Source organism: Leuciscus leuciscus (assembly GCF_965113295.1).
Source record: "Leuciscus leuciscus genome assembly, chromosome: 19".
NCBI lineage: Eukaryota > Metazoa > Chordata > Actinopteri > Cypriniformes > Leuciscidae > Leuciscus > Leuciscus leuciscus.
Window position 1 is genome coordinate 27,123,798 of NC_138743.1, and position 144,179 is coordinate 27,267,976.

The following is a 144,179-nucleotide window of genomic DNA, read 5'->3' on the forward strand; positions in this document are numbered from 1 at the left end:
TCCTGCTGAACACAAAATAAGATCATTTTGTGTTTTGAAACAATGATAATGTCGACTGAAAATGGGCATAGCAGCTAACTGTAATGAAAGCATGGGATCATGTTTTGAAAAAATGACTAACGTTAGCTGGGTTACTAGTGTTATCAGTTTGGATTTTTGAGCTACGAGTTTAGAAAATTGTGAAAATAGTAAGTTACCAAAGCAAATACATTTTTTTATTAAAACGAGAAATGATCAAGACGAAAATGTAAGTTAAAAACATCCTGCAATTATAAATGCTAAACAACATAATTGACCAATAAAGCCATTATCTGCAGTATATTTATCTATATAAAACGGGTAGTTCCAGTCCTTGGTTCTGATTAACGTTAGTGGGTTTTTTTCACGATAAAACACGGCAATGATCGCTTCAATGGTTCAATGTTTCACTGCACAACACCCCTAGCAACCATCTTAGCAACGTAAACATAATATTCTCACTGATATTGTTCATTGAAGCTTATAGAGTATTGTGAGAGATTGAGTAAGCGAGAGTACCTGCATTTACAGTAGATACAGTCATAATTCATATATTCCCAATAAAAATCAGTTTGAATGTCCGCTGCCATATCTTGAACTTTTAACAGTTAAGGGGTTTTCCCGTGCCCTGACCATATAGACTGTAAAAAATAGGCCCTGACACGCTAGTCATTTGCGTCTGACAGACTGTCTCATAAAGACAGTCTTTGCCGCCATCTAATGGCGAAATAATGTAAATATAGTTGTTCCTACCTTTGATGTCGCGCGATGCAGCAGATTCACTTCTCGACACTACATTCACTCACCGAACTCTTGCCTGAGTGCGTATGACGTCACAAAGGCCGCGCCAGAAATCCTGAGGATGGAAATGGTTATTTAAATGTTCTAGTTGTTGATTCAAACAATTACATGAACCTTTTCTTTTTTTTTTTTTATCACGTGTGAATGTTTTAATTTACTTTTATATATAGATTTTGATTTAATGTTACCCTGCCAGCTCTAGACTTTCAATCTAAAACTATGAAAATGCATTGTAAAACTATGATAAACCGAAGAAAAAAAAAACCATAACATTTGAATAGACTATTTATCAGGTGAAAATGATTTCTTCAAAAGTGATTGTTTCCAGTTACCAAAGAGCCAACAAAATGAAATGAGGTGAACAGTATACATAAAAACCAGGTACATTTCACATATAAAATATTTTTATTCTGCTGTTTTTGTCAAATTATGCACAAATAAAAAGATAATTTGTTAGTAGTTAATATAAAATATTATTGGTTTGTATTCATTCATCATCATCAATTTCAACACTGAATATTATCAAAAAGAATACATATTATTTTTTTAGTTGGCCCATTGACTTCAATTTTAAAATATGTTTGCTCAACTAGTTTCATAGTTCATTCAACTGAGAAGTTTTATTTAGTCCAACATTTAGAAATCTAGTGTGAAGATTCTGTCAATTACAAATGACAAAAAACAGTTTATTGTTTATCATTTTATTTGTTACATGTTATATGATAATAGGAATAGTTTTGGAATTAGTTACTAAGCAATTTTATACTGACGCTGCTAACATAAAATACTTAACTGCCAAAAGATACATACAATTATTTGCATTTAAAGCACACAAAAAAAAAAAAAAACATTACGTTTTTTTTTTCTCAGTATGTATAGTTCAATCAACAGATGCTTGACATACGCATGTTGAAATATAAATACAAAATTAAAATGTACTCAATTGAAATGTGCTTAAACACTACCGATTTGTTAAGATACAAACTCTCTTCATGCAAAATCTAGCTTAAAAAAATGTCATCTTAAAAAATGAAAATGTACAGTTCACTTCACATCTAGAACTGTTATCAAGACACCATTATAGACTTAAAGCGACATCCAGTCTAAAGAGTCTATTTAGTCAGTTACAAAATCTATATTTACTGACAAATTTCCTGAATAAAGACTGAAAACCAATTAAGTATAAACTGTCTTTTACATTAAAATGTACAAAAACCCTTTGCTATAAGCATACTTACCATAGTCAACTACATTAAAGATCATGATGTTTAATGTCAGAAATGTCAGACTTTAATCTGCAGGAAAACTAGACTAGATCTGGTTGTGCTGAAGCTCTCTCTCACTCCTGATGTTCAAAACAAACAGTCAACACTTTGTTAAAACTTCGCTCAGCCCAAAAGACTGGGACAGGAGAAGGAGAAGGACCAGGACACTAAAAGTGTTTGTAGAATAATCTTAATTACTTCTCAATGCTCAGTCGGACTTCATCTGACCAGCACAAATTCAACAAGTGTTCATGAAGACAATGGAAAATTACTGCTTCACAACATCATCCCGTGACGTTAAACACCTTCAAATTGAGACATATTTGTACAACACAGCAGAAAACATACAGTAAAAGTTGAGAAAAATAATGTAAAGAAAAAAAGACTGATATAGAAAGTAATATGACAGAGATAAAGTAATATGAAAAAAGATTTCAAATAGCATGAATGAAGGGCAATGCAGATGTATGTTTGCTCTCTTAGAGGGGTCATCGGATGCCCATTTTCCACAAGTTGGTATGATTCTTTAGGGTCTTCATGTAAAGTGTGTAACGTATACTTTGGTTAAAATTCCTCAATGGGTGTGTAAAACAAAACCCTTTTTAAAGCCGCTCCTTTGAGGGGGGGCTATGTAACGGTCATCAGCTGGAGTGCCCTTGAGAGCCACCAGAGGGCACTCCACACCAGACTATTATCACTCCCTCACAAACTACATTTCCCATAACTCACTGCCCGGACTCATCATCACTGATTGCATTCACCTGTGTCTCATTACCCTGTTAGTCTCAGCCTATTTATACCATGTTCACTCATTCACTCACTGCGAAGTTGAGGTTGTTGCACTGCATTTCCGAGCGTTTTCCCTGGTTTCATGTGTCTTGGTTTTTGGATTTTTTTGCCTGTTCCATGGATTACTCTTTTGCCTCTGACCCCTGCCTGTTTTGTTTGTTTGTTTGTTTGTTTGTTTGTTTGTTTGGACGGCCTACCTGTGTTTTGACCTATTGGATTACGTGTCTGGATTGCCCCTTAATTAAAGCTGCATTTGGATCTCAACCTTCATGTCTCGGAGCAGTTCGTAACACCTGGCTTTTAATAATGAGACTTTTGTTTTTGTAATCAGGCTCTCAAAAATTACAGCAAAATTTGGATTTAGATTTATCTGCCTTCATGTCGGCTTTCAAACATAAAGAATTGTGGTTATCCATATCGGCCAAACTTTCATACCAACCAGTGCATCCCTATTTCAAATATACAGTTCATAAACAGTCTAATTTTTACAGGCTTTGCGAGTAGCGAAGCCTCTAGTTCTGTTTCTTTGGAAGTCAAATCTGTCTTCAACACACCTTTATCTTGAAAGTACATTGTTACATCCCAGGTCTAGGGTCCAGGAGAATAACATAAATAACTTCGTAACACCTGACTTCTTGTTTCTTTCTTTTTATTATTTTTGAAACAAGTTGTTCAAATTGGTAAAGGTCAGCACAAGACATCAAAAAGAAGCAAATTAATTTCAGGGTTGGGTCAAAGCCAAAATAACAAACAAAATTGACTCTACCTTTGTTTTAGAAAAAAAACGTATTATCCTATCAAAGAAAAACGTTTAAACAAAATACAGATACTAAACTGACTCCCTTAGTAGCCAAAAACAATTGAAAAAGTAATGTTCACAACAAAGAAAAATTGGCATCCCAACCCCTACAGCTTCCGTGCTGAGAACAGTGACATTTACAATAATTATAATAACGAGGGAAAACACTCAACCACGTTGAGTATAAAAAAAAAAAAAAAAACGTTTACACACACACACACACACACACACACACACACACACACACACACACACAATTACACTATTACACACTCTCACACAATTACACACACTCACACACAATGTTGGGTTTCCATATTTTATAGACATCATTATTTCTATACTATATAAACTGTATTCCCCACTAACCCTAAACCTACCCATCACAGAAAACTTTCAGCATTTTGTACATAAAAAAAAAAAAAAAAAAAACATAATTTAGTATGATTTATAATGTAGACTAAAAATGTCCCCACAAGGACAAGGATTTGGGATATTGCCATCTTTGTGAGGACATTTTGTCCTCATAACGTAGGGTTTACCAGTACACACACACACTCACACACTCACACTTTAACATACACATACACTGGGTTACCAATTTTTGGGTTCCCATGTTTAGCGGGGACTTTTATTTAGGGAGTTTGTTTTTCCCGAATCAGCACTATGGCAAATGATGCTGACTTTATGCAACAGTTCAATAAACAATAGGTTAATATAAAGTAACTTACATTTTCTGTCATTGCTCTATTTCGCCAACGAAAATAGTTTTCCAAACAAATCCACAGCAGAACCGCTCCGCGTCTCCGAGCAACACTGATTCAGCGTTTTGAACGAATCGGTTGAGTAAACGATTCAATTCGATTCTTCGTTCCTGAATGAATCATACCGTTTGAACAAATTGAATGATTCAATAGACTCAATATTTAAAGGGGTCCTTGATTATGATTTCACTTTTTTAACTTTAGTTAGTGTGTAATGTAAAAAAAAAAAAACACCACTCTGAAACTTCCTGTAAAATATTTTCAGCACATTCCTTTTGTTTGTTAATATTAGCCAGCTAACCAATCACAACACACTAGTCCAGCTAACCAATCACAACACATTTCTTCATCGAAAACAACTTCAACCCCTATTTTGAACAATCATGCATGAAAACGTATTCTAGTACACCCCAAAAAGAAAAAGTATTAAAAAAAAGAAAGAAAAAAAAACGTTTACAGAAACACACACACACACACACACACACACACACACACACACACACACACACACACACACACACACAGAGAGAGAGCCGGATTAACGCAAAGGCAAACTAGGCACGTGCCTAGGGCCCGATTGGCGGGATGGGGCCCAGACAGAGGGACAAAAAAAAAAAAAAAAAAAAATTTTACAAATGTCCTATCTACAATTTATTTCAATATTTATTAATTAACTAAAAATAGTGACGATGTTTATCTTAACCATAGACTGTTACATTACTGCAGTTAAACCAATTAATGTGTCCGTTACAAAGCGGGTGCCGGCTTCTGAAAGTATGTGTAACGAACATCCATCAGGTGCTGCGAGGCAAAAGCCTAATAAGCACACAAAGAAGCACAGCTCATAATGCAGGTGTGTGAGTTGTCGTCATCTATTTTGGAGTGATTGCAATGTATTCTAAATATAAACTTGTACTGTAGATCAGCGTCATTTCTGGAAAAATCATTCACCGCTTTATTACGAGTTTAAAAGAGCGCGAGCGTCATTAACGTGCCCAGACGCGACGCTTTGAATTTGCGCGTACAATGAATAACATCGCGTCGGGAGCTGACTAGTAAAAAAGCTACAAAATTAAAAGACAAGACGTCTGTATTCTAAGTTAAAAAGCCAACACACTCACTACAACATTTTTAAATGTTTTAAATAAAGGATCTCATATCTATGGGTCTATCTTCTAAATTCTGCTGATGATTAGATTATACCCTGACATTACGCCAATAATATCAGTTTATATATTTTTTTCTGCTCAGTAGCGATCGTGTCTTTCTCTTCCACTTGATTTGTGTAGGATAGCATATTTAAGGTAGCAATGCAATATAAAAGCACTTATGCTCATCTACTGAAGTGGGATTCTGGAACTGTGAATAAATTGAATAAAACAGCAAAATAACAACAACAACAACAATAACATCTTCATTAAACAAAAAAGAGATTACCTTAGATAAAGTTTGATTAATATGTACATACAGTACCGGTAAAAGTCTGGACCCATTACTATTTTTAATGTTTTTGAAAGAAGTTTATTATTATGCTCTACAAGCCTGCATTTATTTGATCAAAAATACAGAAAAAAACAGGAATATTCAGCAAGGATGTGTTAAATATATAAAAAGTGATAGTGAAGACTTTTTTAAAACAACTTTTTAATAATAAAAAATCCTGAAAAAAAGTATCACAGGTTATAAAATAAATATTAAAGGAGAAGTTCACTTTTAAAATGAAAATTCTGTCATCATATACTCACCCTCATGTTGTTTCAAACCTGTATGAATTTCTTTCTTCTGCTGAACACAAAGGAAGATATTTAGAAGAATGTCAGTAACCAGACAGTTTTTGGGTCCCATTGACTTCCATAGTATATTTTTTTCCTACTATGGAAGTCAATGGGACCCAAAAACTGTCTGGTTACTGACATTCTTCTAAATATCTTCCTTTGTGTTCAGCAGAAGAAAGAAATTCATACAGGTTTGAAACAACATGAGGGTGAGTATATGATGACAGAATTTTCATTTTAAAAGTGAATTTTAAAAGTGGTGCTTCTCCTTTAAGCACCATTTCTAACATTTGATAATAAATCAGAATATTATAAAGTTTTCTGAAGGATCACGTGACACTAAATTCAGCTTTGCATCACAGAAATATAAAGTATAGTAAAATAGAAAACCATTATTTTAAATTTTAATAATATTTCACTATATTATTTTTCTGTATTTTTGATCAAATAAATCCAGGCTTGATGAGCATAAGAGACTTCTTTCAAAAACATTAAAAATAGTAATGTGTCCAAACTTATGTACTGTGTAAGTAAAAATATACTGCTTTTAAAATTAAATGTTGTATAAATAAAAAGGTTAGGAATCATATTTGCTTCAAGTGTTTTTTTATTGGGGGTGGGGGGCCTCCAACATGAATTTTGCCTAGGGCCTCCTAATGTCTAGAACCGGCCCTGCACACACACACACACACACACACACACACACACACACACACACACACACACACACACACACACACACACACAATTACACACTCTCACACAATTACACACACTCACACACAATGTTGGGTTTCCATATTCCAAAGGGCATATTAGGACCCCTTTTTAATAGATTACCTACAGTGATCTGCTTCCACCTACTGTCGGTTTTAGTTTCCTATTTTAAACATAATATATTTTCCATCATTTTATTCAAAATGTTATATTAAAAGTAGGCTATTAATAAATGTATTAATCTAATACATTATTGATGCTATTGTAATGCAGCGTAAATTCATTCATACCACATATGAACCTCATTAAGAAGATTTATTTATTTATTTTTTGGTGATAATGATTTCATTGATTTTTAGTGGAATTTATTGATTAAATTTAATCAGTGACAGAGATAAAAATCTTACTCCAGCATTAGCTTTATTTATTTATGTTATGATATTGCATACCTTGATTATGTGGAGAATTTTTTTGTTCTGTATAAATAAACAAGTAGCCTACTAAGTAAGGAAAATTGGGCCAATCAATAAATAATCAGGTCGTGGTGTAATTTAACAAAATACGAACACTGATTGTAGGATGTAGAATTAAGCAATAAGCGGCGCTTGTTGGGGCGTTGTAGGCACGACGCGGAGCGGGGTTTATTTTAACCTTCTAAAAATAAAGGTTTTGGATATTTTCTGTTCTATGATTCCTGAAATCTCTTTGAAATCCCAAAATGTAATTCTTGATATTAGGCTATTGGATATAATTATAAGAAAAGGTCTGTAAAAGTCCGATTTCAAGATTTTGTCAGATATTTGTATTTTTTGATTGTTTATTATGGACGTAAAAACTGTACAAATAATACATATAGCCTACACAGTACCGTCAAGTTTGGACACTTTAAGGTTTTTTAATGTTTTTGAAAGTTGTCTCTTAATCTCGCCAAAGCATTTATTTGATCAAAAATAGAGTAAAAACAGTGATATACATTTTAAAACGTAATTTATTCCTGTGATGTAAAGCTAAAATGTTAGCATCATTACTCCAGATCCAGTCATTATAATATGACCTTGACAAAGACGAAAACTAAGGACATTTACTCTATAATTTTATTTTATTTTAGTTAGTTTTGCCAAACACACATTACAGGTTTAGTTAGTTATCGTTTTTTTGTAATGCCTCGTTTTTATTTTTATTTCAGTTAACGACAATGTTTTTTTCCCACCTAGTTTTCGTTTTTTCGTTCGTTTTCGTTAACGATTATAACCTTGATTTCTACGTGACTAAATCCATTGATACTTAATCCAAAGATCGTGTATTGTAATGGTCTAGTGCGGGGGTCGGCAACCCGCGGCTCTAGAGCCACATGCGGCTCTTAAGCGCCGCCCTAGTGGCTCCCTGGAGCTTTTTAAAAAATATGAAAATGGAAAAAATATTTTTTGTTTTAATATAATTTCTGTAGGAGGAAAAACATGACAAACATTCTTAACCCTTTCGCACGTACGATCGCATCGGTGTGATCAGAACAGTCAGTGCATGACGTGATCAACTGCTAAATTCAAATGTGCTTTCGCGCGTTGGCTGGCGCTGAGCCAGAGACAGGCGCGCTCAGAGCTGTCAATGACCTGTCATATATCACAACTTTTCAGTGTTTTCAACCACATAATGTTTATTTTAGGTTTCAGACATATAAGTACTAAAAAAACAATACATTTAGAGTTTGTAAAATACACACTGATGTTAAAGGAAGAGGCAATAATCCTTTCCATTATAATTAGACACGTTTTATTCATATCAGATATACATTGTGTAAGTAACTTTAAAGTTTACTCTATTCTTCTCCCAGTTCACCAGCCACTTACTTTGATGTATTTCGGGAGAAGTGGATGAATTCACGTGTTGTAAATCCAACAGATCCGATTCTCTGAACTGCGTCTGCGGCACAAACTAAGATGGCAGCGCATACAGCTCAACTAACGCGATCGTTATAAAGGTGTTTAAACAACAAAACACTTCCACTTGCATATAATTGACAATCGGAATATCAGATATTTCATGCCATATCTAACAAATGTGTGAATATTTTGAATAAAAAGGAAAAATGACATAAAAGCAGATCATCATTCATTCAGCTCTGTTGTTGCTGCGGTGTGTCACGTGACACGCAATGACGCGTCACCTTGGAAACCATAAAGTGACACATTCTAAATAACGGTCGCCTTGAAAAACTCACGCTGGGGGGGTCAGTCAGAATATTTTAAACTTACGTGTGAAAGGGTTAAAGTTTTCTCAACGTTGTAAAAATAATACACAAATAAATAAAACGTAATACATTAAAATTATAATGGAAGTTAAACTTAAAGCACCATCGTAGAGTAGTCACGTGGTGCGTCATTCTCTCCAGGATGCGCTGCAGGGAAAATAAACATTTAATCATGAATGCTCATTATGTATTTGTAGCCTAGGCTACTTATCATTTTGATACTAGGGGGCTAATAAAGCTAATATAGACACTTACAGCGTGTTGCCTTCATTATAAGGCTTATATAAGGCTTTAATTTTTTGCGGCTCCAGACAGATTTTTTTTTTTTTTTTTGGTACAATATGGCTCTTTAAACGTTTTGGGTTGCCGACCCCTAGTGGTACAACTTTTGCCATGCGTGTCAGAGGTTCTGGGTTCTAATCCGCACTCGTGTATTTTTTATTAAATTTTTTTCATCAAAACCGAATTTGTTCATCAGTGGTTGTATATCAAGCAGAGCTTTTGTGTGCATTTTGTTTTGTAAGATTTCAACGAATAGAAAGTGTCCGCAACGGCTATACACGGGTTTACTATAGTCAACTATATTAATTTCCCTGCTTTTAGGGGAAATGAAGCAGTCAATCAAGTTTACATGATTTACAAGATGGATTTCCACTATAATCAACAATTATATAAGAAAGATGACAAATGTAAACATAAAAGAAAAAAGAAAAACCATTATATCTTTCGCGGCCAGGGATTGTGTATTCTAACATGTGACGTCACGGGGTTGGTTGGCTTTAATAAACCTGGCTGAATGTAGGAATATCTCGACATCAAACTGTCTACACCACGGTGTTTTGACCGCGAACAACTAACGTTAGGTAACGTATTGGCTTTTGTTGGGAGGGGGAGCCCTTATTTACGGTGGTCATCATTAAAAATCGCGCCATAAAATGACTTAATGTGTTTTACACCAAAGGGGCTATTTTTCCCGTATTAATTTGTAAGGTAAGGTTGAGTAGTTATTCAAACAAAGATAAATACTTTACAATTTTTTATTATTTTCTACCTTAATGTTAACAAGCAGGCAACGGATTTTACCCTTGGAAAACGTATGGAATTGAACATGTTTGAAAATATTGAAAATATTGGTTGGTTGTTTTGTAATGCTAGATAGGCCTATACAGTGGTGGTCAGAATTAACGGCACCCCTGGTAAATAAGATAAAAAATAAATCTGCATTGTTTATCCTTTTGATCTTTCATTCAAAAAATTTGCAAAAATCTAACCTTTCATTGAAGTAAAAGAATTGAAAGTGGGGGGTAAATCACATTATAAAATAAATGTTTTTCTCCAAAACACGCTGGCCACAATTATTGGCACCCTGTTATTAAATACTTTTTGCAATCTCCTTTTGCCAAGAGAACAGATCTGAGTCTTCTCCTATAATGACTGAGGAGTTTGGAGATCAGAGATCATTCCTCCATACAGAATCTCTCCAGATCCTTCAGATTCACAAGTTCATGTTGGTGCTTCTTCTCTTCAGTTCACCCCACTCATTTTCTATAGGGTTCAGTTTAGGGGACTGGGACGGTCATGGCAGAAGCTTCATTTTGTGCTCAGTTACCCATTTTTGTGTTGATTTTGATGTTTGTTTTGGACCGTTGTCCTGATGGAAGATCCAACCACGGCCCATTATAAGATTTCTATCAGAGGCAGTCAGGTTTTGATTTTTTATCTGTTGGTATTTGCTAGAATCCATAATACCATGTATCTGAACAAGAAGTCTAGGACCTTCAGCAGAAAAACAGGCCCACAACATATAAGATCCAGCAGTATATTTAACCGTAGGCATGGGGTACTCTTCATCCCTGTTTGCACCAAACACATCTGGTGGGTTTGCTGGCAAAACGCCCTTTTTTTTTTTGTTTCATCTGACCACAGAATCCGGTCCCTTTTGAAGATCCAGTCGTGTCTGACAACTGAATATGCTGGAGTTTATTTTTGGAGGAGCGAGGAGGATTTTTCTTGAAACCCTCCCAAACAACATGTGGGGATTTGTTTGATAATTTTTTTTAGGCTTTCTGACCCCAAGACTCAACTAATCTCTGCAATTCTCCATCTATGATTGTTGAAGAGTCTTTGGCCACTCAAACCATCCTCCTCACCGTCTATTAAGGCAATATAGACACACATCCTCTTCCTGGCAGATTCGTAACATCTTTAGTTGATTGGAACTTCTTAATTGCCCTGATGGTCAAAATGGGGATTTTTCAATTCTTTAGCTATTTTCTTACAGCCACTTTCTATTTTGTGATGCTCAACAATCTTTTGCTGCACATCAGAACTATATTCTTTGGTTTTACTCATTGTGATGAATGATTAAAGGAATTTGGCCTTTGTGTTTCCTCATATTTAAACTCATGTGAAACAAGAAGTCATAGCTAAACAATTTCATGTTCCTAGTCACCCTGGTGTGCTAAATAAAGGTAAATATTAATGGGAATATACTTCAGAGATATTTTACTTGTAAAAAATTCAAGGGGTGCCAATAATTGTAGCCGACGTGTTTTGGAGAAAAACATTTATTTCATATAGTAATTTCCTCCCCACTTTCAATTCTTTTACTTCAATGAAAGGTTAGATTTTTGCGAATTTTTTGAATGAAAGATCAAAAGTATAAACAATGCAGATTTATTTTTTTACAGCCATTTTTGATCATATTTACCAGGGGTGCCATTAATTCTGTCCACTGTATAACCACCATTTAGCATTTAATATTTTGAGGTTAATTTTGAATTAGTCAGATGTTAGATAATTATATACTTATAATTATATACTTTTTAAATATATTAAAAAATATTTAACATTTTTTATTTTTAAATATTAAATTGGTGAAAAAAAAATCTGAACATTTTAGTAACTAAGCAGAATTGTATTAGGTTTAGTAACAACAATTTATATTGTTTACATGGTACAATTTCTGATAAGCTGCTTTTTTTATTGCTTGACACAAATTTTATGATTTCAATTCAGTTCAGTGCTTGTGATTTGATTCAATATTGACTCATTTGGATAAATATTTGGTAGGCTACACAAGATAGGCATTCATTTTTCTCAAGACAAAAAAAAAAAAAAAAAAAAAAAACACCTAATCAGCCCAGACATATATGCTTTTTTTTATTTTTTATTATAACAACAACTGTATTTAACATTGTTCATTAGCTAGAGATCATCCGTTCACGTGACGCTATGGGAACTGTCACGTCACATTTACAAGCGCCAAAACGGTATTTATTGCTTGAATTTCGAAATAAAATTGACAGAATCTGAGAGATGAGATTATTTTTTATAACATAAGTATCCTGCTCTGTCTTGTCTGTCGGTGTCCGTGTCCTCTTTGCTTTGCGATTTTACTGTGCGTGAGAAAATTGATGTGTGGCGTCACGTGAGAGTGCGAGCGAGGCTACATTAGTCACATTAGAAAATGAAGTTGTAGGTTGTGTTTAAATAATTACGTATCTTATTTAACTGAGGTAAATTAAACCAAATACTCACGTATGCTCGATAAAGAACTAGACAGCACAATGAGGGCGGTTGAATTTAAAGGTGCCATGTGTAAAAATTGAGGTAAAAATATCCAAAAAATGAGCTACACGCATCAAAAGAATGAGAAGAAATAAGGGCGATGATGTCATTAAAAAAATGTCAAGTTATAGTGCTGCAGAGATATCAACCTTAATTAGCATTAGCATTACTAGCCACGGCCCGACAGGTGTCGTAATACCAGTTTCGGCCATGGGAGGCGGTATGCGGGCAACATAACCACCAGCCAACCTGCAATACACGAATAACTCGCACGGCTTGTGGGCGTACTTGAACCTGATGTCAATCGTGTGGAAAGTACAGCCCACTACTTCATTTCAATTCAGGGAAGAGAGCGGAAGGATGGCTGAAGCCCTTGGCAAGAGACCCCTACCATCACCACCCGCTGCAGGGAAAAAACCGCGCTCTGAAGCACAAATCAAATCAGATAAGAAAAGGACCGCTCGTCACAGTCCGGGCTCGAAAGCGCGGGGGACGGCGAGCGAACTGCAGCGCATAGCCCTGTTTTACAACGTTCAGCACCCATTCTGACACGCCCGGGATCGCTTCCCATGCTTTCGCACGCATAGCTAGGGGCAGAATGGTCTCCGTGTTCTGACCGCCGCACTGCGCGGGTTCGAGAAAATGAAACGGAGGTATCAACGCGGCGCGCGCGCCCTCGTTGTCTGAATATTGCTGCTCGCTGACGACAGCAGCCGGCTGTTTCACATTCAATGACTCGGTCGCTAAGGACGGAGAACAATTTGTGGCGCGAACAGGTCATTTGTAGCCTACTGTATCTTTCAACAGTGTTCGTGTTTTTTTTACTATAGTAGAGATGATCGGTTCACGTGCGCTGTCTGATGTTGACCAATGATGTTGACAGAATGCTGTCTGTCAAATTAATTTAATTCAAACAATGTGTATATACAACTCAAAATGTAATATGAACAAAACGAATATGAACATATTCACTGGTAAAGGTGAAGGGGAGTAGCTTGAAGATGTCATGTTTCAAAATCACTTGACATCACCCAACGTTCCTCTGGAGGCAAAACGTCCTCTATTAGGCTTCGGCTATGGCTCTAGGGTTGTTGTGAAGGTAGGGGCGGAGCATAGAGACAATGCCGTTTCTTGTCTGTTACTCTAGAGTAGACCACTTCACTTTATGGAGGTATACTGCCCCCACCTGGTATGGAATGTGGAGTATGACTTGATTTTTTTTGCCAGACAATCCACATGGCACCTTTAAAAGACTGACTTTGCTAGCCCGCGGGTTTCCATGGTAGCGTCGATGGTGGGCGGGGTGCTGAACCAGAGAACGCAGGGATTAATGCATTATGACGTCTGATAATTCCATGTAACCATGGGTGTCTCTGTTAGTGGAGCGGCTAAGTGCTTATGTTTGGCAGAATCGTTCAGTTTATGATACAAGCGTGAAAATTGGCATGAGCAGTCTCCATGGGTCACTTGACAAGAAAATTGTCCGAGCCACTTGAAATTTTAAGATGGCGGCCATTTTTCAAGATGGCCGACACCTTAGTGGAGCAGTTAAGTGATATAGTGGTTTATTTGGTGATACAAGCATGGAAATTGGCATGAGCAGTCTCTGTGGGTCACTTGACAATAAGCCACCTACAGCTACTTGAAATTTCAAGATGGCGGCCATTTTTCAAGATGGCCACCACCTTAGTGGAGCAATTAGGCTTAAGAAATCATTTAGTTGGTGATACAAGCATGAAAATTGCCATGAGCTGTCTCAAAGGGTCATTTGACAAGAAACCCACAGCCACTTGAAATTTCAAGATGGCTGACTTTTTTTTTCAAGATTACCACCACCTAAATGGAGCAGTTAAGCGATATAATTGTTTAGTTAGTGACATAAGCATGCAAATTGGTATGAGCAGTCTCTAAGGGTTGCTTGACAAGCTTTGGAGAGATTTGTTGTGCTAATGTATGACAGGTCCAGCGATGTCACCACTGTGAACGAGGCCAGGCATGATCTCTTTGCCAGAAAGCAAAGACAATATGACTTGATCCCACCAACTCAAGCAGCACTCAAAGAGCATGCCAAACGTGCTTCTTATGAGGCTGGATACGTGTGGGGACAGGCATTGAAGCGACATCCACAAATGCCGAGCCCATCCGACTGGGGATGGGTTAAAAAGGACGAAGAGTGGAAAGTCTTCTGGACTCCACTCCCACCTATTGCAGAGAGTCGTTGGGAGTTGACCAAACGTGGGTGCAACAAGGCATGTACTGGAAGGTGTAAGTGCTTCAGATATGGACTCAGTTGCACATGCCTATGTAGTTGCCCCTCCTAGAACCTATTTGCATGTTTCATTTGCCAGTGTTAGTCCTCTATGTTTTGCTTGTATCACCAACTAAATGATTTCTTAAGCCTAATTGCTCCACTAAGGTGGTGGTCATCTTGAAAAATGTCCGCCATCTTGAAATTTTAAGTAGCTGTGGGTGGCTTATTGTCTAGTGACCATCAGAGACTGCTCATGCCAATTTTCTTGCCTGTATCACCAAATAAACCACTATATCACTTACCTGGTCCACTAAGGTGTCGGCCATCTTGAAAAATGGCCGCCATCTTGAAATTTTAAGTGGCTCGGACAATTTTCTTGTCAAGTGACCCATGGAGACTGCTCATGGCAATTTTCACGCTTGTATCATAAACTGAACGATTATATCACTTAGCCGCTCCACTATGTGTAGTCTTGCTAATTATTTAGTCTCATATGCCATGTATTTACCAGGAGATGAAAAATAATTCAAGTGGAATAACAATATTTGGTGCTGAAGGAAGGAGACGGAGCTGAGCTCCGGCATGGTGTGTTGTGGACCCGAGGAGGCGGAGCTGCGCTCCGGTGCGCTCCGGCCCAATTTAACCTATGCGTACAGTCATTATTAGCTAACAGCTGTAAACATGAACTAGCTAACGCTAACTTAGTGTTTAGCTAACCTAGTGAAGTTTATTTGTACCAGACAAAAAGACGACGTCTAACGTTATATGTTAACAAACTGCACATGGAAACATTGTTCGCGATGTCTGCCATCATATTCCTGTCTCTTTTCAACACCATGTAAGTTAGCATGAATTAATATATGCATTTGAGCCGATATGGCGTGGGAACCAAGCAGTGGTACGTCGTTATGTCGAACAGCCGGTGGTGGTTTGGGGCGAAGAGAGCGGCCAGTGTTCTGACGGAACCGTTTATATACTGTCTATGGACGGAACACCATACCCATCAGAATGGGATACCTTCGGTTAATGCGCATGCGCAGCAGTGAAATTTGTGGAATTGCACATGCGTTAAATTTAAACCATCATTTCAGCATACCTAAGATTACAAGCGGTAAGTGTTGGTGTATTATATCGCATATTATATACACATTACCTAATTGCATGCCTTGTACAATCACAAGAAATGTTGACAGACGTTTTCAATATATTATTTTTAGCAAGTGGAGTCGTAAAGTCGCGTAATGTCGTGTTAAAACCAAGCGGCAACCTCCCCGTCTCTCTCTTGAAACCAACACGGAAGTGAGTTAAACTGCAATTCGTTGACTGGCCGCTTGAGGCTGGTGTCAAAAGTGAGTCAAATATGTATCTCCCCCATGTTAAAATGGCACATTTTACAGCAGAAAATAACGTGTTTACAGCCTGGTGTCTGTATGTGGCTTTGGTCTATACAGCTCATTTTGCCCTTCATGACAACTGTGAGGGGGGTGAATTTTTTTATAACTCATCCGTTTAGTTGATTAATATTATATTATAATATTATAAGTTCTGCATAATTAAGGGTGTGTCCACTTGAGTGACAGACAGTCACTGTCATTCCACTGTCGGGCCAGGGCCGGGCGTGCTAGTGCGTGCCAGGGCCAGTCACGTTTCCACTGTCACTTCCGGGGCTTGATCAGGGCTTACTCGGGGCCAACGGCCAGGATTTCTGGCCCGTCGAATACCTTGGGCCAAAGCGAGCCTCTTTATACCGGACTATCATACAATAAAGCAACTTTTTTTTTCGGGAGCTTCCTCTGTTTCTCTGACTGAAAGTCAGCTAGATGGGCGTGATTTCAGATAGCTGCAGGCTCCTCAGCTCCACTCCCGCCCCGCCTCTTTGCCTATTTTCTGTTATCCGGTGACGCGAGGCCAAGATGGCGACGGCCGGCTCCGCCCACTTCAAAAATGGCTTCAAAAATGCTCTTCAGAAACCTATGGATGACGTCATGGACACTACGTCCATATTTTTTTACAGTCTAATGCCGCGTTCCAGGCAACCTGTAACCCGTGTTTTTCCTACTCGTAACTGGGAGTACATCGTTCCAGGCAACCTGTAACCCGTGTTTTTCCAACCTTATACCTGTGAAAGTGCACTGGATCGGCAGTCAAACCTGTGACTTCCCACCCGTGAACTTGTACTAGATCGATGTACTCCCAGTTACGAGTTGGAAAAACACGGGTTACAGGTTGCCTGGAACGCGGCATATGGTCAGAGAAAGTCTAATGAGGGGAGAAGTGCCACTCGATAAACTTCCGGTTGCAGTTCCACTCTTGTTCCATATGAGGGCGCTCACATGACGAGTGCAGAATGAATGGAGGTCTATGGAGCTATACTCCTCAAAATCCACTTTTCTCAGGATATATTTTTTTGTCTAGTAATTTGAATGTTGTTTTCGAAAGGGGATGCAAAGAAATTACACATTGCTTGGTGTTAGATTTTTTAGAGTCACTTATTTGCTTTAAAAAGTCTTTCAAAATGTCAATGACGTCATACACATTGTACGACCAGAGATACTGCTTCACGGCAATCCTTCAGTCACTTTGGTGCTTTCGCGCTCTGCACTTTCTTTTCTCTCAGGGCATCGACAACACAGCTGACACAGGTAAATACACGCATAGATATCATATAATAAAGGCTAGATGTCTCACGCGCTGCTGGCTAATGGAGGTCGACGTCCACACACGGCAGCCATCTTACCACAGGGTGCTCGCTCACTCGTAACATGGTGCATGTACTTTTAAATAACCATAACTTGCTAAATTTTCAACCGATATTCAAACGGTTTGGTTTGTTATAAACGTCAGAGATGTAGTTATGACACTGCATACATATGAATAATTATAACAATGGACTTCCATATGAAAGAATTATAGCCACGTTAATAATGTTTGTAAGAAACCAAACCGTTTGTAAATCCGTCAAGATTTCAGCGAGATAAGAGGATTTGTGTGCGTGCTGATCACTCACCTTAATTCACAGCTTCCCTGTGGTAAGATGGCCGCCGGTGATGCCGGAAGTGACTCCGCCGTAAGACATCTAGCCTTTATTATATGATATCTATGAATACACGTGCTAGATGAGTTTTTGTTTTGTTTGTTTCTGGTCCCGCTTCGGATGCCACGATGCCATCAAGCGGTATCTCTGGTCGTAATCAGTCCTTCACTGACCAATCAGCGTTCATTAGCAGAATGCTAGCGTGTTATGGGCAACAACAACTCAACCTGTACGAAATCGAAAGGACATAAGTACTCGTTCATTCAACTTTCGACCTATAACACATGTTGAACTTGCAAAACCTACAATCAAATCTGAGATTTCTCAACGGCAATCAGGTGAAATAGACACATTTAGCCGTCTAGCCCCATTGACTCCCTTTCATTTTGCACTCATGGCGAGCGCCCCCCAGTGGAACTCTGATTGGAACTACAACCAATAGGACTTAATAGGGCGTTGGAGTGAACAGGCTTTCCGTAGACGGGCTTTGCTATGGTTAAAACGTTAACTCTGGTGTTAACTCGAGGTTCTAGCGTTTGGCGCCATCTGCCCGAGATTAAACACATCGACTAATGTTTTGCTTTTAAGTGATTAATGCTTATTTTTCTGCTAACTGTAGTTTAACCATGGGAAATGTTCAATTACCTTTGAAAGGGTTCATACCCTGCAGAGCTAAATAAAGGGCAGAAGCAAAGCCTAAGGAAATACTCCTCTAAATTCAGGATTCACGGTCAGTATTTACCATCAAAATACATCTATAATACTGACAGGAATTGTATTATTTATTATTGGTTATGTCAATATTCCTTAAAGATGGAGAATTACTCTTTGGCAGTCACAGAAGAGTCATAAAGACAAAGGAGGAGGCTATGAATTTATTTAAAGAATTTCATGCCTCACCTATTGGAGGACATACAGGAACCTTCAAAACACGAGCTGCCATGTGTTCACGGTTCTACTGGTATGGCATGACAGTGGACATTGACAAATGGGTATGTAGTTTATCTGTTCATCCATAAGCCAAAATTTGTATTTGTATACATCTATATCTACATATTAATAGCTATGTGAAACTTACTGTTTGTAATTTGAGCTTTTTCTTTTTTCTTTTTTTTTTTTCAAGATATCTGAATGTGACCAATGTCAACGGGTGGGACCACCCCTGAATGCTGTTAAAACTCTGGACTGCATCAAGGTCACCATCTTTTGTAATCGACTAGATTTTAACAATGCTAGGCATTATTTTATTTTATCTATTATGCATTCAAATCACTAATAGGTATCTGCTGTTTGGGAGCTCATCGGCATTGATCTCACTGGTCCACTCCAAAAAACATCTACTGGGTATCAGTATATATTGATGGTCACTGACTATTTTTCCATGTGGGTGGAGGCCTTTCCTCAAAAGACAAAGTCTGCATTGGAAGTAGCCAAAAACCTTTGTACATTCATTTATAGACATGGCTGCCCTAAGCGCATACTGTCAGACCAAGGACGGGAGTTTGTCAATCAAGTAAGCTTCCCTTTATGCATTTTGTTCTGATGTCATTTGTGATTTGGTGCTCAACAAATAAAGATTTAATGATTGAAATATTTGACAGAAGTACTATAAACCAAATGAAAATAATGTTCTGATTTTTTTTTTTTTTTACATTTTAGATCAACAGCACACTTTGTGAGCTGCTCTCTATTGAGAGGAGTGTTACGGCTGCTTACCATCCCCAAACAAATGGGCTTGATGAGAAAACCAATGATAACATCAAACGGTAAGCATTCATTATTCTTGCGTTTATTTTCAGGGTTTTGTTTATTTGGTAGCTCTTCTGATCATTATTACCAGAGTGTATTGAAAGTTGGTAGTTTCTGTCTTGAAATACATTCATTTAGAAATAGTTCTAAAAATTCTTTTTCTAGGGCACTTAAAAAGCTTGTTAATGATCAGCAGGATGACTGGGACCAGTACCTAGATGCAAGTCTTTTTTCGCTGAGATCCAAAATACACACCACAACAAAATTCTCACCATTTCTTTTAATGTATGGGCGAGAAGCTAGATTTCCATCAGAAGTGCCTGTTGAACTGCCTGTAGGTTTTTTTTCTGTCTTTTTCTTGAAAATGGCTTTCTGTTAGGGCCAAGCATCAAGTGACCAAACATTTTAAAAGATAGGCTTAGATAATATAGCTTAAACCAGTAGGGCTGTCACTTTACGTTTGAAAATCGATTGCACAATCGATCGGACCAACCAACACAAGTTTTGAAAACGAAAATAGGGAATCGATTTTAACGGTCTTTTCTCGGAGCGCGTCCAGCTCGTCACGATACGCCCGCAGCGAATGCGCGTCACACAGCAACTGCAGGCTCTGACAAACACAAATAACAGCAAATTATACTTCTGCATAATGTTTCTCTTTTTACTACAAAAGTGTGAATTCTGCCGGTATTCAGACAGTCTCATGCATACAGATACCGATTCGGGCTACAATCGCCTACATAGGCAATTGTTTTTGACATTTCTAATCGTAAACACAGCGATGTTGAAGACTGCAGTAATGTTTTTCATTGATGTTATGGTAGTCCACTCTGCTTCGAGAATGTTGCACTCCTGTTTGTCATTGTGCACGAAACTTCACGCCAATAAATCATCAGGAATATTGCTGACTTGTGCGCGTCTCAAGCGCCGTCTTTACGTTCGTCCTAATGCCTGTTAGTTGTCCGTGGATTTGCCCATATTTGCCGTTTAAAATGGAAACGTCTTTAGACATGGAAAATCGATTTTACAATCGATTCAATGAACACTTATGTCTCAAAAATCGAACAGAATTTTTTCACAAAAGTGACAGCCCTATAAACCAGTATGATTTGAGATTGCATAGCATATTACCCCAAAAGGTGCCACTGCTCCTCTTTTACCTTGCTCAGGTTTTCTGAATATCTCAACCACAATATCTTTTCCTGTAACTCCCAGATCCCACATATATCCATTAGATGCAGTAGTAATATATAAATGCAGATATATTGCCCATGAAGCTCAGCTTTATTGGAAACATGTTTAATATTTTATTGTAGATTAATTTAGTGTAAAAGTCTATACTATGAAATGTACAAGTCATTATCTATTTTGTTGTAGCTTTCAACAATAATACTCCTTGAAGACTGCAGTCAATTTCTCAGGGACAGTCAGAGAATGCAAGAGAGCACAAGAGAAAAGGTCGAGGAGAATATTGCACGGTCACAAAAAAAAAATGACAGAGGCATTTGCAAAAAGAGTTCAGAAAAAGTACAGAAATGTGGAGTTTGAAGAGGGAGATGAAGTACTCTTACTGAACATGAGAAAGAGATGCAGGAAAGGAGGGAGAATGGAAGCAGACTACACTGGAACCTACACAATTAAGGAGATTTCAGGAAAGACAGCAACTTTACAAACACCACAGGGTGTCTGTCTTAAAACAAAATATAACATCAGTCACCTGAAACCTTATAAAAAAAGTAGTGCCAGCTCTCAGGTCCCAGCTCAAGCCAGCTCTCAGGTCCCAGCTCAAGCCAGGTCTAAGGTCCCAGCTCAAGCCAGGTCTAAGGTCCCAGCTCAAGCCAGGTCTAAGGTCACAGCTCAAGCCAGCTTTCAGGTCCCAGCTCAAGCCAGCTTTCAGGTCCCAGCTCAAGCCAGCTCTAGCCAGCTCTCAGGTCCCAGCCCCAACCAGCTCTCAGGTCCCAGCCCCAACCAGCTCTCAGGTCCCAGCTCAAGCCAGCTCTCAGGTCCCAGCCCCAACCAGCTCTCAGGTCCCAGCTCTAGCCAGCTCTCAGGTCCCAGCCCCAACCAGCTCTCAGGTCCCAGCTCAAGCCAGCTCTCAGGTCCCAGCCCCAACCAGCTCTCAGGTCCCAGCTCAAGCCAGGTCTAAGGTCCCAGCTCAAGCCAGCTCTCAGGTCCCAGCCCCAACCAGCTTTCAGGTCCCAGCTCAAGCCAGCTCTCAGGTCCCAGCCCCAACCAGCTCTCAGGTCCCAGCCCCAACCAGCTCTCAGGTCCCAGCTCAAGCCAGCTCTCAGGTCCCAGCCCCAACCAGCTCTCAGGTCCCAGCTCTAGCCAGCTCTCAGGTCCCAGCCCCAACCAGCTCTCAGGTCCCAGCTCAAGCCAGCTCTCAGGTCCCAGCCCCAACCAGCTCTCAGGTCCCAGCTCAAGCCAGGTCTAAGGTCCCAGCTCAAGCCAGCTCTCAGGTCCCAGCTCAAGCCAGCTCTCAGGTCCCAGCCCCAACCAGCTCTCAGGTCCCAGCTCAAGCCAGGTCTAAGGTCCCAGCTCAAGCCAGCTCTCAGGTCCCAGCTCATACCAGTTATCTGGTACCTGTTTGGAGTAGTGCTCAAGAACAAGGTGCAATAGAAAGGGTCTCCAATAATACGGGGAAGGTTTCTCTGCGCGTTACTGTCTTTCCTTTTACGCAACACAACAAGATTAAATGGAACACAATTCTCATACAATTCACGTTATTTCATCTGACTCCATAAATGAAAAGGTTTTAATGATATCTGTGCATCATTAAACGTGAACGAATATTTGATTATTCTTTTAACTCTGATTATAGTTTACCCGTTTAGATTAGGAAACTATATCGCTTAGCAGTCCTTCTCCTAAGGATGCACGACACAATCTCGCCAGTCTGATTTCTCAAAACAGAGGTAATTGGCTAAATATCTGAGATTTGCCGTATTCACACATACAAAATAACAAGACACTTACATAGCCCCCTTGAATGCCACCTCAGGAACTTAATTAAATCGTTTCCCTTTAGTAGAGGTCATGACCACCATAAAAAGACGTTAGTCGATCAACTTACTTTTCTTAAAATGGCTTTAGTTTAGTCAAGCCCGCGGTATATCCACGTACACGTATCTAAAAGGAACATTAAATTAGAACAGAGGTTATGGACGCACCCGAATCCAGGTTGATCAAACAGCATTTGCTGATTCTGGACGGAAATAACTCGCCCCCCTCATTCAAGTACACTTGAATCTGATAATCAAGTATTAGTCGTCACTAATGTCTAGCGCAGGCTTGTGGAAATATACGGATCCTATAATCTATAAGAGTAAAAACAATCTCAGAGTCAGTCAGAATAAAATCAAACGTTTACAATTTATTGACCAGGTAATGAAGCAATAATTCAAAATCCATTTCACAAGAATAAAATCATCAGTTAATCGTAACATAACAATTCAGAAATCACGGAATTTGTAGAAATTACCCGTCAACAAAATTACACACAGCGATTGTGTGGGCAGTCAACCTACAGACTCCCTGAAATTTTCTACACCTTTTCCTTATATACCCAGATAATTCAATATTCTTACCAAATGGTGGTCTGTCATTATAATTAGATTTTGGTTCCCTATTCAGGGATTCACACTGGGAGATCAGAATTTTTGTTCCATCGAGGGGTCGAACAGACATACTGGTACCAGCCTTACAGCTCCGACCTGTTGGTCTTTGGTTTAGACCGGTTGGTCATCAAGTTGCATGTTTCTCCCATGACCCGTTCCTGGTCGTGGTTGCATGTGTTCTTTGTTGAAAATGTAAATGGTACAGTTTTTCATCTAAATATTAACAAGACTAATTTGAAATGTTCTGTGTTGCAGTCCAAAAACGTTGGTCTTCTAAAGATACAGGACAAGTGGAAGCGGTCGTGGGACCATGCAAAATTTATGATACCTCTTTTAGAACACTATTGGGACACGGCTGGCTTTCAGATGAGGTGAAAGTACATCCATGTGATATACAAGTTTAATGTTTCAGTGCTGTATCAAATTAAATTACTAACAACTTTTTTTGTTTACACAGATCATTGATGCATACCTGCACTGCATTATGAAATTAGCCAAGGTAATAAATGAAATTTCACTCCTTATCTGTGTTTTCATTCTGTTGTTAGAAATACTGGATTTTAACAGACCAATACTGTTACAGATACCTGTGCATTGGTTGGATGCTGTACTTGGGTCCTCTCTCTTTCATCGTGGCCATTTCAGAGTTGTTCAAAAGGTAATATGGTTTTATTACAGACTATGTAACCTTATAAACATCAAACATGCATGTTGGAACTTTGGATTTTAAGTGCTCTCTTCTATTTTTAGATGAAGTTACCCACAGCCTCAACTTGGATTTGTCCTGTAAACGTTGGAGGTCACTGGATTTTAGTGGTACTTTTCTTGATTCTGTATTTACCACAAACTTTATTGGTAGTTTTTGGTGTGTCTATAAAATCTTTAGGGATTGTTTTAGGATTAACTAATACATTTTTTTTTTTTTTTTTTCAACAGATTGTCAAAATGGATGAAAAATCCCTCCTTGTGATAGACCCCCTCGGTAATGAAAATATGTACCAGAGAAAAATTCTTCGGAATTGGAGGTGATGTAAAACAATCCTTTCTTACTGTGTTTGTAGATATGTATCAAATCTTATGTATTTGAATATGTTTCTGAACTAATGTTTTGGAAGACAAGAAATGTCAGTCAAGGCCCGTGGACGATCCAAACTGCAAAACACAATCTGCAGCAGGACGGCTCTAGTTGTGGAGTCTTAATTTTGATGGTATGGATATTATTGATATATGTAATTGGGGTGAATGTGTGTTACTTTACACCTACACTGACTCTTTGTAGTTTGCAGAGCTCATTCTTCAAGGTAGAAGTATCTGCGTTGCTGAAACAGACACAGAGGAGGTCTCAGCCGCAAGAGTCAAAATTGCAGCCACTCTTCTGGAATGCAAAGGTATCCATTAATTATCCATGTCTGACTTGTCCTTTGACAGGAGACTATATTCAGGATAAATTGTGCTAAAGTCTTGCAGCAAATGTCTTTAAATTAACATTACTTGTGTTGCACTATTTTTGTTTTTCATTTAAGATGGTGTGGAAGATCTCTGTGTTTCCTGCAACATGTTGCAGTTTGATGCTCCCAGTGACTTAAACTGGAAGTCTGAGGTGTACAGAGTGAAAAGGAATGGTGAGAGTACGGTCCCCTGTGGTGCTCTTGTGCTGCTGACCACCTGGTTTGACACACAATCCTTCAGTCTCACAAACTGTGGTCTGTTTGTCAGGTAGTCATTGATCCAGGCGATTGTTGAGGGCTTCACCTGTGTCTTCTGGAGTTTCTGACAAAGCAAATCAGGCTGAATTGTGTTAAATGCACTGGAGAAATCAAAGAACATGATCCTCACAGTGCTGCCTGCTTTGTCCAGATGACTGTGGGTTGGTTGAAGCAGGTGGATGATGGCATCTTCAACGCCAACTCCACTATGATAAGCAAATTGCAGGGGGTCCTGATATGTTCTAGTTTGCTTTCTCAGGTGGGGCAACAGGAGTCTCTCCAGGACCTTCATGATGAGGGATGTCAGGGCAACAGGTCTATAGTCGTTGATGACTGATGGGTGACTTTTCTTTTTACTGGAACAAGGCAGGATGTCTTCCACAACACTGGAACCTTCTGGGTTAGGCTAAGGTTAAAGAGGTGCTGTAGCCATCCATCTGGACCTGCAGCCTTGTTCCGGTGTTGTGCCGAATTTCGACCCCTTGCCAAATTATTACCTCCCTCGTTGAAGTCAGTACCTGATTGCCTAATCCTAACCCCACCCCTAATCCTAACCCCTCCCCCACAACTAATCCTAAACCTACCAATACTAGGGGGGTAATAATTTGGCGGGGGTCGAAATTCGGCACAACACCGGTTCAGTCTCTCCAGCTGCCTCTTCACCTGACTTCTAGAGACAGACAAGTGGGAGGCGAAGGCAAATGGAGCAGCAGCATCTCCTGGTTTGGTTCAACGATGCTGTCCTCTTTTTGCTTACCTGCAAGCATTTTAGTATAGTGTTGTGACACTATACTTTCTATACTATACTATACTATACTATACTATACTATACTATACTATACTATACTAACTATACTACACTATACTAACTACTTTCACTAAAGCAGGCAATACAGGCATCCTTGAAAAAATGTACATTACAATAGTCTTAACTATGGCTATTTAAGGCTCTTGTAGCAGTAAGAAGAAATGTATTTCTTCTTACTGCTGGTACAGCTGAAAAAGTTCGTAACAATTCTTCAATGCTTCATTGATTATATATTGCACTTCTAAAGTTAATTTTTTTAATTTTGTCTTTAAAGGTGCAGTGTGACATATGTTCAAGATGGACGCACAAGGAGTGTACCCCTGCAACCCTTGCCTCAGAGCATTTCAAGTGTAAAAAGTGTGTGTTAAATGCATAATGTTTGCCTCAAACTGTTGAAAAGTTATATGTTGTACATATTGTACAATATGTACCTATTTGAAATTTGTATTAAAATATTTTTCAACCAGTCTATAAACAATGAATGTTTTTATAATTTATTTTCTTTTAGTAAGATACATAGAAATAGGTTATGAAGGGGTATGCTGGTAAGTGTGAAAACTAACAAAAAAGGATACCCCAACACTTCATTTTCTATGAAGCAAGACCTATCAAAACAGGGGCTATCAAAACAGCATACCCCTTTATAAACTGTATTTTTTAATAAACCAGGGGCTATCAAAACATCATACCCCTTTATAAACTGTATTTTTTATTAAACCAGGGGCTTTAAAACAGCATACCCCTTTATAAACAGAATTATTTTTGACTGACGGATGGTCTCTTGCTCTCTTTAGGTGTATGCGCCAGCACTCACGCGCTCATGCACAATGTTTCATTAATGGACACCTTGGCTCAAACATACACTTATCTAATTTTGACATCTTCTTTTACTTTTCTGACTCAAACTCCTCTACAATATAAATTATATAGACTGTATCTCTGGATTAGATGGTAAATCAGCATCAAAATGTATGCAATACTTATCTAAGTTAACTTTATCATTAATTTAACTGATATTTACTGTCTGATACTCTGGCTGTGTACTTTTATGTTGTTTATAATTTTTATACAGATTATTTGTTACTTGTATGAAAAAAAAAAGGAAAAAAAATCGCAGCCCAAGCCTGTGAGACAACGCGCTTTCCATACAAAGTAACGATATTATTACACTTATATTATATAATTTATTTATTTTAAAGTAACGATATAACATCACAGAAATGACTGAAATAAACGTTAACATAATAGACATGCCTGATGAAACAAAAAAAGTTTCTTTCAATCTGAGCGGATTTGCTCTATTATCCCAAATGACGTCACACAGACTTAACGGTATTTAATTGTGTTGACAGTGGACTGTGGGGGAAAAAACCCGGAAAACCATTGTTTACGTGAAAAGTAGTGGTAAATTTCCTGGAAAAGATGTCAATTTTATAACAATTTAAAATGTTTATATGTTCATTAGGTGAAGCCTGGTGGCAGTTATTTATCTGGCTACCCTGAGTAAAGTTAGGCCTATATAATATAGTAACGTAGCCATGATTAGATTTTATTATTTACTTTCTTCAAAGTTTCAAGTATCAATTACCTTTGTAGTGGGCTCGTATGTTTTAAAAGTAATGTACCTCAGAAAAAAAAAAGTACCTCAGATTCAGAAAAGCTGGTGCATCCCACTCAAAATTAAAACCGGGCAGGTTTCGCGGGCTTGTCACGCGAAGAATATCAATTGTGACAGAAGATTATATTAGTCCATGAGCCAGGGCCCCAAATTTGGTCCATCGGTATCATCTGGGGGGAAAAAAGTCTCATAGTGATTTTTGCCAAGGTACTGTATACACCCCTATAGTACTAGAAAAATCACGATAGCAGTGCAGGGGTGGTAGCGAAATCCCTTTTTTCAGCTCATGAAGTTACTAACCCCCTAAGATAAATTCTGTTTTTGAAATCTGGTGTATATCTGGTTTAGGCTCATGCTAGGGATATTGTCAATATTCTATAATATGGTGCTTGGTATCGTTGAAAAGGGGACCTTTTAGGCTTTCATTTAAGCCCAGTACTGAATCTGTCTGACAAACACAGAGGTCACATGACTTCTTTAAACCAGAAATAACACAAATGTTTTCACAATTTCCGCCTAAACTGTATGCTTTCTTTTATCCCTGTGGCATGAAAGAACACCACGGACACAAAACTCAACAACTTCAATACTCAAGGCACTCTGATGACTCAGAAAATGTATAATATACCCATACTATTTATTTGTGAGAGCCTTAAATTAGACTTGTGCAGCCAGTACAAGTCTTCAAAATAGAATAGAGCCAATAGAATGGACAAATAGAATACCCTATTAGTCCAGGGCCAAATGGCCTATTTATTCATGTACAGTTGTAATAAAAAGTAATTGTTTCAATAGTGTTGTCAACAAAACACTTGTAAGTGGTTTAACAAAATGTTTCTATCATGTATTTTGATATTCACCCACTTTCAGTTAAAATGTCAGAAAGTAGCTCATGCACGGAATGTTGATGGATTTTGACAGTTTGACAAGGTTTTGTCAGTTTTGTGAAAAGATTGTTGGTTCAATTGACTGGTTATAACACTACCAACTATGCCATCTTCAATCAACTTCCATTGAGTTCCAGGGGTATTAAATAAAATACTTTTTCTCTTATGCTTGTGAATTGGTGGGGAATAGTAGCAGTAGCTAATGTAAGCTTGGTGTTTTTAGCAGGTTAGCTATCTAGCAGGCTCCAGAGTTTGAAAAAGATCAAGATCAGGATGTGTGTGATTTCATTGATAAATATATCTCGTGCAAATTACCAGACTCAAACAAAGACCCAGAAAGATTGGAAATTAAAATGAATCAGTTGTGCAGTCAGTGTTGGGTACCAGGAAGGGATGGGAAAATATACATAACATAATATAATATTCAACAACCCATAGGTGGCGATATATGCGAGTCGCCAATAATAAGCCAATGCTGAAAGAGAAGAAACCGGTCCACTACACGCGACGCGAGTCTGTTTATCTCGATGCGTGGCTGCATTTGGTGTTCTTGATGTGCAAATGTTTGAGAGGTAAGTATACTATAGTATGTAATATGGAATAAGATGTGGAAATTTATGGTTTTATCATGATAATTTGTGGGATTGTGAGCGTTTAACTCAAGAGCTGTCGCGTTTTGCACGCGGCCCTGTTAAAGGAGGTTATAAGGCCCTGTTATACATTATATATAATGTTGAAAATCTGTGAAAAGTAAGTCAAACATGTAAGAGAAGTGCAAGGTGCATCCATATGTAATTAGGTGTGAATGAAACTCTTTTCCTTACAAAAATAACCCACAGGAAACCTGCAGGTTTTCTTTTTTTTTTTTCAGGATATTTGCAGGTAACGTTATATACATTTACAATATGAATACATTGACATTTCTACAGATTTTAGAATGAACCCTTCAGTACAACAGAAAACATGCAGGGACATCCATAAAGAGCCACTGCACATTGAAATTTTGAAAAGCAAAATCAAAGAAAGTGGTAAAAAGAGCAGATTTGTACGTTCCATTTAAAAGTAAGTTTCACATTTGACATTTCAGGTTTTTTAATAAACAGTCGTAAAAACATAAAACATTAGATAATATTTCCGATGACGTTTTTACTAAACTTTCTGTCTTTCTCATAAGTAGCCTATCAACAGTGCTACGGTAAGATGCTGCTTCATATCTCAAATTATTTCAGTAAAACTAGCGCTGGACACAATTCTGACAACTGTGTTACTGTGTATTTCTGCATAAAGGCTTTAGGATTAGGGTACAATGGGGCTAAGTTCCCCTTTTAGGAAAATCTGTTTGTTTATGGTACCAAAAAAATCAAGAAGATTAAACATGTTGATTTAAAAAAAAAAATATATATATATGATGCATGGACAATCCTTTTGTCCATGCATCAATAATAGAGCTACAGTACTAAAATCGTATGGCCTTCTTAGATCTCAGGGATTTTAATCATAGTACCATATTCCACTGACAGCTTTGACAGGGTGGCCGCGGGTCCTTAAAAAGTCTTAAAATGTCTTAAATAAAGTTTTCCTAAAAAAAGGCCTTAAAAAGTCTTAAAATGTCTTAAATTCAGATTCGATAGGTCTTAAATATTTCTGGTCACGTTACCGCTAAAATTTCTCCAGTCTGACGGACCTAATATCCGTCAAATAACAAGTGAAGCATCGAATCGCGAGAATGATTCAGATTTTATTACATAAACAGCTATTGATAATGATAATGTAGGCTTTTTCTGGTAACGCTGTTGAGGCTCGCGCTGCTTGTCTCTGTGATAGATTTTATAGGAAGAAATCAAAACAAATGAGCATAACGGCAAACAAAAAAACTCCCAGAAGAAACATACTGAGGTAAAAATACACTCTCGCGTTTCGGGAGTCGGGATAGACAGAATTGTCACTTGCATAATCGGGCCAGCATTGCATCATAAGTAACTTTACCATTTGCACGTCTTTTAAAGTTTTACCTGATTAAACATTCACGCGATTTGAAACTATTCAGTACTTGCGCGCTGTCTGAGAGAGATGGGTTTTTTTTCTGCACACATACATAGAGTAAAGCCGCCTCACAAACAGCTCGTGGGTAACAAAAGTTATTTTTCGTGGATTTTATCGCTTTAACAGTCAAAAACATGCGAAAATGATGTCAATTTCGGTCTTGGTGAGTATCCTCTAAACACAGTCGGTTATGTCTTAAATAAGCATGAATCGCACGTGACCGTATACTGAACACAGGATCCGTGCACTAGCTCTTAAAGGGACAGCAGCCATATGTGTCTGTCATTCATTTGGTTGTCAAAACAACAAACCATAGCTTTCATTTTAAGGAATCAGGATTAATAGCCTATGTATTTAATTTAGTCAGGACTAAAATACTACCCAGTGTTATTTTACATTTGATTACTTTATTCAGTCTCTGTAGTATTTCTGAATACTAGTGTTAGACCTAAGCAAAAACTTTTCTCTTTATTTCTATTTATTGGTATCTTTATTCTATTGTATTTATTTGTGCTACTTTTTTCAATTTAATTCAAAGATTGAAATCAAGCTTCCTTGTGTTGTGTAAATTCTTAAGACCAAAATTACCCCATTGTAAAAATGCAATGAGTGAGCATACATTTAGGCCAGATACATGTAATAAATAAAAGAAAAAGTCTAAACTCCCCCCTCAAATTAAAAATCTAATACGCATGTAATATAATATGTATTTCCATCACAGGTTTGGTCTTAAATTTCATTCAAAGTGGCATTAAAAAGGTCTTAAAAAGTCTTAAATTTAACTTGTTTATATCTGTAGACACCCTGTTTGATGTTACCAGAAAGACACAGCCTACATAAGGTTGAGTGTCAATGCAGATTCAAAGCATCGCAATAGCTTCTTGTTATATAGTTTGCCGAATGTAAAACTTTTACATTTGACCACTTTTGTCAATAATGGTCTGATAATAATATAACTGTGATGATTGGACAACAGTTGTAGGAGGATTATTACTAAAATCACATTTAGCAGTTTGACAGTACAGTTTTGATTACTGTACGTTGAGAGTCCATTACAATGAACATCATAAAATCTTTTTGGTTAATGTACCTCTTCAGTATTATCTTTATAATGTCACCCGTCAGCTTTACTTTAACCAATCATTTTTTTAAGCTAATAAACTATTTACGCATGTTTGAGCATTTTTATTATTATTATTTATGTACAATTGTCATATTTGAAGACTTTATTTATTAAGTTTTTTATATATACTTGGTGGCAAAAAAACAAAACAAAACGTGCACTGTCTTTTGTCCTAAATTTCATGTGACAGTTCTCATTAGCATAAATCTGCAACATTTTAAAAATGTACCCTAAAAAAGATGGATCAGAAAGATACAGTTGTTTTGAGACTATTGCAAATCTGTTTTTCATTATTTATGTATTCATTAATTTATTTTTACTACAGAGTGATCTATGGAGTTCCCAAAGCTGCCCCCTCACTCCGGGTCTGTTTTATCAGTAGTGGACATGCACACAGGTGGAGAGCCGCTGCGCATTATCCTGAGCGGGTTTCCAGAAGTGAAGGGGGACACCATCCTTGCCAAACGGCGTTATGTGAGAGAGCATCTCGATCATCTTCGCAAGGTCTTAATGTTTGAGCCCCGTGGTCACTATGATATGTACGGAGCCCTTCTGGTCAGAAGTGAGTTAGCAGAGGCTGATCTCGGCGTCTTGTTCATGCACAATGAAGGGTATAGCACTATGTGCGGCCACGCTGTCATTGCGCTCGGACGCTTTGCGGTGGATTATGGTTTGATTAAAGAGCCCACTTCACCCGAGACGCAGATAAACATACACTGCCCCTGTGGCTTAGTTAAGGCCTTTACACAATATTCCAATGGGAAAACCGGAGCTGTCAGATTTCTCAGTGTGCCAGCCTTTGCTTTCGCTACAGGTATAGACAACTATGATCAGAGCATGGCAATGCGATCTTAAAAGAAATTGCAAGTTTGAATTTTATTATTACATTAGTCAATTTAATTCTTTGCTATCCTTGTTTTTCTAGATGTGAGTGTCTCTGTACCAGGATATGAGTCCATCACTGTGGACATCAGTTATGGTGGAGCTCTTTATGCTTTTGTGAGTGCTGAGAAGTTTGGATTGGATGTCAACAAGTCCAAAACTAGAGATTTGGTGGATGCAGCCACTGCTGTGAGTGATGCTGTCAAATCCCAGGTAACTGACCCAGTGTTGTTATTCTTAACTAAGACTAAAAATATAAAAGTGATTAATAAAGAGAACTGGTCAAATTAATCCAATCGCATCAACGTGCAGGAGCTTTAGCATATCATCATTACTATGCTGTGAAGCAGGGGAGTCTCAAGAGAAGCCAGGTTATGCCGGTATATTTTTCTGTTGATATAAAAAATTGGGCACATTTAGCAATATAGCAGGTTAATTATGTATAAGATGTATATTATGTAAGGGATAATGTTGAACGAGGCGGTTGTTATAGCGAATACAACCCCGACAGGCTGAACAGGACCCCGACACGAAGCGGAGGGATCTTGAATCAGCCTGAAGGGGTTGTATTCGCTATAACAACCGTCTCGCCCTACATTATCCCGCTTATTACATGGCTACCTACCAAATAAATCAATAATGTGACACAAAATATTGTTTTAAAAAGGAGTTTATTGATTTAAAAACGATTGTATTGCTTCCGCTGAAGAAAATAGTCCGTTCCATCTCTACGGTTAGAATCCTGCGTCCATAGCAACGCTCTGTTTTTCATGGCAACGGTGTGTTATACTTAGCAGCGGTCTGTTATCAAGAAATAACAGACCGCATTCTACATTAGAATTCAACCAAGCCATGTAATAAGATGTTATAAACAATTTGACTTTCTCCACTGACGTTCTGAGTTGTTCAAAGCTTTTCTAAGGATACTGATTTTTAGAAGGCAGCTGTCTGACTCTGAGATGGTGAACGGGAACATGGTTTGGGTAACATTAGCAACACGTTATTATCTGTTTGACAATATAGTCAAGCCAAAGGTTAATCATATTAATTACTGTTATGTGCCCGACGTTGTAGATAGCTATACATAAATTGCATTACCCTTCTGATACATCGACTTGTAGACGAGCCTGTATAATTCACTCTTCCACTTCTTCTGAATCGGTATCTGGTTCAAACATATACGGCTGGGTTAAACCAGTATTTCCACTTGGCATTGTGCAGTGTTTACTAGGGGTGGGCAAAAAAATCGATTCACATATGAATCGCGATTCAAACGTTACCGATTCAAAATCGATTCTTGTTTTTTTTTTTTTTTTTTTTTAAATATATATTTTTTGGTATTGTCCTGAAATGAGTTTAGCTTGCCATTCCCATAGATGGCGCTGCATCGAATTCACACTTACGCCTGCACACTCTTGTCATAGCCAAAAGAAGAAGTGCAGCAGAAGCTTCTTTCTTATACTGTCTATGAGCAGAAGCGGAGCAGAAGGAAGGCTGGCTGGCTGGCTGGCTGTGTGGCGTGTCTGTTTTTATTTCGGCTCCCATGTTAACAGGTTAGAGCTTGCACACAGCCTGCGTGACACGCGTGTCTCAGGTGTGGCCCGAGTCGTGCGGAAAACGCGTGCATGCTAGAATAGAACCGACGCCAATTTTTCTCGCGAGGCGTTTCTCGTGAGTGGAGGCGGGACTAATTTGCGTATTCATGGATCTGCATGTACTTAATGAAGCAAGGGTGTGGAGTTACATTCAAGCTATTTGAAGGCGTGAATAGAAATTTTCACAGGAAAAAACATTTAAATATGTCATTTTGGTGATCAAAGATTAGTTTTAAAATGATTGACTACAAGGGGGACTTTAAAGAATCACCTTTTCTATCTAATCCCAATGGGATCAAACAAGATTAATCTATGAATTGAATATGGTGATACTGGATGAAATTATTTATTTATTTCTGAATTTAGTTTTCGAATAAGACCCTGATTTGATTCTTACATTAAAATGTAAGTTTTTTTTTTTTTCAAGGGAAAGAAACACAAACCTTACATTGTGTTTCATTAATCTATAATTTGCATAATTTAGTGGACTAATTATTGTTCTGACCCTAGGTAAAGCTTTACCATCCAGTCAGTGAGGATCTGGCCTTCCTCTATGGTACAATCCTTACTGACGGCAAAGATAGTTATTCTGAAGAGCCCACCACCAATGTGTGTGTGTTTGCTGACGCGCAGGTAAAACCAACAGTGACCGGCTGACATGTTTATATCAATCCATACACAGGAAGTTCTGCCCTTAAATACTGTTCCTCCTAAAATGATATCAACTCTTTTGCTCTTCAGTCTATGTGACAGATGTGTGTTATATGGCTTGTCAGGTGGATAGAAGCCCTACTGGGTCTGGCGTCACCGCTCGTATCGCCCTTCAGTACCATAAAGGCCTGATCGCACTGAACCAGGCCAGAAGCTTCCAGAGCGGAGCTACAGGATCAGTATTTACAGGAACAGCAGTAGAGGTACCTGTAGCAAATAAAAACAGATTTTCATATCTGTTTATTGTTGTAAATAAGTGAGGTATTATATATATGTTGCTAGTCCTAGAAATGTATTTTATATGCTTGATTCTTTAACAAAATCAGTCATTTGCAGCTGTTCTGTTGTTAAAGGAAACCATGTGTGGGGACTTCAAGGCTGTGGTAGTAGAGGTCAGAGGTCATGCTCATTACAGCGGTGTGGCCAGCTTCACCCAGGAGAGCGACGACCCCCTCTGTGGAGGCTTCCTTCTGCGCTGATTTAATCGTCTATCAATTTCTGCCTGATTCAGGTACGGTTTCTGAGTGTAGGAGCACATCAATCTTCTGATGTAGATGTTTTTGTAAAGGAAATCATGAAAACACTTTCAGACATTGAATAAACGTTGTGCTGAGATCAGTTCTGGTTTAAATAATATTTTTGACATTGTTTGAACTGTGAATAATGGCCACCAGGAGGCATCGTCTGACTATATTTGATCCAGCAAAAACTGAATGAACAGTGTGGTGACAAGTTTTTACTAAAAAAAGTATTTGTCTCTGTTTTTGTTTATCATAAAACCCTATTGTGACTTAAATTGACAGCATGTAACAGTAAATACTTTTCAGATTCTTCCATTTATTCTCTTATGGTTCATCTTACAATGGAAGGCTGAGTTTTCCTGAAATTATAAAAGTCCAATGGAGGTATCTTGCACTGAAAAAGGAAACTTTGTCATACAACTAGGCTGATCATAAAAAAACCAGGAGAGACTCCAGACAGGAAGGAAGAATGTAAGGGAAGAAGAGTATTGCCTTGATCTGATTACTTGGAGATCTTTTTAAATATGACTACATTTCACATCCTCAAACAGAGAGTCCAACACTTGACATCAGAGAGTCATAGAGTCTGTACAATGACCGTCCACAGTGTTTAAGACACAACATGGGCACCAGAGGCCCCTAAAAATCACACCTTTAAAAAAATCATTCCCAGTCAGCCTGTACCGGATATCACAATGCAGTCAACTTTCTGAAATAAGCAACCCACAGCCCTGGTTATTGATGTCAGTAATATTCCTTAAAAACACTCTATATGTATAAAAAAGAAAAGAAAAAAACACCCTTAGTAGAAAGAGCAAAACCCTCTCTTAAAGGGGTACAGTCACTTAACAGCTTTTCAGTGACCTATATACAGACACTTGTCATTAAACCTCTTTAAATAACCATCTGTTCCCACTTTGAGAGAAAAGCAGTCAGAAAAGCAAGAAATGGAGTAGTTCACATGGGTGCCAAGAGCCATTGACGCTTCTGACGATTTGTTTTGTTACAGTAAGAAAAAAGGGGTTGACAAGAATTGCAAGTTTATGTGGTCAAATGAACGTGAGCTTCTGACTCATAACCAAGTCAGTAAACTCACATTTATCAAAATCTCTGATAATAATCCAGGTGCTCCAGCACACTTGATGAAATGAATCATTAAATTAGGTTCATTTTGCAGCTTTTTAAATTAAGTTCTCTGCATTTACACAGGTGGCCCATTACAGTCACATGACACAAGATAAACTGACTGTCTTTGGGTAAGCATGGTTTCCTCCGCTACCAGTGATGGTATTTAATATGAGGAGAGGAGCTAATGAGTGTCCTCCAGACATTCACCACTGCAAGGAGGTTATTTGGTTGCAATGAAGTGCGTCTCAGTGGTTGATCAGCATGACTGCCATTTAGAAGTTAAGCTTGGTAATTGGACGCTCCCTGCCGGTGTCTGATGTCTGGCTGTTTATGCGTTTGCGATTACGCTTCATCTTTGACAGGTCTTTATCAAAAACCTCTCCAGAACGCAAAGCGGACACCAGATCGTCAAACTCGCCCCCGTCGTCCTCTCCGTTCTCTTTGGCTTTTCGAGCCTTCCTTTCTTTCTCCCTCTGCTCTTTGAGCTGAAAGACATCAAAAAAGAGGACATCATATTTAGCGGTAAATGGGTGAAGAATGAAGAGATGAGAAATGGACCTGATGAGATGAGTTAAGTGGTTTGGCTTGAGCAGAGCCTGTCAGTTACTTAACTTTTCAAGTTAAATATATATATACACACACACAGGCTATTTCAACTGCCATTAACAATTTCACATGGCAGCAACTCAATGCATGTAGGCATGCGGGCATGGTCAAGACGATCTGCTGAAGTTCAAACTGGGCATCAGAATGGGAAATGTGATTTAAGTGACTTTGAACGTGACATGGTTGTTGGCCAGACGGCCGGTCTGAGTATTTCAGAAACTGCTGATCTACTGGGATTGTCACGCACAACCATCTCTAGAGTTTACAGAGAATGGACTGAAAAAAAGAAATATCCAGTGAGCGCCAGTTCTGTGGGCAAAAATGCCTTGTTGATGCCAGAGGTTAAAGGAGAATGGCCAGACTGGTTCGAGCTGATAAAAAAACAACAGTAACTCAAATATTATTATATCATTACAACCGAGGTCTGCAGAAGTGAATCTCTGAACGCACAACACGTCGAACCTTAAAGCAGATGGGCTACAGCAGCAGAAGACACACCAGTGCCAATCCTATCAGCTAAAAGATTGAGAAAAAAAAAGAAAAACCTTGCAGGGTCTGATGAGTCTCAATTTCTGCTGTTGGATATTCTGTTGGCACAATTTGGTCCAATTGAGCATCGTTGAAATGCCACAGCCTACCTGGCTCAATCAGCTCAAATCACCTCAAACTGGTTTCTTGAACATGACAATGAGTTCACTAAACTCAAATGGCCTCCACATTCACAAGATCTCAGTCCAATAAAGCACCTTTAGGATGTGGTGGAATGGGAAATTTAATTTGCATCATGAATGTGCAGCTGACAAATCTGCAGCAACTGCGTGATGTGATCATGTCAATATGGACCAAACTGTTTCCAGCATCTTGTTGAATATATGCCACGAAAAATTAAGCCAAAAGGGGTCCAACACGGTACTAGCAAGGTGCACCTAATAAAGTGGCCGGTTTGTATATTTATATAAAACTTCACGTATAAGGTTCACCGACCTGAGCCTCCATTCGTGCCCTGCGCTCCTCCTCCTCTTTGCGTCGGCGCATGTTCTCGTTCTCTTGACGGGCATCTGCAAACGACTGCAAGAACTGGTCGAATATCCCAAAGAACTCGTCAGGCTGCATCTTATCAGCATCCTCCCCAAAGTGCTTGACTACCTTTAAGAACTGGTGAACAGAAGCACTGGTCATATGAAAGCCATTTCCTGCTCTCTTTACTTTCAGAGTAGTGACATAACATGGAATCCCTCAAGAAAATCCTGAAAAAACACAAACAATCTAAGCACAAACCTACTGTGGCACAACAATGGATTTTTTTTTTCTTGCAACATACAGTATTTCTTTGCACTGTTTGTAAAATAATAGCTATAAATGACTAGCTTGTTTATAATTTCCAGACCATTAGTGGTTTCTAAGACTTGAAAGAAAATGAAATTGTGGTTACTGCTCCATAATGCAGAGACAATTTTCGAATAAAAATAAAAGGTACCAAAAATATTATTTATAAGAATTTTTTTTTAAAGTAACATGTTAAATACACTTATTAAATAATTTACATGTCACGGAATAATGTTGCTAAATAATGTTACGATACCATGGTATTATGAACAGCACAGTTTTCAACAACAATATTCAATTTATCACAAAAAGCCATATTTTTACTTATGTCATAAAAACAATGAATGATGTAGTTGACAACATAGTCAAGTGGCAAACCCATCAACTTTTTTTTTTTTTTTTTACATTGCAAAAAAGGGCAAACCGAGAGGAAAAACAAATTGCAGTGGAATGGGCAAACAGTAGCATAACAAACTGTGGGGGTCTAATGAAGTTCTAGTAAATTAACTGTGTGACGCACTGCTAGTTATCCGGTCACCGGTAGCAAAGCATAAAGTGGTCTTGTTAACCAAGGTTTCTCCAGTGACTGATTACAGCCTAAACACAGGGGACTGGAGTCTTGCCATGGCACTGCTGTTGCCTCGTGCCGTCTCACCACAGGGGAGGAGGCCTAGCCTTCCCACAATGCCTTTGATGTGCCTTTATCACTGCCATATGGAACAGCTCCTCTTTGGGCCTGTACGTGCCTGAGAGCCAAGGGGCATATTTTTATTTCTCCTTTGCCCTGCTTTTACATCTCTTCTTATCTGTCTCAGACTTCAGGCAGGAGGCCTAGGTTAGGTTGGAGGTAAAGATTTTCTGCTATAGAGTGCATACGGCAGGTTATTGTGTATTTACATCCATGACCTTTATATCAAATGCAGTTCATACATAAGCATAAAACATAAAAAAAATAATAAAAAAAATAAAAATGTCATGATGGAATAATCAAGACAAAAGAAAACTGTTTCATTGCTAATTAATATTTGAAAAACTTGAACTTTTGTCATGCAGGAACCCTGCATGAACCTTAAACTAAACTTAAAACTAAATAATTGATGAATAAAAGTCAATTCAAATGATGAATTATTACTCCAATAGTATATAAATAATACTAAAATGATTATCCTGGTTAACATTTGAGTAATTTGACCATATATATATATATATATATATATATATATATAAAATAAAAGTAACCATTCAGATATTATGAAATATGAAACCAACATGAATACAAATAGTGCATTTCTAAGAACTTTGAGGTGGGCTGTCTTTTTTTACATACAAAACATTCACAATCCTGTCATAAAAGCACAATATATCATGAATTTGCTGCATTTTGGCTTTCAAAAACCTTGACATTTCATATACTCGTTTCCTCTCACAGGACTGGAAGATAATATAAGGTGGGTGTGTGTGCCAGTTGTATGTCCTTTTCCTCCTCGACGTCCTGTAGGGCCCCTAGGGCCAGTGAAAGTGCTAGGGTCACTACATAGGAAGCGTTCACAGTAAGAGGTTGAAGGTCAGCTCCTGCGTGCAGCAGGACATCCAGGGTAACTGCAGCCTGTTTCTCCAGCTGGTCTTTGAAAGAAGCTCAGCGAGCACCAGGATGTGCACCTTAAAGATAAACACACAAACAAACACATGCAGTCCGGCACACACTCACCAGTTCTTTGGCCTCACCGAGGGAGTCCTCGACATCAGAGAAGCTGAAACTGGCCACTGTGATGAACTGGCTGACTACAGACACAAACTTATCCCCAAATTGCTGAGGACTCTTCTTCTGGTATTCTAACTCCTGCATGAGAGAGAGAGCCAGTGTAGATGATTTGCTTTTAAGCTTGTGAACAAAGAGGATTCATGCAGCACTTACACTCTCTACGCTCTTCAAGCCACTGCGAAGATTATTGATCTCCTTCTCCAGTTCAGTCATGCTAGAAAAAAAAAAAAAAAACACAGTCATAAAGACCACAATAATTTTATTTTATGTGTAGTCTAAGGGGAGTTTTCTGCTTTAAACTGAAATATCTAACATAGCAGGCATGATATATGATGGTATATGAAAAAAATAATAAGTTGTCCAATGACAACTAATTAGGGGTTAGTTGTGGTCAAGTGCATTGAATAATTGAGGAAAATGCCCAATCCCATTCCAAAGTCTTATTTGGCAGCACATTTTTCATCTTTTCAGAAAAATAAGTTCAATACTAATAATAGATGTGTTGTGAAACAGTTTTCAACATTTTGTAATATTGTTTTTATTTAATGGTTAAAGCATATGGGAGAAAGCTTACAATTAGTTTTATTAGTTAATGCAGCATCTGACACGCTTTACCTCACAGTTACCATTTTGGAAATGCTTAATTTAATCATTCATGACAATTTCCTATAATTTAATCTTTTTTAAGATTGTTATTTTAAAACAATCTTAAAATATACCAACAAGTATGACATATTTTATAAATGTTTTAATGATTATATTTTATATAAATTAAATGTAATTATTATTTTTATTATTTTATATTACCATAAAATTCATTGTACCTGCCATATAAAATGCAAATTACTTTAAAATTTAAAAGTTATATTAAATATGAATTAACACATATTCTAAACGTTTTATATATATTTTTTAAATAAAACATTTTGAAATATTTTATACAAACGTGGCATTTTGTATTTCAATATTTTTCATATGTACATCTCTCAATCACAGTCAGCTGCATATGATGGGCCCTTTTTAAATATATGGTCATGTAACAGAAACAATTCAAAGTTTGCTATAATAAGGGGTGACACATCTTACCCCATTCTCCCCTATGCCATTTAACACAATTATATCCATATGCCATACAGGCTAACCTTCAAACCGTTCCAAGTTCCAAACCGGTCACACTGATAAGAAGCACAGAAATATATATATATATATAACCGCCATTCATCTGAACTTCAACCCTTGTGATAGCACTAAAGTGACTCCATTAATAATATAATGTGTGTGAAAGGCTCTGTTTTGAGCTGAGCTATTCATAGCTGCAGAAATGACCTCTCTGTGGGACTGATAGCTGCTTGTCTTCAATCTGTGCTGCCTTTATTCCTCCCTACACACAACAGACTGAACTATCAAAGTACACAGAGACATACTTGTGTGGTTATGGAAAAACCTGTCCACTCATTGTAACTTGTGACCCTTTCAACATATTCATTTGTAGTCTGAATAAATGACACTGACTGATTTGCCTGAGGCAAACAGAGTTCTTCATTTAATTCTTTCTACCCCGTCAAATGAGATCACGGGCAGAATTTGTCTTGTGACTTCACTTGTGGACCGATCATGATCACATTAGTCTCGCTGGCGCGACTAAAAAGTAGTTTAGTGGACATTCTACTGTACATTTGGACGGTCCCTTTAAGGCAAAGTAATGAGGAATGACTCAAAATTAGAAACTATCTTCCAAGGGAGAAAGTGTCACAAGTGTATCACTCACATCTTGGCCCATATTTGTTGGCACGCAGAACTCGAGAGGTCATGGAGTGGAGCTGTATTCACACTCTCTTTGCTATGGTGGCCATGTATCTCTCTTCCACTTATATATTTCAGCACCTAGAGCCAGGAGAGCCGAGGGCCCCATTTCTTCCGACTATAACTTAGGGTTTTCCTCTGCATATGTGAGTAACCAAAAGCTTGTATGACCCACAGCATGGATTTAAGCCCAGTGGTGGGCGGGAGTGACACCGCAAAAACTATTTCCAAAATCCATTTAGCGCAAGTAGACCCTACAGGCCTGTAAATCGTAAAGTCGACGAAAGAAGCGCACGCTATAGCCCATCCGCAGCTATACCTACTTGACTTTTGCAGCTTCCGGCACATTCTGCAGCTCCTCTGAGAAGAGCATGACTTTTGAGTACTTCTTTTCCAGAATAGTGATCAGGTAGTGTAGGAGAGTGATATTCCTGCAACGGGACAAAGGCAACAATAAAAGTTTGAATATAAATCACTGTGTGTTCTTTATTCTTCTATAAACACGTAGATAGATTTTCTCACTTGTCAATGCTGGACTTGGTGTCTGCAATCTTGTTGAGCGAAGAGATTTTGAAGCCATATGCGTTGCCTCTCTGTCCTTTGTTCATGTAGTTGCCAAACGCCAGGACCACCTCCAGCAGCTGCTTGAGATTTCGACTGTGCAGCACCTCTTTTGAGGCCTTGATCAGTGCTGCAAAGTGAAATACAAATAGTCACGCAAGGGAAAAAAAAAAATCCTAAATGTTTCATGTTCATGAACTATACTGTAAATAATACTTATCAGCATTATATATATATCTGTATATACAATAAATGTATACATAATTATAATAGATTTTTTTATATATATACACACACTATACATGTATACATATATATTATAATTTTAATAGATTTGTATTACAAATGTAATTTTATATGTATATATATAATTGATAATACCTATTTCACATGCATTTGATGATAATACTTTATGATAATACTTCACAATAAACTGAAACTAAAAATAATATGCATGAAACGTAATTTTTCATCACCTTATTTTTTAACATTATAATTTACGGTATTATAATTCATCTGAATATACTTCACTTGAATACAGTATTTTCTTAAACTAAAAATGGGACCGAAAGTTTCTAAACTTTAGAAAATGTAATCTACTAACAGCCCTATTTTTTGCCATGCAAATGCATTTAAAGAGCACATGAACACACCTTCAACTTTAGGTTTAATTTCTGCAATCCTTTCAGCAAACTTCTTCTTGAAGTACAAAGACTGTAACCTCTGCTGATAATGGTTTATTCTGTTGGAAGGACATAGAAAAGGATTGGGTCAGGGAAAAAGGAAGAATACATCAAATATAAAAGAAAGGCCCATTAAAAAGACTGCACACTACATCACCCATAATAGATTCTAAATGAGCTGTAGAACTTTATTGTCCCGCTCAGGACACAATAAAACAGATATGATCTGTATACACAGCATTAATGGTTCCACTGAATAAAGAACAAACAGCCGGAACCAGTGCTCTGAAACTGACGCTGCTGTGTTACATTCAGCACACTTGTGCCGGGGACAATAACCTTGGTGACCACACTTGCCGAGGGCCCAAACACAGCCTAGGGACTAAAATCTGACGACCAAGTTGATTCTTTTCTAAGATTTCTCTTCCATCCTCTACACTGCAAACACATCAGCCACAGCGGAGTGAAAAATTCACCAGGGAAAAAGCAAGCAAAGCAAGCCAAGGCACCTGTGCTTTGTTTGGCTCAGCTCCTCTGTTAGAAAGTGTAAGGCAGCTGCATAGCTACGATGAGATAGTACTTATTTAGTTACAGCAAATATTGATGCTGAATAGGATCCTCAGCCTGACCAGATCAATGTGTCACCCAGGATTCATAACCCTTTTCCTTCCTTCCTGCAGGAAATCGCATTTGCTCCTGACACTATGTGTTTGTGTGGAAAAAACTTAACAGATCTGAATAAGTCACTGTACAGTGGTGGGTGGCCTTCATGGATCAGATACTCCTCACACACAACGTACTAGACCAACATCATGAAAGAATCCATGCCAATCAGCAACGGGGCCTTTCTGGGTATCGGTCACTTCATGCATTTTTTTAAATTATGGGATAGCTATCTATTTTTTAAATCTCTTCCATTTATACATGACCACATAAATGTGTCACAAAACGTCGAAAGAATCTTCAATTCCTGCGCTGTATGCAAATTTAACAGAGTAACCAAAGACTATAGAATTACACAAGACTCGTCACTCGCATTGTTTTGAATGGGGAAAAGTACAACGCTCAATATGGCGGAATAAGTCCCGCCTTCTAAATAAGAGCCAATCGCTGATTGGTAAAGTCATCTCCTCACTGCAGCAGCAGTTAGAAGCTCCGGTTCCGATAGAAACAGTCAGACTGCGCATTGTGCATTAGCGTGTGTAGAAACAAAATGAGACGGTTGTTGTCAGATTTCATTGGTAATTTCAAATATAAAAATTTAATCGTAAGCTTGGTGAACAGTTTTGGAGAATTTGATGTTTCCCCATTCAAAGGGAAAGGAGCTGCACTGGCATGTCCGAGAGGAATTTCAAAGATGGCCGCTGAATAAAATGACTTGTCTTAAAGGGGCTTTGGTACAAGTCAATGAAAGCAACAAATATGAACTGCAATTAATTTATCATCAACTAATTTCAAAGACCGCAATAGGAGAGACAGCAGCATCAGCACTGGTAAGATACTTACTCTCGCTACTTTTAATGAAGAGGATTGTGTGCTGAGCTTCAGGATGTGTCACCGAACTCATTTGCGGCAGTTTGCGCGTCAGCTTGCTGAAGAGAAAGGCTACTTATCTGTGGCAGGTTATATCTGTGTTACAGTTGCATATGTGACTACCGAGAGCCTGCAGTGTAGTCTATAACATGCTCTCACACGTTTATTTTTTTTTACCATTTTGGGAGGAGTAAAATTTGCATATGTGGCTTCAACAGCCATATGCATTTACACTTGTCCAGTTTTATCTGAAATTAAACTGTTCACACTTGCCACACTTTTTTTTTTAAGGCGAGACACTACAGGTGAATAGGGTCAACATTTTAAGTAGCAGATATCACCATGAAACTTTCCCAGTTGATTACCTACATTAAGATGAGAAAAAAATGTATTACAAGTTTTCAGTAATTTAATGTTTAAATATGCAAATTAGGCCATATCTAATTAAATATGTGCTAATTTGCATATATAAAAAATAAATAATCTGAGTATTGGATAAAGCCAGGTTAAAAATAATTTTTTCATATATTAGATGGGAAAAAAATTACAGAGGGATTTATGGATATCTACTTTTGTTATCCTGTAAATCAGAATATACTGTCATGGCCTTAAAAAAAATATTTTCGCCATGTTTTTTGGAATAAAATGTTATATAAATCAGGCTAGGAATAATATATTTACAAATCCCTCTGTAAATGTCTTCATAATATAACTAGGTACAAGACTGGAAAGTTTGGTGTATATAGGTGCTACTGAAGTGGAGATTTCGGACTTGGAGTATGAGAGAAAAGTCATTTTGAGAAAACGGGCTTTAACGATTTATCATCAGCCAATGAGATTGTGCATTCAGCCCTTTTACTTTCACGATTGGTTGCTGATAAAAAGGAAATGACCATATTTGGATCCGACAGCATTGTACAGGAGAGAGAGAGAGAGCTCTCTAATGGTGTATGTGATGACAGGGTGCAGGCAGCGATCGCGGAGCAGCGGGATGATTTACAACGCTAACTTTTGTTGAATTTATGAGAAATCTACAGACGCAAACAGACAAAGTGTAGTAAAATAAAGACCTAAATGTGTATTTCTGACTTTTTTTCACCACAAGTCTGAAAGAAGACATGTTATTGAAGACAAATATCCCAAAATTCCCTGCCGTGTCTCGCCTTAAACTTATTTTTACTCAAGGTGCATCGTAATGGTCAAAGACGTCCGTCCAACTAGTGTATGTTTACATAGACCAACAAGGACCAGTTGCATAAACATAGCCACAATGTTAAGACTGTGTCTTAAGAACTAGTCCAACCAATTAGCAGTTGGGTAATCAGTCATACTTTTCAGATTCAAATTAGACCAATAAATGAACGTCCCCATTAACTGTCACAATGGCAGTTTATATTTGAAAACCCCATTTTAGCTGTCATACCTGCTCATTTCATAGAGGAAACGATCTGCCTTTGCCATGCGGTCCAACTCATGTTTGTGCTCCTCTAATAGGTCCACATCACTCTTCTCTGGGACAAACTTCAGCATCTGGAGCAGTGAAGAAACACCATCAATTACAACAGAACTAATAATAGAGAATAATCCTCCACCAGTCTCATGTGACATTATTTTGAAAGGCCGTTTCTGTTTCAGAGTATTAAAAAAAGGAACTGTAACTTAGTTTCATAAATGCGACTTTGTATCTGTAATGTTTTCTGTAATTAAAAAAATAAATATATTTTCCATAATTGCAATTTTACAGTATATCTCACAATTACATTTAGGACTTTATAGCTCACAATTGCAACTTTCATCCATGATTGCGACTTTATTCCTCACGAGGGCAACTTTATATTTTACAAATGCAACTTTATATCTAACAAAATAGCGACTATATCTCACAAGTGCAACTTTGTATCTCACAATTCCAAATTGATATCTCACAAATGCGACTTTTTTCCTTAATTGCAAATTCATCTCACAATTGTCAATTTTTAAAAAATCTCATAATTGCAACTTTCTTTCTCACAAGTGCAACTTTAAGTCTCACAATTCCAAATTCAAAATCTCACAATTGCAACTGTTTCCATAATTGTGACTTCACATCTCACAAATGCAACTTTTTTTCTATCTCACAATTGTGATTTTATTGCTCACAAGTGCAACTATACAGTATCTTGTAATTGTGACTTTTCCGTAATTGTTTATTTCCCATAATTGTGACTTGCAGATCTCACAGTTGACTTGACGCAATTGTGACAGTTTTTCCATAACTGTGAGTGACTTTATATCTCATAATGTGACGTTATTTCTCATTTTAAACTCAGTGTCACTATGCTTTTCCTTTTGTCCCTCACATTGCAGTCTGCTCATGCCTGGACACTCACCTGCTCCAGCATGTCTTTGGGCAGGTCTTCCTGTTCATCCATGGTCAGAATGGCTCTCTTTATTTCCTCATTGGAAAGTTTCAACCTGAAACACAAGCACAGGATATACAGATCAAGCAACCTGGGACAAATAAATTCATTTGAAATGAATTCACAAATTAAATTTGAGTGATAGATCCACATCAGCACAGAACTCAGTGAACTCAAATTAATCACATAGAGAAAAGGAAATTGCTAGGGAATTTCCTCCGCTTGCATCCATTTTCCTTTGGCATACAGTATAAATAAATTAGTGTATGTTATTTAGAAGAGCTATTAATCTTGCGGCCTGATGTTGAACCCGTGTGTTTGTTCCAGTTACCAGGAATTTCCTGGCTAACACTATATATCATTACTGGAGTGAAGAAGTGATATGATAGAATGACTCATATAACTTAACCGAGCATTTGCCTGCTTTAAATAATCTGTGATCATCACTGGTTTCGTCTTGACAGTAACATTACATTTGTGGTCAGTTTGTCATATATGAGTTCCTGCTCTTTCAACCAATTTGTTTGAACTATTTATGAGAAGTATGCTGTTAAAACATGTTGAAAATCTAAGGAAGCCCTCCAACAGAGACGGTCAAAACAGCCCAGGGGAAAATCCACCAGTCAAGCCCACCATCCTAGATAGCAAATTAATGATAGAGAGATGCATCTAATCCAGGGATAGCTATGTTCGGACTTTAGGCCAAGAAGAACAGGTGTTTGACGGGTCTGAGATCAGCGCTGGAGAGCAGCCTTCGTTCCCCTGCCAGGATCCAGAGAGACTGCAAACCACAGCGCTGACGTGAAACATGGCCAGAGCACTTTCCATGTTCGAGTCTAGGTGTTTGTGCCAAGCAGCGCTTCCAATTCCTAGCATTCTGTGTTTCTAAGTTCTTTCTAACAAAAGTTCACATGCTTACAGGAGTCAGTGAAGTTGAACTCAGGAAGGAAAATAATGAAATAATGGCAGCCTCAGTTCATTCAGAGGTAACCCAACGTCATTATTAGGAGGTCATTAGCGTAACCGCAGGACTCCCTGGTTTATTATTTAATCAGCGAATAATAAGCCGGAGACACAGTCGTGGAAAAATCTTGCAGAGGACGTTCCATTTCTTGTGGTCACAGATACTTTAACAGGATTGCGAGATGCCATTATCCAACCCAATGAAATCAAAATCAAAGCTTTTTAACCTTTAGTCCATGTGTGTTGGCTTTGAGGCCATCTGTATGCTAGTGACGATGCTGACGAAATTCACTTTTAGCATATATAGGCATTTTCCTCATCCAGGAAAACAGACAAAAGTATTTATGACTCATCTTGCACTACATACTATAGATTTTTGTCCAATGAAATGCTCTCTAGAATGAGAATGATGCTCTAATGCCACGTGCAATCACAAATGAAAGTTATTGGCTATCTAAAATAAAAAGAAAAAAGTTTCAATAGCATACATCAGATTTGTCAAGAAGTGTCCTTTAATGGTGGAAAATATTTTTGTTATTTACAAACCAAAAACCTGACTACTTGAGTTTTTGATTGGTCTTTTTTGAATTGTTTTCTATTCTCAGGCTGCATGTATTTGATCAACAATACAGTAAAACAGTAATATTGTCAAATATTATTACAAATTAAAATAGCTGTTTTCCATTTTGATATATTTTAACGACAAAACTACATGTTTAGTGTAGAGTCCTTTCTGACCTATTCCCGTGCAACTGGCTTAGTAGGTTTCAATTCCTCCTCTAAATGAAAACTTTCGACACTGAGTAGATTAATATGAACTGAGCTCTAATTAGCAATTATTGAACATATGTTACTCCTCAGTATCATCTCCCTCTATTTCCAGACCACCATCTCATCCTCCGCCGCCTCGTCGTCCAGCACCACATTTACCATTCCCAAACCAACACTAATGACTCTACAGGCTACAAGCGAAACTATTTAAATCCCTGTGAATCTCAGCTTGGGTGGTCCGTTCGGTGGCTGTACAATGGATTACACCCCAATCTCTGCTTGTGGAGAATCCTAAGAGACCATTTAGGGAGGATGAGAGTGTAATAGAACCACAGGCCGTGATCTACAGATGGTGCTGAAGACAGCTGTTAATGTGCGCTAAAGAGGGTCTCAATGTCGGTTATTCACAAACTGTCATTAATACAAGTTTGCAGTGGGGATTTTTTTATTTTTAATTTTTTTGAGTGAATCTAGAGATTTTGGAATTGGTCTGGGTTTTTTTTATTTTTTTTTTTATGTAGTTTGAAGTTTCGCTTTACAAGAACCTTTGGTGTTTGGGTCCAATGCCAAACCACAGTCAGTCAGTGAGCCGTCATATATCCGAGACCGTCTGGATTGGCAGCTGTCACCAACTGTTACAGTTTGCTTTGTGGGATTCGTTTCATACTAAAAGGGCAGTCCTGAGGTAAAAAACAGATATTTTAACCTAAAGTAAGAATTTGATCCTCTAGTAAAACTATGTATAAAGACAACATCACCACTGAGAAGAGAAACTCAGTTGGAACCCTGGATAATTAAAGTGTTAAGCTCTCTTTTCATACTTCAGTCACATACTGTACGTATAAAGCTATAAATGATAATCTGTGGAGCTTCTGCAAGCACAGAATCCTTGGGGATTCCTAGTGTGTAAGTCAAATATCCTTCCTGGCATTGACAACCATGTTTTCAAGAGTGAAAAAATATTTTTTAAATTATTTAAAACTTTAATTAATGAGGAATGGTTCCTGTAAATGTTTAGAGACACACGCTGCATTGATTTATAAAGAATTCAAGGAAGCCACCTCCTACATGAAGAAACTAAAGAGTGGTATTTCTTTCATTGATAGGAAATACAATAACCAAGGTGGAGGTTACAGTACCAAACCAGGATGGAGGAACCACAAGGTTTAACCCACAGGATATGACATTATATCTGGAGGTCAGTGAGTTCCACACACACTTGGCAGCCGGTGGTGAACTCAAAGCCGGGTCAGACACATCACTCACCGTGAGAGAAGGATGTTGCAGTTTTGAGCCCGGCGGCCATCGATCACAGAGAGCTCCTTGACTTTCTTGGAGCTCAACACATCTTCCTCAGTCTCTTTCTGCAGTCAAAAAGGAGATACATTTCACTCAAGAACAACTTTAAAGACCAGAATTCAAATAAAAGAATCAATACACTCAGACTCTTCCGAAATCTGAATTTTAAACTTACATGGAAAGTTTATATGAACTCTACCAGTAAAGTCACATTAGATTGATTTGGAACAAAAGAAAAACAATTTCCACATTTATATACCGTCTAGATACTATGGAAGCTTGATTCTGAAAGAAAAAATAAATTAAATTTGTAATGATAATTTTTTTTTTATCAAATTAAAAAAGTTACTAGCGACTTCTTATCTTGCAATTTTATTCCTCATTATTGCAAGCTTACCTGTATATTTTGTAATTCTGACATTATTTCTCGCAATAGCGGGATCTAAACTCGCTATTGTCTGAGTTGTGAGTTTTAAACTCACAATAATGAGGAAAAAATTGTGAGATAAGAAGTCGCAATGGAAAGTTTATATTAACTAGTCATAATTTATATAAAAAGTAGTCACATTAGATTGATTTGGAACAAAACAAAAACGATTTCCACATTTATATATTGTCTAGATACTATAGAAGCTTGTTTCTGCCATGAAGAAAAAAAAAAGTTAATTGCAACTTCTTATCTCACTATTTTCTCTTCACAATTGCGAGTTTATATCTTGCAATTCTGACTTTATTCCTCGCAATTACGAGATCTAAGTTGTGAGCTATAAACTGACAATGGCGATGAAGTCAGATTTGTGAATTTATATCTCACAATTGCGAGTTTATAACTCACAATTCTGACTTTTTTTCAGAATTGTGAGATATAAACTCGCAATTGCGAGTTACAGTCCAAATTTCAAGATATAAACTTGCAATTCTGAAAAAAAGTCCTAATTGTAAGATATAAACTCACAAAAAAGTAAAAATTTAAAAAAATAAATAAATAAATCTCAATTACTCAGAAATACCATCCAGTTTAAAGACACATGTTGTAAGTCAGATGGTATATTTTGTTCAATGTTAAACTTTGAATCTAAAGTAAATAATGCATTGAGAATGCAAAATGAATGACACAGAAAGAGTGAGAGGGGTAGAGATGATGCAAAGACTATTAAGATCTGTTCAACCACTTACCTGCTTGCTGTTATTGACCATAAAGAAGTCCTAAAATGCAGGCAAGAAGCAAGGAAGATGCAGCACATGTTAGAGAGACAGAGTAGTCTAGTGAATTCAGCCAAGACAAACTCAAACAGGCATGATGTGCATAATGATGACATTACATGGGTGGTGAATGGTGAGCGTGAGGGTGCATCAAAACAGAGCCTTATGGGAGGTCTGTAAATGCAGTGTAAATGTGTGTGTGCACTATAAGATGCATGCTAGTTGATCATGAATGAAAGGTTAAAGCTTAACATCACAAGTTACTATACCTCTCCAATTCCACCTTGACAAGTGTATCAAATCTACATGCTCCGCAATGGTAGCAGTAATTATGAGAAATAGCCACTACTGAAGGAAATAAAATCATAGTTACAACAAAGTATCGTGATTGTGGATATAGTCACATAAAGTTAGAAAGAAAATAAATTTGATATAATTTGATACATAAATATGAGAAATAAAGTTGCAATTGCGAGAAATAAAAATGCAATTACAATTATTAGATATAAATCACAATTATCTTTTAATTTCTTTTACTGTGAGAAATACACTTCCATACCATAATGCTTCAAAAGTCAATTAAATCTATGAAGTTGTGAGAATTTGATGAAATTGGAGAGGTATAATGAATATACATTTTATTGTATTAAGCATGCCTTCAAAAAGTTATTTTAAAAGCAGCTTACAGTATGATTATACAAACCCAATGAGGTCCCAACCCCCCACTCTAATTTGACTGTAAAGCCATAAGAAATGTAATCGCTTTATAATGCAACTAAGTGTGTGGTTTACCAGGCGTAATGAGGACGGTTTGCCAATGTCTGCTTTTCATAGAAAGCTGCTGGTGATATCAATGCATTTTACAGTCTGCTAATTCAAACCCCATGCTCTGTGATGCAGAATTACCATGGGTAAACGTATGAATACCATGCATGAGAAACAGTAAATGCTTTGTGAGATCATCCTGGATAGAAAAAAAATAAAATAATGAAAACCAGAGAAAGAAGCATTGTTTAGTGACCTGTTGCCTCTGATAGGCAGAGAAGGTCTTCTCAATGTCCACCAAGTCTAGGATTTTAAAAACTTTGCTGTCGTCAACGTCTGTCCAGACTGTCCCCTCAAGCTTGTTCTGTTGGAGAGATTTTAACTCAATCACCATCCACTTTAAAGTCACTTGTTGTAAGTCACATGGTATATTTTGTTCATTGTTAAACTCTAAATCTGAAGTAAATAATGCATTGAGAAGTTCAAAAATAAATCAAAAATGAAGACGAGAAAAAGAATGCATATTAATAATCAGGAAAATAAATAAATAATTTTTTTATTAAATGCTAAAATGTATAGATAGAAAAAAACTGATTCATGAAATTTAAAATAAATAAACTTTTTCAATGCTAAAATGTATAGATAAAACTAGATTCATAATTTTTTTAAAGCATTTTATTTAATGCTAAAGTAGTATAGATAAATATAGTTTCATGATATTTAAATAAATAAATAAATACCAAAAAGTATATAGAAATATACATCATGAAATATACTTTTCTGATTAAAATACAATTTTTAAATCTAGTCCACTACAATCTATGACAAATGCTGAAAATTTAGGACAGTTTTAACACTAATTTGTGTCACTGGACTTTCAAAAGTGTTTCTTGATTAAAAGCAGAGGCTTAAGAAACAAGATTTTCTTCTCTGACCCAGTCTGCTCCTGTAAACCATGCCAGTCTCACCTCAGAGAGCTTGGCCCAGTTGAAGGACTTGAGTGGATTGGACGGCTGAGGAATATTTTTCTTCTTCAGGGATGGTCCCATGGGACCTCCTGGCGGAGGCGGAGCTCCACCGAAAGGAGGGCGTCCAGGGGGTGGCGGGGGGCCACCAGGGGGCGGTGGTGGAGGTGGCGGCATCATAGCGCTGCCCGGTGGAGGAGGTGGTGGAGGAGGCATCATACCACCAGGTGGAGGTGGAGGAGGCGGAGGGGGTAGCAGAGGTCCACCTGGAGGGCCAGGGATGGGAGGACCTCCAGGAACACTGGCTATCTGTCTCTAGATATGCAAAAAGTGATGTCTTAATTAATGTTTGCTTCTGTAAAAAGACGTTTATATTGTTTTGTTTTGTGACATCATCAGCCTACCGTGCTGAGGTCATGTAGTCTGGTAGTCATTTCTGCCACCTGCTGCTTGACTAGTTTATGTTCGCCCATTTCTCTCTCTAACTTCTCTTTCATCTTATTGAGCGTCTGCATCATCTCCTCCTTCTCCTGTGTTTTCGCGTCACACTCTCGCTCCTTCTTCTCCATCTTCTGTTGAAGCTCATGGTGGTCTGCAGGACAAAGAGGTCAACGGTCAACATTTTTGGTCACATGTCTATACAATGAAGACGCTGCTTTCCAGCCAACTGAATCTATAAATAGGCTGCATTCAGGCGGTGTCAGAATTACCATAATTATGAGATGACATCTCAGAGAATCAATTCGGAGCTGATGACATTCTCATTTTCAGTTAGTATTATTTAATATGACAACGCTTACAAAGCCAAATAGATCCCATATGCATGTTGTTGTTAGAGTTTTACATTAATTAACTACATGCTGGTACATTTTGCATGTTGTCATAATGGTGAAGGCATATAAATTACAATAAAATTTAAGTTGTAATTTATACGTTTCACAAAGACATTTTCTATGGTTGTTAAATCAAAATGGTAATTCCTAAATGAATTTATGAAAACAAGAAAACAATGTATATAAATAATCAGCAAAATAAATAAATAAGCAAAAAAAAATTATTAAACATTTTATTCAATGTAAAAAAAGTATAGATAAAAATTGTTTCATGAAATTAAAATATAAACAAATAAATAAACATTTCATTCAATGCTAAAAAGTATATTATTTAAAAATTGTTTCATGATGTCAATTAATATATAATACAAAATTTCAAGTTGCAATTTATAAGTTTAACAGACATTTTCCATTATTGTTTAGTTAGAATGGTAATTCCTACATGATGTGAACGCACCAATAGTTACAGAGCAATAAATCTGGATGCAAAAACAGCCTGCTGTAAAAGAAACATCAATGTGTAGAACATATGCTGACCTTTACGCATTTTTTCCGCCTGTTCCTTCCACTGTTTCACCTCATTTTCGTTGACAAGCCTGAAGGAGGGTAAGCGATGTGATTAAAGGAAAAACTCATTATTCCAGTACAGATAATCTTGGTTTATTTGGCAAAGACTTAATGAGGGTATTAAAAAAAAGCACGCTTCCTATAAATACACCACAGCAACATTTGAATGCCAAAGAAAATCTTAAAAAAAAAAGTTGTCTGAAACAAAAAAGCAAACTCACATCCGAACCACATTCTTTACATTGAAGTTTTCTAATGGCGTGACGTCAGGGTCGTGACCTTTGTCATTCTGCAGGACCATCTGTTGGACGATGCGGTCCAGGAGCAGCCAATACTGCACTGTGTTCCCACTTCTCTTATCTAAAACAAAGTGCATATTCAAACATTCCTGCATGCAGAACACTTAAGGGAACACGCCGACTTTTTGGGACTTTAGCTTATTCACTGTATCCCCCAGAGTTAGATAAGTCCATACATACCCTTTTCATCCCCGTGCGTCTGACGCACCCACCGCTAGCCTAGCTTAGCACAAAGACTGGAGGTAAACGGCTCCAGCTAGCATACTGCTCCCAATAAGTGACAAAATAGTGCGTCAGACAGAGTTACGGCACGCACGGAGATGAAAAGGGTATGTATGGACTTATCTAACTCTGGGGGATACGGTGAATAAGCTAAAGTCCCAAAAAGTCAGCGTGTTCCTTTAAAATCATTTGAACAATATTTAAAACAATGGTTAAATATATACTTGATTCTTATTGGTCAATTACTGTAATTTTGTACCAAAAACCAAACAGTTTTTGCATCAATGACGAGCTGTACATTATCCTATATGATATAATTTAATATTTGGTGGAAAAAGTCTGTATATAAAATATAGGATGAAAGACAGATGCAGTCACTATGTCACAATGGGGAAAGAGATGATATTAGGAGGGACAGGTAAGCACTCACGAGGCATGAGCAGGCAATGATGAAGAATAGACATAAAGTGCGGATATGCATCTGTGTGGGCCAGCTTCTTCCGTACAAGCTCAAAAACCTGTGTTGCACTTTTTGTATCTATATGCATCTGGAAAAAAAAAAGACAAATTCCATACAATAGTGTTAAGTCACGGGATATTTTATTTTAAATATATATCTTTGAATTAAAATAATACATAATTATTAAAAATAATTATATTATAGAATTTTTTATTTTATTTTTTATTTATATATATCTTTTTTATGTTATGTTTTGATCTACTCACAGACTCAAAGCGCCTGGATAACGTGAGCTCATCATCATTTCTCAGCATCTCAAAGTAATCCAAATGCCTGAGGACACACACAAAAAAAAAGAGATGCAGCAAAGTCAAAAAGCTCAAATTTGCTGGATAAGACTCAACAACAAATGTAAAGTTAGCAATGTGGACTTTACCTGTCTAATGTGGAGTTTTCATGTGACCTGAGTTTATCAATGATGGGCTGAATCCCCAACATGAGGAACTCGTATCGCAAATGAACCCGGAACTCAAGGCTGGCCTACAGGATAATTGAAGAACCACTTGATGAACTTGGGTTTTTATACACAACACTATCTTAAAGATGAACTATTGGGTGAAATATTCCTTTAAGAACAAATAGGAGTTATTTCGGTAGATGTTTACAGAGGAAAGCACAGATCTGGTCAAAGAGTAAATTAAGATGTGTTAAAAAAAGTGTGTGGAAACAGCCAAAATGTCTTACTTCTCCAGCTCCTTGGCTTAACACAGCGTTGATGAAGGACATAATGGCCGTTTTCAGGCTGACCTCGTCCCTATACCGCCCTGTACTCTTGTCCAGATCATTCAGCAATGTCTGTGACAAAAAAGACATCATGGGATTAGCATTTATCCTGATACGTACTCTCTTGATACTTGGCTTTAAGGTTGTAAACAAAGTAGCCCACCTGAAATCGTGTGCGCTCACAAGAGAACTTCTGATAGTGCAACATGGCCTCCAGAATCTTCTTGTGGCCTCCCGGCACTAAACACACAGCACCCATGATCTCCAGCACCGCCACTTTGGTCTTGATGTTCTCGGTGGCCAGACTCTGAGCGATGATGTTGATGCTCTCGGTGTGAGAGAGCACGTGTGCGCGACCCTGGGAGTTGTTCATCAGGGCTTTGATGCAGCCGATGAGGGAAGTGTGGATCTGAGACTCGGTGGTCTCGTAATCCATGCTCTTCAAAAAGTTCAGGATGCACGTCAGGCCGTCCAGATCAATGAACCTTGTTACAAACCTATGAGGAATAAATTCAGCTGTTCGTTAAGGATCTTTCTCACTTCATATTAAATTTTATAAGCAATGACAAAAAAGCGCTTTTATTTTAAAGGTGTCATATCATACATGTTTTCAAAATGTATTTATTTTCCCAGATATCACCTTATGTTTTCAATTTATAGTATTTTCAAAAGTTAATAATGTTTTTTAATTTATAATGTTTTTCACTTATAAAAGATCTATGAATAACAAGTAGTGACCAAAAGTGATGTCTGGAAAAATTGACATCTTCACCCTATAGTCAATGGAGTCAATTGTTTTGTGATATTAATTTGTGATATTACAATGAAACATGCTAAACTGTACAGACGTCATTTTTGGCAAGGCAAAGAAATGATTAACACATGGAAAAACAACGAAATATTAATACCTGATAATTGTGCTCTAGTCAATGTATGCTTTTTCTTGTGAGCTTTTAGTTTTTCTATGCATTTTTTGCACAGTAAAAAAAAAAAAACCTGTAGCTGTAGTTTGCCCCTTTATTGCCAAATAATTTTGTCAGATAAATACCTTATTAAGTTTAGTGTTTTGTTCCTCCCTCATAATTAAAATATTTAAAAAATAATAACTATTTTCCTCATATGGTTGATGGTTTAAATCAAGCTTGTAGGGTCATTAAAAACAAATCTCTAAACCAATCCCCTCTGGACATCATTTTTGGCCACTACTGTATATACTAGGAAATTAGATGGTAATTTCTGAAAACATTATATCAAAAGAAGAGTAAGAAAATACAAAAAATACATTGAATATACATATACATTGTTAAAGTCATCTCTGTGTACTCTGTGTATATATATATATATATATATATATCGTTTTTTTTGTTGTTTATAAGCAAAAGTAAAGAGGCGACAGGAAATGATGGGGAGAAGATGGTGCAATGGGATTGCCACACGACATGGGCGGGATTCAAACCCACATTAAATTTGCAACATGAACACCACAACTCAATGTGACTGGAGTATGTGTGCTAACCGCTAGGCCATGTCTTCGAAAACTATTAGTACATGTGAAAATGATCAACTCCACAGGGAGGTGACGAATGCGAAAAAATATATCACATCAGTAACTAGACTGATTTATGGCCCCTATAAAACACTTGACTTAAATACAATTGCCAAAAAAGTGAAAGGAATGACTTGATATGTAGCCTGAACGTTATTAGGCACAAAGAGGGCTGGAGTGTTTTGACCCGAGCCCTGCAGAGGTCAGTGCTGATGACCTGACCTCAGGATCAAATGGGCGGAGCAGGAACCACTGATCAAATGCAAGTGTCTGTGAGCATGTGTGTTTGATGAAAGTAATCTCATTTGCATAATTAGAACCAAAACACCATAAGGGAAGCGTTTGTTTAATAGAGTGAGGTACTTGCCAATGGAAAAATTAAGGACGTGTTAAATAAAATATTGCCTTAAAACAGCTGTGTATAGCTTCAAGTAAAGTCAATAATGTCAAAAAAAAATTAAAATAAATATTTAGAAATTGAATATGGACCATTTAAGATATAAAGTGGACAAAAATATACATTTACACTTCTGTTCAAAATGTGGGGTTTGTAAGATTTTTGTAATGTTTTTGAAAGAAGTCTATTATTCTCACCAAGGCTGCATTTATTTGATCAAATTTGCATTACAGTAAAAACAGTAATATTGTGAAATATTATTATAATTAAAAATAACGATTTTCTATTTCAATATATTTTCAAATGTATGCTAAATCTGAATTTTCAGCATCATTACTCCAGTCTTCAGCGTCACATGATCCTTCAGAAATCATTCTAACATGCTGATTTTGTACTTAAGAAACATTTCTTATTGTTATCAAAATTGAAAACAGCATTTTGTAACATTTTATCTTTAATGTACTTTTTGACCAATTGAATGCATCCTTTCTGAATAAAAAGTATTCATTCTTTCGGACCCCACACTTTTAAACCGTAGTGTTACCCTTAAAACCATAGGTAAATATAAATGTCTTGACATTATAAAAAACATAGCGGACCTCATGGGTTGTGTTCGCAGTGCCGTTTTAAGGCTTTCAATGGTCTTGTTGCGTTCCTCCTCTTCTTCCTTCTCCAAGGCCAACAGAGTCTTCCTCTGCAAAATAAAATGAGAAGCCATGCTCACACTAGAAGCGCATGTTAGCCAGCTAAGACGTACATCTCTAAGCATTGAAACATGTCATGTGTTTTAAGGCCACAATACCGAATTGGAATGTAACATGTTTAATGTATAATTAGGCTGTGTGTCCACCAAAGTTTTTTTTTTTTTTCTCGAGGCTAGCATATTTTTTTTTCCCAATTGTTTTCAAGCTGGCTAAAACACTTTAGTGGACACACAGCCTTAGGGTAACCACTAAGAGCTCCAATAACCATTGTTTTAAGAAAAGAAAAAGTCTTCAAAAATGACATACTTACAGCTGCCATTGAATTGAGCTGGTCAATGTAGTACTCTGGCCAGCTAGTAGCACCTTTATTCTCCTCTGTTTCCTGAGAGAGAAATACAAATGTATTAAAAGGCACAGAAATAACTAACTTTACCTTTAAATTATGTCTTCAAAACATTTATCTAAGCATGTCAGCATGAGTTTATTGAAAAACAACATCAACACGGCTCTTGTTTTCACTTCAAGCACACACCATTAATCCACACTGTCTTCTGCATGATGCCTATCAGAGTGCACACAACAGGAACATGACACTGGGAATAGAGGAATGTGAAACAACATATCGGGAATGAGCTGGGAAGGAAAACGTGGTTTCGGAATGTTATTGGGAATGACATAATTTGGACGCTTCAGTGGGAATGAGACGTTCCTAACTCTGCGGCAATGAAAAATGATCTTTATCTTGAAAATTATCTTATTTTGATACCGGCCAGCTGAGTGAAACCAAATATTCATCCGACAAAAGTGTGAATTGGCTTATCTGCGAGGCTTTTATTTAGTCTATCGTTCCTTCTGCATTTAGATGTTGCTATTTTTTCCCCTTTTTTCAATGACAATACCTCTTATTTCTTTATTTCTTTGGTTAAATACCAGCTTTAAACTACAAAGAGAAATTAATCAAAGAAAAAGAAACCAAAGTATCTGTATATTCATTGCTTACTATTATATGTAACCAAAGCAGATAAAACATGCAATAAGATTCACACTGCATATATTCCCAGGTGAACCTCAGCTCCCCCCCCGACACGTACACACTTTCCCAAACATACCGACTCAGAAAAAGCAGATCTGAAACAGAACATCACGCTCAAAGCACTGGCAGAAATAGCACAGGCTTTAAGTAGGCCAGCAGAGATTCACAGACGCTAGAGAAACAACACAGCTCCCAGATTGAGCCAATGCCACATTAGCTGAAAACGCAGTAAGATTCAGAAGAAAAGCAGGAAAGCAGAGAGTAATGAATCAAAAACGAGTGGAACTTGTGAAGTGTGACAGCTTCCCTCTCAAAACAAGCACGGGCTGCCCGCACAGCCACTAATAAGTAGTTTAATTGTATATCGTGTTCACCGAACACACTGGAAAGGAAAAAAATCTGGCATAGCAATGAGCTTCTTGCAGCAACTGCGTGGGATGTTTCACACCCGGCTCTGCCAAGCCTTTTGGGAGATGATGGCACCTCACAAACGGGCATCTGTTGGGATAAACGGGGAGTCTTGAATGCCGGCCTGGAGACCGGTGAACTTCCACCGTCCTGCATATTTCTCCTCAACTCCCCACTCACCATTTGGCCTTAATGAGCAAAGCATTAACGTGGATCTTTGGCAGGACTCATTCTCATGCTGTGAAGGACTTCCCTCTGCCCTCTTCCCATGAGCACTTCATTCTCAGACAGACATGTCATAACGACTGTGATATTGTTGGCTGAGGTCGGTTCGGAGAGGCGCTCTTTCTAAGAACCATCGATGCTTCAGTGTGTTCAGTTCAGATAATTACTATTTCACGAAATCTGTTAAGAGGAAGATGAATCAGCGTAAAGTTCTGCAAATATCAACAGATAAAAATGATCAACAAACTGAGTGAGATTGCATTTAAACTGCATTGCTAAAAATAAGCACCTACAATTACCTGAACAAGAATTGTTCAATTGTTGCATAGCTTTCAAGTGAGAATTGCCAGGTTGTTATCTGCATATATTTTGGGATATCACATAAATATGCTGGATAAAAACAGCAAAAAACAAAGTCCTGTTCCCACCAAAAATTATGTTCTGCATGAAAATTCGGTCTGATTTTTGCATAGAATTTGTCTGTTCAGATCAATGTGTACAAAATTCAGCAGACCGGCGGTATTTCACTCTCTGACAGTAGGTGGCGCTTTTAAAAAAGTAGAAATACCCCAACTGCCCCTGTGCGCAAAGCAGCGCCATTTCTGACACTCATAGAGAGGAAAGGAAGTAAAACAGTATTTACGTGTTTTCAAGCAGTTTATTATTTGTTTTTATTCACTACGGTGTTCCTCAAACAACACCAAATACAAAATTATAGAGACAAGAGAGTCAGATCGGGATTCTTCCTAAGCTATTTACTGTCACTTAAAAAAAAAGTCTGTCCGTGAGCGCCACTTAAGTTGTAGTTTTATGTAACAGCAGCAGTAGTGTGTGCATGTGACCAAAAGCGCAAATCTAATTGGCTGGCCAGATTTTTCACAGTGCGTTGAAAAGAGATTAGGACATCTGAAGAAAAAAAAAACAGCACACAAATGTCGGCCTGACATTAACAACGATTCATTAAAATGAAAATGTTTATTGCACAAATTTTCGCACTGAACATTTGCACTGGCCAAATACACAAACAAATTCAAAATGTATGTAAAAATATAAAGACATATTTTATTAAATGATAATAAGACATGCATATATAGGCAAATGTGTGTGTGAATTAAAATGGAAATTTTGATAGAAATGCTGCTTTATTGGTAAATAATTTTTTGCAATATTCTGATTTGTTGACTAAATTCACAACTCAGAGGGAAACTATCAATGTTGACTTCAGCCCTACAGGTCTAATCTTTCACATCTGCCAGACAGCGATGGGTCAGAGATTAACTCTGCTCATTTGAACCCACTTGTCTATGTATTTGTTGGATCACCGCCCAAGGAACTCAGGCGAAAAGCTTGATAGCCCCTGACTTAGAAAAAACAAAACAAGATCAAGACTCTTCCTCTTCTGTCCATCCACCATTAACTATTTTTTTTATAAAAACACTGAATGCTTCAGCAAAGAGAAAGAGAGTAAGATTACAACGGCATCCATTTATTTTGTAGTGATCAGAAAGCTCTGATTACAAATGTTTATTTCTCAACAATGGGGACAATTGAGGCAACTCGGATTAATATCCACACTGACAATTCTTAATGATCCTTTGCCAGGAGCAGGACAGCTGATACTGTACCTTGAGCTTTGGTCTTGAGCCAGGAGAGCTTGCACACCTGAGTGCATTGAGACATTTAGATCAGGGCGCAGGTGAATAATCACTGTGCTCAACACACCGTACAGAAGGAGATGTCAGCAAAACAGTTTGGGAATCAAAGTTAAAATAATCCTCACCCTTCACAGGGGTTATAAGAGCCCTATTCTTCTGTTACCCTTCCCTTCCAAAAGCACTAAGAGACAAAAAAAAATTACTTTCATGATTTAGAGGCCATTTTGTTCACATTTTTAGTTATACATTTTGTGTTTTCCTTGAAGTGCACAGTCATAGATTTGCACGGCCATTTTTAACCCTCAGAATTGAATACGTTTGCTACTTTGAACATTTGCTACTTTGATACCAAACTTTTGAATGATGGTGTATCTTTAAGACTAAATGTAAATGATCTCTGATGTTGCCGGGAGATTTTTGTGTCATAATTAGATTTTTCATTCTCAACCTGACACTTGGAATTACTGTACACAGACTATTTGTTTTGAAATGAGCAACCGCACATGCTCTCTGGCCTGGAATGCGAAAATGTTGACAAAAATGTTGTTGTTTTTTTTACAGCCCCGTCCTGCACTTACTGCCTCTTCTTCAATGTTCACTTTTATCTAACCAGATCAAAGAAAATATGAATCCTCATTATGACACCTTTATAAAATAATGGTTTAACTTTAGAACTCCGATGAAAGCAATTCAGGCGAGTTTGGGGGATGTCAGTTTTAGAGGATAGCATTCATACATTTCTGGTTTGTGCTCCGTCACGTCATTTGATATCATATGAGAGATGTCAGACAGTCACCTCTGACTCACCTTGTTAAGCTCAGTGTTGAACCTGTGATCAGATTGCAACCGGTTTAGCAGCTCTGGCTGATAACTACCAATCAACGTCCTATACATACTGTAATATGTACAGTATTCATACTGAGCTTATGGACTGTCAAACAAGTCAAATATTTGAAAAATTGCTGGGTTTTTTTTCCTTTTATTAATCAAAGAATCCTGAAAAATATATATTGTGGTTTAAAAAAATTAAGCAGCACAACTGTTTTCAACATTGCTAAAAATAAGAAATGTTTCTTGAGAACCAAATCTTCTGAAAGATCATGTTGTTACACTGAATTACTGGAGTAATAACATTCCGCTTTGCCACCACAGGAATAAATAACATTTTAAAGGGATAGTTCACTTTGAAATTAATTTTTGGTATGTTTTAGCTTACCTCAAGGGCATCCAAGATGTAGGTGTACATCTGTAGTTTCAATTTTGATATTTTTAGGTCAAACCGTTCTTGTCTGTCAGTCATATAATGCAGGTCGCTGGTCACTGTCTCAAAGAGCATGCACAGAGTCCAAATTAAAACAATTCCCCGTCGTCCAAATTAAACAATTCCCCATCGTAAGTATACATTGATGGCCTAAGACACGAAACGAGCGGTTTGTGTGAGAAAACGAACAGTATTTATATCGTTTTTACCACTTATACACAGCCATGTCCAAGTGATCTGATCTGACGTGTACGCAGACTGGTGCATAGATATATACACTAGATGTCGCCTTGTCTACGGCAGTTCATTGGAACGAATGTCTTTAAGGCGACATCTAGTGTATATATCTATGCACCAGTCTGCGTACACGTCAGATCAGATCACTCGGACATGGCTGTGTGACTGACAGACAAGAACGGTTTGACCTAAAAATATCAAAATTGAAACTACTGCGGAAAAAAAGACACCTACATCTTGGATGCCCTTGAGGTAAGCTAAAACATACCAAAAATGAATTTCAAAGTGAACTATCCCTTAAAATAGAAAAGTAATTTTAAATTGTAATAATGTTTCACAATACTACTGGATCTTTGATCAAATAAATGCAGCCTAGTGTAAATTAACATTAATATGTAATAAAGCTGGTATATATTTATTGATTTTAATATTAATATCATTATTTGATGAGAAAAAAAAATGATACTAAGATGATTCAAAGACTAAATTATTTTCTATAAATTAATTGTTTATTATGGAATTAACTGCATCAATTAATATTTAAGATATGAGTCATGTATTAAAACATTAAAATTACATCTACTTTGTGTCAAAATCAAGATGTCTACACCTCATTGATACATGGAAAGAGAAGGTAATGAAAGAGATGACTGGTGTGAATTTCCCAGGGTTGACAGACCCATCAAAAGCTCCCGGCTCTTGCAGATAACATAATCTGCACCTGCAAATGGAGGCCTTCCTGTTTGCTTTGGACCAACCACGGCTTCCCTTATCCGTCCACCCTCCTATCCCAGACCGAAGCCCTGGGGAAGAGCGCCAAGTCCCTGTTTTACAAGTCCCAGACTGGGCACTGTGCTGAGTCTGCATGAATGCTGCTGCACAGCCACGGGCAGTCTCACGACAGACATATTCTTCCTTAATCTCATCCATCCGCTCACCGTCTTAAATCTTTTTCATTAGTTCCATGTGTTGGATCGTGGAGCATGACCTCCTGATGCAAGTAGAGCTAAATCAAATGTGGCTGACAGACACTTATCAAAACACAGAAACGGCATCCCAATCGGGCCAACTGCTGCGCTTCCAAAAAACAGGATCAGAAAGCAGGTCATTTACAAAACATTTATAAAAATCCTTCTCGTCACTTAATAACTAGAAGTCAAAAGACAATTTTGAGCGCCCTACTTCACGTCATGGCCTCTTTCGGCTCAGTGTCCCATGACAATGAGGAATTAGGTCTGTAATTGGGACACAGCATATGTGGCTATACAGGAATAGATGTAATGGCCGGACAGATGGTCAACCTGTAACCAATACCAGCTTTTGAACCACTACAATTCATAGATAAGGACGTCTAAGAAAAATCCCAGAGGGGCACTTTCTTTTAATGCATCATATGGTTTATTGAAGCAAAAAAAAAAAAAAAAAAACTCCACATCACATATCTGGAGAATAGAATTCGTTCATCCCTCTGCAATTGTTTCAGAGCTAAACACGAGATGCAGAATATATCAGCACCATATCGGTCATCTGACGATAAACAAAGAAATACAGATTTATAATATGGGGGGGTAGTGGCGCAATGGATAAGACACATGCCTTTGGTGTGAGAGACCCGGGTTCGAATCCACTGTGAGACACCAATGTGTCCCTGAGCAAGACACTTAACCCCTAGTTGCTCCAGAGGCGTGCGACCTCTGACATATAGCAATTGTAAGTCGCTTTGGATAGAAGCGTCAGCTAAATGAATAAATGTAAAATGTAAATAATATGTGACCCTGGACCACAAAATCAGTCTTGTGTCATTTTTTCTAAATTGAGATTTATACATCATCTGAAAGCTGAATACATAATCTTTCCATTGATATTAGGTTTGTTAGGATATGACAATATTTGGCTGAAATACAACTATTTGAAAATCTGGAAACTGAGGGTGCAGAAAAATCGAAATATTGAGAAAATCTCCTTTAAAGTTGTCCATTTCTATTGGCGATTGTGCTGCATCCACTCACAAAAAAGCATTTTTTATATATTTAAGGTGGGATATTTACAAAATATCTTCATGGATCATGATCTTTACTTAATATCCTGATGATTTTTGACATAAAAGAAAAATCAATAATTTTGACCCATACAATGTTTTGTTGGCTATTGCCACAAATATACCCGTGCAACTTAAGACTGGTTTTGTGATCCAGGGTCACATATAAGCTATTTATCTGTTATCAGCCATAATTTCAAAAATCATGCATATAGTAGAATTACAGCATTACAATAAATGTCCAGATTGTCCAACCCAATATTTAATATTCTCGATGCTGCTCTTCGGCGCTCCATTATGTACTGCTCTATTTGTTGTTTGGATGAAAAAATAAAATGTTTAAGAGTAGGCTGGTCTCCTCAGTGGTCAAACAGCGCTCGTGTAATGTCAAAATGATTGAGACTGACAAGTTGACAACCAGCTCAAACGAGGGGCCTTACTGTTCACAGAAGACGAGTGTGAATGCTTTAGTTTTAACAGTGAAAAAGTGCATGGTAAGATGCAAGTAGCCAAACATTTAATAAATTGATTTCTTCACGACTACAATTAGACCTAAAAATTTTGTTTTTATTTTTATCCCTTAAATTGAATTCCTTGAAATGATTCTCCACTTGTGCACATCTGACCAACACCGTACTAACCAAGTCGAGGTGTCATATTTGTCATGTGACCTACAATGTCGTCAGCCACATTGCTGTTCATTGAAATTTACAATGCCAGCATGAACACAGTGCGTCCTAAGTGTATTCATTACACATGCATAATTAAAGAACAGATGTTAGAAACAGTTTTATTAAATACAGCACAAAATAGCCCGTTTCAAATGCAGCTATAGTCTGCTTACAGAGTTGCGATGGGTCTTTACGCTTCAGTGTGAACATTTAACTAAGAACAACCAGTTTATAGACCTGCAGGATTTCGCCACTTCAGTGTGCTTTCTATCACCCTGACTGTATTGCTGTCACATCACTGGCAGGTAACCACCGACCACCCACTGTCTTTGGCTGTGTATGTGCGCCAGGTTTCAGTGCTCATGCTGTCTTGAGTTAAACACATGGATTCACATCAGAAGAACAGGCTGGCAGGACTTATGTTTGTGGCATCATGGAGGGTTTGATGTCATTTTAAACACCACCCACCCCTCCGGCGTTTCTCTGCTCTCTGAGCTCCATTAGGTCATGGAGGATAAATGGTATGACTTGGCCTCACCGTATCGAGCATTCCCAAACAAGCAGCGATTTCCAGTATAAATGAATAAGTCTGATTTCATAAAATAGGATTTGCTTTTTAACAAAACATTAGCTGACAGAATCAAGCGGTGGGAACAGCAGACACGTGATGACCTCGTCTATGGCAAATGTTCAAAATACAACAAGGACATAGTAAATTCCTCCATTCCCATCACAAACTAATCAAGTCTAACGACTTTTCTTGAAGTTGGTGAGCTCATCTTGCATGGCTTAACAGTGACTCAATGGCATAGGGCCAATGTCTAGTGTTAACCAGTATTTTGTTGATCATAGTTATCTATTAACGTAGCAGAATAAAATGTCCAGCTATTATTGCAAATCAAAAACCTAATAGTATTTGTTCTAACTTTATTTTATAAAGAAGGCTTGGCATTTAATAAAAAAGGCTTGGCATTTAATAAAAAAGGCTAAAAATGTAAATAACATTTGAGCAAAGAAAGTTAAATGAAATGCATGTTTATCTAAAATAAAAATTGTGGTAGCTTTACTGGCCAAACCAGGCTTTAAAAAATAAATTTTAAAAAAGCACAGTTTTACCAAGCAGAAAATACCTCCTCATTTACCTTAAAAAAATATCTCGTCTCAGCTCGTGAGTCACCATTTTTTTAGTTCTCAGATGATGAAAGTAACGCCCAAAGAAACAGACTGACTGATACACTGCCAAATTCTCTCCGCAGTAACAAACTGGATATCCTGAAATGCAGCATGTACTTTGTTTCAGGTCGCGTTGGTAAGAAAGAATCTGCTAAGAACATAATGTAAGAGAAAGTCTCTTCATCTTGTCTTTAAGAAGTCTAAATGTCCACTTATCCTTAAGTTCTGCTGGCATGTAATTAATAATGAAGAGATAAATGGAAACATTTAATAGATTAGCCGTTTTTAAAGCAGGGAAAGTGAAGATAAGGGGCATTAAGTCAGAATCCTTTCTCTTTCAGACAGAGGGGTGATTACGTCAAGCTATTTGATATATGAGATGTTTAAACACCGTTCTGACAGGATGACAGTGTAATCTGGTGCACTGAACTTTCAACTGAGGATGATGGGGAAAAACACACACACACACACACACACACACACACACACACACACACACGCGCGCACACGCACACACACTATGGCCTAATGTTGGAGGTCTAACCTTCTTCTTGCTGCAGTATATCTGCCATTTCTTTTCTGCTGGTAAGGCAAACATGGCCTCTCTGTGCTTCTCTGTGAGGTCCAGCTCATCCTGAATGAAAGAAAAAGACAAAAAGAGAGAAGACAGATTAGATATTTTTGAACCTGGACATGGCAAAAACAAACTGTAAATCCCTCGAGGCAGGGTCAATATCCACCCACAAACCAATGATAACAGCATGTGGAAACCACAGAATGTTTTTTGTTTTTTTTCCAACTTTCTCCCTACCCACAAATACTTTCTTCCCATCCTCCAGCAGAGAGGACACAGAGGAAACTGACAGAAAAAGAAGAAAACGTCTGTGATAGAAGACTAAGTGGTGATTTGCACTGCAGACCTGGTAAAATGACATTTCTTTCCACTGTATACTTGTATATGGTTGGAATGATAATAAATCAAAGTTGACTTGAACTTTGCTTGACTTGAGTTTGAAAAACACAAAGGATATGTATCATATGGATTACACTGGATATATCTCAGTTAATAGAAGTTTTTTCTTAACTAATGAAAATGTCAATGCTTGTTTTATAATCAAATTATATATATATATTCATGCATGCCAGGGTTGTGAGTCATTAGTACACACACTAACGTCTCTTTTTGTTCTTGTGGAAAAAAATTAATCACCGTTTCCACAAAAATATTAAGCAGCACAACACTGATAATAATAATAAATTCTTTAGCAGCAAATCATCATTTTAGAATGATTTCTGAACGATCATGTGACACTGAAGACTGGAGTAATGATGCTGAAAATTCAGCCTTTCCGTCACAGGAATAAATTACATTTTAATACATATTTTAATAGAAAACAATTATTTTAAATTGTAATAATATTTCACAATATTACTATATTTTTTAAGTCTGTGATTTTGTTGAATTTATGTAAATTGTAATTCAGTAAATTCCTCTGTCATTGACTCTGATTTCATCAAAATTCATCAAAATTCATGGTGAATTCTGCTCAATCCTGTTGGAAACACTAAAGGACTGACGACTGAACAATCAACGGCTTTGGCAATGAAAGTACTACATATAAACTTCTGCCACTTGTAATTTCCTTTTTGTTTTGTCCTTGAAATAGCAGTACACCACAACAATCACTGTGTTGTGGTTTGTCCTGGTTTGTTTGTTAGCTGCTCTCGACATGGGAGTCCCATGCGAACTTGCGATTCCACTGTGATTTTCCACTTGCACACACACACAAACGAAAATATTCATATTACAATGTATACAGGACAGCAATCCATTCACTGAAACATGCAACTGAATCAGTGTACAATCAGACACTTTCATGACACAATCATGTCTTTCATGACATGAGGGTGTTTCCATCATAAAGCACCATTCTCTTGTCCTCCAGGGACACAAAATGGCAAGATTTTCCCATAGTCTCCTATAGTGAATGTAAAATAATTGTTAAAGGTTATATGTAAAACAATTAGTGCATTCATGTTTTTGAAAAAAGTCTGTTATATTCACCAAGGTTGCATTTATTTGATCAAAAACACAGTAAGAACGGTAATATTGTATATATTTTAAAATAACCCCTAGTGTAAAATGTATCTGAAATACTTTATTTTATGCTAAGTATACTACAAATACATTTCATATTTACTCATACATACATTTATATACACCTATACGGTAATAGTTAAAAATGAATAAAAATACCAATGTAAGGTGCTAATGCTAATCATTAACTGTACTAAGTAAATATCAATCAATTGCTGCTTACTCCTCAGTCATCAAAGCAAGTTATCTGTTGTTATCTGTTATGTTGGAGTGTCTTAGGGTGAACAGATCATGGGTGGAACAACTAATTTTGTACTTAACGCACTTTAGATTTCCGGAAATAGTGCCATAACTAAAGATTTACTTAAGTATATTTGTTTGTGCTAAAGTGGAACTAGTGCAAGTAGCACTTTAGGTTCACTTTAAATATCTTGCATTTAAAGACTAATATTATGCAGTGATCATACTGTCCTTACTAATAATGATATTAATCACATTTTAAGGCTTAATATTAAGAAATGTAAAGTTTTCATGTCTCAGAGATATGTCAGTAAATATGTTAATGGATTTGTAGTATACTTAGTATGAAATAAATGTATTTTAAATAATATTTTGGTATACATTCTTTTCCACTAGGGACTGTTTGCTGTTTTAATATATTTTATAATGCAATTTATTCCTCTGAAGCTGAATTTTCAGCATCATTACTCGAGTCTTCAGTGTCACACGATCATCAGAAATCATTCTAATATGTTGATTTACTGCTCAAGAAAATTATTTCTTATAATCAATGTTGAAAACAGCTTAATATTTTTGAGAAAATCGTGATGCATTGTTTCAGGATTCTTTGATGAATAGAAAGTTCAATAGAGCAGTATTTATTTGAACTGGGAATCACTAGTAACATTATAAATGATCAATTATTGCATCCATTTCGTTTTAATTTGATTTCTTTAAAAAAAAAGGTTGCCAACAGAACTGTACTTACAAAGTGATTTTTATTATCATATAAATCCTATCACACATCAACAACTGCACACATTATAGTGGAAAAGGACATAGCTTCAACAGTCAAAGTTGATTGAATTTGAGCTCTCCAATCTGAAGTGGACCACGTTCAAGGAACAGATCCACCATCGATCAGTCCATTTCAGCAGCAGAAGCTAATAAAGAGTCTGCTCAGCGGACATCTCTCACTGTAAATCCCTGCATGTAATGCTACTCAGAGATCTGCCTGCCAAAACTGGTAATGGCTTCCTGTCTGGCAGCTCTTGGTGACAGTGATGTCCCTGATGCTCCACAGGGATGCAGGAGAGAGGAAGAGCTGCTGTTCCTCTCATCCGGCCTGGTGTCTCTTCTATCTCTCGTGTTCCTGAGAATCCCCCTGCTTTTAACGGAAACGAGCTGCACAGTCAGCAGAAGTCTAGACATCCCCGGCACATAAGCATGAAGAAAATACGCATACAGTGTCTCATTACAGTCAAGGGCAGCCAGACTATAACCAGGATGTTCCATTCATGCAGAAAACCACACCTTGCCTTATCTGAACCCAACACGCCACATCAAGCCCCAGCATCCAGTCACAGAACAAACATTAAAGCCTGGGCCGCGTGCATCAATCCATCAATGCTCTATACCAATCCTTTCAGCACTCAAAATGAGGAAAACGTCCACTGTAGAACAGGAACTCTCTAGTGTAGACTATACAGTAAGTCATTGAGCTGTCAAATCAACTCTTGATTAAAATAAACTTGCACTATAATGGAGAATACAGTAGGATGACTCTCAGATTACACCAATGAAGAGAGTTTAAGTAAAAGGGGTCATTTATTATCCAATTTACACTATAATGGTGTATTGAAGCCATAAACCGCATTATCTGTCTTCATGGTTTAAACAGATGTTAAAGGGATAGTTCAACTGAAAATGAAAGGTCTGTCATTATTTACGCTCCAAACCTGTAGGACTTTCTTGGATACAAAGAACACAAAAGTAGAAATTTGGAAAAATGTGCTGGTCCCTCTTTTCCATGCAATTACAAAAGCTGAGTCCATACACTTATTTTTATGCACATTTTGGGATATCGATTCCTTGAGATGGAAACGGTGCTTTTTCGCAGATTTTTTATGCTATGTTAAAAATTTTCGTACATTGAGACAATTCGCAACTTTGGATGGAATAATAATTATATGGAAAAGAGCTACCATAAGGCTACATTCTGTTAAAATTCTCTTTTTTGTTCAGAAGAAAGTAAGTCATGCAGATTTAGAAAAACTTGAAAATGAGTAAATGATGACAGAATTTTCATTTTCGGGTGAACTATCCCTTTAATTCTGTGTCATAAAAGGATTATAATGCAATATTTGGATGAGACTCAAATGATGTATCTGTGGCCAATTCTAACACAACAGACCTAATCTAATCTCCTGAAAAAAGACACATATCATAGCTAAATCGCATGGAAACTCCCTCCATGTACCTCATTATTTTCACTTTATCCTGAAAAGCCCCTTTGTTCTGAGTGTATTTTTGTAATTCTAATGTCCTCAGTGGGCTGAATATGATAAATTTGTAAGAAGACTTCGCCAAGCTCTGACATGAAGCAAAATTTGCATAATAACCTCCAAAAAAACAGAATAAATGTCAGCTATAGTACTTCAAATAATTAGCCAGGTATCTTCTACTAAAACATAATATTACTTTCATGCAAAACTATGTGAATAAGCAGGCAGGTTGCCACTTACGCAACAACGGTTTACAAATTCAACAATAACTTGCCAGAACGGCACGTGCTGAGAGCATGAAATCTTTCTGTGAGGGCTGCGAAAAAAAGAGCAACTGCTGCTGCTTTGTGTTGTACATCAATTCGAACCCAAGTACAGGGAAAGAGAGGTTAAGAATGGGTCAGACCAAAAACAAGCAATTACTCTGCAGTGCAGTCCAAGACACAAGGCCGCTCAATGGGGCCCATTGATGTGCAAAGTGGAAGCTGGCAGAGATGAAGGAGACGAGAGAGAGAGAGAGAGAGAGAGAGAGAGAGAGAGAGAGAGAGAGAGAGAGAGAGAGAGAGAGAGAAGCATGCCACAGTGCTGCGATTTCTATTCAAGCATGGATTAAAGACAACACTTTTGATTAATCAATTACAGCTCTTTAGTTACCCTAAATTAGAGAGCAAACAAAGAAGGACTGAGTATATGGAAAATAATGGTTTGTTTCTTCATTAATTAGCTATACTTGCAACATATAAAAATTATATCCATAGCAGCTTAAATAATTAAATAAATAAATAAATAAATAAACAAGTAAATAAATAAATAAATATTATTATCATTATTATTATCAATGGGACAATAATATAATTTAATATAATATATCATATTTTTACAATACTTAAAAAAAAAAAATCTTTTATTCAGCAAGGATACATTAAATTGTTCAAAAGTGAAAGTAAAGACAAAGATTTATATTTCAAATAAATGCTGTTCTTTTGAACTTTGAAATTTTAGACTTTATTGTTAGCTCAGGAATGGTCCAATAAAAATACTATCAGATACAACTTTTGAATTTAATTATGTATTAGTAAATAAATACTGAAATGAACATAAACTAAGATTAATAAATGCTTAAGATGTATTATTCATTGTTAGTTCACTAATTAAGTTAATGAAAGTTAACAAATGGAGCCATTTTATACAGAGTTCTCGATTTATTTTAATTTGAATATTTTACAAAAAAAATGTATCAGTATTTTTGATCAGATAAATGCAGCCTTGGAGAGCTTAAGTAACGTCTTTCAAAAACCTAAAAATGGTGATTAATATAATATAATATAATATAATATAATATAATATAATATAATATAATATAATAAATGATAAATTCTTGCAGATTAATAAACAAGTCTGTTCCTGAAAGGAACTTTTGTTATTAAGGTTTGTTAAAGTTTGTTATTATAATTAACAAATGTCAGATTCATTGGTCTTCACTGACAGAAATCTGAAGAGAAAAAAACTGTACAGAAATGTTAAAAGTTTGCACCTACCACCAGCTCTGAGAACATGGCGTCCAGCTCATCATAGTTGGGGATGGGCAGCGCGGGCTCCATGGCCTGCAGGGCGAAGTCCTCCCGCAGACGGTAGGTGATCTCTGGGTGGTCACTGCTCTGGAAGCAGCAGAAGAAGAAGGACGCGCCATGCCCTCCGCCTCCGCGTTTCCGTGGCGCCATGGCTGCTTCAGAGCGGGGGATTAAGGGATGATGGGAATGAGGGAGTGCTGGTCCTCCCCCAGGTGAGAGCAAAGCTTGGGTCACTCAGCCCTGTAAGAAGACAAAAAGAGAAACTTCGGTCAAGCCATGAGATCTTTTCTCAGTACAAAGACTTTCATTAGCCCTGATAAAAAGTCCAGGCAACAAACCAATGATCTAACAGTTCATCTTAATCTAAAACTCTGAATGAAGACGTCAGCACAGAATGATTCCGCTATGCCTAGTCAACACCACAAGTAGTCTCATAACGTGCATGTAATCATCTGATTGGCTCATTCCAACTAACCACATCACAGGAGTGACTATGGACCACAATGCATCACTCCCTACATTGGATTATAGAGGCTGTGCAAATTAACACATCTTGCATCCACATGTGTAGGGCCACATCTAAATTTAGGACAATAGAAAAAGCAATCCCGGGCTTTTCATAAAAAGCTTTTCATAAGATCCAAACTTGACAAATAAGAGGACAAAGACTGCCAGTTAAATTACTTTATTGGGTCAATGGGTGTTTACAATAAATAATATGAAGATCTATAAAATAATATAAATAAATAATATAAAATATATTGGAAATGCAATCTTTGTATCGTTTTGTAAAATGTAAAAACAAAACAAAATTAAAAATAGATTTATTATAATATATTAAAATGTTATATATGAAAACATATTTTCCAGGTTATTGCATGTTTGTTGGAGCACATGACTTTGTATGACAACCTTTTTATGTCAAATTTATAATATATTTTCCAAATATTAACAAGGAATTTGAAAAATATATAATAATAATAATAATAATAATAATAGTCTATTGATAATAATAAACTATTATGACAAATTATTCATTATGGTTTTCTTTTAAAAAATTTTAATTTTTCATTATCAGGACAGTTGTAGCCTATCATTCTGACATTTTGATTTTACGCTAGGGATGCACCGATATGAAAATTTTGGCCGATACCGATAACCGATAATTTATATTTGAAAGCCGATTACTGATGTATTGGCCAATAAATCTAAATCCAATTTTTTATATAATTTTTGAGAGCCTGATTACAAAAACAAAAGTCTTACCTCTCTTTATATTATACTCTCAGTATAATTGTATATAGCCTATATGACAGCACATGTTGCACTTTACTGTATTTTCCTTTTTGGAAGTGATTCCAATCATATTTCAAGCAATTTAAAACCATCATGGCAAACAGTGCGCATCTGAAGTGTCTCAGCTGAAGGAAATAATCCACTATTTATCGGCTTTAATATATCGGCAACATTTTCTTATTGGGCCGATAACGATAACATTAAAAATGAACATATATCAGCCGATACAGATATGGTAGCCAATATATCGTGCATCCCTATTTTATACCCCCCAAAAATATGCTCATCAAAGAAGAGGTGTATTCAAGTCATACATGTACAGCATGAGAAACATATGTATGTATTTTTTTTAAATACATTGATACATTTAAACCAAAAAAGACTTTCATGTCATTGACCCTATTGCCATTCTATAATAAACTCAATAATCCAAGACTAGCCTCTCATGTTTGACATACTTTCCAAAAATGCAGTATGAACAACTGCTATAAGAACAATGTGTGTACGACAGAATCCACTGTGTAGCAACATCTGCCACTCAAGCCCAGCAGCAGAAGGGCCATCAGCTGTCCTAACGGCTTTGCATTTGTGGAAACATAAACAACACATGGTTTGAACAACGAACACACAGCGCTCACAACTTTGAATCAGCTAAACCAGCGAGACTCTCTGCCTTCGAGAGGCGTACAGGCGTGCAGGTGTGTGCAAACACCTGTGAGGCATTTCAGCGCAGATAAAGTGAGTTTGCCCTGTGGCTGTGGGCCAGGGAAGATGATTCTGATCACAGATGGCTGCCCTGAGGTCACTGCGAAATGTATTGTGGGAAAACGGTCCAGCAATTCCAGATAAAAACCTGACAGAAGATTTAGTATTATTCTAGGAAAAAATAAGAAACGAGGAATGAGGAACTTAGGAGAAAAAATAAAGTGAATGAGAGAAAGTGTTTTCAAATAACTTCGGTGGAGATATAGATGCTCCTAGCCAAGTCTTCCATTGAGTGGGCGAGTCTGGCACCGATGCCCCTTCACCGCCTGTCGGTCACCAATATAAATCGACACAGCTGGAGTACAGCTGAACGTAACGCCCCTCCGCCAGTCCGTTGCCACAGTGGAATTCCCAGCTGCCCCTCCCTGGAATTAGCGTCGCTCCAATCCCAACTACAACTTAAATCTCTATGGGTTTTACATGTTAATACTGTATGTTTTGTCCTCAGGAAAACTTTAGCAATGCAACGGAGGTAAACATGCAAGATGCAGTTTGAAGAGCAAGGATGCATTAAATTGTTCAAAAGTGACAGTATGAATCTGGATATGGATCATGTGACACTGAAGACTGGAGTAATGGCTGCTGAAAATTCAGCTTTGCCATCACAGAAATAAATGACATTTTATAATATATTAAAATAAAAAAATAATATTGAAATTATATTTCACAACATTACTGTTCTTACTGTATTTTTGATCAGATAAATGCAGCCTTGGCAAGCATTAGACTTCTTTCAAAAACATTTAAAATCTTACTGACCAACCATGAACATCATCAGCTCATCCAGCTGATCCGTTACTCGCCTCACCCAGCAGTCAACGTCTGGTTACACTTACTAACATCCTGCATACCAACAGGAGCGATCTGGTAGTGAACTCTGAGATCATCCCTCACTCCATGAAAGACCCCGCATTCCTTCCCTTCTGTGGTGTGATATCACAACATGTGCCCTGTGGTAGAAACCTGTGGCCCTGGAGTACACCGAGACTCCTTTAACCTGCTGTCCGGAAACTCGATGCTACAACGCTAGCTCAGATTCTTGTCTAACCTCTGGCTGACTCCAAGCTGATAATAAAATAACCTTTTAACAGCATTCGACCATAAGGTTAGCATCAAAACAATTTTGACTCGTGAGTAATCAGTGTCTCTGATAAGAGGAATGCCATCGAGGCGCATTATCGACATGGTTTGTGTTCACACACTTAAAGTAATTTTGTAATTTTTTCCAGTAAAAATGTATTTCTGAAAAGGTTTTTTATTAATATTCATTTTTATTAATTTATTATTAAATTAATTACGCTTATTTTTTTCTTACCACAGCAACATTGTTTTTCTTGTTTAAACAGAATCTATCTTCAAGCAATGAGGGTTATGTGTATTTTTTGTTGTTGTTTACTTCTCAAATTTCATCAAGAAATTACTAAAGAAATTATAAATATAAAAAATATTTAATATTTTTTAAAAGTATCATAAAATATTACATTTATTTAATTGATTATGCTATTAAAATAATTAAAATATTAAAATAAATATTAAATATTACTTTCTACAAAAATACTGATTAAGAATTTATTTATTGCTCTGTAAAATGAGAAACCTCTCTGTGCCATAACTCTAAAAAGGCCGGTAGAAAACAAACCGACATCAAAGAACTAGCGGCGATGAAAGGCGGAGTCTGCAAAAAGTTGCACTTGAACACCGCAAAAACTACAGCCGGCGGCCAAAAGCATGAACATTCTGCACCTGTGTGAATGATAATAACTGTCCACAACAGCAGATGACAGTAGTCTGTGTTTGTCATTCAAAAAAGAGAATTTGAACTAGGAATGCAAATATAAAAACCATAAAAAAGCAGTGTTCATTTACCATTTTGAATTTAAATCATGCTGATCAGTTTGTCTTATAATATTTAGGCTACATATGACCATGTTGTTATGAAAATATTTGCGTATTGGAATGCCCCGAAAAGATGAAGATGTAGGTCAATTTATAAGTGCCTTCTTTGTGTGCCCTCGTCTTTGTCATTTGCTTGCATTGTCACTTTTTCTTTTTCTTTTCATGCACTGGTTTACAAAGCTGACAGCCAATCAGAGTGATCTCTTTTCCCGACGGTCCAACGCCGATTCAACATGCTCAATCAGCCACCAACGCTCACCGACTGCACAATGTTGGCTAATGGCCGACTGTCGGCTTGGTGTGTCCCGGCCCTAAGGGTCTGTGTGTACTGTGGTGTGTTGTAGGTCAACACAGACTGGGTGGATTTAGAATTTTCGAGTCAGATATGGCCAATCCAGCCTGTCTTTGTTTTTTGTCTTGCCCAGTCTTTGGAAATCTATGCTGTGGTTTATTCCAAAGTAGTGATTGGAGAATTGCATTGCAATTGGCCCTGACCAGAGAAAGGTAGTTATGGCTGGAACTGCAACAGTAAGAGACAATGAAATGAATGAGGATTCAATGCACATACAAATTACCTTCATTTTCACCAAAGTGGAATAGATTGCAAAGTAATTGTACAAAGTCTGACATTCTCACAGTCATCAGACAAGCACTAAGACAAACGTTTTTTAAGATACTAAAAATGCAATACTACTTAAGAAATGTTTATTGCAACATTATTTCTTGGTAATCCATGTTTCTAGTTCTATCAGTGCAAAGTCACAAACTATTAAGAAAACTGACAGAAACAAGCAGAGAGCTTATATGCTTTTTATGCTAGATTACTGTAAATAAAGAACTAAACTGCAAAACATTTGCCTTAACTACAAACCATCTAACCTAGAGGCTATAACCTGTCATCATACATCCTAATATGATATTTGATTCCATCACTGTTTAACATTTGCCATCCATTTAAGCAGCCCAAATTTCACAGTCCAGATAGCAAACTGAAACCGAAGGAGTTATGACTTGACACACAATATAATCTCTTCTTTCTTCCTATTCAGCTGACACAAAAAACAGAGGCGATCATGTGACCTGACTGCTTTGCATAAAATAAAAAACAAACCACCACTCCTCCATGTGACTGCCACAGGGGTCGCCGCTTAATCTTTTACAGGCGGATAATGATTAAGCAATAAGTAATTACTGCTGATGCAAAAGACTAAAAACACGATAAAGGCTGCATTTATGTGCCTATAGTATGTGCCTGCAGCGTTAGAGTGAAATACAGTAGGGTCAAGAGTTTACTGTAAATCACTTCCTTGTTGTTTCCATAGAAGTGCAAGGTGTACTTAGCTGGAAGACATATGAGCAGGAACAAGCAGTCTGAAGAATTTACTGAGACATATTTGAGACTTCACACACAGGTACTATCAGGAGAATCAGAAATGATCTACTGACTGACTCTAATTGTTCCATTTAGTAATCTTAAAACACAGAGCTCAAAAAGAAATATGATCAAAATCTGATTACCTTGTCCTTCAAACATTAACCCTGTTGTTATGTCTCAAACTAAATGGAAAGAATGTCAACAATAAATGAGCCACCAGAAAAAAAATAGTCAGTCCAAAGAAGATAAACAGGAAGTCGGCGAAGAGAGAAAAAACCCTTTTATGACATGTCACAGCTCTCTGAACCATGGTTTGAGGAGTAACTACAGCTAAAAGTATAGTGTTATTATTGCTAGACTATTTTAAAATGAGCATAGCTGTTACGCTCCAGATATTTCTTTACCAAGTTACCTTTTCACTGTTTTTCATCATGCACACATAGCAAGGCTAAGCACAGCTAGGCTAAACAGCACTCAGAATCGGTTTGTTTGTTAACAAGAAAAGGGTTCAAATAAATGATTCACCAATTCAATTCCCGGGTCCCTGTGCATTGCCTAAATTTTCTTTGAAGTGTAATATTTTGCAAAGTGCTGTCTGACAATTTGTTTTTTTCTAGTTTTATTTAGTAATAAAAAAGTGCCTGTCCATTTTACAATGGAAAAAGTATTTTTTGTTTCCGAGTTATAAGCCATGAACTAAACCAACACATTAAATTAGTAGACTGACATTACTTTGATTTGAAGCAAAAAAATATTCTTTTTTTTACAAATGAGACAAAAAGACAAAAGTACAGAGCTGTGTTCTGAATGGCTTTAATGAGGGAAAGAACTATCCATGCTACAATCCCATTAAGCACTGTGAATGACACTGGGAATGCTAGTTGAGATTCTCTGATAATTGGAGATTTCTCTGCAGACTCATGGGTAATGCAGTGTTTCTGCAAGAATTTCCGCTGTTGAACACAATTATAAAAATACCAAAAAGTAGAAATAATCAAGGCTGATGGCTTCAACAAAAGCATACACCATCGATTTAACAACCTCGTAGCTCACAGTAAGCGTGCCTTTTAAGGTTTAAAAGTTATCGCTCAAAATCAATTGCCCTATGGAGCAAACGAATGAGATTTTTTACTTTCGGAACACGACTGTTGTACTCCATGCTGTGATTTACATTTAATCATTTAGCAGACGCTTTTATCCAAATCGATTTACAAATAAGGAGAACAATATAAGAAATCAAACCAACAATATGGCGACAATTAGTGCTGTTACAAGTCCCAGTTGGTCTATCACAGTTCACGTAGCAAGGTGTGTTTTTTTTTATAAATACATAGTAAGTGTTAGTATCAATGGATGAAGTGTTGACGAAAAAGATGCATCTTCAGCAGTTTCTTGAAAATGGACTCAGCTCATAGCTTGCGGGTTTACAGTTTCACAGTAGCTTCCCCAACTCTCGACAACACTGTCCAAAGAGGGAAGTTTAAGCATTTCACGAGTACTTGAATTACTGATCTAACAAATATAATTTTCTTTGTCATCATCAAAAAGCACATTTTCAGTGGACAAAACGTATGAGTATGTGTGATGTTACTAAGCATTTTTCACAAGAATTCAGACCTTTTGTTTGTTTGTGACAATTAAAATGGGGAGTGGTGATGTCAAGGGATTTATACAAAGGAGTTTAGTGTTGATCGCCACTGTAAGCCCACTGCTGTTCGGATCGGTACAGTAACTGCATTTATCTTCCAACTCGGATCACCTTTGGCCCTGCTGAGGGTTTAACTTCCCCGTGGGCCTGTCCTGACAGGCCACATTCCGCACATTGTCAGCCGAACTCAGCACAGCGCCACTGCCATCTCATCATGCACGCTCTTGTCACTCTTCCTGTGTCCTCAGGGCACTAATGGTAATTGGGTTCAAGCCTGCTATCGAATCAAACACCCATTAGACTGCTTCTGTTGTTTTTATGTCACATATTCCTTGTAAAAGACAATGCTGTTTTAACAAAGGCTGTTTCACGCCACACGCACAAGTAGAACAGCAACAAAAAGTTTACTTTGCACTTTCTATGAAAAAAAGAGATATATTTTGGCTATTACATTGAGTCTGAACTGCCATAAATCAAAAATGGTTATCAGGAATGCCCATTGAGAATTATTTTCTCTAATTTACATGAAGGAGATTGCATGTACGTACATACACATAACATTTAATCTACACAAAATAGAATCTAGCTGTAAACAGCTTAAATCATCTGGGTTCAGTCAGATTTACTGAAAAGGGCTGTTTTTGTGCCACAAGCCTCTTATTTGCATGTATCCGTTTACATATTTCATTACATACTGCTGTATGTATTGTGACTCAACTTTAAGAGATTATCACACACACCCAAGTCATTCTAAACCAACTATAGCAACACTACACCTGCAGACAAAGGGAGGAGATACAGTGACATTTAGTGTCTGTTGTTGGTTTGGAGATCAACATTAACATCCTTCCAGTCAGCCAGTTCATCAGTTCATCAGAAAAAGTTGAATGACAGGAATGAGAGCCATGTGTCAGGACATATCAGGTGTTAATTTATCCACTGTGACAGGCTGGATTGTCTTCCCCTCATAAGGAAGGCCTGTACAAAACAAAAGCATTTCTGTCCCACTGTTTCAGCATTCTATTTTCTCTCTCTCCATCCATCTTTTCATTTATTTTCTCACCTCCTACTCAGCAAAAACTAAATGTACTTTATCAGATAACTTGGCTGGAGTGATGCCCAGATTAGCAAGGGAAGACTTTATATCATACACGAAGGATGCAGTAGAGGACGCGTCTGCCACAATTTACAGTTCTTATAAAATAAGAATACAAATAAAATAGTAAATATTAACTACACACTGCAACAACTGCCGCAGTGGCAGTTAAAGCACAATACGCACTTGCAATTCCAGTCCAACAGTGTCTGCACCAATTCACAGATGTGAATTATTGTAGGCAATGTTTACATTCAGTTGCCTGGATGCTGTACATCACTGTATCCAACGTCAACAAGATCATTTCTGGGGTGCAGATATCACTGTGTCCTGGCCTGGGACAGTTATGGGAGTGACTAGCAAATCAGATTTTCTCTCAGAATGCTGACACCAGGGCATCCAGGGTTATAGCAGCTTTTTACTATGTACTGGCCATGTGTTAATCTGTTTTATGGCTGTAAGAATGCCAATTCACTTGTCTGAAGCATTTAGTTATTATTAATGCAATTCTACAACTAAAGAGTATTCACACTGATTAAATCGCAAAGGTCACAGGATCGCTATACTGTTGGTTGATAGCAGGAGCTGCTACTCAATTTCTGATTTCATTGCCACCGATAGTCGCTGCATTCATTGGCCATTTGCATAAAGTTATCCTCCGCTCAACTTAGATGCATTGTCAATGATTGATGTTGCTAATGTCACTACAAATCACCCACTGTCATTGAAAAAGAATAGCTTCCACTCAATTTGTTGCTGCAAATCGATGTAAGTGTGAACAGCCATTAAGTAATGGCCACTATGCCTTGATATTATTGAGCAGCAAATTGAGCAGTGATGCCTCGTTGATAAAAGCTTTTGTGGTCAATAAATACTGTATAAAACTCTCAGTTAAAAGAAAAGAGGTCAAACCAAGCCTAGAAATCGAGAAATAATGGACATGTCCCAAATTACAATGTCAGTTCTTGCCATCCTCCAAGTCTACACTATGATGAATGGGATTGCTGGGTAATATTCCGCTGTGAAGTCCACAAAAGTTAGCAAAAAGGTCACAATGGAGCACTTTTCTGAAAGATAAAATGACAAATGGAACAGACTATGGTCTTGTGTATTTCACGAATGAGCAAAAGTGAAGGTCACAAAGCCAGTCCACATCAAGTGTGTCATTTGGGAGGTGGAAAACGTTTCTCAGTCCAACACACATCTCACACACCGATAAGTTCGTAATGCTGATCGCACCTAAAATAGCTTCTTAAATCAACATTGTGGAGAGGAGCACTGGGGACAGGCATTGAGTGCTTCCCAAGCATGAGGACCCTCAGACCTGAGAGTGCGATATAGACTGAAGCTTTCTAAAGAGGTGATGAGTAACTACGTTTGTGAGAAAAGCCCTTTATTAATCATGAGGGTGGTGGTAGCTATCAGGCTAACCGCTATGTCTCCCCCTCATGTTTTAATAAACACGGTATCTGGATGGAAGAGCGGAGATAGCTTCATGGTGTTGGCCAGGCAGGGATTCCTTCGAATTGAACCCAAAGCTGGGGTTCAGATTCCACACTCCCTCCTGTCAGGGGTAATTTAGAAGGAAAAACAGGAGGAGAAGATGAAGAGGTTGAATAGCTGCTCCCCCTTGCAGACAGCCTGTCAAACATGTTCTACAGACAATGAGACCACCATCCCCCCTCTCGACACTTGGTCAAACGGCATACACAAGAACGCACACACACACACACACACACACACACACACAACAGTCAAAAGCATGAGCATTCCTCTCCACACCGACACTCCCATCTGAGAGACCAGGCTAAACTGGGTTTAACAGAATGGTGATCATTCTATCAGGGGTTCTCTATCTATACCCTGGCCAAAAACCAATCCTAAACCATGTAAAACCAGTTAAATTCAATGTACTGGCATCTAGGTCATATTAATTTAGATATTTATTTTTCCTCGGGATGCACAATATCTGTTATTGGCCCAAATGTTTTTTTTTTATTTATGTTTTGGTTTTGGATAAACTATATTGGATATAAAATGTATGCTGTAGGGCTACACGATTAATCGCAATTTACATGTAATCACATTTCAACCGATTTGGCTTATCGCAATTTTGAAATCGCAAAGGCTGTGATTAGTTTTTATGCGCAGCTTGTCATTGATGTACGGTTCTGTAAACGCTGCTCCATCTGAAAGCACTGTGAGTTTGAGTCACTTATAACGTGCATTTGAAAAAGCAACACGCATCTAACATCTTTCCAAACATGAGAAGCATTTATAAACCTCTTGTCCAACAAACGACAATATCTAATAAACTCCAAACACACTTCATAGCGACATAACGCTTCATTGAGCATCCTTCTGTGAGATGATGTGGCTTCTTATACAGAATAAGGCAGTTGTGTGTTTATTAGTCATGTTTAATCAAATCGTTTCAATCTTCTGTTTATTCAGCTACAGATAGTATGATGCCTGATAGGGATTTCCTGGAATGATTTGCGTTTATCGTACTTCTGCAGCGGGGCATATTTGCCGTGTCTGCGAGAGAGCGCTCTCTGGTGTTCAGATGGAGCAGCGTTTACTACCGATCAGCCGTGCTGCACTGACAAGCTGCGCATAAAAGAATCACAGCCTTTGCCAAATCGCGTGCGTTTCATTGCGATTAATTGTGCAGCCCTAATATGCTGAGACTCAATATTTGATGTATGCTTATTTCTCCTATCTTACCATTTAGATAACTGTCATGTAAAGGCAGTTAAAGTTAATCTTAAAGGATTAGACCAAATTAAATCTGTTCATCATATAAAGTGATTGTCTCTTCAGAAAATTTGGACTAAATCACTCCATTCAGATGGATTCGTTTTACAATCTCTTTATGACCTTTTTGAATCGTCAAATTGGTAGCTGCATAGACTGTCAATGGAGGGACAGAAATATCTCATATTTCATTAAAATATCTTCATTTGTGTTCCAAAGTTGAACGAAAGCCTTACGGGTTTGGAACGACATGAGGGCGATTAATTGATGATACAATTTTCATTTTTGGGTGAACTAACCCTATAAGTTACATACTTAAAGTTAAAACACTAATAATTTAATATCTCTGTACAAAGCAATCTTTAGCAGATCTCAAAACAAATACATTTTTCATATTTCACAATTAATTTTTTTTGTGTTTTATTTTTAATTCACTTATTGGTTATCAGCAGTGTTGTTATTGATACATAAATATCAATATAGACCAGAATTTTAGATAAAATACTGTGGTACTTTAGTAGCACTTTTGTTGGTACCAAATGTACAGCCCACCTTGATAGGCCTATGCCCCACCTTGCAATTTCGAGAAATTCAGATTTTATGTTTCACTGTTCTGGTTTAAACGCATAAAACCCTGAAATGGTGAGTCAATATAAACCACAATGAGCTCAATAACAGCAGGCAATATGTTTGCAGATGGAAGTCTGAACTTGCCTCGGCCTGGGGGCCATGAGAGTTGCGTTGGTCCTGGATAAGAGAAGGAAGGAGTTCAGCAGAGAGATACCGGTGAACTCTGAGACACTGAATGACAGGAAATGACACCTGACTCAGATGTATGGCGGCTCGCTGACTCCATTGACCACTGTGAATGTTAATTTGATCCTAGTACACTTCCCTCAAGACTAGAGACATCCTTAACGAAACAGAATTTTCGCTGAAACAGATGAGTTAAGCACACTGATATATGATGAGAAAAATGTTTTATGCACTTACTAGCCACCTTCTTCCATTTGCCAAAAACTAAATCACTATACACTTTCAACATAAATACAACACAAGACAGACACAAAATAATCATAAATTTAGTAATAACAAAGAATTATGTTACAGAGCTGACACGTGTAACAAACATTGCGCTGAGGATGCTATCCATCCCTCCCTTGCCCTGCTGTTGCCATGGCAACCAGCACATGTATTACCGGCCGGCATTAAACCCTTTTTTTCTTGCACTAATCCAAGGACAACCACAAAAAATTATGAATTTACATTTGATGACTTCTACCTAGCAATGTTCATATGCGCCAGTGAAATAAGAATCTGTCAGCTTAATTAAACGAGATCCAGCAATCCCTAGGGTGAGCCACACCTTCTTATTAAAAACCATTTAATATTTAAACGAGCCATTAGCATATGAGACAGTTGATGGGTCAGCAGAAATCAGCCCGAATGTTCACATTAATTACGAACGACACCTCTCAAATCTCTACAGCCAAAAGATGGCAATTTATTAAAGAATAAAAAGGTGAAAGATAGGACGAGAGAGAAGCTTCAGAGGCTGCTGCATTGAAACCATAATCTTAGCCTCAATCTTAACCTAGATACCTCTGAGGGTGGGGTAGTGCTCCAAACAGAATTTTAAACCAAAAAATACAGTAAAAATGTATCACTTATGCTGTACTAAAGCAAAAAACCAACTGGTTCTCCTGTCAGCACAACCCTTGAGAGAGTACGCAGCCAGACACACTCAAGACAAGCAGTGAGGAAATCTCAACAATTTGTGATAAGGCGACGAGAGCAGTTTGCTTTCAAGGTGATCTCTGTTCTCACCAATCTCCTTATCTCCGCTCACCCAGTCCAGTCACATTAAAATGGATGCCTACGACCCTCATTTATTATTTTTATGCATAATTTGCATGATTAAAGGACAGCCACATGCCTTGTCACATCAGCCAGAGCTCAAGGGCCGAAGCCGGTGGACAAGCTAGCATGTTATCAGCACTGCAGAGCCGTCCAACGTCCACACCGCTCAGTGAGCAAACGCACACCTGCCCTTCAAGGCTTTACGAGCTATTAAAACAGCTCAGCTGCCGTCACAGCTAAAGAACAACACAGGGAAATAAAAATCACAAAAATCAAACCACAACCGTTCATTCAGAATGTCATGAGACGGAAAGACCTCTGCTTGTGTTAACTTACCCCTTTATGCCTTCGCTTACGGTCCGTTTAATGTTACATCCCTCAAGAGGAAACAAGACTGGCTCCAGGAGAGCAAAGGATCTTCTCTAAAAGGCTTGAAAAGCATGTAAATTCAAGGTTGTCACTTTGGTAACCGGAGTCATTCTGAACATAAACGTGCTGTAGATCAGTCCCAGAATGCCTCCATATCAGACAGCGAGAGCGATCCTCCTCGGCTCACCGGTAAACACACATGCGGCGTCACCCCGCTGTTCAACAGCCTATCTCATACAAATGCTCCACCACCCCCTTGTCTTTTCCTTTCTCTCTCTCTCTCTCTCTCTCTCTGAGAACACAGGCACAGATGTTACTATCAACAAGCCATGCCTCTTTTCAACACCCAGGCCTCTCATAGGACACAGAGTTTAGACTCCACCCACTGCTTTTCACTTCTTCCCCCCTCTTTCTATCTCTCCTTGTTCTGCTGCAGCACTGTTTACAGTTTGTTTAGAGAAGGGCTGTGAAATAGACAACCCAGGTGTGTGTGTGTGCCTACTTAAAGTTTTCTGTCAGGGTTAGGGATAGGTTATATATAGTATTACTATTTATAACTAGTTCTATATAAAAAACAATAGATGTCTATGGAATGTGCCCATTTAGATTAGCTTGTTTGTTGTGTGTGTGTGTGTGTGTGTGTGTGTGTGTGTGTGTGTGTGTGTGTGTGTGTGTGTGTGTGTGTGTGTGTGTGTGTGTGTGTGTGTGTGTGTGTGTGTGTGTGTGTGTGTGTGTGTATGTGTGTCTCAGGTAAATCCTAAGTTATGGAGACAAAATATCCCCAAAAAGATGATAACATCCGAAATCCTTGTGGGGAAATGTTTTGGTCCCCAAGAGAAAAAAAGCTTATCAATCAATCACCAAGTGATGATTTTTGAAAATGTAAAAATGCATTAAGTTTTGTGTGATGGGTAGGTTTAGGGGTAGGGTTAGCGTATAGGGATAGAATATAACGACTGTACAGTATAAAAATCATTATGTCTATGGAAAGTCCCCATAAAACATGAAAACACAACCTGTGTGTGAGAGAGAGTGTGAGTGTGTGTGCGTGTGTGTGTGTGTGTGTGTGTGTGTGTGTGTGTGTGTGTGTGTGTGTGTGTGTTACGTCCAAGGACATATTTATTTATTTATTATTATTATTACGATATTTTTTTCCTGAACTTCTTTGATTTACTTTACTTCTGAAAGGGTGGACGTGGTTGTGTGCGTGTGTTTTTGTTTGCTTGCGGTCTCTCTTTCTCTCTCTACTCGCTCTCAGGCCTAATCATCAGCACCTGTAACTGGTTTGTGACTGAGTGTGCCTGAGACTAGAGTATAATGGGGCAGTCCAGTGTTTGCAGCAGTGAGACGCACTTCTCCCCTGCTCCAGATTGACCTCTGTTGTGAAACTTCTGACATTCAGTTGTGAGTTAGCGGTGGCTAACTGAGTTTAGCAGTGACCTGTGTTAAGTGATCTTGATCTCACTTCAACTAAAAATTAAGCAGAAGGTATTGTGTTCTTGTTACCTGTTTAGTATACCGTTGTGAGGGAAGCTGTAGGGGGTGAGTGCCTTTTTCTTTTATTACTGTTTTTGTATAGCAAGGGAGTTGAGGGAAGTTTATGTTGTTTATTTCTTTTTAACCTTTCTTAGGTTAGTTAGGACTCCTTTTGTTTGTTATTTTAGACCTTGTTCTCCCCTGAGCCATTGATCCCTAGTAACCTGTCCTTTTTTTTGTAAATAAAATCCTTTCTTTGATTATATATATCATCTGGTGTCGTCTTCACTCTGTGTGTTCTCGCCTTCCTCTTTTTTTTTTATGTTATGTTTTTTTTTTTTCTTTGTTACCTCCCTTCCAACCCCTAGACAGTTAGGGGAACGTAACAGCGTGTGAGAGAGTCTATGTGGGGGTCTGGGGGAGCGGTTTAAGAGAGAGTGAAAGAGTCAATGAATCTGTGGTTTTAGCAGGCTGAGCATCATCTTAACTCTTTTGTTCAGAGTATGTTAACAGATGTGTCCAGAGGACTCAAGCTAAAGGGGAAAAAATAGAGAACTGACAAAAACATTCTGTAGGGGAAAAGTATCAATTAATCAATCTCTTCTAGAGAAAGGGACCAAAAATAGGGAGCAGGGGAAATATCAATGTCCCCTCCCCCTAATACCACCTGCCACTGCATTAGCAAGTTGCATCTTGGTTTCCTGTGGCTGTGACGTACTGGACTGGAGCAAAACCAAATTAAAACAAACTTATTTTCATATATATATTTATATATGAAGAGTTCAGATGCAAAAGCCTCTAAGTGCCATCTGAAATTTTCTTCTAGAATGATCATTTTTATCAAGCTTGTATATTTAAGTTCAGTAATTTCACTTAAATGGCAATGAAAATTACCTATTAATTGTCATTTAAGTGAAATTACTGAACTTAAATATACAAGCTTGATAAAAATGATCATTCTAGAAGAAAATTTCAGATGGCACTTAGAGGCTTTTGCATCTGAACTCTTCATATATACACACACAGGTACACAAATAAAAAACATTTAGTCCTGGTCCGTTTAGCGTTCACATTGGCATTTTGACACCGAACCTAAAGGCATGGGATACGTTCACAACCTGATTGGTCGGCTTTTATTATTTATATTTCGTGATGGAACTTGCCGAACATCCAAAACAATGCTGTGTGCTGGGGGTGTGTGCTGGGCTAAATGTGCTCATTGTATGTGCATAGCCTATACATGATGGCTGAGAACTTGTGAAGAGCTTATAAAATGTGTAAAGGAGTCAACGGAGATTTGCTGTGAGACGACGCGGTTCTGATGCCTGTACCGAAATGTGATGGGCAACATCGCTACTATGATGAGAAAAAACAGGTATACTTGAGCATTCTCTCCTTTTTAGGGTGGCATATTGTGACATCATGTCCCGTTTTTGGTTCATTAACATGTCTTTGGTCCATGTTGCGTTCATATTTCAATCGAACTGCACCAGAGTTCTTTTGGAAGCGGACTGAGATCCATCTCTTCAGCAGTCTTGGTCCACTTGTTTGGTGCACACCAGGGTTCAGATGGCAGCGTTTACACTTATTCAAATTAACCGCACTAACAGAGCAATCGCTCTGAATTTCAAGTTCTCCGTCAAACCAAAATGTTCTCCCCCTTGCATTTGAATTTTTGTGAACTTCATGTCTAGCATCCATTATTGACTGGACTTGTCCTACTTTGCAGCTTAATGCCAAACGCTTCAACAATTTTCTTCTTCAATAAGCAGAAAATTGGATTAATAGCTTAAATAGCAAATTGGGGAAAATCTGATGGTAGGGGGTGTAATATCTTTTGTTGATGTTTGGCAGAGAAGACCATGTGGCAGCTGCAAACATACTAAACGTGGAGAGCAGGGAACAAAACACTGAAGCCACCCTCCCATGGAGCTTGTAGAAAGCTTGTCTGGAGTACCCACAACCTCTGCTGACCCTTGATAATCAACTGACGACAGCCTGTTAAATAGTGGAGCGAGTGTGGTAGCTGTCAATCAACTAATAATTAAGATCGTGTGCTCTACCCGTCTGTGCTAGTACTGTTTTTACGGCAGTTAAGCATGACATGTTCGGGAGTCTCTAAGCTAGAAATTCACAAACACACACTGCTAAACAATATAACTTGCAGACAGCCTACTTTATATGATTGTATTTGGTCCCTCTGGCAAAGCTTTTACTCTACTGTTTAATTCCACTTCATAAGGCTTGGTTAATAACTGACAATGTGTAAGGAATATGCTAATAGCTAGACTCAGTTCACCTGTTTAATCAACTACACGGTAACATGACAGGCATCTGCTTTGCTCGCAAAAGTACTGCCGGCAGCTGCAATAACAGACGAACCCCATTCCCATCGGAATAGCCATGAGAGGGACTGGAAGAAAGCTTGACGATGACGAGGAGAGGATGGGCTATCGGGCTGGTAGCTTTTGAGCCAGGGTGCAGATCTTTTTATGTGGAAGTATGAATGGACATATGAACTGAACAAAACACAGGGCTTAAATACAGATGACAACTAATAATCAATGAAATGAATGACAGGTGCAGTGACTCAAACAATCAATGAAAAACCATGGAAACAGAACTAAAACACGTGACAAACCCACCGAAACAGAATACAATATTGGGCAATACAGATATCTAGGGATGCACCATTATTACAAATTCTGCTTCGTACAAATAAGCCATTATTGTGTGTAAATAAAAAAATATATATAAAAAAAATTACTAAAACCGAAAATGAATAATTTTACAGTAAATGCCACAATTGAATTTAGGCAACACAACATTATATTGTACCAGTGTTGTTATTGTTAAATAAAACAAATTATAAAAAATGTTTTTAATTGAAATAAAGCTTAAATAAAATAATATATATAAAAAACATTTTAGAAATAATAATAATATTGTTGTCTTAGCAACTACCTTAAATAAGTTTATTTTGAAGTACTAAAATTACTAACTAAAATAAGCTTAATTTTAATAAATGAAATAAAATAAATTAAAACCATTTAGAAACACTTTAAAAAACAAAACTAATAAAATGTATAAAAAAACATTAAATTACTAAGAAATAACTAAAATTGAAAACCTGAAAATATAAAATAAAAGCTCATTTAAAATTAATAAAAAAATATAATATTAATATACATAATACTAAAATAAAAATGGATTTGTTACGATTTGTAAAAGATTCCATTTAACCGTTTGCTTCGTTTAAAAAAAAAAAACTTTTTATAACAAATAAAAGTTATTAATTTTTACAATAAATATGATCACAAAAAAATATCAAATATTGTCCATTAACCAATGTGGTTACATTGTGTATCCCAAGAATAGTGGAAAATTATTTTATAGATGAAAACTGTAAGGTCTAAATCAAGCCACTGAAATAAGCAGGAAGCTGCCCATTTTAAGCTACTTTAGAATATTATCATCTGTTATTGTGGCTATGAAAAGGATTTGTTTTTTGGAAATCTGCTTAAATCAGCCAACCAAGAGAAGGGCAACTTGCACTTGATGCCTGTGCATGCCTCCAAGCTCCATCCGATATGATGATGAGGCTCTCGTTGCAGAACCACTTCACAATACATTTTATGTGACCGACATGGTTGACTACACTGTTATCAACGATGAGAAAACACATCATCATGATAACCTCAAACAGCTGGATTGCTGTCTTGTTCAGATGAAGTCATTGTACCTCATAAAAATTCAGCGTGTGATTCAGGATAACGCTTTAATTCCAAATATCTAGGAGAAAGTGTCATGTTTCTATTGGAATTCAGGTTTAAAGAGCTGTGGCCAATTTAATTATCGTACATGTTGTGTAGTGGAACACCTCCAGAAAATATTACAAGATACTTTCGACAGGTAGAAAAACGACAAATAGTAACATGCACCACAGTCTATTTAGTGTAGCGAAAAGGATCATTTAGCTCAGTTCCTATGATGCACAATTCGCTGCCAAAATCTGTGGCATGTTTTGCCAAATTTGCTGCCGAACATGCTCGGAGACTTGCCGTCAAAGCCGTAACGAGATCTCAATCTCCTCTCAGAGATAGACATCTCCTGAACACCCCGCACGCCTGCAGCACAATGCCATGTCTGGGCCGCAGCTGTGCAGACACAGAGGGGTCGTTCGGTTTCACTTTTATGGAGTTGTTTCCGCCTGTAAGTGAGCTGAATTAAAGTTATCTGATGGAGCTGTGCACAAACCACTTTTTTTTACCCTGTCTGGTAATCCCTTGTGACCTCTGGGAGTAATATACTTCATAAGGTGGTAAAACTATTTAAATGTGGTTGCATGTGGCAGATAAAGGCCTATTCACTATTCACAGACACAGCTATGTTTTCACAAAATGTGAAACAAATGGATAACGAAAGACTATCATACCAGTTATTTTAGCACCATTAAAGGGATATTTCACCGCTGGAAAGATGAATGTGTATTTAAATTGGGTCATTTATGTAGTAGATATGTGAAATTATTTTAGAAGTTGGTGCCTTCTAGACTGAGAAAAGCTAGAAAATGTATTTTTGGCTCATGTGGATGAAAGACAACAACTCCCAGAATGCACTTGCTTCGCTGCCCTACGAGGCCACTCCCAAGCCACGCCTAACGGTTACAGAGGGCAGTATCGGAAGAAATGATACAACTAGGCTACCAGTTGACTCGAAACTGAAAAGACGCCGTTTTATCGTGAGATCCCACCTCCTATGGGCGGGTTGAAAACATGCGGAACTAGCTCCTACCACTGGCTGTAGTCTCTCGCCTCTGGCCAAAAAAGCCTCCGATAATGGAAAAAATTTGATTTTTGCGTCATCTGAGTTTTTTTTCCAGACACACAGTACAGAAATCTCTCATCTCAGGGGGACATGAGGGAGGGAAGCACGGTCATTTGAAAATACTACCTGTTTTTTACTGATACAAAGCTTTATGCTAATCAGTGAAGTATCCCTTTAAGATTCTATTCGTTTTCATTAATATTTCAAATTATTTTTTATCATTATATTTTTCATTTTCATTTCAGTAATTTTGTTGCATGTTTTTTTGTCGTTTTTCATTCAGTTTTTTTTTAAGTGTGTATTTTTTTATTCATTTTATTTCAGTTTCAGTTCTAATTTATCATGTCAAGTTAAAATAAATGAAGACAAATGTTTCCTTGGCAACTAGTTGAAATAAGTTTAATTTAATTTCAGTTTGTATTTGTTATTTCAACTTCTTTTAGCTCAACTCTCACAGAATGGAAAGTACAGGATTGTGGGATGTCAAAGGCAGCGAAGACTGCCTACATCTATGCACATATGCTTGCTTAAAAATTGTATTAATGAAGGTATTGCAGGAGACAGGAAGTGAAGCTATCATTGGATTCGGACGTGCCTTGATGCCTTCCTACATTGGAATGGAGCTTCCGAAGGCAGCATTTTTAAGCTTTCGGACACAGCCTCTACTACCACCAATAAAAATCAAAACCTGTTCTAAAACTCATGACTTGATATTGGAAAACTGTTCTAAAATAACAAGCTCCAAGAACAGAATGTCTTTTTGTACTGTGAATGTTTAACATGTGGCATTTTTTTAATATTTTATGCCGCAAATTTCATTCTGAATACATTTTAGTATATCTAAACTCTAAGAAAAACTGTGCATGCATGCTGCTGTTTCAGCCCGCCAATTACACTCACACACGACAACCACATCTTCTAGAGGCATGGCGAATGTGCAATTCCCACAGACACCGCAGATCCACTTCTCCCTGCCTTGAGAGACCCCTTCATATCACAAATTAAATGTTTGGAGAAAGGCTCTACCCACCCTCAACAAGCTTCTAATTACTTGTGGCATCATCAGATCAGCCTCTCATGGACTGTTCTCAATCACTCAGTCCTGTAATCTTCTGTCCTCCAGTCCTACTACAAGAACTCAGAAAAAAGCATCACTCTCACTCACCAGAACAAGGGAATAGTTTTAAAATTGAGCTACCACACAAATTTTAGTCAGAATACGCAATGAGATGGATATCAAGGCAATGACAGAGTGCAGCAGAAATGGGTCCTAAAACCTGGAAACAAGTTAGCATTTTAGCACTTTGGGTTCCATCATCCTAAAGTTGATTGTTTTTGGTTAAATGTCTGAAATGAGGTCTGTGGTGAACACAAGCTCAAGAAATGTTCATGTTAAACACATAAAATACATCATTAATACTCCTTGTGATTTTTTTTGTGTACATGATTTTTATTTTTGCGCGAGACTCAGTTCTTAGGGACATTAAACGCCATGATTCCGAACAGATAAAGTCATCTAGTTTGCCTTTACAGCACGTTGCATTTACGCTCTTGCACGCTCTTGCAAAATATTCAAAATATCCAACTTGTAGACTTTAAATAAAACCTGACAGTTGTCGGAAGCTTAGTGATGGTGACATTGAAGTCATGGGACCGTGGTGTGGTTCATTTATAGTATCTAACTTTAGATTTTTACTTCTGTCAATTTGATCTTAGGCTTCAAAGATCATAAAAGTTGTGTTCATTAGTGAAGTAAATTATGGATAAATTCATATCATTATGAATAAAACATGTAAGAGTCTGCAATTATACAAAAGCCATTGGAAAAAAACTTTTTTTGAGGGAACACTGTGATGCTAACTTTCAGACTGGCCTACAAAAATACGTCATCCTTGCAGGACTCTATATTCAAATTCAAGATGGCAAGATAATTGCTCAGTTTTAATTAATTACTGACAAGTATCAATTCAATTAGTTTGTGTAACTTAAATTGTTTGTTTTACCCAATATTTCTTATATTACGAATAACGAAATGGGCCAGTTTTGCTGCAACAAAACTCAGAACATATGCGAGTATGTACAGTTAGAAAAACTGACCTTTGCACGTGCAGACTACAAAATTCCCATCACGCACCGTATGCATACACAAGCAACCATACACGTAAAAACCAAAGCATAATTTGGGTTCAAGCACTTCACTAAGCTCCGGTCTGCTAGGTTTACAAGGGACAGGCATTTTCCAATGTGCATTCCAAGCCAATGACGTTGACCCAAGCTTGTTTCTGCTATCTGGAAAGCGCTTGGCATTATCATCATTACTCTAAATCGCCTATGGGTACTGTTTAAAAAAAAACAGACCAGAATCAGTTTAGGTCTAAGTTAAGGACAGTGCTTTAAAAGGGTTAATGATAAACTATCAAAAGAACTTATACTCAAATGGTGCCAAATTCTGGAACTTTGAACTCTTCGCTGCACTGCTCTGCAGCTGTTGTGAAAGCTGGAATCATGCTTACGCCAGATTACTGGAATCTGAAGGTTAACAACTCTGGTTTAACTTGTTGATCCCAGATGTGTGCTGTTCTTTTTGACGGTGAAACCTTACCGCAGCAATCTCACGCGCCCCTGGTGTTCTCGTGCTGGGAACGGCCTGCTAAAGGCTCAGTCATGCTACGTTATCCTCAGATAGGACTGAGAGCCAATAAAAGGCTGTGCTGATGAGGGGATCAGAGGTTTCTTATTCTGCCATCCATGTGAAACATCAGCATCAGTATTCCCAACACTGTCCTGCATTTTTCATAAAGCCTGAAACATCCCAGGATTGTGGTATGCTTGGACGGATGACGACAAACGGTGATGGGAAGTCCATTAGCACTCGCATGTCCAATCTCAAACCAGACCCGCATGCTTCTGATTGTGTGTTGTTAAGAGCGCTGAGAGACATAGTGCGGCAAAAAAAAGAATCATGTGACTGTTGGGAGAAAGAAAACTAACCCAGACATATTGGCCACCACTGACTCACAAAGTGCTGCCTAATCCGGTTATCCTCTTACGCATTTAAAACCTGCTCAGCTGCACATGGTTGACTCAAAACATGGAGAAAAAACACCTCTGAATACACACAAATTAGTAGGTAAATGCAGCAATAACAATTTGTAATGATATATTAATAGGTGTGGTGATAAACCCAGGTGAGACGAGTGAACATCGCAGATGCTCCTCCACCCATCTGCTGAGTAAGACGATCAGCCTTCAGCTAGTCATGATTACTGTCAAGAAATGTCATGTGATGTTATTTAGACTAAAGTGTGACTTAATCACTTATGCTTTACAGTGTTGTAGCCTATACCAACAAAAGCACAAAAACCCTTGTATAACACTGCAAACATACTCCATAAAACATTTTCAACAAATGTTTTTTTTGCAATTACATTAAATGTCTTAAAATAAAATTAAACATGTCTTAATTAAGACATATTTATATTTAAATTATTTTATTTTAAGAAATACTGTATTTTAAAGGGGATCTATTATGCAAAATTCCCTTTTGCATGCTGTTTGGACATAAACGTGTGTTGGCAGTGTGAGTACACAACCACCCAATAGTAATAAAAATCCACTCACTCCTTTTTTATTAATCCCCATAAATCATAAGCACGGTCTCCCAACGACCTGTTTTCAGAATGCGGCTTTAGTGACGTCACTAAAGCCACAGGTCCCGCCCACGAGTGTTGACAGACACTGCCGTTTTAACATAGACCCGCCCTGATCGAGTTCACAGCGAGTTCCGCCATTGCTGCACTGACGAGAATGTCTCCCAGCGTTGTAGTAGGTGTTGTGTGGCTGGATGTATTAATCCACATAGCTCTCTCTATTTACTCCCGAAATCTGAGGCAGCCGCTGAAGACGAGGTGGTATTATTTTGTTTTCAAAGAAAATGCTCCCTCAACTCCACCGAAATTCGTTTATGTACTTACGCACTTCTTATACTGTGTTTACTCAGCTCTTACGGTGATTTTCTGGAGCAAAACTGACGCTTCATCTTTTGTGTGTTGTACAATAAACTTTATTAAACTCATCAGTATATTTTTGATCATCATTCGGACCTGGTCCGAAAAGGCAGACTTATTATTAATAGTGGATACATACAAGCAGATGGCAAATACGTTATAACCGTAATTAAACTAAACTATACCTGTTCCATCTCCATACAGCACTCTGACTCTGTAGGCATTATTGTCCGACTCCGGGTTGAAATGAACACCGTTACTGAGATTTTCTGATATTATCATCATTCCGTGAGATGAAATTGTCCTGAGAGACTGAGCGCGAGCTCATGAAGCTCCGCCCCCTGTGTCGTGCAGCAGCAGCTTATTTGCATTTAAAGGGCACACACTAAAACAGCGCGTTTTTCTGAGCACCAAAAAGTGACAATTTAAACATGCTGTAAAAAATGATCTGTTGGGTATTTTGAGCTAAAACTTCACATACACACTCTGGGGACATCAGAGACTTATTTTACATCTTGTGTAAAGTGGCATAATCTGTCCCCTTTAAATACTTCTTAAAATGAAATAAATATTTCTAAAATTAAATGAAATTTCTAAAATTAAATAAAGTAAAAAAAATAAAAAAAAATAAAGGAAAATAAAAAATCCAAAACAAAACACAATTAAATTATCCCCCCCCAAAAAAAGTTACCCCAAAAAAAAAAAATTCATATTATTTTACATTTACAGTTTTAAAGATTTAATTCAAGGTAGAAAATTACCCATGTCCCTTTTTTGTATTAACATCAAAGCAAATCAGCTCATTCAAGACCACCTACTGAACATGACCTGTGGACTGAACTTGGCTGCAGAGCAAAGCACAGCAGGAGAGAATCTTCCTTTGCCATATCAACATGCCTGAACAAGCTGACCTGTTTGTGAGAAACAGGACATTTTGTTGTCTTATAGGTATGCACCTTAAAACAAGAAACACACATAACCATGCCTGCTCACTCTAAGCCAGACCAGACCCGCTGCACAAAGCAAAGTACACAAGCCGAGGTCTTTAGAAGAGTCTTAGTCAGACTAACATGGTGAAGCCAGCCAAAATAGAGTAGAGAAAACACGCTCAAGCTGATAATAACTGCAGCGTCGCCCTTTCTAAATATGGTTTCACTTAATTAGAGGCAGTATTGCTTGTACAGGTTTCAACCATCTCCACCTTGTTCATTAAGCACACAAAGTAATTTAGAACCAGCCCAACTTGACAATTCTGTAGAACCTTGGCTCAGAAATGTTTTTCCAACCCTATATTATTTTCTTTATGCCACGAAACATAAATAAGATATTAGGCAGAATGTACACAATACAAAGTAGAATAACTGGCTTTAGCACTGTTTTTCGGAGAAACAAGTATGTGAACTAGCATGTTTCCTAAATATCTGCAATAATTGTTATGCTTTAGTACAGTCAAAAAAATGAATAACAAAAATACATACAGTACCTTTAAAGTGAAATCACATGTGACGGAATCAGAGTCAACCAGAACATAATTAATGTTTGATATAAAGTTATGTGGAGCAGGATTTGGGACCAATAAGATTCCACAGTGGGCAGGGCTACACAGTGTGACGCAGTGGAAGTACAGTAAGCCAAGAGATAAACAAAATGTCATTCAGCTCCTTATGGTTCTTAATTGCATATAAAAATAGAATTCATTGTTTTCTTTATCGATGTAGTGCATTGCATCTGGTTAGGATATGGTTTTAGCAGTGCTGTTTGGAGATTGAGGAAAATAGGTCATTGCTTGTCATTGGGCAGAAAGCAAAGAGGTTGGTCCCCAAAGTCTTAAACTTAAACACACAAGTAGATCTAAAGATTTCGCTCACATTCATTTAATTAGAAAAGGACTTAAACACATTGTGGAAGGAAGTGGATAAAACAAAAGCAGGATTTGACAAAAACATTGAACAGACCCTTGGAAAACTTGCAAACACGTTGGCGTCTTTTTAATGAACAAGCATGCCAAAGACCTTGCCCTTCAAAGTCCTTATTCTAAACAACTTGCATTGCAGATGCTTGGAGTGAAACCTTAGAAAATGGCCTTATTTTGAAGAACTAGAACAGGCAGTGCTGACACTCCAGGGGACATCAGCAATGAGTTCCATCCAGCACAGATTCTGGGTCAGAAGCAACCCAGTTCTGCATCTGTATTAGAAGTTAGGAGAAAGACACAGAACTTTTGCGTACACCTGGGTCTGAAGACATTCATATTCAGTGAAGGTGAGGTAAACACCACAACTGCAAAAACAGGCACTTACCACAAGACAGTTTATAAAATACATGCACATACATGTCAAACCTGGAATGGCTATGCAAACAGCGTGTAATCATGTGAGAGAAGATATTGCTCCTGATGGTCGAATCTGCAAATCTGTTAAATTTGTGTTATTATCATTCATTTGTAAACTTATAATTTTTCTAAGACCATAAGGAGGCTTGTAAAACAGTACCTTGAAAACATTTTCAGACCTAAAGGAAGTGATTAAGGATCTGAATATGAATATGCTTATTGTAATATAAGAATATGACATGCTGTAATGTGATATTCTTATAAGAATATGAATATACTTTTGCAAGTCACTGTACAAGCACAGCCCTATCCAGGCTCCATAATGGAAGTTTGAGAGAGTTTCCTATTCAAAAAGGCTGAAAGGAGCATTATGAAATAAAGATGAAATAATAAAATTCAATATAAATATTATATAAAAAAAAAAAAAAAACTTTTTACAAAACTAAACGAAGATTAGAAAATGTAGCCTTGGGAACTAACTGAAATGCATATAAGTTGAAGTACTAAAACTGAAATAAAAATAAAATAAAGCTAAATAGAAATATTAAAAAAGCTAATAAAATGACAAACGCACAAAAACAAATGAAAAATGAAAATATAAAAATGAAAGCAAATGATACAAGATTTTTGAGATGTTCCAGTGAATAACAACTTAAATTTTGGTCTGTTCTCAATTCTATTGTATGACTTCAGAACACTTAGAAAATCATAGTCACAGAGTCTAATCAATAGTCAGACTAATTCTAAGATGATTTTTTCCCCTTTCTGTAGCTTCAAAGCCCATGGTCACCATTCGCTTACATTTTATGGTGGAACATGAGTGTGAGTAAATTATGACATACCTCATTGTTGGGGTAACTAGCCCTTTAAGATTGGAATTATGGTCTACTTTTTCACTTCACCATAACACATTCTTTGAGTTAAGGAGACATAATGACAATTTACGAGCCCATATTGACTCTAAAACGTCCCTTTATCACCCTTAGGGAGCTCTAAATATTCGAGTTCACCCCATCACTGCATCATTTAGGAAAAGACACAATGGTGCCACAAATATCTCGATACAATTAGAAATTTTAACATTTCTTTCTACACATCTTCTGAAAGCTTCCCAGATACACCACTCTAAAGTTGTCTTTGCTTCTACCCCACACCACTATGGATGGTTTTTATGGTTTTCATTTAGTACCCACGTAAGCCTTTTAAGACAATACTCCTGATGTTCTTTTTTTCTGCAGCAATACTATTGTTTTAGCCCACCCACTATCAGCACACCTGGAGCGTCAGCTGTTCTTTGCCTCCAAATCAAGCCACATCATGGAAACAGGGATGACTGTGCAGGTAACAAAAGAACGTGTATGAACGGCAGCATGTTAAAAACAGAAATTTAGCCTCTCTGATGAATGAGGAGGATGTGTTTTTCAGACAGGACGATGATGGAATCTAACAAGAACTCAGTCACCACAGAACAAAATACTTAATTGAAGCCCTTTCAGTGGTTCTGACACAGGGAATGGAATGGAAGTGTGTGGCTAGTCTTGCTGTTTTTCCTTAAATATTCAGTCATTAAGGTCCGTGCACCGGTGTTTGACGCGCCGCATTAAAAACTGGCCGACTAATGAGATTACCGCTTTTGTTCACATGCTTGGATCTGCTGAAGTTACAGTACTTGGTGGCGCTCAAGCACAAAACGGTTTTGTTGATAGACATTGATAGAAGAGGAAGTAAGTAGACGAAGAAGAAGATGCAACAGGGCAAGATGAATGTAGAGCTGCTGGTCTCTTTGGTGTCTGAACACAAAGAACTCTGACAAACGCCACAGCGACTACAAAAATACGTTAGCAAAAAGTGTGTGAATGGTTTTGGCTATTGACATAAATACTGTCTCTCTTCTTCTGTGTGACAAGCGAGTGTCAGAAGCGTAAAGTTGGGCAGCGCCACCTTGTGTACCGAGGTATTTCTGTTTTTCAATAAGCGACATCTACTTTCAGGGAGTGAATTTGCACGTTCACTGAAAATCACTTGGGTATGAACACAAAGACGCGTCGAAAAATGCTGGCGATAAGCATGCGTGATAATCATCCCGATGTGCACGAGGCTTAAAGGGTTAGTTCACCCAAAAATTCTGTCAGTAATAATTACTCACCCTCATGTTGTTCCAACCTCGTAAGACCTTCGTTCATCTTCGGAACACAAATTAAGATATTTTTGATGAAATCTGAGAGCTGATCACTTCTCCATAGGCTGCTAGGTGGCCCAAACTTGCTGGCCCAGAAAAGTTATTAAAGAGATCGTTAATATAGTCCAAGTGACTACAGTGGTTCAATCTTAAGTATATCAAGCGACAAGAATACTTTTTGTGCGCAAAAACAAACAAAAATAACGACTTTATTCCACTATTCATTTCCTTCTCTCTGGACCTCTAGTTGGTTCGCGTAGTGTTTTTGCGCAGCGCATCTGTGTTACACGTCACCACGTAGGCTCACTATTGGCCGACGCTGGTCTCGTGTGTGATGCGTGATGACGTATAACACAGACGCGCAGCGCAAAAACACTACGAGGCCCAGAGAGAAGGAAATGAATAGTGGAATAAAGTCTATATTTTTGTTTGTTTTTGCACACAAAAAGTATTCTCGTCGCTTGATATACTTAAGATTGAACCACTGTAGTCACTTGGACTATATTAACGATCTCTTTAATAACTTTTCTGGGCCAGCAAGTTTGGGCCACCTAGCAGCCTATGGAGGAGTGATCAGCTCTCAGATTTCATCAAAAATATCTTAATTTGTGTTCCGAAGATGAACGAAGGTTTTACGCGGTTGGAACAACATGAGGGTGAGTAATTACTGACAGAATTTTCATTTTTGGGTGAACTAACCCTTTAAGATTACTTTACAAACACAACTGTCAGGGATATGCCACCCTTTCTTTGTTAATTCAAAACAAAACAAAAAAAGTTAACTATAATCAATGAGAATTGAGGTTGTCAAGCTCCAAAATGACAAGTAACACCTGAAAGTGGTCCATACTCCATATATGACTTGTGTGCTATTACACATCTTCTGGAGAAATAACAGCGTTGTGTTTGGAACAGACTGATATTTAAGTCATATACTCTTGTGAATTCATTCGATTTTTGAAAAAATTTGCCTCCAAAATTATTCATTCATGAATTACACATCAAAACTACAGCCCCATGGCAAAATCACATTTTACCCTAGTTTGCAGTCTGAATTGAAAGTAATGACATAAAAAAAAAAGGCCATGCACCACAAAATATTGGCAAGAAAACACATAATTCTATTGATTTGTCCTCATGGGCTGCATGCAAAAACATAAACAGCACAACCATTGTAGTTACAAACTCATCTGTTAAATGAATAGCAATTGAACTGTATAGTTTGGGGTTTGTTGTTAAATTTAAAAAAATTATATTTTCATTATGTGCCAAGTTGGAAGGCTCTCTGGATAATTTACCGCAATAGCCGAGAGAACGTTTCTTTTGTAATGGCGCTTTTCCACTGCATGGTACGGCTCGGTTCGGCTCGGTACGGTTCGACTCGGCGCGGAACGGTTCGGCTCGCTTCGCTTTTCCACTGCGTGGTACAACTCGACTCGGTACGGCACGGTTCGGTTCGTTTTAGCTCGGTTGCTTTTCCACTGCAGTTAGTACCGCTTCAAAGTGGGTGGGACTGATCGTTATAGTTGCCGTCTCTACTGCCATGACATCATCATATTAAATGCGAATTTTTCATTCCGTGTTTCCCCATCCGCTCCTCGGCAATCAACAAGAGGAACGTCTGCACCTCGTCCACTGACCACGATTCAGCCATTTCTTTTTTTAAAGTTTATACTCTTTTTTTGAAGCAAATACTTTTAAAACAGGCGCTACAGCGTTGGCTGTTATCTACTGGCTATTTAAATCTAGCGGGTTTAGTGTCTCGTGTTGTAAATACAATGACGCTGGTAGGGATGATTCTGTCTGACCAATCAGTGATCTGCAGTGTTTTCACATCACATTTTATCGGTACGGTACGCTTGGAACCTCAACAGAGGTGGTACCATTTAAAGCGAGCCGAAGCGAGCCGTACCGTACCGTACCATGCAGTGGAAACGCGCCAAAGCGTGCCGTACCGAACCGAGCCGTACCGTACCATGCAGTGGAAAAGCGCCATAAGTAAAATTAGCTTTATAACTGAAATATAGAATCAGAAAGGAATCATTTCAGGAACGTGTTCCAACTCCAAGACCTACTGTAACAAATGACAAGTTACATTTTGTTGCACTACTCTACCTAACAAAAGTTACATTTTGGTCTGTTCTTCATACAAAGCTAACGTATGACTTCAGAAGACGTGGAATGTGGTGTTAAATATGTTGAATCACAAATGTGTAAATAATGACAGAATGTTCAGTTTTCAACTCACTATCCCTTTAAGAAAGGCAGTGCACTTAACTTACACAATAAGTTCACTAAAGGAGCTCTTTGTGGAAGGAATGCTAACCAAGTAACTTTACAACTCAGGTGTCGCCAGCAGGCTGTCTGCGTTAATCATACCTGTGTAATAAACATGTTTCTATCCTCTGCCCCCATTCTCAGTCTCTTCACATCTCAAATGATTATAAGGGGGGCCAGAGCGCCCTCAGCCACACTTCACCTCCCTAAAGAGTCGTGAGGGAGGATGATGCTAAGGTTTGTTTTGGCTGTTGGCCTTGTTTTATTGTTCCAGCCAGCAGTGTGGGGGCGAGGAAGCACCATGTCTATATGCCTTCCCACAGTTAGATTGTGACTCTCAGATTACAGTGCATTGAAGACAGCAACAGCAACATCAACGCTGTAGAAAGAGCACACACCGCCACTTAAACCACAGGCCCAAACATAGACACTGCTGGACATCTCTGCAACAAATCAAACTGCTTTAGGGAGGTCAAACAGCGGGAAACTATCAAACGAGGAAACTTGTTGTAGACAACTGCATTTATATAAATGCCGAGCTCACCGAAGAACAAAAAACACGGCTCTTATTTACACAAAATCTTGATCCTTACACGTGCGATTTTCCATGTGAGGCTAAATGTATATGGCAGCAATTAAAAAAAGTGCACATTTCTTAAAGGGTGTGAGGCACTTGGTGTAATGTTACTAAAATATTTACTTTACCAGGAAGCCACAGAATTCAGAGAATTGCTGAGTTATTGAAAGGATATGAAAAGGGCATTTCAACGTTGACCACCTGTCTACACCCAGTATGTGTAACAACACCAGAATTCATAGAACTCAATGACAAGTCCTGTGAGCTGCCAACTTTATATAATAACATCAACAATAAATTCAAGAGGAGTGGATTTAAACATCTGACAATTTTTGCTTTTTTAAAGAAAAGGAGGGACCAGGTGAAATCATTTTTGTGGTTATCAATATTATGCCACAAATGCTGGTGATTGAGATTGACTTGTTGATGCCGGAATATTCCTTTAACTTAAAAAGAGCTCTTTTGGAGAATGTCAGTGAACTTAGGACACGCTTTCTTGTCTCAGCAAGAGTTAATAAAACACCAACCAACCGTCCAGATTCTCAATATCCTGGGAGCAAAGTTGTGGAATGCACCAGCAACCCTCAATGAATTAAGAAAACTACAACTATTCAAAGGCACCCTGAGGATGACCTGTTCCTTAACCCAAGGGGAATAAAGAAGGTCAAGGGGCCCTTCAAGAGGAGAAAGACCTCATGGCTCCGAGGCCCTGAAGAAAGGCCACTGATTTTACCTCAGCAACATCTCTCAGCTAGAGTGCAAGTATGTTAAAAGCTTCCAGAAAGTCAATCTCTTAAAGCGATTGTTTACTCAAAAATGTTAATTCTATCACCATTTACTCACGTCACCTTGAATTTTTAGGAACGCAAAATAAGATTTTGCCTATACAGTGAAAGTCAACAGGGTTTAGTGTTGTTTTGGACCCTATTGACTTTCACTGTATGGACAAAAACAGAAACATTCTACAAAATATCTTATTTTTTCTGTGTTCTGCAGAAGAAAGCCATACAGTTTTGGAACAACATGAGTTTTAATTTTCAGTGAACTTTCCCTTAAACTCACCAGGCCTGAATACGGCAAGTGATTGTGCTTAAGGTTTTAGTGAAATTTGTTTGGTTGCCTGGAAAGCGGCTTTATATGGATCATGGAGAAGAGTAAGAGATCTATCAGGTAGGTTTAACCCTACACTAACCAACCAAGAACAGCATGTAAAGTCCTAATCTGTGCAAAGTAGGGTTTAGGGCAGAAAGAGTGAGAAGCACAAAAGAAAAACGAGGGGAATGAAAGTGAAGCATGGAAGAGATCAAAAGTAATTACAGACACCCTACTATTCACATAATCTTCTTTGAATCAAGATAAAGGACAGCTTGATGATACAAACTGGATTATACCTGACTTGAGTGGCAAAAAGACAATAACAGCTCCTATTACAAGCGAACTCAAGTCATTTCCATTTTAGCGTGGCTGACAACAGAACAAACAAATCTCAGATCCAAAATTGCTGAAGGTGTGTAGATGCAGCACAATTGGTTCAGAACGGAGTTACCAGGAGTGGCCTAGTCACATGCAGGGCCTCTGGAAATAAACGATGCAAAGTGAAGCCATTGTCTGATCCAAGTGAACCACACCACTCGGAGAATAGGACATTCAAACGGTCACACAGGCCCATTGTTACGGCCAAGCTGAGTGGGGTCCAATCTCACAAGGTCTGGCCGGAGCCGAAAGGCTCGTAGAGCATTGCCATGCTGCGATCTCTCTCGAGCCCCATTAACCAAGTGTTCATCCAATTCTGCAAAAGACAACAGAGATCCAAGTTGTGTGCAATACATTTCCGAATGCTGAGGTTTAGCACTGAGCTTGAGCACCTCAGCTGTGAATTTATATAAAGAGACAAATTTGAAGGTTTTATTTGTCACATAAATATCTGGCATGATGGTAGCTAAATGTTTTTAGTATTTTACAAATCTTTTGGTGAAAAGTATCTTCTGAAGTGCAGCAACCTTGCATTTAAGTTCTAGTTCTTGGACTGTTACCATGTTTATATGCCAAAATATGGAGAACAGAAGGATGGGAAGGGGACTAGAAAGTGCTGAGAGTTTGAAGCAAACTGATTTTGATGCATGACAAAAACGACAGAAAATACTTCAAAGTTTATGACCCAACTTTGAGGACGAAACACTGGGAGGGAAGCCAGAAATGTAGACTGCAGTGCAGACTATGTTTAGACCTGCATCAGATGCAGTTTGCAACAAGATTGCAGCAGTTAGAATATTTATAAATGGATTTTTTATATGGACATTATTATAAAACAACTCAACAAACTTCACTGCATTAATTCATAGGTGTTGTACACTACCTTTTTTTTTTTTTTTTTGTAAATACTTTAATTCAGCAAGGATGCATTAAATTGACAGAACAGAACAGAAATGTATAATGTTTCACAAGATTTCTATTTTTAGATAAATGCTGTTCTTTTAAAGTTTATTTTTACCAAAGAATCCTGAAAAATAAGTATCCTGGTTTAAATGATGAAGCACAACTGTTTTCAACACTGATAATAACATTTATTTAGTTCCAATTCAGCATATTATTCCTTTGCCATCACAGGAATTAATCACATTTTAAAATATCAATATGAAATGAAAAGAGAAAACAGTTATTTTAAATTGTAAGATCTTTTATGACCTTTGACCCAATAAATGCAGCCTTGGTTGAGCAAAAGTGACTTTTTTCAAAAACATCTGAAATCTTACCAATTCCAAACTTTTGAGCGGTAGTGTTTATATATGGCAACACTGATCTGCATTGTGCATCAGAGTAACACAGTCTAGTGTGATGTGCAGTGCTGGTGTGGGGTAACCCCCAGCTGTCCCGGGACCACCCTTTTACCAGCGGAAACAATTACGACTCCCAGCTGTGTCTCAGCTTTCTACTCATTAACAAACATGAGCTGTGGAGGAAACAGCAGCCGCAATCATCTGATTGGCTGGCTGGAGTAACCCTGCGCCAAACACCACACACACACACACACACACAACACACACCCTTCACCTGCACCCAGGCACGTGGCTCTGCAAAAGAGGCGGTTTGTTGATGGCACAGTCAGACAAAAGGGAACACATGCCACACACACCCACCCATGAATACCATAAACAGAAGGACAGAGCACGGCTTAACACACGTCTTGTTTATTATCCCTCAATGTCTGTGCCATTTCCCAGCCTGATCTCGAACCACATAAAGAAATGCTTCATTCACAATACAGCACAAAGAGAAAGTCCAACCTTTCACTCGTGTGGTTACTAAGTTTACACATCACATGAGCGACAGTCCTGTAAACCTGACTGGACTCAAGGGCCGTACAGCCAAGACAAATGTACTCTGTCAGTGATAAAATACAAATGAAATGAAGCACTGGAAGGCACTTATTCTCTTAAAACAGTCTGGTTTTATGCACTAAAGACAATTACTGAATGCTCACTGAGAGCTCAATAGACTTAATAATGGGAACTTTATCGCTAGACTCTATTTACCCGGAATTGTGTTCATTCCATCCCAGTCAATGTAACTCCTATTCTTAAATCATTCACAAAGCTCTTTAAAAATTAAACATAACAAACAAATACATGTTTAAGTTCAACTTACAAAACCTAACAAGCTACAATCTGAGACTTCATTTTAAGTTGTTTATTTAGTTCACCCAAAAATATTCTATCATCATTTACTCACCCTCATCTCATTCCAAACCTTATATGACTTTCTTTTGTCTGTGGAAAATTTTGAAAATATGTTGGTTACCAAAAAGTTTCGGTAACCGTTGCCTTTTATTATATGAAAAAAAAAAAAATTTATATATATATATATATATATATATATATATATATATATATTTTTTTTTTTATATATATCTTCCACACTAGAAATAAGGTCATGATGACAGAATTTTCATTTTGGGGTGAACTATCCATTTATACTTAAGTCTAAGCAGTTTGATCCTAACAGGGGTGGCATGTAACTTGTCATAGTGTGCAGTTGCTAAGACCCCAGAGTTGGGTGATCCCCAAATCACAAGATGTTTCTCGTGAGGCTGAATTTATTGTCATGGTTATGATATCTGAATAAAATCAGGAAAAAATATTAATAGCAAAAGTTCAGGTTCACCTCAGTCTTAAAGGGATACCTAACATGACTAATACAACGATCTCAGTTACAATATCATAAAACGCAAACAAGGCTTTGTTTGTTAGGGAAATCATGCACAACTGTTGTTGAAATTTTTCACAACACCTTATATTAAGAGTCAAAGCAGGACCTCTACCCCATATGAGGGCACAATATGCTCAGTCTGAGAGGAAAACAAGTCGAGTCAAGTGTGGAAATCCATCACTCATGATGCCCCCGCAGTGCACACAGGGTATATTGCCCTAGTAATAGAGAACCGGCTGAGACTGATGAAAATGTGGAGTGACATGGGCTTTCGAACTCAAGAGAACTGAGTATGTGTACTCAGTACATGGTTGTCAGCTGATGGACAAATAAAAAAAGGCTTTTAGGTCTAGTTTGCACTTGAATGCATGATTAGTGATGAATGCATGATTAGTGAAAGACAGGGACCAAACAATAGACTGCAGTCTCATTTCCTCAATATCCATCATCAGCATTATCAGGTGGGATTGGAAGGATAGTCCACCCAAAAATGAAAATTCTCTCATCATTTACTCACCCTCATGCCGTCCCAGATGTAGTATAACTTACTTCAGATGAACACAAATATTTTTAGACAAAAAATAAATAAAAATCTATCTATGTCCATAATATAATATGCAAGGGTATAGGAACCCATAAGTTGATGCTTCAAAAAGTGATCACAATGATGACTCTATGATGAGTCCCATATGATCTAAGCACATTGTATAGCTGAAGAAAAAAAAAAGCATATCTGCATGCCATGAGGATGAGGATTTTCATTTTTATATAGAAAATATTCACACACAAAAAAGCTAAACACAAAGAATTCACTTCAAGTTCGTAATTATAACTCAGTGGTCCAGGGCCCAGTAGGGGGCCTCATGATGACTTAAAATTACTTAAAATAAATTACATTAAAATACTCTACCGTTATTCATTAAAATCTGCCATAAATAATTATGTAGAATATAAATAAAGAATTGCAAAAAGCTTTATGCCTTAAATGTTTTTTTTTGTCTATAGCTAGACAATTAATGGCTCTGAAGAAGCACTGATGGTGAAACATGGTTGGGAAGCCGGTTACATGAACGCGCGCACAGTGTGCTCTGTACTATCAAGCACAAGTGACATGACACAAAACACAACCGGCTTCATTATTTAAGAGGAAAGAACATCACAAGCAAATAATATGCAAATCGTTCGTTTTAATCCTCGAAGCTAAGCAACGAAAAAAAAAAATCAAGTAAAAGCACATGCAAAAGTGTGTGCAACTCTTTGTTTCGCATTAGTTTTAAAGATCTGCCGGTCTGTGCGATCAGCCATTGATTCCTATTACAGCTCCATCCCTGTCTTGTAGGACACTGGGTCATTTGAATAAACAGTTTACCGAACATACAACCATCAGTCACCATTACCCTTCCGTACACTGATCGGACAGCGGTGATAATACGCATCTCGTGTCACAACATAATCCATAAGCACGCGCATATGCGCAATTTACACATTCATCAACAAAGTCCGCTGAAAGTCTGTTCTTACCTCGTATGTGGTCTCATTATTCATTCAAACTCCACTGTTCTGTTTGGGTAGACTGGACATATGAATGCGCTTGATCTCAGCATTGCACAGACCCTATAGTCAGTTGACGTCATCATTTATTTCCACTCGACCAGAGCGAGCGAGTGCGCATGATCACACAAGGTAAATGTACTGATGTCTAACGGGAGATGTAGGCTATGGGTGATGTCAGGTACTACGAGTCAGATGAGTTTGGTTGGAGTGTGTAAACGTTTATAGTTTTCGTATATGGTTTATATATTAATAGGAAACAATTGAAAATGTAAAACTATAATGAATGATATCTTAATGGTCTCTATGACAAAAATAATGAAATCAAACATTTTTAAAAAAAGCACACTTTTTTATTTGAATCTTTTAAAAGTTACTGTTATATAGCAGTATTATTATATTATAATGTATTATAATATATAATATCAGATGATAAAAAAAATAAAAAAATATTAAAAAATGAAAGGCTATCTTTGTGATGTAGCCTATATCTATATCAGAAAAAAAAACAGTACAAAAAAAGTAGGCCTACTTATAAATTTCATTAAACGTTTCCATTCCATTTCCAGTCATTGTTTACATCACGATGCTTAATCTTTTTAAGAAGTAGCATACAGGACGGTTACTGTCATAGCCAATGAGGAAGACATGCTCAATGGGAAATAAATATTCAGATTAGGGTCAATCAGTATGGCTTTTCGATGATCGATTTTTTAACATTTATATTCTGAATATTTGGTTACATTCTTTAGGAGCATATTCTAGCAAAGGTCAGAAACAAGCTCTTTTTTGTCATTTGTAATTAAATTATGCCTCTCTTCTTTCCCTGGCTGTTTTTTAACTACAAGATTACCTTGTTTGCCATGGCTTTCCTTCCTGCTGCTCTGCCTCTTCCTTCACCATATTAAATTAAGGGGTGAAGTTGTGGGTATTTTCAGCTGGAAGGGAGCTGTTGTTTCTCAGGGTCACAAGACACTACAGGGTGAATCACTGGATGCTGTAAGAAGAAGGTCTCTCTCACATGCATTGTACAAAGCAGATGCTTGAGGCACTTTCATATCATTCACAGTTTGGTGTGTAAGTAATGTGACACTTTAAATAGTTTTTCTTATTTTCTGTGTTCTTTATGGCCAGAAGGATAATGTCTCCCAGACATGCAGGCACCCAGAGCTTCAACGCATCCCAGCCTTTGTGCATTCAGGACAGGATAAATCCATGAAGAAGACACGTGGGAGCCAGGGGTTTTCCACATATTAAAAGAAGGACACCGAGGAGACAGTGAATGTCTTCAGCTTTTTCTTAAAATACAAACATTAAAGGAGGGCCTTCATGAAAAGTTCAAGGAGAGATTTTATCAGGTTAATGGTCTTTGATAATGAGTTGATGAAGTGAATCAGTCAGTTAGAGGCTATCATGTTTATTTGATTTATAAATCCCAGATCAGATCAAGCATCATGGCTTGTGGACCTGGTTTCTCTTGAACAGCACATGAAGTATAAAAGGGAATGAAAAACAATGCATATGGAGATGGTAAAGTAAAAGTCAGAGTAAAGATGTAGAGTAAAGATTTGTTGCTGATATTTTAGCATTATCATGTGGAATTTAGCCCTGAAAACCTTTGAAGTCCCATTTAGCCACTTATCAGCTTGCCATTTTCAAGACAACTAAAAAAAACGTAAAAATCACAAGAGAGTATAACTGATGTATTTTATGTCATAGAATAAAACATGAAAATACTGTATATCGGGTATAGACGTTCAAACTCATATTTACAGTGGAATGGTTCAGAGTTCTGACTGAGAGGAGGAGGGATGGGACTAAATTTATGATTTCTTGGGAGCGGCTCCATTACCAAAAGTCAGCTGTTTAGGGCACTACTTTAAATCATCAATTGAGGAGTTACATGGATCCACATTTAAAGAGGATGTGTATCTTTTGTCGCCGTCCACTTGACAGCTCAGACCGCTGAGCAGCTGTGTTTACCTCCTTTAGTGGAATTTAATATAGAGAGAAAGAAAAGACCTACCTGCCTTTAAATGGACCAGATCCCCCCTGAGGTTTATCCAACAGTTAAGTGTTTCCCCATCAGCATCAAGCAGAGTCACACCGGGTCTCACGTTGGGTCTCAAAAGTCCGCGTTTGTCAAATCCCAGAAGAACTGAGGTCGAGAGGTCAAGAAGTTGTTGTAATAAATCACAATGTATTAGCAGTGACAGTTTAACATCATACATTGAATGATTTATGGCTTGGACTCTATAGGTGGCATGACACTTTTGTAAGGTTTATTGGTCAAATCTTTGACTAAACACAAAACCAAAACTTTTACAACAGCGTGAGGCCTGGGAAATAGCTAATAACTCACAAACACCAGATGGGATTTGTTGATTCAGGTTTATTAAATTATGAGTTTAGTAATAGCCTGTAATCTTGAGGCAAATTATGTATTAACTGTTCAGACAGCACTGTTGCCTCATTGTTCATTTTATTGAAATTATTAACAGAACTCGGCAGACATAGAATAAATATTATTTGTCTCAAAGAATTGAGGCATGTTTATGTGAAACCAGCCGTGCTTCTGTCAGTAAAACTATTTCAGCAGGCACATCTGTGCGGCAGAACACCTGTCTGAGAGATCAAAGAGCAGGATCTCACTACAGAACCAAAGCCGTCATTTCACAGCACTGTGGACAGGTGTTTGCGCACAGCAGAGACGAAGAAAAAAACAAGATTAGTGCATTACTAGCATCAGGAACGCTGTGTTGAAATTGTGCTTACCACTATCACAAGCGCCTCCTTGTCCTCCTTCCCTGCTACACTCCCTCACTCACACTCTGGACTACACTTCCCAGCATCCCTTCTGGTTCTCACCTGCCCTCATTCAGTCATCAACCACACCTACCATTGGTCATCAACACATCAAGACACACATATAAGCTAACACCTCGCCTACCCTCACTTACCTGCATTCCCAAAGCTCCTGTGTTTCTCCTCTCCTCCTTAGTGGAGTTTGTTCATTTGTGTGAGGCAATAGATTACCAGTCTACTTACCGTCATCAAGAAGAGGTGTGTGCTATACTGGACAACTCTCTCATCTTCCACGATCTTTACCATCACCTGCAATACAGTCAGATCTACTACCATAATTATCTTCACCAACTGCTATATTCTGAATTGCTTTGTTTTTACAATCTGCTGCAGTAAAGTTTATTGATATTTCCACTAGCCATCCATCTGAGTCTGATATTTCATAACCACGAGACAAGCCACTATTAATTCCAAAGTGAAATTAAACTTGACCCATATTACTACTTTTATTTAATGTTTATTGCACTTATTCATCAGTGCATATTTAAAAAAAGAAATATTTCCTTCTGTGTAATCGTTAATCATAAATTATAAAAGTTGCATGAAACAAACCTGACCCATATCACTCAAAATATGAATTGATATTGTATGTTTACCATTGTAAATCAGAGTAAGGCAAGACCACAGATTTTACTACTGTAGCTCAATATTTGAATTTTGTACATATTAATGAAACACGTCTGCAGTTCATTTATATAGGTATAATACTATTTTACAAATATTATGTTTGAAAACCCATGAATTAAAGCAGTGATTGTCATAACGTGATTTAAAAACATCCAATCTCTTAAATGTCCTTTTGTCTTTGCAAACATTGAGTTGTTGTGACCTGCTGGTAATCGGATATACAGTGTGTTTTTTTTTTGTGTGTGTGTTTTTTTTGCCAATGTCCAAAATAACTAGAGTCCAAACTGAACAACCCAGTCTCCTTGAACATGGCATTTCATGTGTTTAAACCACACCTTGTGTTCTCAAAGAGTGTTGGACACATACTTAACATACCGTTCCATGTGTTGTATTTCTCCATGAACGTTTTAGTCTTGTGCAATAGCTTGTGTGAGAGGTCACGGATAAGAGGGGTTGTGGGAGACAGAGAGAGACCTTTCCACCTCTGCTGGACTGAGTTATCATTCACTCACCAATGAGGAGGACACTCGTGTGTGTGTGTGTGTGTGTGTGTGTGTGTGTGTGTGTGTGTGTGTTTGGATTGGTGATCTGCATTCTGTCAGTTCTCAGGCTGAGCTGAGGATTTGGACTCATTTCTCACATGTCTTAAAAACAACTCTCTCCCTATTTATTATCCCTTCACGGTTATCAAACTATATACTAAGCTGTAAAAAATAAATACAAATAATGCAAAAAATAATTTCTTAATTGTGAATGACCTTCATTTATCTTTAAAAAGTTAAAGTATTAAACTACTTAAAGTAGCCTACTTGTATAATTTATAGTGAAAATGCAATACAATACATTATACATTAAATATTTATATAGTAAAGAATATATCCAATTGTCATTCATCATGCAGAGAATTTTGGATTTTTTTCACCTTAATTTTAAGAATATATATTGTTTTATGTACAATGGGATGTTTTGACACTTCTGTGTAACTTCTGTGTGTATTTACTGCATTATTTTTGTATCATTTGTGTAAGCCTGGTGAGTTGTCTATATGAAGAGTTCAGATGCAAAAGCCTCTAAATGCCATCTGAAATTTTCTTCTGGAATGATAATTTTTATCAAGCTTGTATATTTAAGTTCACTAATTTCACTTAAATGGCAATGACGATTACCTATTAATTGTCATTTAAGTGAAATTACTGAACTTAAATATATGAGCTTGATAAAAATGATCATTCTAGAAGAAAATTTTAGATGGCACTTAGAGGCTTTTGCATCTGAACTCTTCATATATATTGTTTATGTGTTTATGTTGATATAACATTATTAGTTAATTATATACTGTATATAATTGTGTAAAACATACAGGTGCCAAAAACATCCTGTGAAATATTATATTAATGTTATTTAATATATTTTAACAATTTCTCAAAATTCACTTCTGTCATATTACTATAAATTAATGATGAATTAGGATTACACTTCTGTATTATATCTCTGCTATAACTGTGATGTAATCTAATTGCACGGCGTCTACACTAATATTAGTCTCTCTGTTTATCCCGAGGTTTACCGCAGTCTGCCGTATCCAAGCCGTATCCAGATCTGATGAAGGACCTGCGCCTGGACACGACAACAACGCAGTCCTGAAGTGTCAACTATAGGCTCTCCCCTGTGAAGGCTTCCTTCCCTTCCCTTTACCATACAGATAAAATGTTGTCAACATGATTCCGGTTCACATGTATACACGGAAGAGACAAATTATGAATTTTAAAGCCAGACAAGTAATCAGCGTCAGCGTTTTCACAGATTTGCGTTTTTCAAGTTTACACGGAGATGATAATGTTTTTAAAAAAATGTCAATGCTTGCACCTTGGACACCTTGGAACCTATTTCAAGGTTTGCGTTCTCGAGCCACCAGGCACTGTTCTTGTGCGAATGAGCGGGCTGGAGAGAATTAAGCGTTTTCTTCTAGAACGTTGTCGTAAGCGGCCCCTAAGTTAATAACCAATGATCTTTGCAATGGAAGTGAATCATTCAAAACAAACTTTAGCTGGACAATAACTTTATTCTAGAGCTGCTGTATAGGAAAAACAATCTATGTGACTTAAATTTCCTATTATCAATGTAATGCTGCTTTGAAATCTATATTGTTAAAAGCGCTATATAAATGAAGGTGACTTGACTTGCACTATAGCAGAGAGTTTCTGCAGGATTTAATAAACTGCCCTGCATGCTTTTAAGGAAGGCTGGGGGGATTCGCAGCATGATTGTACAATTACAACTCACCAGACCATTTAGTAGTTTGCAGCCCAGGGCGCTTTCTGTGATTGAGGTGTGGCTGATTGCAGATGGGTGTAATGTGAATCTCTATGAGATGCACAACAAAGACACTGCCCTGTTCACCAGCTGCTGATCGCCCAGCCTGGTCAATCCTGGGAAATTGATGTTTCTAGGCGGTTCATGACCTGGAATGCTCACAAATGCAGTTCAAGCCCTGCTGCTCCGTTATAGTGAGCTGCCATACGAAAGGTGTATTTTAAAGCAACAAAAGCTCCATGTTATGAAACACAAATAGTAATGGTACTTTTAAAATTGTAATAATGAATCACAATATTACTGATTTAACTTTATTACTGATTTTTATTTGTATTTTTTATCAAATAAATGCAGCCTTGGTGAGCATACGAGACTTATTAGCATTGTTGGGTAAACTACTCTAAAAAGTAATGCATTACTTATTACTAATTACTTTCTAAATCCCATTTCAACCTCGACCAATTGAACAATATAAGGATACATGAACCTGCTCTTTTAATTCTTTCAAATAAATTGCATAAAATTGCATCAATTATTCTTGAACTGACTAAATTATTTAAAGGGAGAAGGTTACATTAAAAACATGAATTTTTATCATTAAATGTTACATTTTGATTTTATATCCACATTGTTTTATGTAGAATTGTTCTATAGCCTATACAGTAATCAATATAATTATATCAGAAGTAGCTAACTATAATTAAATTGCAGAAAATGTTTGAGTAATCCCTTACTTTTCAAGGCAAAAGTGATTAAATTACTGTAATTAATGCATTACACCAAAAACTGCTTATTAGGAGACAAAAATATTTAAAAAATCTTACTGACCACAAACTTTTGAACAGTAGTGGATGTAATAAATTGGTTTGCTCAAATATCATTTGTATTTTCTTATACTCTATACTATTTTGTTACACCTGAATTTACTTTCAGCAGTATCTCTTCAGATTTTTCCCTCAAATTCAACCCCCTCTTTACATATTAGTAAACCTCTGAGGCTCATGAAGATGGGACCATCTGGAGGGATGGCCATGGACTGGTGGGGAAGCACATTTACTCTCTCCCTGCAGCTGTCGCTCTGCCCCACACCCCCTTGCTGGACATCCCACCCTGGAGAAATCATTCATCTGCCTTCTCCATCCCTCTGAAGCGCAACATTCAATGATGAGTACGGCAAGATTTGGTTACACCCAGCATATGGTTATTTTCATTGAAATCTCAAAAACAGATGCTTAATTGATGGAATTAATTGGAATAAATGTATAGAATGTTTGTACTCTCTAGCACACACTGGATCTTTCCATTAAAGGGGACGTATTCTGCCCATTTTACAAGATGTAATATAAGTCTTAAGTGTCCCCAGAATGTGTCTGTAAAGTTTCAGCTCAAAATATCCCACAGATAATTTATTATACCATGTAATATGTGTTTGCTTTTTGTATCCTTAAAGGGATACTCCACTTTAAAAGGAAAATTCTGTCATCATATACTCACCCTCATGTTGTTTCAAACCTGTATGAATTTCTTTCTTCTGCTGAACAGAAAGGAAGATATTTAGAAGAATATCAGTAACCAGACAGTTTCTGGTCTCATTGACTTCCATAGTAGGAAAAAAAATATACTATGGAAGTCAATGAGACCAGAAACTGTCTGGTTACTGATATTCTTCTAAATATCTTCCTTTTTTGCTGCTCCTCACACTGCTTTCCAGATACTCTGCTTGTTTTAAAGCCATATCATTCTAAACTTCTGATAAATCATTTTCTGAGCACACACATCTGAAGTATGAGCACAGCTGAATGTAAGACGGCGCGTCCCGTGAGTATTAAACGAAGTTCTCTTTCATGTCTTATTGCACTTAAACTGTCAAATACACACAAGGTTATGTCAAAAGTTCACAAACACAGTCGGTTGTGTCCGTAAACAGTAAGTAAAGAAATTGCATTTGTATTTTAGATCTGTGTATTAAAGTGAAAGCAGCATAAAATACAGTACCTACTGCTATGCTTTTAATATGAATCAAACAACAAAAGAAAAACAGAAAATCACTCACTGCTCTTGACTGAATTAACTTTAGCAGCTTTAATAAAAATACATTTCTTACTTGAATGTTGTTGTTAAAAGCTCTGGTGAGGAGATAAAAATAGCGGACTGTGTACAGCTCACTCAGGGCTCAAAGTCTGTCAGCAAGCATGGGTGGAGCCTAAGCATTTGTGACGTCTAAAAAGCTACAATCTGCAAAATAATGGCTTGTTCTGAGACACTGCTGCTTATGATATATGGCAAAAAAAAAAAAAGGAGTGGGTGGATTTTTACCATTTTAGGGTGGTTGTGTACACGCACTGCTGACACACATTTATGTTCAAACACCATGTGTAATTTGCATAATGGGTCCCCTTTAAGGAAAGTCCAATCCTTCCCGATGCCCAGTTCCCCACATACAAGATCTAGGGCCTATTTTAAAGATATAAGCACAAGGTCTAAAGCGAACAGCGCAAGTGCAGTTAGGGCGTGTCCGAATCCACTTTTGCTAGTTTAACAACAGGAAAAATGGTTGGTTGTCCCTATTCTTTTGTAGGGTATAGTAATGGGTGTGTTTTGGGCGTAATGTGCAATAAACCAATCAGAGTCTCATCTCCCATTCCCTTTAAAAAGCCAGTTGCGCTCGCACCAAGGTGGATTGCTATTTACATTGGCAGAATTTGCAAGCGGAAAGACTGAGCGCTTCTCCAGAGAGGAAACGGATCTGCGCTTAAAGCGCGCAAACAGACCATCTACGGGACAAGCCTGATTCCATCATATCTTGATGTACACAATAATAATCTTGTGAATAATCTTGTAAAATTACATTGTAATCCTTTTACTTTTAATATTTGGCATGTTTGTGTGCTGCCCTGTGTGTGTAATAAGCTGAGTGTATGTGCATTGTGCATCCGCCTATAGGCGCATATTACTAATGTGCCCTTTAAATAAAATAAAAAATATATATTGAGCCATTGACTTTAGACCAGGTTTCAGTTGGTCGATGGCGCAGTCTATTTCAGTTGCCTCAAAATAGCAACGCACCAACAATGCGCATGAACACACATCGGTTTCAGACCAGCACAATGTATTTGCTATTTAAACGTGGCAAAGGACGTGAAAATGATTACTGCGTCAGGCTGAAACCACTAGCGGCGCCAGGATTTTGATTGTAGGTGGGCCTCCAGAAAACTGGATGGGCCAGTTAAAATAAGCCAATAAATAAATAAATAAATAAAAACGGGTTCCCCTTCATCTCCGTTTCAGCGCTATATATATATATTTTTTTTAATAAATTACAAAAAGCATATGCTCAATTAACTTATTTATAAAGACAAATGTACATATTGGGAATAGTGCTATTCATTTCCAATGGAGATCTGAATATTTTAAGGAAAAGTTCTCCCAAAAATGAAAATTCTGTCATAATTTTATCACCCTCATGACATCCAAAACCTGTATGCTGTTATTTTTCCCCATGGAAAATAGTCCATGTTCTGGGGGGGGGGTTATATTTTTCTTCTAAAATAGATGCGTTACACAGAAAAATACAGAATATGGGTTTGAAAAGGCATATAATGACATAAGCATAATTTTGGAGAAAATTCTGCTTCTGAAGACCAGCTCGTGTTTCTAAGCAACTTCCTTTCCCTATCAAGCTGTAATGAATTATGCTTTATTGCACTCTTGTGGTCATATTGGGTACTGCATGACTTGGAATGTCTGTCACATACTATATAGCATGTTAAAGTGCTGCTATATTATGCTTAAGTTTAAACTTAAATTTTTTGGGTGAACTATCCCTTTAAGGACAAGTGGCAGCATGTTTACCATTAGGCTACTGTCACTTAAGACCGGCACGCATACACACATATGACACACACCCCATTTTCTCTCAAATATTTGCATTCACTTTAGACAACCAACTGTGTTTATGTAAACCTTGTGTGTATTTGACAGTATTAACCCAATAAGACTCGAAAGATAACTTAGTCCAGTAACTAGGCGCTGTTTGAGAGGCCTTTAAGTGCATGTGCGCTCAGAAAAGCCCATGTTAGAACAGAGCATCAACACGCAAATGAAAATTGTAACCGGCAAGGCTTTAAAACACATGCAAATAATGAACTTTTGTGAATTGCAGTATCCCGTGAGTGTAACTCGACCGTGATGTGAATGTACGTTGCATTGTGCAGTATGTTGGGACGGAGGCGCCAGAACTACAACTGATAGAATGCACTGTAGCACGACACTAGGACATTTCTTCAAAAGCAGATCGTGGAGACATTTGAAAAATTGTGATATCGCACACCCCTACCTCATTGGTTCTTGTGGAAGCTCAAACGTGCTGCGTAACACGAGAATAAACCTCATTGGTGCTCACACGTCAAGCATTTACCACAACTGATGTGTAAGTTGATAAATGTGAATAAAAGCCAAAATTTAATCTGTACATTAAAGTGATCAGGTCTCTTCAGAGAATTTGGACAAAACAGCTCAATTCATTCATATGGATTAGTTTTGCGATCTCTTTATGAACATTTTCAAGCGTCAAAGTTTCAGTTGCATAGCAATGAAGGGACAGAAATATCTCAATTTCATTCTGAGATCTTCATTTGTGTTCCGAAGATGAACGAAAGTCTTACAGGTTTGAAATGACATGAGGGTAAGAAATTGATGACAGAATTTTCATTTTTGGGTGAACTAACCCTTTAAGTGAGTATGTAGCTATGGTTCTCTTACGAGAGGTTCTCCTGATTGCGTAAGTTAGCTTACGCTACGGGTAAAGTCATCTTTTCTCGAGATATGAAGCCAAAAAATTATCCTTAATTTTTATTCATTGTCAACGCAGTGCAGCAGCTAGCAGACCTAGAGCAGGCTATCTAGCGCGCTCATTGGCTGCTCCGCGGCAACTGCAGCAGCCTACCAGTGAGCCTGGCGTGACGTCACGCCCAATGAGGCGCACGCGCCCTCACGCGTCACAGCCCGCCAGAATGGGAGTGGCTTAGCGTATAAAAGGAAGGCTCGGAGGCTGATACCCCGATTTTCGTCTCTTCAGCGAAGCTCTCCGCATCGCTGCACTCTGAGAGAAGCCGCCGCCGTCGAAACCAGCGCCTGCAAGCCGAGGAAAGCGTCTGAGGAAGCCGGCCGTCTTCGCCGCCTTCAGCCTTCCGTGCCTGCTTCGCTATCCGGCGACAAGTATCCTTTTTACTAGCGCTTCTGCTGTGTGTTCGCCGCCGCGACACACTTCTGCTAAAAGAGCCGAGGCGTTTGTTTCAAAATGCCCCGTATTTCATGCGGCTCGTGCCGAGCCCATCTCAGCGACAGGGACCGCCACCTCATCTGCGCTCTCTGCCTGGGACGTGACCATGCAGCCACCGCCATGTCTTCGGGCGGCTGCGAGCTTTGCGATGAACTGCCGATGTCGACCCTGCGGGCTCGACTCGCCTTGTTCGACGCTGATGCTGCCACTCCGCCTGTCCCTGGGCCGCATAAGAAGAAACGCCGCTCACAGAGACCACCGGAGTCTGATGGGCCAGCCAGGTTTTCACCGGAGCCTCTCCCGCGAGCCTCGCTCTCTCCCTCTCCGCCCCCGCTTCCCGACGCGCAGCTGCCGGCTCCTGCCCGCACTGCCGTCGCCTCAGGGGATGAAGCGTATGAGGACGCCATCATTGACAGCTGCTCTATCCTGGCTTCGGACAGCGAAGAGTGGTCCGGATCTCACCGCTCCACCTCCTCTTCGACCCAGGAATCTGGCCGGGCTCGCGCCAGTGTGGACGACGAGCTTCTCCGCCTCCTCACTAAGGCTGTCGAGCACTTAGGCCTCGAATGGTCACCACCGAAGGCGCCCGCGCCTAACAGGCTCGACGGGTGTTTTCTACCTAGCCGCCGCCAAGCGCCTGCCTCTAGGTCAGCACCCTTCCTGCCCGAGCTCCACGCTGAGCTTTCCAAATCCTGGAATGCTCCTTTCTCCGCGAGACTCCGCTCCTCAGTCTCCTCGACTCTCTCTCACGTGGACGGAGCCACGGAGAAGGGTATACCCAGATTCCCCCAGTGGAACAGGCGGTCGCAGCGCACATCTCGCCATCCGCGAGATGGCGCTCAAAGTCTGCCCTCCCGTCTAAAGCCTGCAGGACTACGTCAGCACTCGTCAACCGCGCCTTCTCTGCCGCTGGACAGGCTGCTTCCGCCCTGCACACAATGGCGGTTCTCCAGATCCTCCAGGCCGATCTCCTCCGCGAAATGGACGAGAAAGGCCCGAGTCACACCGCCTTCACGGACTTGCGCAGCGCGACGGACCTCTCCCTTCGCGCTACCAAGACCGCGGCCCAAGCCATCGGGAGATCCATGGCCTCGCTTACAGTCACCGAGCGCCATCTGTGGCTAACGCTCGCCGACATGGGTGAGTCTGAGCGGTCCGTCTTCCTCAACGCCCCGCTCTCCCCCACCGGCCTCTTCGGCCCTGCTGTAAGCGGCATCGTGGATCGTTTTTCGGAGGTACAGAAAGCGTCGCAGGCCATAAACCTCTTCCTGCCTCGCCGCTCTCAAGCACAGCCTCCTGCACGCAGCTCTACACAGCGCTCGTCTCGACCTGCGCCTTCGCAGCAACGACAGGGCGGCCGCCCTAGGTCGCGCTCATCCAGCCAGCACAGACCGTCTCCCCCTCAGGGACCCCGGCCTAAGATCTCGCTGAAGCCCGAGCCTGCGAAGTCCTCCTAGCATGCGCAGGGAGGAAAAGACGGTTGGGTCCCGCCGCGGTCGGACCGCCGTCGAAACACGCAACTTTTCCTCTGCCAGTCCCCTTAGAAAAGGCTACTGCAGTAGTGTTCACCGCAGCCAACGAGTCAGTTACACAACTCGCTCGCCTGCACACAAACGGCGTTCTCACGGCGACCCAGAGAAATCTCAAAAAGAGTATAAAGTCTGGTTATCCGGCTCACGCCGACAGTGTTATGAGTGTAGTAAATGTGCCCACACCCCAGTGTTCACCCCTACACACAAGCACGATCTCCCCTGTGTACCCCACAGAGCACACTCTCATAAAGCGGGCACGCGCCACTCGAGTGTCAAATGTAGGAAATGTGCCCACGATTCAGTGCCCACACCTACACTTTGCCCGCTTTGTCTCACAACTGCCTCGGGGGTTAGATCACATAAAGCTCCCCACCACTGGCCGTGTTACGAATGTAAGCCCCGTGCCCGCCTACGAGCGCTCACGCTTACTGATAAACACATTAACGCCCACGCCGCTCTCGCGTCACGGGTTTCTCACTGCAAAATGTTCTCCGTCCCAAGTGACCGAGTCATTGAGTGCTGTCCAGCCAGTTATCGCTATCAGCGAGCTCCCGTTCCCCAGCATCGACAGCGCGTGCACCGCGCAAATTCCTCTGTTACGAGTCCCCTATCCCGCGCAGTGCAGCGGCCGGGACCCAGAGGCCATTCGACCCCTAGCTATGCATGCGGAAGCGTGGGAAGCTATCCCGGGCGTGTCAGAATGGGTGCTGAACATTGTGAAATGGGGCTATTCGCTGCAGTTCGCTCGCCGTCTTGAGTTCGGTCCTAATGACTCAATAGTCATTCTCAAACCGAGACATGGTTACGTCCCCAAGGTGATGGGCACTCCTTTCAGAGCGCAGGTCATTTCCCTCTCAGCCCTACCGGCATCCGGCAGCGAGGTTGATAGTAACCTCCTCTGCCCTGTCAGGGCTCTGAGGAATTACGTCACGCGTTCCGCCGCTTCAGGCGCTCGGAGCAGCTTTTCATTTCGTTTGGAGGGCGCACCAAGGGTCTCGCCGCCTCGAAACACAGTCTGTCCAGATGGATAGTGGACGCTATTGCGGCAGCTTATGCGTCCAGAAACCTGCAGTGCCCCTTGGGCATCCGGACTCATTCCACCAGAGGCATGGCCTCATCGTGGGCTTGGTCCAGCGGGATTTCCATTCATGACATTTGTACAGCGGCAGGCTGGGCCTCCCCCTCTACATTTGTTAGGTTTTATAACCTGGAAGTCCCCGCCCTGCAGGCTAAACTTCTATCAGTCTAAGTCGTGTGTATGCCCTGCCCACACTTTTGTGCGCGGGCTACTTACTCGATTTAGCTCTCCTGGTTGAGCTGCACTTTATGTCAGTACCGGCCGAGCCGCTCTACACCCCCTAATGTGTGCTTATGAACATGTGCTGGCCCACTAATAAACTGTCGGCCACCTGTTTCCCACTTATCAGTGTTCCCCGGGTTTCCCCTGGGACTCATGTAGTGGATGCTGGGCAATGGCGTTGACAAGGGGTTCCCGTAGCGTAAGCTAACTTACGCAATACGAGAGAACCTCTCGTAAGAGAACGTAATCGGTTACTAACGTAACCTCGGTTCTCTCTAGAAGAGGGAACGAGTATTGCGTAACCCGCCGTGCTCGCGCCACGAGCTCATTTCGCTTCAGTCGACGAAAACCAGGGTATCAATTTTTTGGCTTCATATCTCGAGAAAAGATGACTTTACCCGTAGCGTAAGCTAACTTACGCAATACTCGTTCCCTCTTCTAGAGAGAACCGAGGTTACGTTAGTAACCGATTACGATTTATTTGGAAGAACCAAACGAGAGAGAGAGAGAGAGAGAGAGAGAGAGAGAGAGAGAGAGAGAGAGAATATTCCTATTTGTTTCAGAAAAGGGCAAGAGACTTAAAAATGTGTGGTGTTTTTTGTGTCTATTATCTACCAAGTTATTATGTTTACACGATCTTTACAGATATGGAGGATTTAACCATCAGTATCTTATCAATATAGTAGCCTGCTACCATGTGCGAGCTAGCCGACTTCCCATCGTTACAACGTTATGAACACTTTCTTGATGGCAGCAGATTACTTTAAGTATACAACTTTAAGTATCCTTTAATTTCATCTTGAACTAAATAAATTCTAGTGAATATAGTGCGTCTGACTATTCTCTGATGATTCGTTTGGTCTCCACATGATCTGAGAACATCTTATTTGCGAACTCTTGCTGTACATTTCTTCAACCACTAAGAGGCGCCATTTAGCAGCTACTGTTATAATTCAATCATTTACTCTTGTGCCCGGTTTCACAGACTAAAATGCATGTTGTTTGAGTTGTCTTAACTAAAACTGAACTTCCTCTAACATATCTTAAAATGTGTCAGTGCCATTGTTTTGTCTCAAGATGCACACCAGTAATGTTTTATTTTTATTTAATTTTTCTAAGGCACATTTATAAAAGCAACTTAATCTAAGCCCTGTCTGTGAAACGAGGTCCTGGTGTTTTTACTATTATGCCACTTTTAATATTTTATAATATACAATAAAATATAAAATATTTTAACGTTTACATATGGTGTTCATGTAGCATGCTTCTTCTTTTTTTGGCCACATTATTAACTTAATGTCTTCCTTCCATTTTCATTTTACTTAGCTTATTTTCATGCTTTGTACTATGTCCACATTTGTAGACAGATCATAAGTTAATAGCTGTTTTTAGCTGTTTTGTCACAGCCTATGAAAACATTTATCTTATTATGCAGATGGCTACAATAGTTGAATACAATATCCAGGTTATTTGCGTAGGAAAATGAAGAGTCATTTAACCAACATAAGGATGTAATGAGGCTGGGTCAGTTAGATAATGTTATAACCATTGAAAAGGCTTGTATTACAAAGCTGACCATCTCTTCTTATGAACAAATGAGCAAATGTTACAAGCACAATTGATGAAAAGAAGGCTCAACAAATTTGTAGTTGTACAGCCTGAATCTTTACATTTTAGGGTGTTCCCTTGAGTCCTTGTGATGTTCAGATGACAACAATTGTTGTACAGGCAAATGTATATTTTATAGTTTGTTGTTTGCATATGTGTTCAGACAGCATTCTTTCTTTTTTTCATGTATGAAGAATGACCACATTGTTAATATTTATTAACTGGAACCTCTTACTTCTATGGATAAAATATAGCTTTTAAATGAATACAATGTTCTATTTAATAATGTCGCTTAATTTCTTACACAGGAAAACTGACTGAGCACAGAAGATTTTAAAGTGATGCTCAAGATGTAGGTGCTTTTATTGTTATAAAAGTTTTTATAATTATGCTAAATAAGATTGTTGTTCATGATCTATCAAATTTCAAATTTTCATGTCCTAAAATGAACATCAGATTTCACATTTGAAGACATAAATCAGTTTTCATGGTTTCAACGTTTTTTTCGCCATGGTTTTGTTTTTTTATATTGTGTTTTTCTTCAGTGTACCGTATCGCCGTTCTCCACAGGTTAAAAGACAGAAAATGGTTGTTGAGTGAATTTATTGAGTTATTTTACCATATGCATGTACATTAAGACTGTGGGTAACTTCGGAGGCATACCTGCTTATAAGCTCCCGAACTATGAAATAACTGTCTTTAAAAATGACAGACATTTTTGCAGCTTAATACTGCTCTCCCTTGGGCTGTTTACGAGAACATAAGCTGGATATTAAAAGTCATATTCACACACCAACACCATGTCAATGAAGTTGAAAAAGTAACGTAAAAAATCCAAGCGCAAACACTCTTTACTGCAATCGATACATAGCATCACCTGCCCTTGGGCAAGTAAACACATTGCTAATCCATCACTTCAGTGGCCTGTATACCTTGACTTGCTTTTGGTAGTTGGGATATTATGAATAAGTAAAATAAAAAACATTCAAATTAACACTCAAAAAAACTGTTCTGGTGAGGAGTCTACATGCCAAAAATGCAAAGGTGGCAGACCATACGACATCATCTTCCCAAATGGCTTTTCACACTGGAATATGTGCATCATGGAGGATTGAAAGTGTCTTCATAATGCATGCTGACATTTGTACCATTGATGACAGAGGCAACTAAATATTGACACTGGATAAATCCGATTTTTTGACAAATTGTCATGAGATGAGTCCATGAATGTAAGGCATGCTGAGATTGACAGCATTACATTATATTATCATGAACACATCAATGATTTATATTTTTATCTGTAATCTGTCATGAATCCCAATATAGGGCTTATATTTTTTTTAAAGGAGGAAATCTCAACACTGCTGACCAGAAATGGCCTTGCCAATTCAGAGATACTCTGACCCAGTCGCATTCCCATAACAATTTGGCCCTTGTCAAAGTCACTCAGATCTTTATTCCTTCCCATTTCTCCTGCATCCAACACATTGTTTACGAGAACTGATTGAATGCTTGCCATCTAATCTACCTAGACATTAATATGTGGCCTTGTTAGGAGATTATCTACGATATTCGCTTCACCCATGACTGGTCATAATGGTTTGGCTCATCAGTGTTCACTATATGGACAAAAGTATTGGGACACACTTCTTAATTATTGAATTCAGGTTTTTCAATCAGACCCATTGCCACAGGTGTATAAAATCCAGCGCCATGCAGTCTGCATTTACAAAGTTTTGTGGAAAAAATGGGTCGTTCTAAAGAACTCAGTGAATTCAAGCATGGTATGCACATCAATATTTTTTTTATTCATGTGCCCTTGTAATCCTTAATCAAAATAACTTACCCTCCCTCTTGCAGTGACATATCTTGTCTTCTCTGATGACGTGTTTACTGGTCACATGAGATCACAGTAATGGCAAACCACAATAATCCAATCATCCAGTCAATTTCTGATGGAAAAAAAGTCCTGTCCTACTGAACCTTTTTTTATTGTTCAAGAAGCCGTTTCACCTTGATATGCATCACAATAGGGGAGAAAAGACCATCACAACTTTTAGTGATCGCTACGACCCTTTAAAGGGCGACTATTATGAAAAATTCACTTTTACATGGTGTTTGAGCATAAATTTGTGTTGGCAGTGTGTGTACACAACCACCCTATAATGATAAATATCCACTAAGTTCTGTTTTAAAAATTCCTATAAATCATAAGCACTGTCTCAGAATAAGCCATTCACAGATTCTGGGCAAAGTGATGTAACTTTGTACAGGCCCCTCCCACGACTGCTGATGGACACTGCCGTTTTTAGACCCGTCCTGAGTGAGCTGTACACAGTCCGCCATTGTTTCAACGCCAGAGCAGTGGATTAATATTATTTTTGTAGGGAATGCGTCCCCTTACAAACATTTATGTTTGCGCAAATCATTTTACACCAGACTGCTTTGTGAATGAGGGTCAATACAAATACAAAACAGATTTTGTAAAAAGTTATCCCACTAAAGGATGGATCAGTACAAAATGTTTATAATCCACTTTACAGTCTCCGGAGTGATAGGCCTAACGTTACTGGTCACGGCAGTAATGAAAGAGAGAGTGCGCACTTTATTACAGTTCATCAGAGTTGTTTTACGTATATAAAGTTTACCAGTTTATTAAGCACCCCCGAAAAGACATAAAGTCTGTATATATTTGCGAACTGTAAAAGCAAGGTGACAACATAAGTTATAACCGGAATTAAACTAAACTATACCTGTTCTAATTCTCTGGCTCCGTAGGCATTATTGTCCGACTCCGGTTCGAACTGAACACCGCTGACTTTTCAGTGCATGAGATTGTCCTGTTTGTTTGTTGCATGAGCTCCTGAAGCCCCGCCCTCTTCTTGAAAGGGGGCCGGGGCAACAGCTCATTTGCATTTAAAGCAACACACACAAAAACGGCGTGTTTTTGCTCATCCTCAAAAAGTGGCAATTTTAACATTCTATAAAAAATATCTGTGGGGAATTTTGTGCTAAAACTTCACATACACACTCTGGGGACATCAAACACTTATTTTACATCTTGTAAAAAGGGGCATAATAGGTGCTTGTCACATTTATAATATTTTAGTTACTTGGAGCTCTTAATGAAAACTGTTTTTTTTTTTTTTTTTTTTTGGAAAGAAGGGATGACTTTGCCATCGAAGAAGTAGAGGAGCTAAATAACAATTAGACATTTGACCAGAATTATCATAGTAACACAAATTGCTTTCACTAATTGATGACATCATACCCTCGGGCGGCAAGCGCAACAGATTCTGCCATAATGCCTGTATTGCATAGCATATATGTGAATGTGGGGGTGGAGGCATCAACATAGGGGGTGTGATCCTTTTGGGTAGGGGCATGTTTGTTTTGGTGAATACAAATACTGCACCTTTAACTAATAACACAAACAACCTTTTGCTAGTTCAGTTTGAGATGGACACTCACCTATATCAAAATCTTATCTAATTTTTGCCAGGTCTTCTACCAAGTAGTGCCATTTTAAAAGCTATTTCAGATTTCTTTTGGAAGGAAGTTTGGTCACTGACAGGATATTAGACTTTTGTGTACCACTGTTGTGGCTTGCAGCTATTTTCATTTATGTGGCTTCCTCAAAAGAAAGTGTAACATATCTGGATGAGACCTACAGTACACAGCAGCTTATGAATATATATATATATATTTCAGACTAAACTGAGAACACTTTATCTTCACAGTCATTAAGAAAACAGATGTGGGTTTTTTCCTACAAAAACCTTATGGTGAAAGATGTGAAGTAGCCACTTGGGAAATAAGTGACAACATTCGTTTTAATGGCTAACACTGTGACACTTGTCACATTGAGTAAGTTATGCAATTTCAAAGAAAGCCCCTGGGCTCAGCTTGACTGATGAAATGTTGAAAAAGACACTGTGAGAATCATAACCACTTGTACTGGCTGGATAATAACTTTAATGACGGGGTTATTTCCCCGACTTTGTAACTTTTACTCCTCTAATGCATTATCATAAGCAAAGCTAACATGTAAAACCCACAAAATGTTCATGTCTGGTAAAAATGAAAACTGAGGTGAGTGGTAAACAGAAAATGAATGAGGAAGATGAAAAGCAATTCGTAGAGACTAAAACTAGATCAAAATTGCACACAGCAAAAATGGACACTAGTGTAATTAGTGTGTGCATTAGTGGCCACAGGATGATTAGAGAGGAAGTCTGTATGCCTTATAATAATAATTATACATGGAACAACAAGCACTGCAGTATGGCAGAAATTTCAACTATGAAAAAATACTTTTGATAAAATAAGCAAATTCTCTGCTTCAGGCTGTAATGATATGCAGACTCAGAGAGGACAACGGGAGAATAGTTAAACACGAGTTTATTGATGCAACAGAGAGTCAAAACAGGCAGTATGGCCCTGAGGGCCGAGGACCCCAACGACAAGGCGGCCGACCTCTTCCATGGGGGGGCTGGACGATCTGGATGTGAGGTATGGAAAGACGTGAGTAGAGTGGGAACTAGAATGTTTTCTCTATGTACCCAGGAATGTTCTTCTGGTCCATAGCCCTCCCAATCGACTAGGCACTCCAGTTGGCCGCCACAACATCGGGAGTCCAGTATTTCTCGCACCACGTAGATGGTGCCTTCCTCGATGATCATAGGAAGGGGGGGATTCTCCACGGAGAGGGAGACACAGGTGAGTGATGTGGCTTTGATGTGGCAAGTGATACATGAAATGTGGGGTGAATCCTGTAGTGTGAAGGTAACTTAAGTTCGTAGGTGACCGGGTTGATGGTGAAGGGACCAGTGTACCTGGGACTCGGCTTCCTACACGGCAGTCGAAAACTGATGTCTCTAGTGGAGAGCCATACATTCTGCACAGGCTGGTAGATGGGAGCTCCGGTCGACCGGACATCGGCATGGCTCTTCTGGCGTCAGACTGCCCGTTGGAGATGGTGATGAGCTGAGTCCCAGACTCTCTCACTCTCCCAGAACCAGTAATCGACTTCAGGGACGTCCGAGGGTTCCCTAGACCATGAGAACAGAGGGGGCTGGAAGCCGAATATGCATTGAAAAGGTATAAGGCCGTTGGTGGGTTGTCTGATGGATTTCTGAACCGGTTCCAGGCGTTCTGGTGGCCGTAACAGAAGGTTCTCAGGAAGCTACCAATCTCTTGTATCTTCTTTTCCTTCTGCCCGTTGGTCTGGTATCCAGAGGAGAGGCTGACAGTTACACCTAGGAGGGAGAAGGATTTCCAGACACAGGAGATGAACTGAGGGCCTCGGTCTGATACAATATCTTCAGGTAGGCCAAAGTTGTGAAACACGTGGTTAAACATAATTTCAGCAGTTTCCATGGCCGTGGGAAGTTTCTTCAAAAATATAAACTGGCATGCCTTGAAAAAAAAAAACTATTGAATGATCATTATAAAATCCACTCCTAGGTGTGAGTATTGAGGTACGGGCAGAGGAAGGAGTTTACCTGCTGGAAGATGCCGCATTCCTGGCATCCTTGGATGAACCTTCTTACGTCACCTGCCATTCCTGGCCACCAGAAGCGATCTTTCAGCAATGAGAGAGTTTGAGAGGTCCCTGGGTGGCTAGTGCCCATGGAGGAGTGAACTGAGAGGATCAATGGAGTACAGCGAGTTCTGGGAATATGGTTTGGGGGGCACCCCGGCGGAGCATTGGCTTTGGTCTCGGCTAGCTGATCCTCAAGAGACCCCTGGATGGGGCTGATGATCAGGCTAGAGGGAACAATGGGCTCTGGTGATTCCTTGGACTCATCGGGAGTGAACTGATGGGACAGAGTGCTGCCTTGATGTTCTTGGAGCAGGGTCTGTATGAGATGGTAAAGTTAAATCTGGTGAAGAATAGTGCCCATTCAGCTTGGCGAGGATTCAGGCGTTTTGCCTCTCAAGGATTTCTCTCAAAATTCTTATGGTCATTATAAACAATGAAAGGTTGATGAGCTCCCTCTAGCCAATGATGCCATTCTTCTAGTGCCATTTTGATGGCCAGCAGTTCTCGGTTTCCAATGTCGTTTCTTTTCGCCACAGTGAGTTTAAAAAAAAAAAGGCACATAGCTAGAGTTTAGGAGGCATCCCCAACTGCTGAGAAAGCACCACTCCTACTCCAGCTTGGTACAGATGTTAGCACCTCTAAGATGTTCCAGGGCTGCTGGGATGAGGGGAAGTGGATCCTGGAATTTCACTGTGATCTGGTTTAATGCCAGGTAATCAATGCAGGGCCTCAAGCCACCATCCTTGTTTTTTTGTTTGTTTTTTATTATTGCAATTTTAGGCATTACAGGGATTTTTCAAAACACATAAATAGAAAAGAACAAAGGGAGGAGCACATCACAAGTCAAACATGCAAGCAAAACATGAAACCTCCATCTGAATCCCTTATTTGTTATCCTTGACTTGGAAGTCTGTTCATATGCACATCAAACTCTGGAAAGAAAGAAAAAAAAGGGTACATTACAGAATACCTCACAATCGTCAAAGAAGTCTTTAAGTCTTTAACCTGTAAAGCAGAGGTCTTCAATCCTGCTCCTGGAGGGCCACTGTCCGGAAAAGTTTAGTTCCAACCCTAATCAAACACACCTGAATCAGCTCATCAAGCTCTTCAGAATTGCTTGAATATTCAAAGGCAGGTGTGCTGAAGCAGGTTGGAACTAAACTCTGCAGGACAGTGGCCCTCCAGGAGCAGGATTGAAGACCTCTGCTGTAAAGTATACAAACAAACCCTGGCCTCCAGCACAGCCTGCTCCGCCCTGGCCTCCTGCACTGCCGGGTCCGCCCACGCCATGCCACGGCCCAGGTCCACCCACGCCAGGCCACGTCCCATGTCCTGTCCCCCTGCACGGGCCTGGCCCACCATCCCTCCCCATGACCTCCTCCACTCCACCACCCTCCTGGTATTATGTTCTGTTGTAAGGGCGTCACCCTTAGAAGGGAGATTCTGTCACGATATTGGGTTTGTTCTTGTCATGTTTCTATGTCATGTTTCCTTGTCTGTCATGTGACCCTTGTAAGTCTTGTGATCCTGCCATGTGTTCCCTTATCTGATGGGTCATGTTGTCATTGGTTCATTGTTCACAGGTGTCCCTTGTCTAGTCATTAGTCTTGTGTATTTAAGCCCTCATGTTTGCCATGTGTCTTGGTCAAGTATTGTTTCCTGTAATCTGCTGTGTTGTAAGTTCATGCTTTGGTTTTTGTTTTGTTTATATTAAACTGCACTTGGGTTCTCATCTCTCAACTTGCCTCCAGTGGATACTTATTACAGGAGCTTAACTTCAAGCTTTCTTTGATCTACTTAGCTCTTTTTCAGGTTTAGCTCTTTTTCATACCCCAGGGGTAAATCAAATTATTAGATTGAATGAGGGGTACATATACGTTCATTAAAGTAAAAGTTTCTCCACTCAACTCCCCATTAAGCAGCACATATCGACCTGCGGTATCAGCCTGAACACTCACGGATGTTTGTGAATGAGAATGGCCACACCCCTGCTTTTACTAGTAAAGGACGAGTAAAACACTTGACCCACCCAGTCACGTTTTAACTTGGTGTGTTCATTTGCCGTCAAGTGCGTCTCCTGCAGAAATGCAATATGAACTTGTTCTTTTTTCAAATAACTCAGGGGGCCCTATTTTAACGATCTGAAACGCAAGTGTCAAGTGCAAAGCGCAAGTAACTTTGTGGGCGGGTCTTGGGTGCTGTTGCTATTTTCCCGGCGGGATAAATGACTCTTGCGCCAGGCGCAAATCTAAAAGGGGTTGGTCTGAAGTAGCTTCATTATTCATAGGTGTGGTTTGGGCGTAACGTGAAATAAACCAATCAGAGCGTCATCTCACATTCCCTTTAAGAGCAGACGCGCTTTTTCCATAGCGGATTGCTATTGCGCACCAGGAGCGGTTCACAGCCAAGGAGAGCAACGCTCTCGTCACGGCCGTAAAAGAGAGAAGTTACATTGAAATGGAGAAACCCACCCAAATTAACTTCGGATAAACAGGCGTATGATAATTTGGGTAAATGTGTAAGCTAGATGTATGCTTTTATAATAAATTGTCTATCTATCTATCTATCTGGATAACTTTAAGGTTCAAGCAGTGTCTTCCACTAGGAAAAGTATGTGTGTGCCTGTATGTGGAGTTAAACTCTGGAACAAATTGGGGGCAGAATATAAACAATGTCCAAATATTCATCATTTCAAATCAAGATATAAAAAAATGGTATGGTCAAAGTACCAGAAGGAGGAAATGGGTACTTGATTGCTAATGGGTGTTACAAAGTGCTGTGTACTTTAAAGGTCAGATCTAATTAATAATGAAGTATATTGTGGTTGTTACTATTATACTATTGCAGTTGTTACTGCCACTGTTATTGCTATTGCTGTTGTGTTGTTATCATCACTATTTTAACTTTAAACTTCAAATGTAAAAGTCTAGGATTAATACCTAACAATCTGTGGATTATTCTTAGAATCAAACTCAATCGATTCAGACAGAGGTATTGCTATTGATGCTGATGGTAATATAAAGGAATTTAATTCTTAGAAGTAAAACATGCACATATCTATGTACTCCGCATTCAACATAACTAGTAGTATAGGGCAGACATGTGGGGGCCGGCAGCTCGAGGAAACCCTCTTCTGGCAGCAGACTCCTAAAATTTGTCTCTTTTAATGCATAGTATAGGACACTTAACAAATGATGGACTGGTTGCTCGGGGGCTGCTCCCCTCTGGCAGCAGGTCCAGTCACAGAAAATAAGGAAAAGCCACGAATCCCTATTAACACATATCATTAAGACTATTCTTGTTATCATGAGCATCAATCGGTCTGAGATTACTGTACCTTTTATGAATAAAAGTAGAGTATTTTATGTATCATTTAAACACTTTGATACAGAGTAATGCTGGTTGTAATGGTGATGATGAATAACGGTAATGCCAACATGGTAATGAATTCTGTATGGGAGACAGAAATAATACACTGGTTGTAGTGTGTGAGATACTGTAAATATTGACCTGGTATAATGCAGTGTCGCATTTGTTAATATGTAACCAACACGGTTGATAGTTGTTTTGTAAAATGGTAAGAAATATGCAGTGTTGTTGTCTATTGTTATTTGGGTTTATGAACAGGGGTGGGAGTCAATAAGCTTGTCTTCTTCCCACTCCTTTTCGAGCTGTAATGTAAATTATTTTGTCTTTTTTTTTCTCTTTTATTATGTATATATATATATTTCTGTTTTTCTTTTCTTTAGCTCGAAATAAAATATTCAAATCAAATCAAATCAATCTATCGTAATAATGTATGATTTGCAAAAATGAAAACTGCTGCTTCTGTGTAGATGAGAGAATCAAAGTGTATGCGCGTTGTGCACACGCTACATTGATTATGGCCAAGCATGCGCCCTTAAAATAGCATATGAATAACATGCGCAACGCGCCACTGCCTTTAAACAATTTTTTCCTGGTTAGTGGCGCAATTGTTTTCTAAACCATCAAAATAGCATGAAGGAACGTTTGCGCCGGAACACGCCTCCTTTTTTGCGCTGAACCGCCCAGGGAGCGCAAGTTCATTCCCTAGTTTAGCGACGTGCTTCTGTGGAGGGAAAAGCGCGCTTTGCGCGGGTGCAAAATAGGAATGATACATGCGTCGGTGTACAAAGTCAATTGCGCTGGGTGCAAGATAGGGCCCAGGATCTTTTTTAGAGAACGGATGTAACCCTGTTGAAGTGCCTACTGTATATACTTCTCCATGGCCTTCTGTTCAACGATGGAGAGAGGATATATCTTGCCACTGGGAACTGGATCACCCGGTGTGAGTTCAATGGCGCAGTCCCATGGTCTGGGAGGTGGTAGTTGGGAGGCTCGGCATGGGCAAAATACGTCACTGAAGGGGGCATAATCGGCAGGATTATCCACAGATTGTTTCTCTAGGGAGACTTTCAATCGAGGTGGACAGGACTGGTACGTGTTTGACTAGCTGGCATGCTGAGATGGGTAGTTCAGGGAAGCATGAAGAGAAACATTTCTCATGCCACTTCAGGACTTCGCCTGTGGCCCAAGACAAAACCGGTTCATGTTGGATGAGCCAGGGGTGTCCAAGGACATTGTCGGCGGTGGAATTCTCCAGAACCAGGAGTTCGATGTTCTCGACATGAAGGAGACCTACTTGTAGTTGTACTGGTCCACCACAATGGCGAACTCTGCCCCGGCTGAGCAGTTTTCCTGTTATTGACTGGATCTTGTAGCAGACCTCGGTGCATTTCTTCTTGAGCTTGAGGTGATCGCAGAGCTTCCCGGAAATGATATTGCCGGCTGATCCACTGTCGATGAGGGCATTGATTGAAATGGAGATGTCAGAGGCTGTAAGACATACAATGGAGGTAAGTGGTGATAACTTGTAATTAATATTGTTTACAAAACTCACCACTGGGCGCGGATGACGAATGGGGCAGTGATTGATAACATGCCCCTTAGCACCACAATACAGGCAGAGCCCTTGGGTCAGCCGACGTTGCCGCTCAGCCGGGGTTAGACGGGTGGTCTCAACTTGCATGTAATCCACATCTGGTTCATATTGTTCATATACTGCCATATTGTTTTCGCCCATTGGAGCTGTATCGGGAGTCAAGCTGCTCATGCTACTTGTGAGTTGTTATGGTCTGTTCTTCTGTAATTATATGCAGACTCAGAGAGTACAATGGGAGAACAGTTAAACAAGTTTATTGATGCAACAGAGAGTGAAAACAGTCAGGTATCAGGATGAAACAGAGCAATGAGCTATGATGGTATGGAGGATGAAAGTAACAGTCTTTTCTTGAATATAGCTGAGTGAGGAATGAACAAAGGTAATGGATGGTACTGTATGCACACACCTCAGTTGCCGCTGACAGGGGAGAATCCACGGAGACTAGGGGAAGTTCACGGAGTCGAAGGAGGGAGACGTTGGAGACGAAGGAAATGGAGTGGAAATCGTGGAGTGCTGGAGTAGGAACTGGAATCTTAGATAAGTCATACACAGACAAATAGAGCATTAGTCTTGTATCAGCTTGGGAGAACAGACAATGTATTTGACTGAGGTGTGTGCTTAAGTAGTCCATGACCATGGCTGATGGGCTGATGAGTGACAGGTGCAGGTGATTAGTACTTGGGTGATCATTGTGAGGGAGTGATGATGGAACCTGGTGTATCCGTGACACAAACGATATATGTCTTGATTTAAATCATCTACAAACTAGCTGGAATGGGGTGTTGTTTCGATGATTAATAGAACGTGGTTCTCCCTGTTACGGCGATAGCCATTTTGTGTGTCTGGGCAGCATACGCTTCAGTTTCTCCTGAGGCGGCAGCACCTGATCTAGTTTTTCCTAGTTGAACTCTCTGTCTGCTGTGATAGGACAGAGGTCGTCCCCGAGTTTCCCGTCTGCCCTGATGCGACCACGGAGGTCGTCAGTGAACTCTCTGCTTGTCCTGACATGACCATGGAGGTCGTCTCCTAGTTGCCTGTTTGGCCCGATACATCATTGGAGGTTGTCCCTGAGCTGTGACCACGGAGGTAGTCCCTGAACTTCCTGTCTGCCTTGATGCGGCCTCGGAGGCCATTATTGAATTACTTGCCTGTTTCTTCCCGGCCAGAGAGGCTGTTTTGAGTTCTAGTGTCTCGGCCGAGTACGCCATGATGAAAGACACTGCCTGCCTTGCCAGCCCTGTTATGGCTACGGAGACTGTAACGGAACCTTCTAGCTATTTTGACACGGCCCCTAACCTCTCTATGCTCTTTGTAACAGTTTTGCCTGATAAGCCATGGTGGTATCCAGTTCCACCAGATCTGCCCTGGGGTCTTCAACTCCGCCGTTGTTGTCATCAGTTCTGCCTGCTCCAACGTGGTGGCCTTCAACTTCACTAAGGTGGTCTTCCGCACCATCATGGGGATCCTCAGTCCCGTCTACGCTGCAGTGGATGTCATCTGCTCCACCGTTGGGATCTATAGTGCTCTCTGCTATGTTTTGGTGGTCTTTTGCTCCGCCATGGGGATCTTCAGTCCTGTCAGCTCTGCTGTGGTGGTCTTCTGCTCTGCTGTGGGGATCTTCAGTTCCATCTGCTCTACTGTGGTGGTCATCTGCTCTGCCGTGGTTGCCGTAAGCTCTGCAGAAATTGTCTTCAGCCCTGTTAGCTCTGCCCTGGCCTCCGGCCCGGCCTGCTCTGCCCTAGCCTCCTGCACTAACTCCATCTTCACTCCTTCCTCGACTCAAAGGACCTGGCCCTCCATCCTGCCCCCCGGTTCCGCCTCCGCTCCACCTATATGTTGTAAGTGTGTCCCATTGGGTAATCAAAAAGTTATACACACAGTTGTAGTCTTCACACCCACTTGAACACTTAGACGTACAAGAATACAAATAGAAGAAATACATAATGTAAGTAGACAAGCAGTCAAGTGCAAAGTGCACAAGTGTGGGTACTGTGAAAGGCCCTATATATGTCCAGAACCGGAATGGTTTGTTGCTTTGATTCTGTGTCTATCGCATGTCTTTTCTTTAGGGCTCACTATAGACCCTGATAAACTCTTCATCCCTCTGAAAGACAACATGCCCTCTATAATTAGTGCTCTGAAATATCAGTGTTTATTCCCTCAGCCTGGAGTTCCCTCTCTAATGCCCGCGGCCATATTCAGCGGAAGCATTAATTACATAGTGGCTTATCTGATGCGGCTATATTGTGTGCAGCTGCTCGCTACCCATTGATTTTCCAAGATTGCTGTGAAGTCAATGACCTAATGTCAGTATCTTGCCATATTGATAAGGTTAATTTCCCAGCCTCTTTTCACTGTAAACAAGGCAGAGGAGTAAAAAAAAACACCACCATTTTCACATTAAAGTAAGTGACTGTTGACATTTATAAATGGATGTTTATGGGTATGAGTGTTCACCATGGATTGTATAGCGTAAATTACTTCCAAAACATTCAGGTTATAAAAACTGGAAATGTTTGTCGTTTAGGTCATCTGACTCATTTTGAAGGACATTTTTCAGTATAAAGAGCATTTGAGAAACATTTTAAACTGTTTGAAAAACAACAACCAGAGCCAGTTTGTTTTAGAGAGTTAATTTAGAGAGTGATGATAAAGAATCCGAACATGTGTTATATAATAACTGCACATAAGAGCTCTTTATGTACTGTATATTAAGAGTCAGGAACAACATCTACTCTCTAGATGGCAAATTACTCTGATGCTACATGTTTGACATTATGTGTCCCCAATGATCCAACAGACATAACTTTATGTGCAAACTAAAAACTGTTGGGGAAATGGATTTGGGAGGGTGTAGGTGGTTTATATAAGAATGGGTGGGGGAATGAGTGGATGTTAGGACAGCAGAGATTATCGCTAATAAACTTGTTGTGTGAGTCATGCGTAAATCACCTATAGGTCAGCATGAATCTGAATAAATAAAAAATTCCCATGATGCTCCTGGGTCACAGAGACCCCAAGTTACCCAACTGCCCAATAAGTAATTTGGTATAAGCCAGTACTGTAAATCCCCCTGTCCATTAAACTAAAGCCACAATAGTGTCAATAAATGGCTTCATAAAACTTACAGACTTGTGGTACCCTAAAGGTTTGGGATCAATCCCCATCCTCTCATCCTCCATCCATTTCTTTTTTCTTTTCTTTTTTGGTCCTATAATAATATACATTTGGATCTTAAGGTCAAGTAAATTAGTTTATTTTTTATTTTTTTGTGAATGTAACCTTCAAAAGTGCATTTGTTTTGCTGGCTGTCATGCATGAATAATTTATTCTGAAACCAAAAGTGTTTGATAATGGGACAAAAAGTCATTTTTTCAACAAAACCATAAAAAAATAAACCATTTATAAAATAAAGCTGTTTTTGTTATTAAACAGAAAAAGTGACAAAAAAACAAAATCAAAAATTAGGCGTTTAATAAACTAATATTGTTGGTGCCTTTGTTAAATTGGTGTTAAATTGCTTGGTTTCCTTATTTTAAGAGGTTTGGAGAAAAGCATCAGTTTGAATATTTTTTGGGGAAAAAGTACCAACATTTAGAAACAGATGATCAGATTATGGTATATATATGTTAGTGTGAAAAATGTGGTGTAACTAAGGGCAATCATATAATATATGTATATATGTGGTGACAGTCCTCACTTTGGAGAGCAACTGTTGCTCATGCTTATATACTTCTAAATAGTAATTCTGATAATGTGCATTATATGTGTTTCCATCTCACCTATCCTTTTTAACTCTGCAGCGTGTTTTTCTCTATGTTTTTTTTTATTAATCCTCTTAATTTCATTCCTACCTTATTCCTTTTCTGTCCCTCTTGCCGAATAAATTATCTCTTTAACCTGTGTGAAAGCTTTCATTGTATTTATTTCAGTCCTGCTGAAGCTACTCAGTCATCCAGTCCCAATACTCCAAAACTCCAGCAATAACCCTCTTGTAAAGGATATTCACTGATTATTTATTCACTTTGATATTTAGCCGATATTTCCCAGTGGCGCTATGCTTAGCTGTGAATCAAATCTCACTCTCCCCTGTGCGTCATGATGTGCGGCGGTAGGCACTCAAACTCAGCACACCTCCCCCTATGCATGCTCAACCACAGGCTTCATTTTACCTAGACAGGTGGACACATTGTCTAAGCATGTTTTGACTCAAACAAATGAATATGAACAATCCCATTGTTCAATTACACACATACAGACACATACATTCGAAAATGCCCGGAAATTTGAGGCCATATCCCAATGCTGAGAATCTTACTCTAGAGCCCATGACACCACTTCTTGACATTTTCATAATGAGGAGATATTAAACAGACATTGATGCAATCTTATTATCTGTATCTACATCCCACTCAAAGGAGCTATAGCCACACCCTCAAAAATTGGACAAAGCTGATTACAAAAGGCTGAATCTTTTTGTTTTTCTATGACACTCCAACGTCTTCATCTTCCCAGTTATTTGCAAATTTGATAAAAGTAATTGCAAACCTTCTATTTATTTTAATAATGTGACATAAGCACTCCCTTGTTACTTCAGTGCAGTCAAAATCACATGATACGAAGGGAACACTTGCGTGAAGGTAACTCTTGATGTTTGTAAAAAAGGGAAAGTTGTGAAAAAAATTGTGAAAAGGACATCATGTTGACTAAACATAAAGGTTTATTTCATCCTCATATCCTGCCACAATCTACTCAATTCACTGAATAGCATTGGGTGTTCAATTCACTCACTGCATTAAAGGCTTAAGTTTAATATAACATGAACAATATTACATGCATGCTTGTCTCCCACAAACAGCATTAATATAGGACTCAAATTTAATTATTTGTAGGTAATTTCTGTCAATCTCATACAGTGATACTAATTGCACAAAACTCTTGATTCTTGTACAAAAGCATCTGTGCAAATTTATCAAATGTATATTTATTAAGTACTGCATCCATAGATGATACATTTTGGGAAAAAGTAAACAGTAGTGCTTTGTATAAATACTTCTTGACTAACAGTAATATCAGGTAGGCTGCAGTTTGCTAAAACAAGAACATTGTTTAAATGCATTTATATGTGTTTTGTAATATAACATGATTAAAATGTTTTGCAACATAACAGGGAGACGTTTACAAAAAAAGATCCAAAGAGCAGAATTTGTATACATTGTCTTGTATTGTTTGTTCTCTCTCAGGTAGCCTACACTAGTGAGCTATTTTAATGTACTAACTGATTCATAAGAATGCCTGTTTGAACACCAAGGAGTAAGTATGGATTGATAATTGATTCCCAAAGGAAATGCATTCCCAATAGTAAAAAACAATCATAAGAAATTTCTTTTTCTGAAAACTGTATGCCATAATGTGCTCTAAATCTAATGTTTAACTGTTGTGGTTTAGTAATCATTAGATATTCCAAAGATATCTCAAATGCAGAGCAAAATGGATTGAAAGTAGATTAATGGCAAGTGAGTCCAATTCTTTCCAGGAAGTTTCATTAGTTTGTTCTAGATAACTAAGCATAAATGAACATCATAGTCTGAATCATTTACAGAATTTACAGGATTTCTTTCATGTTTAGGACATGTTTAAATCTTATGGCACTCATTTCCTAATTTCTGCATTTAGAGAAGATTTCTTTGGTAATTGGACTCGAGGGGAACTGTAGCCGGGAGCTGTCCACATCATGTGGTGCTGAAACAAACTCTTATTTCTCACATAGAGAGACACTGGAGAAAGGCAACTGATATAGAGATACCTGCCGTGTTACTTTGTTTACTTTTTATTTTTTATTTTGTTTGCCCGCAAACATTAAAGAGACTTATGACGTGTTTGTCTACGAATCACTGTTGTCAACCAGAGGAATGACCGTATTCATATATAATGAATCTTTAATAGTAATGGTACCATTATTTTATTCAACGTTCCTTTGTTTTGTCTTCTGTGTGATCCATATAATAGATTTACATTTGTTAACTTTTACACCAGGACGTTTGTATCTTAGCAAACGTTTTGTCATAGAACAGGCAATATTTAAAATATATATATTTATACATGTATGTAAAAGCCAAATGCATTTTACGTTAACACAAATAACCGTATGTATATACGGTAGGCTACACTAAAATGTGCAGTTGAAGATTAAATAGTTTTACTTTGATTACTCATAGCGTTGACCACTCATATCACATCATCGTTTGTGTAAATTAATCACGTGCCGGGGCTCATTCATCGTGACGTACTTTGCAAGTCGATTTACGAAGAGGGTGTAACTCCGAGAGTTCATAATGTTTGGCTGGCAAGTCAGACGGAGAAAGCACCACAAGAACCGTCGCAAACTGACTGACTGACGCGCACGAGACGAGAGCATGAGGAACAGCAGTCAGTGTGAACGCGAAGCAGCTCAGAGCGCGATGAGCCCAGCACACAACTCCACCCTGATGTTCGCGGTCCTCTTCATCTCCTTCATACCCATCACCACAAGTAAGTCTTCCACATACATCTCTCCTTTTACTTATTTAGTGATGTTAGAATAACTTAGTTGAAGAAGTTTGGTGGCCTAGTACTTTATCTCTCCAATGAGAAAGATTATTCAGTTGTGCAATTCTCTCCCCCAAAACTAAACCATCTGAATTAATGCCTGTTCCAAGCAGCAACATAATGATGTTAATTAAAATAATATAATATGAATTAACTTATTTTATTTAAAAATGTAGTCTATAAGTTTATCTGCTAAAATGCTTTTTTTATCATCATCATGCTTTTATATCTTTATATCTTTTTTAGCATCATAATCTTTTGTATATATATTTACCAAATCAAGGGGAGGTTTTCCAGCTGTACAGTCATAGAGGTACAGTGTTGTTATATTACTGAAGGATCAAAACAAGAGAGTCAGAATACTCTCAGTATTTATTTAATATCTCAAACAGTGCTTTAAAAATAAATATTAAGGTATTAAAAAACAAGTGCTTTGCTGTCCTCAACTAAAACTTCTGTCTTTACCTTGCCTTTGGATTGACTGATTTCATTCTTGTATATGATTTTGATCTATACGGAAGGCTTAGTCAAACTTAGTTCTCTTGCTTACGGTTCACAATGTGCTGCATTAGTTTTTCAGTAGATATTGAGCAGGAATGCGTCACTGTGACGCATTAACTAAAGGGCTTGTACTGTTAGGCAGGGCAGTGAATTCTGTTAAAGTGCATTCACTGTAAAAAAATATATGATCAATAAGTTATGAAAACATGTTTTTACATTGCTTTAACACATCGAAATAGGTTAAGCAATTTTCTACTTTTTACCTTTTAAGGTATACAAGATTCAACTCATATTTTAAGTTTTAAGTTGAAATGACTTAAACATCCAAGTTGATTGTACATACAAATTTAAGGCAGCAACCTTTTTTTTATTACAGCGTTGTTAGTTCGAGACCAATTATTAGCACAGTACAAATGTTGTATGTTTTTCAATAAACCTGGAAAATGATGCTGGAGTAAACAGTGTTATGTACCAGATTCATTTAGTTAATTATAATCATAACACAGCAAGGATAAATAATTTTCTTGATCATCTCCAAAGCATTCACTCTTTATACCAAGAGCTATTTACCGTCAAATTGGATTCAGTCATGTAACTGCTAATTATGATGTCACTGAGAAAAAAAAGTGTTATTGTCCAGCAGAGAGCTTGACAATTTTGACAGCAGTGATGTCACAAGCATTTGAATAATATAATGGCAGTATAAGAAATGCCACGAGAGATGTTGTCAGATTAGACTAATGTGACTCATTCACAACTGATTGTTAAATGTCATAAGAGATGGATGAAAGTTTACAATAACAAATTTATTTATTTTAA

The 144,179-nt window shown here is 38.4% G+C and overlaps 4 protein-coding genes across 16 annotated transcripts in view; 3 read left to right on the top strand and 1 right to left on the bottom strand.

Moving 5' to 3' along the window:
- The first annotated feature begins 24,000 nt into the window (after positions 1 to 24,000).
- Positions 24,001 to 26,898, top strand: LOC309481551 (uncharacterized protein). 2 transcript variants are annotated; one of them, XM_082146511.1, is made up of 4 exons: positions 24,001 to 24,605; positions 24,677 to 24,785; positions 24,921 to 25,019; positions 26,186 to 26,898. In XM_082146511.1, exons 1-4 carry the CDS (start codon positions 24,501 to 24,503, stop codon positions 26,194 to 26,196), a joined length of 324 nt encoding a protein of 107 aa, XP_082002637.1. In that variant the 5' UTR covers positions 24,001 to 24,500; the 3' UTR covers positions 26,197 to 26,898. The 2 variants fall into 2 exon arrangements, 1 of the variants encoding a protein (XP_082002637.1); XR_014200053.1 differs by lacking the exon at positions 26,186 to 26,898 and having other exon boundaries at positions 24,001 to 24,213; positions 24,334 to 24,785; positions 24,921 to 25,771.
- A 1,981-nt stretch (positions 26,899 to 28,879) lies between these two features.
- Positions 28,880 to 50,086, top strand: l3hypdh (trans-L-3-hydroxyproline dehydratase). Of its 6 annotated transcripts, none has more exons than XM_082147588.1 (7): positions 28,880 to 28,988; positions 31,908 to 32,396; positions 32,508 to 32,677; positions 34,570 to 34,692; positions 34,836 to 34,973; positions 35,124 to 35,281; positions 49,933 to 50,086. In XM_082147588.1, the coding sequence occupies exons 2-6, from the start codon at positions 31,916 to 31,918 to the stop codon at positions 35,247 to 35,249; spliced, it is 1,038 nt and encodes a 345-aa protein (XP_082003714.1). In that variant the 5' UTR covers positions 28,880 to 28,988; positions 31,908 to 31,915; the 3' UTR covers positions 35,250 to 35,281; positions 49,933 to 50,086. The 6 variants fall into 6 exon arrangements, with proteins under 6 accessions (XP_082003714.1, XP_082003715.1, XP_082003713.1 ...); XM_082147589.1 differs by lacking the exon at positions 49,933 to 50,086 and adding an exon at positions 39,781 to 40,053; XM_082147587.1 differs by lacking the exon at positions 49,933 to 50,086 and having other exon boundaries at positions 35,124 to 35,388.
- Positions 35,588 to 110,339, bottom strand: daam1b (dishevelled associated activator of morphogenesis 1b). 3 transcript variants are annotated; one of them, XM_082147555.1, is made up of 26 exons: positions 110,208 to 110,339; positions 73,711 to 73,983; positions 68,115 to 68,204; positions 59,180 to 59,251; positions 58,765 to 58,859; positions 56,386 to 56,719; positions 56,184 to 56,294; positions 55,876 to 55,979; positions 55,706 to 55,772; positions 55,410 to 55,527; positions 54,680 to 54,818; positions 54,429 to 54,487; positions 53,463 to 53,650; positions 53,062 to 53,373; positions 52,350 to 52,457; positions 51,302 to 51,331; positions 50,093 to 50,190; positions 47,063 to 47,147; positions 46,117 to 46,223; positions 43,131 to 43,219; positions 42,439 to 42,607; positions 42,240 to 42,347; positions 40,267 to 40,327; positions 40,060 to 40,191; positions 38,010 to 38,180; positions 35,588 to 36,904 (listed from the first exon to the last, which is right to left on the bottom strand). In XM_082147555.1, the coding sequence occupies exons 2-26, from the start codon at positions 73,891 to 73,893 to the stop codon at positions 36,692 to 36,694; spliced, it is 3,243 nt and encodes a 1,080-aa protein (XP_082003681.1). In that variant the 5' UTR covers positions 73,894 to 73,983; positions 110,208 to 110,339; the 3' UTR covers positions 35,588 to 36,691. The 3 variants fall into 3 exon arrangements, with proteins under 3 accessions (XP_082003681.1, XP_082003682.1, XP_082003683.1); XM_082147556.1 differs by lacking the exon at positions 110,208 to 110,339 and adding an exon at positions 86,772 to 87,101 and having other exon boundaries at positions 73,711 to 73,981; XM_082147557.1 differs by lacking the exon at positions 51,302 to 51,331.
- A 32,308-nt stretch (positions 110,340 to 142,647) lies between these two features.
- Positions 142,648 to 144,179, top strand: part of nmu (neuromedin U) — a 12,367-nt gene continuing 10,835 nt past the window's right edge. For all 5 annotated transcript variants that reach the window (XM_082146544.1, XM_082146546.1, XM_082146547.1 and 2 more), the window contains exon 1: positions 142,648 to 142,802. In XM_082146544.1, coding sequence (XP_082002670.1) covers positions 142,688 to 142,802 — 115 coding nt within the window. In that variant the 5' untranslated portion in view covers positions 142,648 to 142,687. The remainder of the gene's footprint in view (positions 142,803 to 144,179) is intronic.

Coding starts and splice junctions, on each gene's coding strand:
- LOC309481551 (XM_082146511.1), top strand. CDS start 24,501: ATGTTTTGGAAGACAAGAAATGTCAGTCAAGGCCCGTGGACGATCCAA. Junction 24,606..24,676: donor GTGGAGTCTTAATTTTGATG/GTATGGATATTA, acceptor GACTCTTTGTAG/TTTGCAGAGCTCATTCTTCA. Junction 24,786..24,920: donor CACTCTTCTGGAATGCAAAG/GTATCCATTAAT, acceptor TTTTCATTTAAG/ATGGTGTGGAAGATCTCTGT.
- l3hypdh (XM_082147588.1), top strand. CDS start 31,916: ATGGAGTTCCCAAAGCTGCCCCCTCACTCCGGGTCTGTTTTATCAGTA. Junction 32,678..34,569: donor GTGATGCTGTCAAATCCCAG/GTAACTGACCCA, acceptor TTCTGACCCTAG/GTAAAGCTTTACCATCCAGT. Junction 34,693..34,835: donor GTGTGTTTGCTGACGCGCAG/GTAAAACCAACA, acceptor ATGGCTTGTCAG/GTGGATAGAAGCCCTACTGG.
- daam1b (XM_082147555.1), bottom strand. CDS start 73,893: ATGGCGCCACGGAAACGCGGAGGCGGAGGGCATGGCGCGTCCTTCTTC. Junction 55,773..55,875: donor GAAAACTCCACATTAGACAG/GTAAAGTCCACA, acceptor GTGTGTCCTCAG/GCATTTGGATTACTTTGAGA. Junction 47,148..50,092: donor TGCAACATCCTTCTCTCACG/GTGAGTGATGTG, acceptor CTTGTGTTTCAG/GTTGAAACTTTCCAATGAGG.